Source organism: Molossus molossus, unplaced genomic scaffold (genome assembly GCF_014108415.1).
Source record: "Molossus molossus isolate mMolMol1 unplaced genomic scaffold, mMolMol1.p scaffold_m16_p_24, whole genome shotgun sequence".
NCBI classification, from domain to species: domain Eukaryota; kingdom Metazoa; phylum Chordata; class Mammalia; order Chiroptera; family Molossidae; genus Molossus; species Molossus molossus.
The window spans coordinates 1,266,204-1,407,850 of record NW_023425360.1 but is presented as its reverse complement, the minus strand read 5'-3'; the positions used below and the strand labels follow the sequence as shown (position 1 = coordinate 1,407,850).

Sequence of the window (141,647 nt, the reverse complement as noted above, 5' to 3'; positions counted from 1 at the left end):
GAGGGGGAGAGAGGAACAGAGAGAGAGAGAGAAACATCGATGTGAAAGGGACATATTGAGTGGCTGCCACCCGCACGACCGACCAGGGCCGGGGACAAACTGCAACCGAGGTACACGCCCTTAGCAGGAACCGAACCCGGGTCTCTCTGAACCACAGGCCGACGCTCTAACCGCTGAGCCAACCCGGCCAGGGCTCACGATGCATTTTCATCAGAAGCCAGAACATTGCCAACTCCTGTCCCTACCCTGCCTCCCAGCAACAGCCCCAAAGCAGGTAGGGATTGTGGGGCAAGGCTCCGGAGGGAGACAGGGCACACTCCTGACCCCACACTGAGACTGGACACGGACACAGGGCTGGGTCCATCCGCAAGGACTACCCCGAGGAGTCTCAGAAACATCTCCTCGAAGGCTTAGACTCCCACCTGCGGAGGGAGCAGACCTCGGGCTGGCAGGCGCTCTGGTCACTGGACCCCGAGACGTTTCCAGTGCCAGGCCCTCCCTGGTGCCCACCACGCCCTATCGCCCTGGACCAGCAGTTCACCTGGGGCTGTGTGGTTTTCCCGATGGCTCTGCTGGGTCCCCGCAGCCACATTCCCCAGTGAGAGCCGCTGTTCTGGGATGGACTTCACGCCAAGAACACTGCCCTTAAGACTGAGGGACACCAGCTCAGCCCAAGCCACCTGCCAGCAGCCACAGTGGCCTCCTAACATCCACCACCTCGACGACACTCTCCTCTCGTCAAAGTCACTGAGGCCAGAGGCCAAACTCCCCGTTCAGCTTGTAAGGACCATCCCCGCTACCCCTGCCTGTGGGCTCCCATTTCCAGACCCGGGAGGTCCTCGGCCCCCCGCCAAATACCCATGTCCTGGATTCTTGGAGCTCAGTTGAGGCTCTTCCCGCATAAACATGCCGGCTCAAAAGTCAAGGATCCAGCAGAGTCAGCCATGTTCAGAGCCCGGGCTTTCGGCCTCACGTAGACCTGGGTCCCAGTTCCAATCCCATCACCTCTCGCCACGTGGTCCCGGGGAGACCACGCCGAGTCTCACCCTCCGAGGCCCTGCTCAGAGTCGCGAGGGGTGGGTGCAGCGAGTGCTCAACACGCAGTGCGTGTTCACACGAAGGGTGGGCGCCGCCGCGGGGCGCGGGGCAGAGCCTACGGGGGTGGCGGGCGGCCATGGTCTCGCCCAGTTTACCAGAGTAGAGCACACGAGTCAGCATCAACTCGCTCCCTGGGAAATAGACATGCCTGGGGGGCTGGGCTCAGACGCGGGACTCGTGCACGTGTGCCTTTAATAAATATCTGAGCACCTACTATGTGCTCGTCCTGGGAAACGGAACGGAACGTGAAGGGTCTCTGTGCCTGAGCCCAATGGGAGCCTGTCCTGAATGAAGGAATGAGTCTGACCCCGAGCCCCCCATGGAGCAAACCCCAGCAGCCCACCGCACCTAGGGGCCCTGTGTGGACCAGACACACACCGTCAGTGTGACCTTGGAGAGGTGATGTCCTCAAGCAACCTCAGCAGAACAGAAGCTCAAGTTCAGGCTTATTAAGCAAGATTGAATCAAAGCATCATTTTTTTTTTTTTTTTTTTTGCATGTTTAAAATAGCTTCTTATTTAAAGTAACTGCATATGGGGATGTTTAAAGTAAAAATGAACTCCACTGCACGGTCACTCTCAGAAACTCCCGGGGTATGTTTATATGTCACCGTTTGTGACAATATTACCCAGGGATCTTGAAATTTAAAACAGATTTAAACTCTTTCTCAGCCACTGAGAAAACTCATGCGTACACACAGCCCATGGTTATGTGGTCAGAGGAGTCTCCAGGCCTCTTCAAAGCGGGGACCCAAACAGACACCACCGAGACGGCTGAGACTCTGTTCTCCAGAAATCATTCCAACGAGAAGCGGCTCTTGCACACGGACGTTCCAGAGGCAAGCCTACAACTGCTTTCTCTTTCACTACCAGGAACCGAGTTGAGAAATCTGGTGAACTCAGCACCTTCTGAAGAAGTCACAGGCAGTGACCTGTCAGCCCAGCAGAATGAGCAAAACATTCTGCCCCGGAAAAACCGCACGCCTGCTCTCCCCACGAGGAAGGGGCGCCAGGGAGGGGGGGGCCGGCCGCAGAGCACTGGAGGCCTGGACAGAACCCGAGCCCGTGTCTGTTCTACTCCCCACCCCCCCCCGGTTCAAATCCACAACTAAGTTAAGAGCCCAAGGCGCCTTTGGCATCACCGAAACTGTCCGCCCACCTCTGGCAGGATGGAAAGATGGGAGCAGACCCAGCACCAAGGACAAGGGACCCAGCTCGTCCGACCAGAGAAGCCCTGGAGGGTTGCTCACCAGGGTGGGGGTGAGGGGGTGACATTTAAGAGGGCATCAACAAACTCAGCCATCGGTATAAGAAATATTGCAATGCCACATTGGGAATTTGAAATTCACGCCAAAAAATATCGATGGTGAACCACATAGCAAAATTTGGAACAAAGACAGGATTGGTGTTACTGACTTTTCCTTCAGCCTCCAGTGGGTATATTAACTGTGTCTCATAAAAAACGGCCAAGCCGCTGAGCCAGGAGCAGGGGCTCAGCTGTGAGCACCAGGTGGGCAGAGCTAGGGGCCAGCTGCAGGAGTGGGGAGCAGGAGAGACATAGTAATGGCCCAGCAATGTTGGAGGAAAACAACCTTTTGCTGAGTAACACGGAAATGGATCTGAAACATATGGATTGAATTCCTCCAAAAATAAACATAATTTTTTAAAGGAAAGGAAAAGTACTTAGCCACGATGTTTGAGGTTTTCCTGAACCCAAACCTTTGGAAAATTAGCACACGAACGGATTACTCAGTGACTGTTAACACAGTCAGCTTTGAAACAGGCTTGTCATAAACCACCAGGTTGTTTTTTAAAACTGTTTTAATGGTTTGCCCAAAATCGACTCCCTACTCACTCCCTGTGAGGTTTTCCTGGGTTGTTTTTTTTTTTTTTGGTTGATTTTCACCATGGATATTTTTCCATTGATTTTTAGATAGAGTGGAAGGGAGGGAGGGAGGGGGAGAGAGAGAGAAGCATAGATGTGAGGGAGACACATCAATCGGTTGCCTCCTGCATGACCCCGACTGGGGCCGGGCATCAAACCTGCAACCCAGGCATGTGCCCTTGACTGGGAATCGAACCCAGACCTCTTTGGTCCTTGAGCAAACACTCAAGGCCATTCCTGTTTTTTTCCTGTTTTTCTTTTTTTTTAATCCTCACCTCAGGATATTTTTCCACTCATCTTCACATAGAGTGGGAGAGAGAGAAACATCGATGTGAGAGGGACACACTGAGTGGCCACCTCCCACATAACCCCGACCAGGGCCGGGGACCAAATGGCAACTGAGGTACGTGCCCTTGACTGGACCGAACCCGACACTCTTTGGTCCACAGGCTGACGCTCCAAACGCTGAGTCAAGCCGGCCAGGGCCTGTTTTTCTCCCCAGCGTGAGAGGGTCTGCAGACCCAGGATGGAATGCATGCTCCAGGAGCCCAAGCTGGGGTCACTGTCCCTACCACGCAGCCAGGACAGGAGCCCGGGAAGAGGGCAGGCGACCTAGGGAGCAGATGGGCACCCACAGTGCCACCCCTCGCCAGCTCTGCACCATGAGCATCCGCGTCCCCGTCACCCACCTGCAGACAATACGGCCCTGTGGGGAGGGAGGGCGGGCACGCAGCATGGCGAGTGGACGCAGGGCAGCTCGGGCTCACCGCTGTCCACCCGAGGCCGTTCTGCGGGATGCTGGGAACCAGGGTCACCCGCCAACAGGTCAGGGTGACCAAGGACCAGCCTAAGTCCAGCCCTAGGAAGCAGGAAGAGGCTGAATCCCCAGGGTTTGGGAGTCAGTCTCCAAGTTCACAGTGATCCAGTTTCTATGACGACGGGGACGGACACAAAGACCTCTGGACGTGAGGCAGATGCCCCCAGATGGTGAGGCTGCCCATCCCCCACCGGCATCAAGCCTCCTTGACACCGCCCAGTTCAACAGGGCAACCTCTGCCCCTCGCCTTCCCATGGCCACTGGACTTCGTCCAGAGCTGGAGGCGGACCCTACGCCCTGCCTACTGGACAGGCCACCACCTAAGTCAGGCCTGGGACCATGCTGCAGAGCGGGCTGTGCCCAGGCTCCCTCCAGTCCCGTCTGAGGATAGGACCACCCTGCAGTGAGGGGTGGGGCTCTCTCTCTGGGCGCTGTCCCTGTCCCCAGATCAGTGTCCTCCGTTGGGGGAGCCTTGTAACTGGCGGAGGGCCCGCTGCTTGAACTGGAGCCTCCCCCTCACCGGGCAAGGTTTCCATCCCCACACGCCGGGCTCATATCCCATTTCAAACCCCACTATCTAAACCATCCGCACCCGTCTGGCGACTTCTCATCGGTGAGAAGGGTTGCAAGATCCCGGCTGGGGTTCGTCACGGCTTCGACCCTAGAAATGAGCTGTTTTTGCTCCTGCCGGCTTTTACGGGATTTGAACATTCTTGGGCGACTCGACAAGGCTGACCGACGAGGGCGACATTAGAAAGCCCATTTCCGCAAGGTCACAGCGGGCTGGCCGCCTCCAGTGCTCAGCCACGGTGTGAGGTTCCCGAACCAGCCCCTGCCCCGTGGCCTTCCCCACTGGCCACCCTGGGCCCCGTGTTTTTAGGTTGTCGCACGTGGGATAATCCTGGTTTCGTGTCCTTGAGCACTGTTTTCACAAAACCCAGCAGGACACCAGATGATGAAGACGACACAGCGAGACAAGTCTCAACCAAAGGAAGGTAACACGATCAATCTGACGGCCAGGACCAAGGTGAAAAGGTCCGAACCCTGCTGCTGGGAGCCAAGCACAGACCGACCTCTGGGCACCGACCTCTGGGCACGGCCCTGGCCTGGAAGCGAGAGGGAGCCCGCACTGGCCGTGGAGATGGATCTGGCTGCAGCCCCCACACAGCCCACCCGTGCTTGTGCTTCTGTGAACTTCTGCTGCTCTGCCAACACCTCCCAGGCACTGAAGGGCTCACGGGAGCCGGAAAGGCACTGATCCCCCCACGCGCCCGCCGGCCTTCCCTAGTGAGCGCCACCTTCGCCGCCTCGTCTGTCGGCCCCAGGGACAGGGACAGGGACAGTGCCACTACAGACAGACCGCCAGAGGACCCCCGGGCGCCCCCGCTGCCCCTCAGCCCCGCTCTGCAAGTGTCCGCAGCCCGACAGCTGTCCTACCAGAGTGCGCTGCAGGGGAGGCCCCGGAGGACAGCCAGGACTTCAGGGCGGCAGGGCCCCCGCCTGCTCTGCTCACACGCTGGCTGGGTGACGTCACAGGAAGACTCCCGGCACCTGGGGGCCGCGTCCTGTACCTCCACCGCCTTCAGGTGGAGGGAGCTAGATGACTTCTGGCCTTCTGAAAGGGAAAAAAGACCAAAATTCTAGCACCAGAATGTGAAACATTCAGAAATACACACACACACACTCTCACACACACACACACACAAAACATATACTTTTCGGGGGGAAAAATAAATGCAACGGTAAGATTGGGCCCATTATAACTCCATCCTCCAAACTTCTGTGGTGTGTCATGTACTAGTGACACTAGTGATTTCTACCCAAATGGGGAGCCAGAAGGAATGTTGAAACCCAGCTGGGACGCAGTGTGTGGCCAGGGCCTCACAGCTGAGCAAGGCTCACACCGAAGGGGGGGACGTGCTTCCGCGTGGGAACGGCCACGGGAGGTCCCAGCCAAGGAGCTGCCCAGTGCCGCAAGCCTGACGCCCCAGAAGTGGGCCATGGGGCCGCTCCCCATCCCTATCCAAGAGGACCTCACCCCGCCAGGACCAAGAGGCCCTTGGAGGGCCCTGCATTCTTCCGAGAGAAAAATCAGAAAGAATGGGTCGTCAGAACCAGAGGGTGTGAGGATTTTTTGAAAACGACTTACTTTATCTTGCCTCCACGGGGTGCGGGTGGGAAAACAGGCGACAGACCCGTCTTAACAAAAATTCTTCCATTGATCTTTGAATTGGAGTTTGACTTTTTGCATTGCGATCCACTTCAGCACCTTCGTCAGTTCCATCGAGCTCCCCAAGGGGAAAGTAAAGGGGAGGCCCTGTGAATCAATTACCAGGTCAGGAGAGGACACAGAGAGCTGGTGAGCTACGTCCAAGGAAACGCACACCTGTAATGACAGCGGCTTCAGGAACTTTCTCTGGGCTGCACTGGGCTGAGGGCTTTAACTGTGCCACTTAATTCTCATTAGCCACCCCGGCTTAGGGATGAGGAAACAGGCACGCAGCTGAAGTGACTTTCGGAAACCCACACACACTGTCTCCAAAACAGCAGCAGCAGCAGCTCAATTGATCTTACTCTCCATGGGCCTGCCTCAGGCACACACGGGAGCAGGCCTGAACTTCGCGCATTTTTTAAATGGGGGAAGAGTCGCCCGTCTGTGAACGTGGAGATGCCAAAAAAAAGCCCCGGCTAACCTCATTTCTCATCGGGGAAGGATGTTTCACTTGCGGATGAACCCCTACAAGTTCTCCCACATGTTTCCAAGCAACCATTCGGGGACTCAAATGCTAAAGAGGAACGGCTGGGAGCCGCTTTAAGGGTGTTAAGCCCCTTGGAGGAAACAGAATCAGAAAACAGCGTCGTTGCTTTTGCAAAGGCGCTCGGACACATTCTCTATGAACTTGTTCTGCTTGGCTCGGTTTCATTCTGCCACCGTAACACATGCTCCCGAAACCTATTCCCTCAGCAGTGTAAGGAAAGGGAGCGGGACCCTAGGATGAGCAGTCGGAGGCCCTGGTTAGGTCTGGCTTTCCCTTGCTGCCTTGGCCAGATGCCCCAGGGGCCCTGTGGAGACACGGTACTGGAGGTCCTGTGCAGAGCCCAGGTGCAGGCTGGCCTAGGACCAGTCACAAGCCACATGCCCTCTTTCTCTGAATGGCTCACCCCGACTGGAGACAGGATACCCGGGGCTCCCACTAACTAGCTGTCCCTCTTCTCCGGCCTTGCGCCCTAACGCCGGTAGTCTGGAGCGTGCGACTTCCAGAGACCCAGGGCCACAGACCAGGCACGGAGGAAGCGGCTGGGAGCTGTCCATGGTGGCGCCGCGCCTGGGCACGCACAGCGGCGGGCTCCCCACCCCCGGGGTGCGCGCGGGCTCCCTCCAGACCGCCGGAATGGAGAGACTCGCTCCAGTCTCGCCATCTCCAGGATGGCGCTGCAGCCAGGCACTGGCTCACACATCAAAAGGTTCGTTCAAAAGGGAGTTCTCACCTGTGGGCAGCGTTGGCTGCAGGGAGCAGGACTCGGGACCTCCAATCCGGCAGCTGGCAGCGCGCAGTGTTGGACCCTCGGTCGCTGAGAGTGATTCTTCGGCTGAGGACCTCGGCGCACTGAGCTCCTTTCTCAAGAGCACCAGCGACCCACTGGTCCGGTCCAGAATGTCTTTGGCCCTCATTCCCAGAGCAGCCAGCTGGAGACCTGGCCACCACCTGGCTCGCACTCCGCCAGGTCCCTGCCTTTCCTTCCAACCTAATTTGACCTTTCTTGGAGCCGACGCCCCTTGCCAGGGACCACGGAACCCTCTTCCAGAGATGCCAGGTTTGGAATCTCAGTCTAAACATCCGCAGGGGGCCTCGTGTGATCTACCGTTCAGTTGCCTCCCCCCCGGTGCTTGGCAGCACCAGCCGGGTGCCTAGCGCTGACCGGGGGAGAGAAGGAGCCAGAGAAGACCGTGCTGAGACCCAACAGTGAGGCACAGACCTGTTTCCAGGCACACCCCCGCTGTGCGCGCGGGGGCGGCTCCCTGTCGGCTGGACTCTGCAACCTGACCCAGGGAGCGGTCCCTCCGCGGGGGACCCTGACCAGGGCGCAAACCCTGCAAGCCATTCAGAAGGGGGGACTCTACGGAAGGGAGGGATCTGCCCCTCCGCTGGGTGCGCTCCAGGGACGCTGGATGCGCTCCAGGGACACCGGCGCCCCCGGCACCTGCCTCTTGCAAAGGATCGCACGATCGCAGAAAAATCTCACAAGAGGACAGTGACAGACGCGTAGACACACAGACAGACAGACTGGCTGCACAGCACAGAGCGGACACACAGAAGCCGATGCTGGGTAACGTTATCCCCGCGACGAGCGGAGCCGCCGGACGCCCACTCCTCCCGCCCCTCCGAGGCTGGGCAGTCAGCGCAGCCCGGCGTGCCGGCCGGCCCCCTTACCTCCCGGTCCGCAGCCCAGGCGGTGCCACGCCTCCCCGGCCCGAGCGCAAGGACCGGCGCATCCGGCAGAAAACCACCCGGCCGCGAGCTCGCGGGGATGGACAGGCAGAGCTGTGCTCGGTCTGGGAAAGCGGGGTTCAGGCCCTGCCGTGGCTCCCCAAGACGCTTGGCTCGCCGGGATCGGCTCGACCTCCCTGCGCTGCGCTCCACTCCGCTCGCGCTCCCCACCGCCCGCCAGCGCCGCGCCTTTATAGCTGCCGCTCTGGCCCGCAGCGCCGCTGGCTCCTCCCCGGGCCCCAGACGCCCAGCCACCAACCCGCCCCCGCCGGAGCTCCCGCCTGCCCGAGTGGGGCGGGGGCCCGCGCCCCGGCCGGAGCCAGGCGCGCAGAGATGGCGCCACAGCCGCCGGGTGAGGGCGCTGGCGCCTCGGACTCGGAACCGTGGCCGCGGCGCCCCGAACGCGTTCTGGGGCTCCAGGGTGAGGGCCGCCTGGCACCGATGTCGAAATCCCACGCGCGCTGGTGGCTTCCCAGAGAAAAGAAAGTCCTGCGTCTGCCCGGGAATCGCTGCGAGATGGTGAAGTCTCACCATCTTACCTTTTTTAACTTAGGAAAGAGTGCCCTTAGAAAGACACGCTGGTGTAGGCACCTAGCAGTCCTTCCGAGAGGCAGATGGTTGGCTTTGGGAGAGACCTTTGACTGAAGCCGGGGTCAGACACACCAGTTACGTGACTGTGGACGAGGGTCTTCCTAACCTCTCGGGGCCTCAGTTTCTTCCTCTGAAAATGGGTTCTGTGGTGCTCCCAGCAGGACTGGAGGGTCTGAAAGAGGCTGGGACAGGAGGGGTACTAGCACGCAGTAGGTGTTCAGTAAGGCAGAGTCCTTCCCGAATGTGTACAGAGATCCTCAAGGGTCCAAGAAGGTATGACTGCCCCCGGTGTCCCTTGCAGAGGACACGGGACTCCTGGCAAGGCCCTAACAGGCTCCAGGGCCCCTGGAGCTCCCTCTCAACTCGGCCACTAACTTGCTGTGCAATCCAAGGCCACCGACGCACCCTCTCTGGGTCTCTGTTGTCTGTAAAATGAGGGCTTTGATACCAGTCCTCCACTCTTCCTCCACTTTTTTGTAGCTCACACCTTGGCCCCTTCACCTGATTAACTGGTGAGGAATATACCTTCCTCCCTTCCTTCCAGCCAGCGCCGGTGAGAGCCGACCCTGCAGGGAGGCCCAGATTCTGGGCAGCACACGCCAGCTCCCTGAATCCACATCTGGGCTTGGGAGCCAAGCTACAGGCAGACAGAAGCTGCCTGCTGGGGTCTATGGCATGTCTTCTGGGCTGGGGAGAGCTCTGACTGCTTGGCAGCACGAGGGCCATCCGCATTCCCTCCAGACCCTGCCCGGAAAGCTCGCTGGGGTCGGTCGTCAGGATTTTCAGTCCTTCCGGGACTTGTCAGGAGAGAACAGCTGGGTGCTACGGCAGGCCTCGCTGCCTTCCTTTCCAGCAAATTCACTCAGAACCAGGTGTCCCTTCCTTGTGCCATAACTCCCGTTTCCTTCCCTTTCTCTGGCAGGAGCCCCCGACACCAGAACCCACAAATGGGGGTGCAGGGCACTTGGCCCCAGTACAGGGCAGCCTGAGTCAGCCTCACTGGGCGCAGTGCGGGCCACGGGCGTGCCCTCTCCCACCAGAGGAGAGTAGGTTGAGGCCTGTGGGGCCTGCGGGCTCTGGAGAGGGGCCTCGTCCACAGGCATGTGAGAGACATACAGTCACAAAGGACTTGAGTGTGGTGATGAGCTCCTAGAAGTGCTTTGTCATGTTTTCTCAAAGCACGGAATGCCCGGCGCATTCCTCTGGCGTCCAGCGTTCTCCAGCTCAGACCGTGCCCCAGGGAAAAGAGCAATGCTGATGAGTTACAGGCAGGCTCGCGTGTCTAGAGCCAGATTCCTCAGCCGGAGCTCCGCACCGCACTCCCACTCAGCACCCAGTGATGGACGGGCTGTGTCGGGTCCTTCTTTTACGGACAGATGCTGACATTACTTCCCTCCATCCAAGGTCTTGCTCTTCGAAGTGCAGACGCAGGCGCTGGTCAGCCTGGTCAGAATTCCCAGCAGTGTCTAGGCAGAGGGAGTGCTCTTTCAGGTGCGCCGTCACCCAGGGAGCCTGCCCTGCCATGGGGCTGCTTCCAGCCACCCTTCCTCAGGCAGGGTGCCGCCCCCTCCGTGCCCTTGCCCCACAGAACGGATCCCTGCTCGCGGCTGCAGTGAGCTGCCCAAGCCCTGCATGCCCAGACCAGGTCTGTCCCTTGGCTGAGCGTCACCACCTCCACCTGCTGACCAGCAAAGCCAGCAGCCCCTGCCCTCTAGCAGCCTGCCTGCAAAGTTTGAGAGACTGGCCACACCCACCTGTGGTTCCCTCCTCCGAGCCTCCAGACCTAGTGTTCCCAGGAAAACGTCAGGCAAGCCTGCAGAGACAGGGGGCATGGAGAGGTGGGAAGCAGCATGCAGCTGGGGTAAGTAGCCAGGGGACCCCACAAAAACATAAATCTTAAGAGAAGAGGTTCACCAATCATGGGCATTTTTAAATTCCACCAACAGGGGTCGCCCTTGCACACTGAGCCTGAAGCTGGCATCTGAAAAGGGAACTTCCAGACTCGGCTCTGGAGCCAGATACCCGGGATTAACAAACTGCTCAGTTCCTGTTTTGTCAGATGCAGATGAGGCTGCCCGGCCAAGGAGACAAGTCTTCAGTTTTTCTGGTGAGTGGAGGTCGTTGCTGGAATGTGTTGGGACGGGAAGTCCTAGAACACTGGCCAAACCGCTAGGAGCTCTGAGAACGAATTTCTACATCTTCCCGTTCACACTCATCATCACCAAAGAGAAAGAACATTCATCCCCTGTGTTCTCTGATACCTAAAATACATGTCAACCTGCGCGTGATGTTTTCAGGTTGCGAACTCTTTTTTTCTAAATGCAAAAATCACATGTGTTCCTTGCAGAAGGAGAAATCACCTCACTGCAGACATCATGTCTGTAGATTACAAAAGGCTTGAAAATACAGAGAATAGAGGAAAAGTTACTTCTAATCGGATATCATCTCTGTTAGTGTCAGTACAAGTCTGTTTCCATGTATAAGATACATGCTAGACAGATGCACAGACACACACATGTAAGTTACATGCTAGACAGATGCAGATACACATATGTGTGTGCTATACTCTAGACAGATGCACAGATACACCCATGTTGGTAAGTTTCCATAAACAGTTGAATGTTTAGCTCGAAACCCTTCTCCCCAGGCTGCAGGTCTGGGAGAGCAGAGGCCAGGCCCTTAGTTCAGTCCTTCACCTACCAGTGCCCAACGCAGTGTCCGTGTGCAGGACGCATTTACACTGTGAAGAGTGAACACATGGGTGAGCGTTTATCATTAAAACAGCATACTTACAGCTGGGGGTCTTGGGAAGAAAACCCAGCGGCTCATAAACATTTGAAAAGAGGCTCAACTTTGCACACAAAGAAATGCATATTAATACTACACTGAAATACTCACCCAACTGGCAAAAACCCAGAAGTTTGATGCTATCACCTCTGCTGGGGTGCCGGAGGATGGGGAGGGTGGAGAGCAGAGCCTCGCCGCACACCGTCACTGAGAAAGGTGTAAACTGGTAAACCTCTGAGGGCAATTTGCCAAGATTTATGAAAGCGTATATAATGCCGGGCTCAGCAATTCCACTCCCAGGCATTTACCCTATAGATATATTGCACGGGGGGAGAAATGACAGTGCTGCACACCGCAGCCCTGTTTGTAAGGAGAAAGTGGAAACAGCCTGAGCGCCCAGCAGGAGGGCTAATTAGAGACTATGTTGCACCCATGCAATGGAGTACTATGCAGATACTTTTTTAAATGATAAATGAATGTACTAAAATGACAAATTAAAGTGTAAAGGAAGTGCATAGCAAGCTACCATCTGTCCACAGGGGAAAGGATACATTTCTGTACTTTTGTACAGATACAGAAGAAACCATCTCACCCTGGCAGGTGGGAAGGCTGGGTGGAAGGCTGTGGCTCAGGTTTCTGGTCAAGGCACATACCTAGGCTGTGACTTTGAGTCTTGATCAGGGCGAGTCCAGGAAGCAACCGGTCGATGTTTCTCTTTCTCTCTCTCTCTCTCTCTGTCCTTCTCTCTAAAATCAATAAACATATCCTCAAGTGAGGATCTTAAAAAATTTATAAAAAGTAATGTGTTGGCGAGGATGTGGAGCGACTGTGCCCCATGGTGAGAGTGTAAAATAATTTGGCATTCTTCAAAAAATTAAACACGGAACTACCAATGGACCTGGCAACCCCACTTCTGGGCATATATCCCCAATGGAACTGAAAACAAAGTATTGAAGAGATACTTGCACACCTGTGTTCACAGCAGCATTATTCACAATAGCCAAGAGGTGGAAGCCACCCAAGTGTCCATCAGGAGATGAGTGGACAGCCCAGCCGGTGTGGCTCAGTGGTTGAACACCGACCCATGCACCAAGAGGCTGTCGGTTCAATTCCCAGTCAGGTTGTGGGCCAAATCCCCAGTAGGGGGCATGCAGGAGGCGGCCAGTCGATGTTCTCTCTCATCGATGTTTCCATCTCTCTCTCCCTCTCCCTTCCTCTCTCTCTGAAAATCAATAAAGAAAAAAAAATTTTTAAAGAGATGAGTGGATACACAGCATGTGGTATATGTATTCAGCGGAATATTACTCAGCCTCAAAAACAGCAGAAATCCTGCCCTGGCTGATTTGGCTCATCGGTTTGAGCGTTGGCAGGTGGACCAGAGAGTCTCAGATTTGATTCCAGTCAAGGGCACGTACCTTGGTTTTGGTTTGGTCCCTGCCCCTGGTCGGGGTTGAGCAGGAGGCAACCAATCGATGTGTCCCTCTCATGTCGATGTTTCTCTCTTTCTCTCCCTCCCTCCCTCCCATCTATCTGAAGATAAATGGAAAAATATCCTTGGGTGAGGATTAAAAAAAAACCAAGCAGCAGAAATCCTGACACCTGCTGCACCAACAGGGACACTGAGGACATCACACTGAAGTGGAAGAGGACAGTCACAAAGGGACAGTGCTGTATGACCCCACTTCTCGGAGGAACTGGAGTGCTCAGAGTCACAGCGTAGAACGCAGAACGGCGCTGCCAGGGGCGTGGGAGGGATGGGGAGCTCGTTTCATGGATACAGAGCTTCGGTTCTGCTGGATGAAAACCAACCTGGAGGCTGCACAACAGTGGAATACAGTCAACCCTGCACTTTAAATTGTGACCATGGTAAATTTTATGCTGGGTGTATTACAGCGCAATTTTACAAAGAAATTATGGCTAGAGTTTTCCTTCCAAAGCAGTTGTCAGAACAGGATTTTCTACTCAAAACCCTCCCATTCACTCCTCCCTCAGAGCCAACTCCGGAGAGGTGATGGGCCCTGCTGCCGTCAACCACGGGCACTTACCCTCCTGCCCACTCCCTTGCCTTTCGATGTTTCCGCAACACAGCCCGCGTACGTGCTGTCCCTCTGCCCCTCTGCAGACACCTGCACAGCCCTGTCCCCACTCCGAGCTTCTGCTCAAACATCTTACCCTCAGAAAGGCCTGTCCCACCACCCACAGCTCAGTCTCAGGACATCTCTCTGCAGTGGAGGTGCCGTTCACCCCCACCCTGGAAGGAAAACCTGATCCACTGCTCGCGAGGCACTGAGCACAGGCGCCTGCGACCCCTGGGGACAACGGGAAGGGCGGGGCGCGGACTGGTGAGAGTCCAGGCATGAAGTGACCTTTGGCGAGGAAGCCTGCTCCCTGGAGCAAGGCAGCTGCTGACTGGTTGGGCCTCACAAGCATGTCGCTGACCGGGAAGCTGTCCCTGCTAGAGGGACAGCTGGAAAACCTGTTCTCCTGGTCACGGGGCCAAGGAAGAGAGTTTTCCTGAAGACATAGGGTATAGAAGCTGTTCTCAGTAGGTTCCCCTTTTTATATCAACGTCAAATAACCCAAGTCAGAGATTTTCAAACTTTAGTATGAACCAAATTCCATCACCTGGAGGGCTCGGTAAAACAGGCTCCTGGGCCCCACCCGCCACCGTCTGAGTCGGGGTGTGGGGTGGGCTGCAGGACCCTGCTCGCTCAAGAGCTCCCTGGGGACGCTGGGGCTGCTGGTCCCGGGACCCCACTTCCCCGGCCGCTGGTCTAGCGTTGTGGGATTTGTACTTAACGATTTGCTGGTTAAGAACATATTTAGCACAACGAGATACTAGTGAGTCTGCGAATTCTGAACAGGAATGTGTAAAATGGTTATTAATCCCAACCACGTCTACCTACCTGTGAACAATAATGGTAAATATACAGGCGGAACACAGTATCCGCTCCATCTACAGACATGGTGAGAAGTCTGAGCTCCAGGGCTCGGTACAGCAAGTCCACTGTCCTCTCCTCCCCGGGCTCCCCCCTCCCCCCAGAGTGCGGCCTGCCCCACGTGCACAGGCCCGGAACAGCATTTCCCCAGGACCCGCCAGGTGTGTGATACTATTTGTGTGGCACCGGGACTCCGGTGGTCAAGGTACGAGCCACATCAATACCGTGATAGAATCTGAAAGTACGGGAAGCCAGCTCATCTACAAAACAACGGGCAGAGAGGGGAGGGGAGGAGGGAGGAGGGGACAGGGGAGGAGGGGGAAGGAGACATTCTATTCCTATAGACGAGAACAGCCAATATTTACTGAGCACTCAGTGTGTTCCAGGCTCATGGAATGCTGTTTGGCGGTAGGTCCTGGGGAAACAGTGCCGTTATCTTATCTCTCCTTGTGGTTTTCGAAGAGTTATTGAAGTAGTAATAAAGTAAAAACCCATGAAAGGTTTGGAATTGCGTGTGCTGCAAAAGATATCATGAAGGAAGCGAAAGGCAAGGAGCATGCTGGGAGAGTATATCGCAGCCGGTGAAATAAAGGGTTAGCTTCCCGAAGAGATGAATAACCCCTGTGACAAGAAGATACAAAGCTCTCAGAAACGTGGGCAGGCGTCACACACAGGCGTCTCCTGAAAGAGAACTGACACGTGGCTCGTGTTTGTGAAAAGTCGCTTATTCTCATGAGCAACCACATCCACTCTCTGGGCAAAAATTCACCAAGTCAGGGGACACCGCGTGTGAAAGCCCAGGCTCTGCGTCCAGCTTTGGGGGGGGCTGGCCTTAACTCCTCGGGCACCAGGTGGGTGTGGCTCAGCTACATTCAAATGCGGCCCTGGGCCAGCCTCACTCACGACCAAACCAGGGACCAGCGAGTCCCAGTCTGCACTTAGATGCCCACTGGAAACCCCTGGTGAGCTTTAAAAAGTCCAGATGCCAGGCGGCACCCTCGGCGGGTTAAATTGTAATCTCAGAGGACGGGACCTGGGTACCAGTATGTTAAAACGCCTCTCGGGTCGTTGTAGCATGTCAGCAAGGTTACAAGCAGCAGCCAGCAATCTCTCCTATCATGAGATGCACAGAAGTATCTTTCACTTCAGAAATCTGGAAAACACCCTAAATGTCTACCAACAGAGCTCACACACTCTCCTGCTGTAAAGAAGAGGAGCAAGTAGAGAACTCAGGATGGGGGTACTCTGTGGGGTGTGGAGGGAGAGGAAGAGAATGGGGGAGAACGTGAGCTTCTAAGGTCCTGGGAATGTTCCATTTCTTAGGTTTAGTACTGAGAATATGAGGGTGCTCCCCCTCCCAGCCCACCCCTCCATCCGACTCCCTTAAACTGTAAAAATATGTTCAACCACTGATACAGATGAAAATTTTAAAACGTTGAAGTGTTTTAAATTATATCAGTTCCATCTGTATCAGTTCCTCTCCACCCACCTGGGTCCCTTTTATCCCTGAGGTCCTGGCCCTCACCACGTCCCAGCTCAGAAAGTTCTGGCTGAGTTCAGGAGGGACATTTGGGCCCGCATAGGCCCATCTAAGGGGCACCAGGAAGCATAGAGTCAGGAGACCTGGGGTGGGGGATTCAGACAGTATCTGTGCATCTGGAAGCCCCTGGACCCACCTCCACCCAGACACAGCCAGGCAGGGACAGGGGTGAACAAGCTGGGACCAGTCAAAGGGAAAATCATTTAGCAGCAGAGTAACGATTAACAACACAGGGAGAGCACCCACCGGGCTGACAGTCTTCGGCTAGAGTTTACACCGTTTCTGCTTTGCTCTACACCAGACCTGGGCCATCTGTTTCATGAATGCGTCCAAGCCCCATGACCTTTGCAAGGCGTTTCTGCCGAAAGAACTGCAGCGGATCCTCCTGCGGCGGCCTGGGCGGTATTGCTACCGTCTTAGAGATGAAGAACAAGGTAAGGGCAGTTCAGAGATTTGCCCAAGACCACATGGTTGCCATGGCCCAAAACTCACAGCAAGGCCTGCTGTCCCCACGCCCAGGGGTGTCTCAGTCTCACCCACCCTGGGCCTGTAAATGCGTCTGCGTCTCTGCTCCACTCCTCACAGAAGCTCTGACCACCACCCCTCCCTGGGTTTGCCTGCAGGACGAGTCCAGCTCCCAAGCCTCCGAAATCTACTCTCACAGTTCCCAGAATCTGAGAATATTAGCTTTAAAAGAACCTGTAGAGACTATCTAGCTGTTTTTTTTGTTTTTGTTTTGTTTTTTATCCTCACCCGAGGACATTTTTCCATTTTTTTTTTTGTTGTTGTTGTTGTTCAGATAGAGTGGGAGGGAGAGAGAGAGAGAAACATCAACGTGAAAGGGACACATCGAGTGGCTGCCACCCGCATGACCAACCGGGGCCGGGGACAAACTGCAACCGAGGTACGTGCCCTTAGTGGGAGAACCCGGGTTTCTCTGGACCTCAGGCCGATGCTCTAACCGCTGAGCCAAACCAGCCAGGGCTCTCGTTGTTTTTAATCTATCAGAATTATTGACACTTCTAAGAACCTATTGAAAGTGTGGAATTTCTCCCCAGAAAAATGCCCAAAGGTATAGACATCCTAAGTATGACATGGTCACAGACCCAGCTCCTGTTAAGAATTACAGATCTGGCCCTGGCCAGTTTGGCTCAGCGGTTAGAGCGTCGGCCTGCGGTCCTGAGAGACCCGGGTTCGGTTCCCGCTAAGGGCACGTACCTCGGTTGCAGTTTGTCCCCGGCCCTGGTTGGTCGTGCGGGTGGCAGCCACTCGATGTGTCCCTTCACGTCGATGCTTCTCTCTCTCTCTCCCTCCCACTCTACCTGAACAAAATATGGAAGAATGTCCTTGGGTGAGGATTAAAAAAAAAAAAAAAAAATCAACGTCAAAACTGGCCGGTTTGGCTCAGCGGCTGGAGTATCGGCCTGTGGTCCAGAGAGACCCGGGTTCGGTTCCCGCTAAGGGCACGTACCTCGGTTGCAGTTTGTCCCCAGACCTGGTTGGTCGTGCAGGTGGCAGCCACTCGATGTGTCCCTTTCACATCGATGTTTCTCTCTCTCTCCCTTCCTCTCTCTCCCTCCCACTCTACCTGAACAAAAAAAATGGAAAAATGTCCTCGGGTGAGGATAAAAAAAAAAAAGAGAGAAAAATACCCTCCAGTGAGGATTAACCAAATAATAATAATAATAATAATCATAATAAGCCTTCTCACTCATGAACATGTAGACGGTTCTCATTACCTGAGGTCTGCAACGTCTTTAAAAGAAAACTTGACGTTCTCCAGAACATTCTTGTGCACGGGGCGGCGTTACTCCCAGGTCCTTCATACTTTACAAAATGCTATAGAAAATGGGTACCTTTCTTCTTTCTACTGAATTTTAAAACTTCTGGCCGACCCGCAGAAATGAGGTCGACTTTTAGACACTGGTTTCGTGTCCGGCAACCTGGTTCCGTGATTGCATCGCGTGACTGCAGACACGAGGACCCGGGGAAGAGGTGCTCCCTGGGCCTGGACTTCGACGAGCAATTTACCTGCTGGGATAGGCTCCCCGTGGTCAACCGACATCCTAAATCTTATAAATCACGAGAAGCTACGGGCCACGTGCTTCTCACGACCCAGTGAGCCGGGAACAACCTCTTCCCGCGCTGTCCGCTTCCGGCGCTGTGACCGCTCACTTCCGGCGCTGTGACCGCTCACTTCCGGCGCTGTGACCGCTCGCTTCCGGCGCTCGGTGCGCTGGTTTTCTGCGTCCGAGTCAACCCGGGGCAACCGTGGTAAAGGAGTTCCTGCTTTCCACCTGAGACCTGGCTGGTGCAAGCCAAACGCCTGATGCCCTGGAGCCGGAGCTGTGCGATTTGGACACCTCATGTCCATGAAAGAGACCTGACTGGGGGACCTGGATGAAAACCTTCCCCGTGGTCCCGGGGAGCACATTTTCCATGTTGGCCTGGAGGCAGCGCAGGTTGCAAACGGGTCACACCTTTGACTCTCCAGTGCCTTTTGGATGTGTTTAGGATACTTTCAGGTGCTCTACACAGACTGTCATAATCTAGGAATATCGTTTTAAGTAGCCAGCATTTTCCCCCCATTACAGTTGACATATTGTTAGATCGGACAAGGGTCTCAAGACCTCAACCGTTCTTACTAAATGCTATTCTCGCTAAACGTTAAAATGTAGTACAGTATCTTGCAGACCAGCTGTAAGCAAGATGAGCTGACAGGAACGGAACCTGATGGAAGGAGCCGATGTCCAAGAAGAAATCAACACGTACTTGACCAAATAGTGTGTGCAAGCCATAGCTGAGCCTCGTTTTGGGGAAATGGTTTTGGATGTGAATCCCCTGTCTCCTTTACTGCTACAAGTAAATAAAACTAGCTTGCAATAACCAGGTCTCATTTTTGAATACAGCAGCCCGGGCTGTGGACCCCTTGAGTTCCATAACAATACAATATTATTATAGTCATTTCAGGTTAAAATTTGTATTAAGGTGTAATCTACGTATCATAAAACCCACCCCTTTATGTGCCCATTTGAACAATTTTTTTTTGTGGAAAATTTAGTGAGTTGTGCAACCACAGTAATCTGGTTTTAGAACACATTCATCCCTTTTTCCCCAATCTTAAACGTTTTTCATTTTTTGGCTCTGCTGCACTTTTGAGGGACTTTTAATTTTGAACAGCATTGAGGGAAGTTGGCACATGAGCTAATTCTCTGTCTTAAGTGGAATAATCTTCCCTTCCCCCCCCGTTTAACCACTCACTGCAATTCTTGTTTTGAGATCATCTCTCTGTATATGTCTCCTTCTATTCCTGGTTTGACGAGAGTTTTGTTTGGTTTCTAATCATGAAAGGGACATGGAAATTCCATCAAATGTTTTCTCTGGGTCTATCCAGATGGTCGTCTGATTTCCCCTAAAAAGGCAGTTTCCAACTCGTCTCCTCTCTGTGGAGGGAGCTCTGGGTCTATGGTCCCCTGAGTTCCACCAGATGGGAAACCAGTGCTCAGGTGAACCTGGATGCTCAAGTTAATTTGGCTCAGAAAATTTCTTCCAAGAGAAAATGGGTTTCAAAGCAGCTCTTCCCCTTGGTTCTCATCTGTACTCGGCATGTGCCCCTCACCACCCCCAACTACCGCTGCGTTAATTTCCTTACCAGCTCGTGCATCCATTCAAGAAGTCTTACTATTCAGTGGTCTCAGTGCCTTCTTTGGGAGAGTTGGTCCATGTCCCCAAATCCACCACCTACCCTATTTGGGTTCCATCTGCCCTGTCCAGCGACACATTTTATAGCTTGACTTCTTCCAAAAGTCATCTAAGTTCTCTGACCAAACACAAGTCTATACCTTGAGGATGGTGACGAAGTGTGTACGCCCAAGGGTTTCCTCTCAAATCGAAACAAAACGTCTCTTAATCGTGATTTTCTCCGAGGGAGAGAAGGGAAAAACGGCACAAGCCCCACGCTCTGGTCCATGCATCCTTTATTCCGTGACCCGCGGCTGAGCTGCCCCAAGCAACAGTACACAAACTGGTAACCGACCGCTTTACAATGATCAGAGGCTGACAGTAGTACATTAAGGCTTTTAAATTTGAAGGAAAAAAAAGTTAAAATAAAACCCAGAAAACCCCCTCCAAACCCAAACCCCCAACCAAATACGAACAGTGTAGCGATTTTAAGCATCTCACATTTCCTGATGCTTCTGAGAAGCAACTCCAGTGTCAAACCCAAATACCAACTAAACTAAAAAGATTAGTTTAGTGAAATTTTAATTACATAAATTCTCCAAAGCATAAACTGGTAAATTTTTTTTTTTTTTTGTCTTGGAAATGTTATAAAATTTTTTAATAGCAAAACATAGGAATAAAAACATATTAACAAAATGTATCCAATCATTTACATTACAAACAAGGAATTTGCAGTTCATTGGTGTACCCTGACAAAGGACATCTACCCATTAAGAATCTATGCACAATATGGTCGCAAATATGTACAGGACTTTTTAAAAACCCTCTCAGGAGGACTCGCCAGGTGGAAATCCGGCTCTTGGTAGGCGAACCAATCAAAAGAGGAAAAGTCTGTTGGCTAGTCATAAATTTACACTGGGAAAAAAACAAAACAAAACACCAAAAAACCAAAACCAATACACCCAGTTATTTTTGTTTAAGAATATTCCAGTTATATGTCTAGGGTTCCAGTTGGTGAAGCTGTTCCAGGAAAAGAACCTTCAAATGATCTGTTTGGGGGGAAAGGTCGGCACGTTAACAAAAGTTAAAGGAATTTCTGTCACCAGCTTTCCAGTTGCTCTATCACAGCTTCACTGATGGACTGACCCCGCGAATGCAGAGGGCATGGGGGAGGGGAGGGAGGGGGAGTCCTGCGTAAATGAATCCTAAGAGATGGGTAAGGAAGAGACACAGATGGGAGCATCCTCAGATAGCAAGAAACCCGTCCCCACCTCCAGCCCTCATTCCCAATCCCCCCCAAGGTCCCGAAGCTGGAAATCACAGCAGTTCAGTATAAGAGGTTGTGTGAATTAGTAGAAATTCTCTAGCTACACGGCTGAGGTTCCCCCAGCTCTTTGACGAGAACACCCTACAGGCCGGGCACTTCCTCGTGGTCATCGCGCGGTGACCGCTACCCAGTTAAAGCGTGTGCAAAAAGAGGACCCTTGTGTTCACAGTAAATGAGGTAAAAATCAAGTCGTCTTCAGGAGTTAGGAAGTTCGTGAGATATGAACTGTTTTAGTCTTTCTAGGTATTGTGCATAAAGCTCTATGTCATTATGCCCGGCCCCTTCGACCCAGAGGGGCTCCACGGCTCGGGGACAGCGCTCATACATGGCCAGGCCGTGGGAGAAATCGATGACCTCATCTTCGGTCCCATGAATGACCAACACCGGAGAGGTGACTTTAGAAATCTTGTCAATGCTGCAGACAGAAAACAGGGGAGCAGGAGAAAAAGGACTCTTTAGTTATGTTCACAGACAACGTCACACTCTGGGTCCCCCCCCACACACACACCTTTTTCTAGTAATTCATTTTTTTCAAATGAACTTTTCATTTTGGAATAACTTTGGATTTACAGGAAAAGTACAAAGATAATATAGATAATATAATTCCCATACACCCCTAACCCACTTCCCTATGGTTAACACCTAATATTATCACCGGATGGTTTGTCAAAACCAAGAACCGAATGTCGGTCCACTACCATTAACTAAACTCCAGACTTTATTTGGATTTCATTAGTTTTTCCAGGGATATCCATTTCTGGTCTGGGACCCAATTGAGAGTACTACATTCTGTGTAGCCATTGTGTTTTCGTTAAAGCATTTTATTAAAAACAGAGCTCCTGAAGGCACTGGACTAACAATCCAGTCACTGATATTTCTAATATATTCATATTTTTTAGAGGATTTAAAAAACAGGCTAGAGCACAGCACATCTGAACAAACGTCTCCTTTGAAAGCCGTACACTTAATCCCTGGCCGCTCGGGGTTTGAGAACTCTTCTTTGAGCGGTATCTTCAGAAATCAATGAACAAGATCCTCACAAACTGCATTTCATAGACGCTAATGCCTCGTGTTTGATAAAAGCGGTACGGCTTAGCTTGAAAACCTCACGTAATGCCGAGACCTGATTCCGAATGATTTCTGTTTACAAAAATCAAATCTACCCTCCAAAGGATAAATATTTGAGGATCTTCAAAAAAATGTGCTACAGGCTCTGAAAGTATTTCCCCAAGAGGAATTCAGAAGAGGTTAAACTGTGCTGGAATGGGTGTGTAGGCGGTTTCTCCCAGGGAGGTCATTTAATCCAGGAGCAAATCCAGAGAAGGCGGTCGGTCATCTCTGTCCAGCCCGTCCTCCTGCACGAGTCCCTCTTACAGCTGACTTCTCTCTCTGTCTTCGATCCAAGTTACAAAGGGGTAGGAACGGGTCTCTCTGCAGGGATCTTTCTCTTAAAAGTAATCGCTCACATGTGTTAAACACTGACAGCAGCCAGGAGGTTTGCCGTTTGCACACACGACCTCACGTAATCTCCAGCGGGACACACGAGAGAGAAAAGATCATCGCTGTTGAACCCGGTGGGGGGGGAACCGAAAAGCTCAGAGAGACTGTTGGATCATCTGGAGGTCGTGAACAGGAGGGGGAGCTCTGACCTCACTCACATCCCCCCGATCTACAAAAGCGCTGTCCCAGCCACGCCGAACAGTGCAGAGAGCTGCCAACCGCTTCAAGATGCCCAGGGAGACGGCAAAACCTCACCCCGGCCATGTCACTGGCCAAGATCTGACCCTTGGTGGCAGCACTCAACTTCGCAGATGAAGACTCTTATTTATGAATCTACTTCCCCCCCTGCATCTAATTTGAACGGGACTTCGAAGAATGCGAGAGTCCAGTTACATTCCACGTGGAAGATATTTCCTGGCACGGGGAGGGGCTGTGTTCCACGCTGCACGATTTGGAACCGTCCCTATCGCCGGGAGGGTGTCTCTCAAGTCCAGTGCCACGTCTGAGCCTAACTGTGAAGAGGGTAAAAGAAAATAGACAACAAACCAAAGAACAACCAGGACTCTTATTTTTTTAGTATTCAAAAGAAACGGGGCCCATCCGGTGTGGCTCAGTGGCTGAGCGTCGACCCTGCACCAAAAGGGCGCCGGTTCAATTCCCGGTCAGGGCACATGCCCAGGTCGTGGGTCCGATCCCCAGTGGGGGGCGTGCAGGAGGCGGCCAGTGATGTTCTCTCTCATCGATGTTCCTCTCTCTCTCCCTCTCCCTCTCAAATCAATAAAGAAAAAACAAATAAAATCTTTAGAAAGGAAACAGGGAGGGCCCTCCTTTAAAGAGGGACACAGCTGCGTCCGGAGTGCTCTCGGCCGCAATGATCAAGGAGGGAAGGTCGCGGGACAGCCCTGCTTCGGGGTCTAGCGCACGGACACTCCATGGGTTTGAGCAGGTGGAATGGCCGTTTCTGGCCGTCTCCACTCGCCAACCTGAAGTGAGCAAAACGCTTCACTGCCTGAGCCTTGGTTTCCCCACCTGTAACCGGACCGCCTTCCGGAGGCTGTTTTGAAGACTGAGATCCGGCTTAGCCAGATGCCTGGCGCACCCCACACGCCCTGTGAAGACTGGATGCTAGTTCACTGTTAACCAATGAGCTGCGGTGCGTTGTCAGGGCTGTGTTTTGAGACAGACGCTCACTTAGGAGGCGTAAGGAAGAAGCGCTGTTCATTCCGTTGCCCGGGGGGCTCCTCGCACGGTGCCCACAGGGATGCTCAGTCTCGGCCTCCAGCCCACGGGCCTCCCGTTCCGCATTCGGCAGGGGCCGGCCCGCTGGGCATTCCCGGCACACGGGCCTCACCAAACCCCACCCGCTGCTCCGACGGACGTCCGCCCAGGCGTGAGCAGGGGCTTCTACTTGTGCGATGCCATGTACGTAACCAAACGATGCTCTTTTTCGCCCCCAGTGACAGCAGAATGACAATTCACGGGGCCAATCCAATCCTAAAACCGGACGCTATTTCGGCAGAGACCTTCCTACTGAAGGTCGCTGAGCCAACCAGCCTGCCCTCAAGCCTCGGAGGTCACCTTAGCCAGGCAGAGCGGTCAGGGGGCCAACAGCTTTTACTAAAAATACCGTCCCTGCCCAGTTGGTGTGGCTCAGTGGCTGAGCGTCGACCCTGCACCAAGAGGTCGCCGGTTCGATTCCCGGTCAAGACACAAGCCCGGGTTGTGGGCCCGATCCCCAGTGGGGGGCATGCAGGAGGCGACCAATCAATGTTCTCTCTCATCGATGTTTCTCTCTCTCTCTCAAATCAATAAAGAAAAATTTTTTAAAAGTATACCGTCCCCGTCTTAGATCTAAAAACGAGTAGGATTTTCAGACAGAGGTCTTCATGAAGCCAGGCTTGTCGCTCTGCAGCTGTAGGGCACTGATCTGTGTTCCTTCCGAGGGGGAACCAGGACAGCCGGGCTCTCGGCCACGTGGTCCGTGGGGGGCAGGCCGCGCTGCAGGGAGGGCTTCTCGGGAACGGGGCGAGGAGGCGGCGAACAGCAGGGCGTGCGTCACGGTCCCTGTGGCTGAGACCCAAGCGTGTCCTCTGTGCGCGAGGAGCTCACTCCACCTTTTCGTTCAGCTACCCTGTCCGACTGGAAAGGTGAAGGGACGTTGCAACGGTGCGGACGCCCTGGCCAGCGTGGCTCAGCTGCCTGGAGCATCGTCCCGGACAACGAAAGGTCCAGGTTTGACTCCCAGTCAGGGCGCGTGCGGGAGGCCACCGGCGATGTTCTGCCCCACATTGATGTCTCTCTCTTTCTCTCCACCCCTTCCCCTCTCTCTAAACATCAACGACAATGTCCTTGGGTGAGGACTAAAAAAAGAAGCAAAAACTGTGGATGGCTGCAGTTTTTATCTCAGTGTGTGGCCCTTGGTGATTTAACAACACACGTTGACCCGAACGTGGCGACGTGGGCTGTGAGGTCCCTCCCTCCCGGGCCGCGCCGTGTCCTGGCACACAGCTGGAGCGAGGGAGCCTGGGCTCGGTCCGAGCAAGGTCCTCACACGTTATCGGCTGGATTTCGACAGATGAGTCATCCCCAGAGGACAAAGTCTCCGCTGCTGCCTCCTGCTCACCTCCACGTCCCCCGCATTCAGTAAATGTTTATCTATTTACATTTTTTAAAATCCTCACCCGAGGTTATTTTTCCATTTATCTTCAGATAGAGTGGGAGGGAGCGAGCAAGAGAGAGAGAGAGATAAAGACAGACAGAAAACATCGATGTGAGAGAGACACAGACTGGTTGCCTCCTGCATGACCCGACCAGGGCCAGGGATCAAACCACAACCGAGGTATGTACCCTTGACCAGAGCTGAACCCACAACTCTGCTCTGTGGGCTGACGCTCTAACTACTGAGCTATACCGGCCAGGGCAGTAAATGTTTATTACGGGCCCACAGTTTTTGGTGGCGGCAGGCCCGGACCCTCGGGGCACGGGGCACCTCGGCACCTGCTGCACAGGTGTGCGCTTACCTGGGGAACGCATCGAAGCAGTACGTTTTCCTGGTGTCGGGAAAAGCCACGCGCAGACCCGACATCAGAGGCGAGTGGAGGATCACAGCAGCGCACTCGTACCGCGAGGCGAGGTCCACCGTGGGGACCGTCCCGATGCTCTGTCCGTACAGGATGATGTTCTCGGGGCTCACGCCGTACCTGGAGAGATCAGGATTGCGTGCCATCAGCTAACGAGCGGAGAGAGGACAACCACAGTGTGTTACAGGCAGGGGACCCACAACCCCTCCTGTGTGCACGTCAGCTTAAAACGAGTGTGCACGGCACAAACACACCCTACGATGCGCCACAGAGAGGGAGGCTGTCTTCCACATTTTGCACAAGCTGTGGACAGGACATTTCAGTTCCTGGACGATAAACGACAGACATACGTCCTAAATTCCGTCGCAGTGTTCTGCACAACCATCTCATCCTCTGCTTCTCCCTGCCCGTGGTTTCTTTGATAATCCTGCATAAACAACAGCGGCCTGGCCAGTGTGGCTCAGTGGCTGATCGTCGGCCCTGCACCAAGAGGTCACTGGTTCGATTCCCGGCCAGGGCCTGTGCCCAGGTTGTGGGCCCGATGCCATCGATGTTTCTCCGTCTCTCTCCAAAAATCCATAAAGAAAAAAAATACAAATAGAGTTGATAACAAAAACAACGGCGGCCCGGCCGGTGTAGCTCGGTTGGGTTATGTATCTGTGGGAATGGTAACAACATGTGGGGTTTAGCATCTGTCTGCAAACTTCGGGGAAAATGCGCCAGGCCATCAAGAACGACACTAAGTTGCTTCTTCCCAAGCGTTACGTCGGATTTGCTTCAAACACAACACAAGGAATCCAAGTCTCCCAGTTTTACCAGGGAAAAGTCAGGTCGTGTCTCTGTGACGGGCAATGTGACGTGGCGGAGAGGAACCTGCGGAAAACCTATGATTATTTTTTTCCTTTATTGATTTTTGAGAGAGAGGAAGGGAGAGAGAGAGAGAGAGAGAGAGAAACATTGATGAGAGAGAACATCGATTGGCCGCCTCCTGCACGCCCCCCACTGGGGATCGGGCCCACAACCTGGGCCTGTGCCCTGACCGGGAATTGAACCGGCGACCTCTTGGTGCAGGGTCGGCGCTCAACCACTGAGCCACACCGGCCGGGGAACCTACGATTTTTGCCCCCGACCTCTCCACGTGTCCCCCATCTTCCTACAGTCGCAGCTACGCCGAGCCCGGGTGGACCATCAGCAATTTAGGTTTCGGGGCACGCTCTCCTTTCTGGAAGCACAGGGACCCCTTTCCCTTCCCCGCCTTCTTCTCCCACAAGCAGGCACCTCCTGGACGCCAAGGGACCCCACGAGACTTGCAACCAGGGCAGCGACAGGCAGCGGCAGCTCGTCCCTGGCTGCCCCCTGATCCTGTCCCCAGGTCCCCCTTTTCTCTGACTCCCCGTGAGCCGCAGCAACGCTGCCCAGGACGCTCCGACTGCTTCTTCTACGTCCTTCCTGGCTGCACTGTCCCTGCTTCAACAAACACTCTCAAAATGAAAAATAAATCCCAAGCGCCGAGGCTTCGGTTCCCACTCAGCACAGAGGACGTGTCCCGGGAGACAGCGTGCTGCGGGAATGATCGGGTCACCCCGAGGAGACAGCACCCTGTGTTTTCACCTCAACGCCACCCTTTCTGCCCCGGCGCCACGCGAGAGCCGGCTGCCTCCCTCAGACACGCCGCGTCCTGTTCAAGCGCACGGGCCCGACTGTCCTCTCGGGGGTATTTCCATTTATCTTCAGGAGACATGCTTGGCCCAGGGCCACCGACTTTGAAGTCAATCGTTTAAATATCTCAGAGCTCCTGTTCCGAGTGGAAATACCTTTCGCCATAGGACAAAGATAAACAGACAAGGTCACATGGATGCTAACGGAAGGAGGAGGGCTGGGGGACCGAGCCCTGGCGCTGAAGGGCGGGCGGCGGAGGGAAGCAGGTGGGTAAACAAGACGGACCAGAAAAGCACCCCGGCACCTCCCGGGACCCCGCTGCCTGTGGGCGCGTGAGGGGAGACCCGACCTTCCTTGCCGAGGCCTCGCCGACGGGTGCCTCGTCGTTCAGTCGTGAGGAAGACAGCAAAGCACCCACCCCCTGCAACGGGCTCACCTTCCTCTTTAAAAACACACCTGTGGCCCTGGCCGGCCGCTCAGCGGTTAGAGCGTCGGCCTGCGGTCCGGAGAGACCCGGGTTCGGTTCCCGCTAAGGGCATGTACCTCGGTTGCAGTTTGTCCCCGGCCCTGGTTGGTCGTGCGGGTGGCAGCCACTCGATGTGTCCCTTCACGTCGATGTTTCTCTCTCTCTCTGTTCCTCTCTCTCCCTCCCACTCTATCTGTACAAAAAAGTGGAAAAATGTCCTCGGGTGAGGATAAAAATAAAAAAATAGAAACACACCTGTGGGCCCTGGCTGGGCGGCTCAGTCGGTTGAGCGCTGTCCCATACACCACAAGGTTTCGGGTTTGATTCCCAGTCAGGGCAGATACCTAGGGTGCGGGTTCGGTCCCCGGACAGAGCAGGAATAAACGTTATGGGAACGGGGACGTCAGGACACACAGAAAGCTTGAAGCGACCGGAAAGGAGGGGAGAGGAAAGGCAACCAGGGGAGGGAGGGCAGCCCCGAACGGGGGACTGGAGCGCAGCCAGGCTGGGGCGACGCTCTGACCTCGGGGAGCTGGGGCGCGTCGCAGGGATGCCCACGAGGCCCCGGGAGGAGGCAGACAGCAGACGAGCTGTGGCCACGGGAAGGAAGGAGACTCTGGGGCGGCCCGGTCAGCTGTGCATGTGGGGGGAGCAGCTCAAAGCGAAGCTGGGAAGGAGATAAAGGTTGGAATTTTGTTTGTTTTATTAGAAAGTTCCGTTCAGTCTGGGAAGATGCTGCGTTGCAGGGCTCTGTGGCACAGTCAAACCTGCCCCGGCCGGCTTGGCTCAGCGGCTGGAGCATCAGCCCGTGGAGCAAAAAGTCGCGGGTTCGATTCCGGTCAAGGGCACGGACCCCTGTTGTGGTTTGTCCCCGGCCCCAGGGCCATGCGGGAGGCAGCCAGTCGAGGTGTCTCTTTCACATCAGTGTTTCTCTCTCTCTCTCTCCTTCCTTCCCACTCTATCTGAAGATAAACAGAAAAATATCCCCGAGTGAGGATTTAAAAAACAAACAAAAAGAAAAGTCAAAGCCTCGAGGCTGGTCACAGGAAACGTCTCCCTGAAACGAGACGAGGTGTGCTGTGCGGGCTACAGAGACCGGCTCCTCCGCCCACCCCCAGAGGAAGCAGCCGGAAGGAGACGGCGGCGGGGACAGGGCTGGGCCAGGAGCTACAGGACCGCAGCTAAGGCAGGGGCTCGGGGAGGGACCAAATGGCCCAGGTCCCAGGGAGACAGACAGATCAAAACGTAACCCAGTAAACAGGAAGATAACGTGTCCTTTTCTTAAACACACTCCTATGCCAACCACGTAACCCACAGAACAACAAGGACATTCCGGGAAGTGTCCCTGGTGTGGAGACACGCATGCCCTTTCTGAAACGTGTCCACGTGTTTCAAAACACAGCAAGACACGCGTGGTCTAGTTTGGGAAAGCGGCACCCTCCCTCGTGTGTGACGTTCCCTCAGACCCCAAATGTTGCCTCTCCTTCCGCACGGCGGTGCAGGGAAGGGCTTTTGGTGTCGGGCCCAAAGCCACCTTCAAAACGACGACTTCTTGATGTCGTTCAAGACTTTTCCCTCCTCCTCCAATGCCCCTCCTGGGTGTCAGAGCAAAAACAAACCAGATCCGGCATGGCTTTGTTTTACTTTGTGAAAAGGCACCTTGCAGAGGGCAAGTTATAGGCCTAAAGAAGACACAGCCGCCTCTCTCTTCAGATCTGCGACAATGACAACAGAACAATGTGCTCGAACTCGCTGGAGCGTAACTGGGCCTGATATGGCCGCAAGGATCCCCGAGACTCGGCACTAATTCTCCAACACGTGGGCAAAGCCGGGGAAATGCCGCCTCCCCCCCAGCAGCACGGACACCTGTGAAATGCCTGGAACACCACCTACCCCACAGCTTCTGGGGGGTCCCACGAGCTGCCTTGTGGGCATCTAGCATCTGACAAAAGCCGTTTCATCAGTGTCCGTTCTGTCCCCACCAAATACCAACGCAGACAGACACGTGCCCAAAGGACAACCTTAGGCCCTGGCTGGGTAGCTCAGTGGGTTGGAGCGTCGTCCCGCTACACCAAGGTTGCGGGTTCGATCCCCAGTTTGGGTACATACCAGAGTCAAGCAATGAATGAATGCATGAATAAGTGGAGCAACAAATCGATGTTTCTAAATAAATAAAACATAAAAAAAAAACCCCACAAAACCAGCGCTGGCCAGTTGGGCTCCGTGGTTAGAGTGTCAGCCTGTGTCCCAAAGGGTCGCAGGTTCAATCCCCAGGCCTGGTTGGGTCGTGCGGGAGGCAACCAATCGATGTCTGTTTCTCTCTCTCTCTCTCTCTCTCTCTCTCTCTCTCTCGCTGTCTCTCTCCCCCTCCCCCCAATTCTATCTAGAAATCAAAGGAAAAAATATCCTCGGGTGAGGATCCACAAAAACAAACAGAATATAGTCTCAAAGGACCTCCCTACTTCACAGCGAGGAGACGCTGCCGGAAGGAAGCTGCTTCTAGATCCCCTTCAGCCTCTGTGATGGGGGAAAACTTTTAAAATCTAATTAAATCCTCCACCTGACTGCTTAGCACTAGAAACCGGAAAATGCAAGTCTCACTATTTCATCTCCCTGTATGGTGAGTTCCTACGACAGATGACAGCCACAGCCCAGAAAACACCAGGTGGCCCTGCCCAACAGTCACAAGTGACTGTCATCTGTGGCCCTCACACCCTACATCGCTTTAGGTCCCGCAACAAACCCCGAGATGCCCACGGGGAACTCCTGGACGGCCACACACACCGGGACAGAGCGCCGCTGACCCCTGCATCTTTCCAGAGCATCTCTCTACGCCCCAGCCCCTCGGTGCTGCAGGTGTGGCCAGCTCTGGCCGGTGAGAGTGCTGGACCCCTCAGGGAGACGCACCCGGGGGGCCAACGGTGGTCACTGGGGTCCTTTGCGACCATGCAGAACGACCCTCAAGAACTACTACAAAGAGGAAGCAGAGCGGAGGCAGGCAGTGGGCCTGAGTCCACTGTCGGGGGGCCTGCACCCAGCCGCGGTCAGCTGGGGTTCGGACCTGGGTGGCCCTTCCTTGAGGCCGGCCTACACCTCGCCTTTGCCCAGCAGCTCAGAGCACAGAACACAGGGTCAGGGCCGTGAGGTCTGGTCCAGGGGACGAGAGGGGAGATTTGCAGAACAGGTGCAGAGGAGGAGGAAGCTTTGCAACCAGACCCCTCAGGGGCAGAGTCCCAGCTCCACCTCTGGCTGCTTTCCTGTTCCTAGACGTGCCCCCCGGACACCAGGCGGCACCGAAATCCGAAAGCAGGAGGCCGGCGCTCAGCCTGGGCTGGGTGCTGCCTGCACTCGCTGTCGTCAGTGGGGTTGCAACATCAGGATGGGTGTCCGTTATGTAAACACCCCCTCGGGCAGCTGGCGAGGAAGCTTTGTCCCCCCTCGATGGCACCTGACTACGTCCCTCTTCCCAGTGTCCCCCAGTGTTTATTCTGCTTCCAGAACCCCCTTCTTCCCCTTCACCTTTCTTAAGAGCACAAGTCCATTGGCATCCATGGTGGAAATGTCTCGAACCACAGGACGGGGTGGAGAAGGCCCTGGAGATCTCACCGACGGATGACTTGATAAGGAAACCAAAAGCTCCCAGTGAGGTTACTGACTTAACTCAGACTCATCATGACTGAGACAGCTGCTCTGAGTATGTCACAGCTCCGGGAGGTGGACTGACCGGGGAAGAGGTATGAGTCAGTCGCCTGAGTCACGCCGAGCCGATGCGCAGCTCGGACCAGACAGGCTGTCCAATCCCGCCCGTCTCTGGTGCGTTCGGGCACGTTGCCAACTGGCTCTCAGGTGTAGACGGGCTCCTACCTATCAAGGCTGCTGCGTCGCCACCCGAGGATGTTTGTTGTCCCCTCCGTTTAACTCAGAGGTGGAAAGCAATTCGGAATGAGCATGCCCACAGCACCAACCTGAAATTTTAGGGGTGAACCACGCTTTAGAAGTGGGCATTCCGTTTCACGGGGACGGTTTATGTTGGGGTGAGGCAAAGTTCTGAAGCTCACAGTGGCGATGACGCGACAACTTGTGACGCAATCACGACCACTGAACCGGCCACTTAAAAACGGTTCAAGTAGCAGAGGTCATGTGATGCCTTTTTTTCCTCTCCCACAATAAAAAGGAGAAATAAAGTGGACAAGCCTCTTAAGTCTGACTTGAACTGTTTCCTTGTTCAAGTAAGTATGAAGGAAAAATCCCAGCTCTGGGGAATTCAAAATGAAATTTGCCTATAAAAGTAAAAATAACAAGCCTGGCTGGTGTGGCTCAGTGGTTGAGCATTGACCCTGCACCAAGAGGTCGCCAATTCGATTCCCAATCAGGGCACATGCCCAGGTTGTGGGCAGATCCCCAGTGGGGGGCGTGCAGGAGGCGGCCAATCTTTGTTCTCTCTCACCGATGTTTCTATCTCTCTCTCTCCCTCTCTCTAACATCAATAAGAAAAAATAAATAAATAAAAATAACAAGTAGTCAACAGAACAGTAGCAAACAGTAAAATTTGGTGTCTGTTTTTTAAAAACCGTAAACTCTCCGAAATACCGTCATTACAATTTACCAGGAACACAAAGAGGGAAAGATGGTGAAGACAGACAGGCCGCCAGTACTGTGTCCTCCTGCAAACACGGAAGCATATTCTGCTCCCGACCTGTCTGTGAGAAGATGGAGCGGCTCTATTTTATTTACACCTCATGCTGACTCCCTGTCACTGTTACCATGTGTCAGCGAGATAACCAGAGACGCACAGCCAAGTCGTAAAGGTGCGTTTTATTCTCACCGGCGGGCTGCGGAGGACACAGTCTCCCCTCGGATCAGCAGCCCTGATTCTTCTTGCTGGTCTGATTTTAAAGACAGAAGCCCCATCCTCCTTTGGCTCCCCACCCCCACCCCCAGGGGACCTGTACAATAGTGGGTGTGACGCGACTACAGAAGTCAAAATTAGCATTGCAAATACCGATACTCCGCAGGTGCCTCCCAACACTATAACCTTAGGCAAAATTCCTTTACTTCTAGGGGTAATTAACCTATTATTGGAAGAATACTGATGATAAAAATGGAGTCATTTAGTCGCCTCGGGGCCCAGGTCATCACCAAGACCTGTTATCCTTTCCACGATCTCTCCACCTCACCTGGTCTATTGTTTTTTGTTTAAAAAAAGAAAAAAAAAAAAAGGAGAGGACAGAACAATTCTGCCATCATCCTTTCGCTGTCCTGGAGATGAAAGGGTTCCCGCAGGAACCTCACCTGGAGAGGAAAGGGTTCCCGCAGGAACCTCACCTGGAGAGGAAAGGGTTCCCCCAGGAACCTCACCTGGAGAGGAAAGGGTTCCCCCAGGAACCTCACCTGGAGAGGAAAGGGTTCCCGCAGGAACCTCACCTGGAGAGGAAAGGGTTCCCGCAGGAACCTCACCTGGAGATGAAAGGGTTCCCCCAGGAACCTCACCCAAAGGGCCCCAGTGCCTCGGCTCAACACAGACATGCTTCTTTGAGTGGCACCTGGCAACTGGAGAGAAGCCGGAACAGAATCCCAATGTCTATCTTTGAACACTCAAGGGCGGTTGTTGGAGAGCTTGTCTGCATTCTAAATACCACCCTCGCCGGTCAAGGGGGGCCACCCTCCGTGGTCTCCCTGGAGCAGCCCCAGAGGTCACACCCACCGGGAGCTGTCACTTCCTGCCCTGAGCCTGAAGGCAGGCCCGGGGGCACCTTCCACCGTGCACTCTAACGAGGACACTATGTAGCACGTACACTTAACCAAGCAAATGCCACGTCCTTATGTATCATAAACAGGGAGGCTTTTCCGTGGCCACTGAGAACACCGTGTGCGTGGCATCAATAATGAAAGGGCCTGGCCAGCCACACTGCACTCTGAGCACTTGACCGCGTCCCGTGGCGTCCCCTCGGAGGCCAGCCTTTGCAGTCTAAGTCCCCAGACACCGAGCGGCATACACAGACCGACTCCCCGCAGACCACGCAGGGTGTTCCCAAGCTTTCTCCACCCTCCAGTCCACGAACAATCCGAGCTCTCGGCCTCGGGGCATCTGACATCTTCTCTTGTTGGGGTCTCGGCTTTTCCTGGGCAGGATGGAAAACACCGGGCGTCTCCTACGAGGTCATTTAGGAAACTGCAGGACTTTACCTTCCAAGGAGGTGTCAGCTGGGGACAGAGGTGGACCCAGGTTTTTGTTCTGAAATGAAGCTTTGTCGCTGCAGAAGCTCCGGATGGTCCCACGATCAAGACCCACTGACCACAGGGAAGGGAGCCCGGTGCAGGGGAACTGCCCCTCGTCCGTCCAGCGGGAATTCCAGAGGGCAGAGCAGGTCAGGCCACCAGGGTGGGTTCCATGTGCTCTGGGGACGGGGGTTCAGGTCCACAGGCAGACACTGGGATTCGATGCTAAATTATACACAAGAAGGGGCGTTAATGAAGAGGGGTGGAGTGAGAGGCAGTGGGGGGCACCCTCGCTCCGGCAGTGCCCGGGAGTCTGCTATGGGGTCTTCCTTGCCCTCATTCTGAGCTTAAGAAACATGGTCCCTGCCCTGGCCGGTTTGGCTCAGCGGTTAGAGCGTCGGCCTGCGGTCCAGAGAGACCCAGGTTCGGTTCCCGCTAAGGGCATGTACCTCGGTTGCAGTTTGTCCCCGGCCGTGGTTGGGGTCGTGTGGGTGGCAGCCACTCAGTGTGTCTCTCTCATGTCGATGTTTCTCTCTCTCTTCCTCCCTCTCTCCCTCCCGCTCTATCTGAAGATAAATGCAAAATGTCCTCGGGTGAAGATAAAAAAAAAAAAAAAAAAAGGAATGTGTTCCCCTGGTCCGAGCAGGGTGCATCTGTGATTCCACAGGCCCCTCCAAGGTGCTCACCTGGGTCCCCTCTTAAACCCGTCACTGCCTCTTCAGGGGTCCCCCGGTTCTAAATCGGCTTTACTGGCAGCATCCTCTCCTCTCCCTAAGCCCACTGAACCCCAAACAGCCCCCGTCTCCCTAAACTCCTTCCCAGACGCCAATGGGAACATTACTATGCCGGCTTCCGAGCCCCTTCCCTCAGCCCCCGATGTTCCCAGTTTATTTCTAATCCGTCCGACACCCTGGCGAGACGTTGCCAAGGGCTGCAAATGCACATCGAGTCCGGGCAAGGGGCAAAAGGAGAGTTTACTGCGTGATTTCAATCGGCCACGAAGCGTGTCTTTGCACGCGCAACGTGGAAGAAATCAGAGGGACACAGAATCTTCTATCAAGCAACGGCTCGTGCTTTTGACACCTCAGTCTGTGGGTACGCATAAGTGAAGCCTGTCTTCACCCCCTCCTCACCCTATCGGAATTTCTCGGGGTTCAGACACCGGGAGGCCCGGACCGGGTGCTCGGCCGGCTGCAGCGCCATCCTGCTAGGCCAAAGCTGTGGGTTCGAGCCTCCGCCAGGACACAGACAAGAATCAACCAGTGAATTCATCGATGTGTGGACCAGCAAAGCCACGGTCCTCTCTCCCTTCACCTCCCGCTCTAAAACCAGTGCATAAAAAATCAAACACCGTGAGACAGGACGGCCGAATTTCACACCCGCTACTTCTTTGGCACAAAACAGGATGTATGAGCCAGGTTATACATTTTCATGGAGTAAATATTCGAATCGAGCCTTACACACGAAATACATCAGCTGAACTCTTTTTGTCCCTGCGGGTTACACACACGCATGCTGATGGGGTCTCTCCGGGGGGCTGTCGGGGACCAGGGACCGAGAGAGATAACTGATTCCTCAAACAGTCACCCAGTGTCCTCTACACCTACGGTGCCAGGATCCGGAGGGACAAGAATTCACGAGGACGATTTCGGCGTTGCCCTCGTGGGGGCTTATGTTCCAATGACAGCGCAGAATATTTTTATTCTAAAATAACAACGCCTGCCCTGGCCGGTTTGGCTCAGCGGTTAGAGCGTCGGCCTGCGGTCCCGAGAGACCCGGGTTCGATTCCCGCTAAGGGCATGTACCTCGGTTGCAGTTTGTCCCCGGCCCTGGTTAGTCGTGCGGGTGGCAGCCACTTGATGTGTCCCTTTCACATCGATGTTTCTCTCTCTCTTCCTCTCTCCCCCTCCCACTCTACCTGAACAAAAAATAGAAAAATGTCCTCAGGTGAGGATAAAAATAAAAATAAAAAAACAAATAAAATAACAACGCCTGATCTTACGGTCTTTTTTGTTCCATAGGGTGCCTTACATAGACTCTCAGAGAGTCCATGCGTTGAGGAAAAGATCTGATCACTCAGAAGAGAGACCATGTTTACCTTCCAGAACATTCTCCACTGTATTCAGAAGGCAGGCCTCGAGGTTAGCTGTTCACCTGGTTTCACTGGCGATAACGTGAATGGGCTAAGCAAGGAAGGTCAAGGACCCTGAGCCCACTAGCCACTACCTGGGCTCAGAGCCCGTGAAAATGCCTGTAGGCACCGAACACCTGGGGGTGGGGACGTCAGCACCCAGGGGACTTACCCGCCTTTGGGTCTCGGACCCGTGGAGGGAGGAGAATGAATCAGGCCTGGGTCTGCCCCTCCAGCCCCCCACCTCTGCTCCCCATCCCTCTGACCTGCAGGCTCACCCCTGCCAGGTCGTAGACCACACTTGATCCGGCCAGACCAGAGGTGTTCTCTCCCGGCCGCATCCGCTGTGAACGCGGCCGCATTCCAGGGGCTCCCCATGCACCAGGAACCCCTGGGGGCCTCACGGCGGTCACACGGCTGAAGCAGGGGCTCACTCTCGTCCGGCATTAGAAGGCGCCTGGCACACAGCTGGATAGGCTGTGCTCCTCCCGAGGCCTAACCGCCACCTGCAGGGCTTAGCGGCAGTGGCTCTGAGCTAGGTCAGGGCAGCCAGGTGCATGCCCAAGGCCACAGGCTGGTAGGCGGCAGAGCCGGGCTCTGAACCCAGGTCAGATGCTGCCTCCACAGGTCACAAAGAGCCAGGGCCCGCAGGCAGCAGCCATGCTGTTCCCTGGTGACCAGGTGAAGTCAGGACCATGAGGCCTCAGAACCCACCCTTTCCCGATGTACTTCAGGGTGTAACCGGCCCTTCCCCTGACTCCACACTCACATCCTTTAAAAAAAAAAATTGATTGATTTTAGAGAGAAAGAGGAAGAGGGAGGAGAGAAAGAGAGAAACATCGATTTGTTATTCCACTTATTTATACATTCTTGGTTGATTCTTGTCTGCGCCCTGACCGGGCTTGGAACCCTCAACCATGGTGCATGGGGACGACGCTCTAACCCACTGAGCCCTACAGCCAGGGCTACATACATCTTTTTATTTTTAATCCTCACCGGAGAATATTTTCCATTTATCTTCAGAGAGAGTGGGAGGGGGAGACAGAAAGAGAGAGAAACGTCAATGTGAGAGGGACACACCGCTTGGTCACCTCCAGCACAACCCAACCAGGGCCGGGGACCAAACTGCAACCGAGGCACGTGGCCCTGACCGGAATCAAACCTGCGACTCTTTGGTCCGCAGGCTGACGCTCTAACCGCTGAGCCAAAGCGGCCAGGGTGCGCTCACGTCTTTAAATGACGCGGCACCAGACCTCCCCGGCCACCCCACAACAGGTGGTGCAGCAGAAATCAGCACACACGTCACCAGACTGGTCACGGGCTCCACAGACCTCGGGCACGCTCAGACCCGCTGCCTGCGGACCCCCGGATGTCGCGTCTGCATGGCGGTCTCCCCGTCAGAAAGGGCTTGTATTCGAGTAGTCCAAGCGCTGAGTGAGGACGTCGTTCGAGGCCCCACAGTGGCTCAGGAATGCGGACGAACCACACCTCCCAGGACGGACGCACGGAGGGCATTCCTCCCCCGAGGCACACCTGCCCGGCTGGCACACGGTCTGACTCTCTCAGCTCAGATTTCTCGAGTAAGCAGACACCGCGCCACGCCCTGCCTGGCTGGTTACCCCAAATCCCTCAAGCGCGCTGAACTGCTGAGGCACCCGAGGCCGGTGGGCAGACATTCCCTTTGCGTCTTACTCTTGCGGTTCTTTGTGTGACTCTGGCTATTCTCCAAGAAACCAGAGTATAAAAATGTAAGGCCCTGGCCGGGTGGCTCAGTTGGTTGGGGCATCGTCATCCTGTACACCAAAAGATTTCGGGTTCAATACCCGGCCAGGGCACATACCCAGGTCGTAGGTTCGATCCCTGGTGGGGGTGCATATGGGACGTAACTGATGGATGCCCCCCCAACCCAGAAATCAATAAAAGCATATCCTAGGGTGAGGATTAAACACACACACACACTCACACACACACATGCACGCACGCACGTACTAGCATAACTAAGCTAACAAGGAAATGCTACTTGGTACAGGATTTTAAAGACCAGTAATGGCCCATCTAATAAAAAGTGGCTAAGTAGACCATGTGTCTCCATTCTCATCTCCTTAAAACCCACTTAACACAAGAACAGAACATTTTAAATATGAAAAAAACACAAAGCTCCCCAGATTGCTCAGGACAGGGGCATCCAGACCCCCCCAGGCCCCCCAGGCCCCCAGAGCCTGAAGGTAACCCCACGACAGAGCTCGCTGCTGTGGGCGCAGAACCAGTGCGTGGGGTCTTTCAGAAATACTTCAGCAGAAGCCGTTACAAGGTCTGGTGTTTACAATCACACACACCAGGCCACTCAGAAGCTCTGAGTCTAGAACCAGACCGTGGGCTCCTGCCTCTGGCGTGGACGGAACCTGAGGGTCCCGGAGGGTCGGACCTTCAGCTCCATTCCGATCCTGTCACTTGGCTCAGTGCAAAGTTAAACAGACTCCACATGTCTATCTGGCTTGGAAAAAATTCCTTGACGTTCAGACTGCCGTGCAAAAGGGAAGTCGGGGGGTAGGGACGGACCCGGGGATGACCGCGGATGGCCGAAAGAGAAGGCGAACTCGGAGGAGAGAAAATAAAGTCGGGGGGACTTCCCAGGAGGGACAAACAGGAGCGGCCAGGAGGCTGGTGTAACAGACCCGGGAAACCACGGAGACGGACCCCCTTCTGCTGCAGCAGAAGCTGGGCTGAGGGGGAGCTGAGGGGGAGGGAGGGAGGGTTCAGTTACCAGGCAGCGGGATTAAGCAAGTGTATAACTCCAAATCACAAATGCTGCCAACAGAGGCCCAAAAATAACTATCAAACACCGAAAATAGCAAAAGGAAGCCAGCAGGACTGGACAGCCAAGAAAACCCTCCTGTTCCTTAGTAGAAAGTCAACCGAGACGGTCTCGATCGCTCCTGGGTGCTGGGGGCAAGGAGGGAGGGGTGACTACTGTTTTCATGCTTCTGTTGGACTTATTACTGTGAGCATGTGTTATTACTATTTTTTTTTATCCTCACCCGAGGACATTTTTCCATTTTCTGTTCAGATAGAGTGGGAGGGAGAGAGAAAGATCGATGCGAAAGGGACACACCGAGTGGCCGCCACCTGCACGACCAACCAGGGCCGGGGACAAACCGCAACCGAGGTTACGTGCCCTCAGCGGGAACCGAACCCAGGTCTCTCTGGACTGCAGGCCGACGCTCTAACTGCTGATCCAAACCGGCCAGGGCGCATGTGTTATTTTTTAATTTCTTTATCCTTTATTGATTTTAGAGACAGGAAGGGAGAGGAAGAGAGAGAAACATTGATGAGCGAGAACACGGTTTGGCTGCCTCCTGCATGGCCCCACTGGGGATCAGGCCCACAACCCGGGCATGTGCCCTGACGGGGAATAGAACTGGCGACCTCTTGGTGCAGGGGACTATGCCCAACAAGCTACCCTGGCCAGGACACTTCTCATGTCATTTACTGCCAAGTTTCTCCCTGAGACACAAGCATGACCTGGTGCCTAGCGACATACCTTTCTGTATTTACTGAGGCTTATTCTCCATAAATACCTCAATGGCACTCTTTCTTACAAAATAGTCAGGAAGGTGATTCCTCCCTATATTTCCCCGGTGACAACCATATGAGAAGATTAACGGGCCCTGGCCGGGTGGCTCCGTTGGTTAGAGCATCATTCCGCTACGCCAAGGTGGCAGGTTGGATCCTTGATCTGGGCACCTACAGGAATCAACCAGCCAATGCATAAGTAAGTGGATCAGCAAATCTCTCTCTCTGACGTCGATAAATAGAAAACCTTTTTTAAAAGCAAGATAACCAGAAGGGTTATTTAGATTGATTCATGACATCGCTCCAGCCTCCTCCACTGGACTCTGCCCTTCACAAATCAACCCCGTCTCCAGCAAAGCAAAGTCCCCCGGGTCACCTGAGGCTAATTTACAGGAATCACATGGGAGACTCCGATCTGGAAATCAAGACCAAATATTAATAAGGTCAGAGGCCAGGAGTTGCTGTTGGGCCAAGCACGAGCCTTAAAATTCCAAGAAGAAATTTAAAATCTTCAAAGCTGCTTTAAACACATATTAAATGATAAGCCAGAGACCTGATTGGGTGACAGTTTCACTTGGGGACTTGGTGGTGGTGGGGGGGGAGCTTGAGACGAGGATCTTAAAACTGACCAGAAAGTTGGTTTTTTTAAAATATGTTTTTATTGATTTTTTTTTTTTTTTTTTAGACAGAGAGAGAGAGAAACATAGATGTGAGAGAGAAACATCGATCAGCTGCATCCTGTATACCCCCTACTGGGGATCAAGTCCGAAACTCAGGCACGTGCCCTGACCGGGAATTGAACCAGGGCCTCTCTGTCTATGGAATGACACTCAATCCACTGAGCCACACCGGCCGGGCTGAACTGACCAAAGGGTTTAACAGACAAAATCCTGATGGGAGTGGGGGACGGGTAAGGATGGTCCCAGGGCTGTCTGATTCTGGGACAGCCCTGGCTTCCTATCCTGGGCCCCGTTCCTGAGAACCCCAGGGGACTTCTGTGTCAGAAGGTGATGCTATCACCCGGCGCTCAGCAAGCCGGCAGATCCTTCCTGAGCCGTGCTGGTGAAATCCTCTGCATGTTTTATCGCAACCCTTTGGGGTTCGGCTCTGGAGCACCCAGCTCCTCAGGACCCGAGATGCAACCCTCCCTGCTCTGAAGACGAAAGGCGTCAGTAGCCATAGAAGGGTTTCAAAACCACCGCTTCAAAACAAATGCATTTTGGGACTGTTTGATCCCACGCGTGTCTCCTTGCCCTGTGGACTGGCAGTAAGAATCCATGGGGTTACTGCAAACTCAGGTCCGTCCCAAGAGCTTCCCTAGAAATGGATAAGCTACAACCTTAAAATCCACTTATAAAGATAATGGCCCTACAGGACCCAGCACAGTTAACAAGGGAAATGACCATGCTCCTTAATATGTCCTGCTCTATTGCCCTGGCCAGTGTGGCTCAGTTGGTTGAGCATCGTCCCATGCACAGAAGGGCCTTGGGTTCGATTCCAGGTTAGGTGTGTACAGGAGGCAACCAATCGATGTTTCTCTCTCCCTCTCCCTCCTTGTCTCTCTAAAATCAGCCAAAAAAAAAAAAGAATATGTCTGGCTGTAATTCCAGAAGACTGAGCCTTAGTGGGGTGAGCAGAGAGGGGGAGGATTTAAGATGATTTTCCTGACACCAGGGATCCATTCTGCCAAGAGACCTATAGCCCCTGTGGATGTCACTTCTATGTGACCTCTCATTTTAGGGTTAGGGACCGTCTCAATTCCACGAGAGTAAGGGACCTAGAGCCCAATAAGACCCAGGGAGCAGAGAGGTTTCCACCAAGGTCACGGAAAGGACGTGCTGTCCCGTGGTCGTCGGGGCACGTCAAGAGCCCAGTCTGGGATCAGCTCGATAAACCCTTACTGAGAACTGCTAAGTACCAGGCTCGTGAGCAGCTGGTTGTGATAACACCCTAAGTCCCTGGAGTGGGCACAACTCCAGGGAGCCCCCGGCAGTGACAGCTAACGCTCCTGGTGGGTCAGAGCCCCTACGTATGTTATCCTGCGTGGCCGGGGCTCCACAGACATGTGGGGTGGATCTGAAAAAGAGAACTGCAATTCCGGAGGAAAAACTGGCCCAATTGTAAACACACGGGAATAAGACACTGTCCCACAGACTTTAAAGTAGGTCATCGTGGCTCTCCAAACCCGATTTCGGGAGTGACGGAGCAATGAGAAACTCAGCCGTGCCGGAAGGCGAGTCAAACAGGGTTGCGGCCGGGCCAGCTGCACACAGCTGCTCCATCCGCAGAAGGGCACGATTATTAGAAAGCAGGCACAGGACAAACGTAACTAGAAATGGCAACGGATGAAGAGAGGCGGCCCTGAGCTCATGCAAAAGTCAGAAGACATCCGTTCGAGCTTCCAGCCTTCCTACCCGACGGCCACAGGTGCCTTCGCTAATGTATCCAGGGGCAGTAACAGTGTCTCCCTTTCTCAGAGCCGGTTTAGGGTCAGAGAGCACTGTGCACGGGGTACTCCGGCTACTACAAACCCTTCAGAAACTGAGTGGCTGCCCTTTCTCACATCTTTAACGACTTTTACTATAAACTTTCTCATTTCTTTCCCTGTCTTTTCGGTGGCTTTAAAAAAACAATTTCTCTTACATTTTTTTTTTTTTTTACTGATTGAATTTAGAGAGAGAGGGGAAGGGGAGGGAGGGAGAGAGAGAGAGAGAGAGAGAGAGAGAGAGAGAGAGAAAACCACATTGATTTGTTGTTCCACTCATCTATGCATCCATTGGTTGATTCTTTTTTTGGTCTTTAATCCTCATCCAAGGATATTTTCCAATTGCTTTTTAGGGTGGGAGGGAGAGAGAGAGGGGAAGACACACACACACACACACACACACACACACACGCACACATCAATTGGTTGCCTCCTGCAGGGCCCTGACCGCTTGATGGGATCAAACCTGCAACCCATGTATGTGCCCTTGATGGGGAATCGAACCCCAAACCCTTTGGTCCTCGGGCTGAGGCTCTAACTGCCGAGCCAAACTGGCCAGGACAACTGGATGATTCTTCTATGTTCCCTGACCGGAGCTCCAACCTGCAACCTTGGTGTATCTGGACGATACTCTAACCAACTGAGCATGGCCGGGACCACAATTCATCTTGACAAATACAGGCACTCAGTGAACAGGTGCCCACTTCTCATTCATGACAAACACTACTACAGTGTAGTAAAGACAGAACCCCACTTCGCGGAAATTCATTTAGTGCGGTAGAGCCGGGGGCTGGTAACACAGTAAGCTGAAGTGTCATTTCATCTCACCATCCCTGATACACGAGGGCTGTGTCCTTTTCCACTTTACAAAAGAGCAAGCAGGCGAGAACCAGCATGGGGCCGGATTCGAAGCCAGGCGGCTCCCCACCTCTGCCCCAGGCACCCACCAGAGGTCAGCAAGGGCTACTCCTTAGTCATCTGTGTCTTATCAGCATCCACAGCACCAAAGGAAAAGTCTGAAGAACCACCCAGCCCAAAGTGCTAAAAGGAATCTGGGCAGCCACCTCCCTAGAAAAGAATCCCTTTCAATTAACTTCCCAAGGTTCACCAGGCCTTCACTTCTTCAGACAAAAGGACAGAATTCCACCGGGAGGGGGGAGGGGAAGTCTCTTCAAGGGTATTCAAAGTCATCTTTCAAATGCAAATTGGAGATTTTTTTTTTCTGGTTCCACAGAGAAGGTGGTAACAATGAGAGACTAGCAAGCAGCTAGCCCAGCACCGGACATCCAGGGGGGGCTGCATTTGCTGAAGGATTGAAATGTCTGAGCCGTTTAAATCCTCCTCAATACTCAGATCCTGTAATTCTGAGAAAAGACACCCAAAAAATACTGGGTACCCACATTACCCTGGAGGACTGGGTGTCTGAATGTGGAATCACACATTCTTTGACATAAAAACGAGAGTGTGATGTATGTGTAGTCGGGACAGAATGTTGTGTGTTAGTGTTTTAAAACAGTACATAAGATATTACGGACATATAAAGCAAAAAGCAAACTCTACACATAATAAATAATAAATAACAAGGCATCTTTCCCCATTCAAAAATACACAGGCAGCCAGAGGCGTTTTGTTCCGAGTGGAATTTGCAGAAAAGAAGTTGCTGATGGACTTAGACTTCGAGATAACTCACAGATAATCAAAGAACAGACTTTAGAAGGTACAGATGCTACAAAAGTCCCCAAGAAACTCTGTCCCCATCTCCAGGGCAGAGAGGACACGCGGAGAGAGGCAGGCAGGAGGAGCAGAGCAATTGAACCGGTAATCTCTGCACTGACTCCTGCGGAAGCAATTCGATTTTACACGACAGGAAATGCAGGTCCAGGCTGGGGTGGCCGCAGGGCTCTGGGGAGAGCCTAGTGGGGCCCAGGAAGGGTGCAGCCCTGAAGGGCCCCCGGGGACAATGCAGGGCAGGAGGGCGGCCTCCCTGCGGGGCGTCCAGCCCAGGGCCTGGGGTGCCTCAGAAAGATCCCAGGGAAAGTCAGCAACCCCTCCCCCGCCCTCCCTGGGAGGCCAGTCACGCCCTGGCCCACCTGAGCATCTCATCCTGAGTTCTTCCAGGGAAAGAAAAAAAAAAAAGGAGAAAGAATACTTTCGAAGGGAAAATAATAAAAGGTGTGGCTGACCAGATGTGGGGACCGGCAGCGTGGACGTGGACAAATGGAGGGGCGCGTGGTCAGACGATGAAGCGCTGTGGACTCGGTGTGGCAGGGCTCCCCAGGGCCTAAACCCCGAGACCAGGAGCTCCCCCGGGCTTCAGGGATGGTGAGATTCAATGACACTCTAGCTTACTGGGTTCTCAGTCTCTTCCCAAGATTTTCTTGATGTTTGTAGTAGGGGAAACTGATTTATTCCACTTCAAAAAATGACTTCAGGTTCACGGAAAGATTATTTAATCTAGCCTAGTTATATAATATAAAATATGTTTAAAAAGACTAGTATGTCAAGAGTCCCTTCCTAACATATATATTAACATTTATTTTATTTTTTTTACTTATTGATTTTAGAGGGAGGGAGGGAAGGAGGGAGGGAGGGAGGGAGAAAGAGACAAATATCAATATTGTTGCTCCACCCATTCATTCCTTCATTGGTTGGTTCTTGTATGTGCCTGGACCGGGCATCAAACTGGCAACTGTGGTGTATGGGGATAATGCTCTAACCAATGGAACTACCCATTCAGGGCATATATATATTACAATTTAAATGTTTCAAGTTATAAGGATGACAGTGATGGTTAAACTCGGCAACTAAAAGCACAGACTCTGCCCTGGCCAGTGTGGCTCAGTGGGTTGAGCACAGTCCCCGTGCACCAAGAGGTCACTGGTTCAATTCCGGGTCAGGGCACATGCCCAGGTAGGATGCATGCAGGAGGCAGGCAATCAATGGTTCTCTCTCATCGAAGTTTCTCTCTCGCGCTCTCTAAAATCAATGAAACATTAAAAAAAAAAAAAATGAGTACAGCCCCAGCCGGTTTGGCACAGTGGTTAGAGCATCAGCCTGCAGACTGAAGGGTTAAGGGTTCAATTCCCGGTCAAGGTCATGTACCTGGGTTGCAGGTTCGATCCCCGGTCAGCATCATTCCGGAGGCAGCCAATGTGTCTCTCTTACATCAATGTTTCTCTCTCTCCCTTCCACTCTATCTAAAAATCAATGGAAACATATCCACAGACTGAAATCTCCTTAAGCTATTGAAGACAATGAGGATAAATCAAATTAAGTCAAACCAGCACACAAAAGTCTGGTCTCAGAACTTTTCTGTCAACGTCATCACACCACCCTGGTCTGTTTCTGTCTGTGACAATCCCAAAACCCAGTTTGGAGAAAGTGGATCTCGCTGGACCCCATACAGTAGCATCAGGGGTGAGCTCCCCAAGTTACGGTTCATGTCTGGGGCCCTCGCTCTCCGTGGACAGCGTCTGAACACAGGTCTGCGTGTCCCTTCCCGCCCAACATCTCCGCCCAGGTTCCGTCCACTGTGGCCATTTGAAACTCAGAGGAGCAAAGGGTTAGCACGCCTGGGAGGCTCTCTGCGATCCTCGCTTCATTTCCCTTAACGCGTCGCCTTGAGGTTGGGCTCTTCTCGGTGATGCATCACGTCAGGGATAGGCAGCAGGTAACCATTAGTCTGAGCACCAAATGTGAATGACCCAGACTTCCTGGAAACAGAGGTTTCCCATCTCCCCATGGAGCCTGGTCCTTTTTAACAGTCTAAAGTAAATCAATACTGAGGAAGTTATCAATGAGCTGCATTATAGCAGCCCTGAGGTACCAGGCATCATAGAAGCATTCCTATTTCAAAAGGCCACAGAGCCCTGGCTGGGTAGCTCAGTGGGCTAGAGCATCGTCCTGATACTCCAAGGTTGTGGGTTCCATCCCTGGTCAGGGCACACGCAAGAATCAACTAGTGAATGAATGAATAAGTGAAACAACAAATCAGTAGTTTTTTCTCTCTCTCTCTCTCATCAATAAATTAAAAAAGAAAAAGAGGAAGTATGTGATTCAGGTGCCTTGGCCAATTTCAGGAAAAGGAAAAGATACCTCTATCTATGCATCAGTAAAGAGCAACCTCAGTGGTGGAGAGAGACAGGGTTTCACCTCCTCGTCCTCTCCATCCCTGACCCTGTGTCCAGAGACATGTCTGGTTCCCGCCAGGAGACAGACCAGCTCCTGAGAACTAAGCCTGGACACAGGATGGTGGGAAGAGCAAAGGAAAGGTGGTTTGCAAAGTAATTGCAAGGGGTTGGGTGACAGGTAAGGTTTCCTCTCCTTATTTAAGATCTCCTTTGGGGACGTAAACACCTTGGTGATGTAAAATACTCATGAGAACCACAACCACGCCCTGCAGCTACCGCAGGACAGGGAGAGCCCATTCAAACAACACAAACATCCTCCAAGTCCACACCCACCCAGCTAGGCTTGTGCTGGTATGTTTACCTCTGGGGAGAGCGGGGAAGGAAGGAAGCAGTTCAACACGCCTGTTGATGGAAGGATCTGGTCTTCGGCAGGACCTGAGCATTTGGTTATTGGTACAACTCCACTAACTGTATTGATCACGCTAAACGATGACAACCTACCACTGTGCTCTTACAAGTGGAAGGCATTGTGCTGGAGCACGCGCCAGGAGGAGGTGGTGGTGGTGATTTACTATTACTAGTTCCGCCATGATCATTGCTATTTTAACCGAGGTTCGAAGAGGTTGGGAATCATGCCTGCGGTGAAGAAGCTGATTAGGGCACAGGCAGGACCGAAGCTCAGGTCTGCTGGACTCCGAAATCTCTGCCCTTAACCATCAGAGAAAGTGGAGGCTGGTCTTTAACTGCACGCTGGTGGGATGTTTCTAGGCCGGTGCAGCTGAACTGTGGCTGCATACGCACACACACGCATACAGACACATGCATACATGGCCATGTGCATTTACACAAACACATGCATATGTACATGCATGCACATATTTACATATATGTGCAACAATACACACAACCGTATGTACATTCACATATATGCATGCATAAACACATGCACATATATACACACAAACTCACGTGTATTTATACACATATGCATACACACAGACATACATGCACATATGTTTGTATCTGGACACACACACACACGATTTTACAAAATCTACCTAGGAACGCAAAGGGCAGCCAAGGGGGACATCCAATGTAGACACTGAGTCCAACTTTCCAGGCACAAAAAGCAGATTCAAAAACAGAAGGTGCTCTCCCTGAAAATCACAAAACAGCCTCACAGGAGGCACCTCAAAAGTCATGCAGTTGGGCACCCCCCTTTTTGAAAACAATGGACCATGAAGCACTAAGGTGGGCCATGCCTCGTCTACAGGGACCTGATGGTCATTCACAGTGATGCAGTGGTTGTTCAGGGATGTGATGGTCATTCATGGTGACGTAATGGTCATTTGCAGCAATGTAATGGTTGTTCTGAATGACGTGATAGTCGTCAATGACATAATGGTCATTCTGAAGGACGCGACAGTCATTCGCAGTGATGTAGTGGTCGTTCATGGCGACGTCATGGTCGTTTGCAGTGACGTAATGGTCCTCAGTGATGTAATGGTTGTTCGCAGTGACATGATGTCGTCTGCAGGGACGTGATGGTTGGGGAGTGTGGGGGCTAGAACTCACTTCCTACTTCCAGAGGCTCTGCACTTATGTAACTTTTGTAAATTGAATCTTTTAGAAAAATTGGAAGCCTGTTATTTAAAGCCACCCTGGGGGAGGGCGGTTGGAGCAGTCGCTCCGATACCCAATAATGCTGGGGGCGTCTGTGCTGACATCTGGGTTCCTGCGCACAGACCTCTGAGCCGAGCAGATTGACAGCTTTACGATCGAGCTTCAGCAAAATCCAACAGAGAAGGTCAATCTGTGACCAAAATGAGCACCACGATTCCTAAAGCCGGATTCCGGGGTCTTGCTTGGGATTATTAATACCCAGCGGGGCAGAGACGTTACTAAATTCGGAGAGGGTGAGGGGCGAGAGCGGAGTGGAAAGCAGGAAGGAACGTCAGGGATCCACGTTAGGTGGCCTTGGGATAGTACAATGTCAATGATTTCTTCAGGGAAAAAGGCCCTTCCACCAATGGCCTGCCACCAGTGGAGTTGTGAGACTGAGCCTCCAGGATTATCCCAAATAAAAACAAAGATGTTTGGAAAAGACAACACACCGGGGAGCGACTCCCCGTTCACACAGAAACATGCAGTGCCTGGTTAGATCTCTGGAGGCTGCCAAGTGAGGCCCCTCAACACAGAACCAAGGAAACGTACGCTTTGGTGGGATGGGCAAGAAACCGCTACAGAGAGAAACCCACCTGGCGGCATCGGGACGGGGCCAGAGGGGCCAGCAGGGCCAGGCGTGGCACCAAGAGCACTTGGAGGAAGGGAGAGGGGACACCAAAGGAAGGGCCCCAAGCACACCTCGCCCACCTTGGTGGCACCCCGTCTGCTTAGAGTTAAGTTCTTCCCAGTGGGATATGCCCCCGGGTGTGGTGCACTACCACCCGATATTCTATTTTCTTTCTGGAAGGACGGGTGTGTTTTCACCTTATGCCAAATGCTACTCATAACACATTCTGTTGTCATCGATCCTACTCAGTCAAAGTCCCAAGAATCCTTCCCCAATGGCACGGCCTGTCCCTCCAGAACAGTGAGGGCAGAGAGGTAAGGACAGTCACTGCAGCATGCCAGGGAAGCCACTGTTTGCTGTTCCCAGGAGAAACCCATGGGGGAGTCTTAACTATAAACACCACTCACAACAGCCCAACGGTGCCTTTCAAGGCTCGGACTACCTGGGGGTACCCACGACCACCTCCCTGTAACTTACGGGTTTTCCGATTCCAAGTTCTACCAAATCACACCAAAGTTGTACCTCAGCAACACATGGTTACATATTCAAAATGCCTCTAAGATCTAAACCATCCCTCACAACACAAACAAATGTTCCGCATGAAGGACACTCAAGGGAGACCTACCACCGTGTCTGATCCAAGCACAGAATGGATACATGTGTGTTTAATGGTTAATGGCTTGCTGGTTGAATGAACAGTGAGTGGATACAATGTTAAATCTTCTGCAATTTGCCTTCTGCACCCAGGCAATGAGTCTCTCGTTTGTCACTGGCCAAGGGGATCACAAACGGCCCATCTCTCTTGTTGCTGTAGATTAGAATGTTCCAGCGGAAATACTCCCAGCCTCGTTCTCCAGGTTAGTTGCTTGTTTGGGTTTATACTCTCAAAGGACTTTGATCCGCTCCTGCTGCAACCCCAAGTCTCACTTGTGCACGGTCTGAAGCTGCTTGGGTCCGACTGGGGCTCCGATTCCAACCTGGGCCCAGGTAGGATGGAGTGTGTCTGCCTTTGAAGAGGCGACAAGAGGCCAGAGGAAGCGTGAGGGAGGAGGGGAAGGGCAGTGCTTGGGGACACACAGCAGACAAACACGGTTGACAACCCTCCCAAGTACAGAGAGACAGGGAGGCCTCCGGTGAGCACGGAATAACCAGGAGGTCAGACAGGAGAAAGGTTCCCAAAGACATGGGGGCTGGGGTGACAAGAGGGTGGCCCAGCCACAGACCAATGGGGCCATGGGATGGGAGGCACTGCAGGGTGACAATGACCTCAATGAGCGTGAAGTGGCAGAGAAGGGGCCACTCCAGGCCAGGCTAGAACACCCTACAGAGAACGGGATGGGGCAGGCTGGAGGAAGGCAGCGAAGGGTCCGAGTAGCTCCAGAATCCTAAATTGTCAGAATAACGAAAACACACATCTGATAACTAGGACTACACGGTGAAGTGGGGAAAGTACCAAACTCTGCCGAGAGACCCCTGGCCGATGGGCCGTGACGGCGTCCCCCACCCCCAGGCCTCTGTCACAGGAGGCGGGGGCAAGAACAGCGTCCGGAAATGAGTTGAGAACTAAAGTTAGCGGTTCCCAAACAGCATTCTTCTTCTTCTTCTCTTAAATACAAAATAAAACAGAACATATTCTGCCATGTGCACTGCCCATTAGAAAAAATATATATATATTGTTTTGTGAAACATTTAGTTCAGATCTAGAGACATTGATATATAAAATGTGTTTCTTACTGTGGGCTCACAATAAAAAATGTCCCAGGCCCTGGCCAGGTAGGTCAGTTGGTTAGAGCGTTGTCCTGATATGCCAAGGTTGTGGGTTCGATCTCCAGCCAGGGAACATACAAGAATCAACTAACTAATGTAATATATATATATATATTTATATATAAATATTTATGTGTATGTGTGTGTGCACATATATATGTGTACACACACACACACACACACAAATATATATATTTGCCCTGGCCAGTTTGGCTCAGCGGTTGGAGCGTCAGCCCATGGACCAAAGAGTCTCCAGTTTAATTCCAGTAAAGGGCATGTACCTCGGTTGTGGTTTGATCCCTGGCCCTGGTTGGGGTCGTGCAGGAGGCAACCAATCGATGTATCTCTCTCACATTGATGTTTTTCTCTCTCTCATGCCCTCGCTCCCACTCTATCTGAAGATCAATGGAAAAATATCCTCGGGTGAGGATTTTAAAAAAAAGTTTTTTGAAAAGCACAGCACAGGAGGACACATAAGGTTTCTTCAAACTCTAAGAGTCTCCCACCTGACAGGTATGTACAATCCGTCTAGATAGGAGTCCCGGCATAAAATTTAAACACATCAAGGGCAAAATTTAGATGCATCACCAGATAATTCAAAATGAAACATTATCCAAAACCATGACCTTAGTTCAACTCAGCCTGACCCAAGTCTCCAGGAAGTAGCTGCACCTCGCTGATGTTGTAACAGACACACCTGTATACTCAGGCCAAAGGGCGGGCCCCATACCTGGGAGGTGTTCATTACAACGCAGACAGGCACAGATAGGGACAGTGTCCTGCAGACATTTTATTATGAAACCTACTCAAGGTAGAACTTGACTGTGTCACTTTAAAAACATCGAATGCCAGCCCTTATTTTTAATACCTTCACCAACAGGAAATTCCAGCACGCCCCAGACTGTGTGAGACATACCTTTGACACCGTTTCCCGGAGCAGGTGGCTTTTAACGACTGGTGGGTTCTGACTCAACGCATCTGCACATGACATTCTTACCGGAAAGCTATGATCCGAGTGAGGCCAGGACTTTGGGAGAACACACAGCAGCAACGTGTGTGAAATCTTGGCCACTTCCTGGGTGCACAAGTCATGTTCCCAGAGGAGCAAAGGGTGATGTATGGGCATGTTTATGCTCAGGAATGGAGACACGTTGACAAGCCCAGCAAACACATTTTAGAGGACAACCGTGTAGGCTTGGGGTCCACAGAACACCCTTTCACCTAAAGAAGTAAGATGTCCCCACAGACCTGGGTGTTTCCATCATCACTGCTCTGAGGTGGGGGAGGGTAAGTCACAGACACGGAAAATGGGGCACCAGGCGATCGACTTGCCCACTTTGTCTAAGTTGAGAACAAACCTCAAGTTTTCTGTTTGCCAGACACTATGTTCCCAATTTGAGCATAAGTGGTCCTCCCTCAACCAAGGCTTTCCGGTCCTTCTGTGAATGCTAATTCAAGGAAAAGAGAGTCCCCGAACCCTGCAAAACTCACACTCACCCTGGGCGGCTGCGGAGGCTCTGTGGAGGGTGCCCCGCCAGCAGCCACCCTCACCACCGGCTCCTCTTCCCCGCACCACCAGGGCACAAACTTCACAGCGCGGGACCCTCCACTCCTTCCAGGGCTGACCAGACCTGCCCCCAGAGCACTTCACCACCGCCTCTCACCCCTGACCTTACAAGAAAACAGGGGTTTCCAGGCGCCCTGTGCCTTCCCAAGGTCACTCGAGCCTAAGGGACCTTTCGGTCTCCGGCTGCCAGGTCACACAAACTAAACGCAGACCGAGTAATTTTCTTTCGGCCGGTACTTCAGCCCACGCTGCCACTTGAGGTGACCTGAGCCACGGAGGACCCAGCCGGGGGGGCACCCAGGTGTACCCAGGCTGGCACGACCCTCCGAGGCTGGGCTCTCCAGGAACCTCCGGGCCGGCGGGGTTGTGGAGGTGGACGGGGCGCTGGGAGAAGGCCGAGTGAATCCCAAGGTCGCCCCCAGCCCAGGGCCCCCCCGCCCCCCGCAGCCGCAGGCCAGGCCACCCGCGGGCTCACCGGGTGCGCAGCGCCTGCCAGGCGGCGTCGATGTCGGCGTAGAGGTTCTTCTCGGAGGGCCGGCCCGAGCTGACGCCGTAGCCCGAGTAGTCGTAGGAGAAGATGTTGCAGTTGATGCGCGAGCCCAGGCCGATGTAGAAGCTGCACATCTGGCCCAGGTCCACGGCGTTGCCGTGCGAGAAGAGCAGCGTGTAGCGGCTGGAGGGCGCGCAGCGCACGAACATGCAGCCCAGCCGGTTGTCGCGGGCCGTGCGCGAGAAGAAGACCTCGACGGCGTCCAGCTCGCGCTGCGAGTACTGCCAGTCGGCGCGCTCGCTCAGGTGCAGGCTGCACGCGCCCGGGCCCGCGCCCTCCTCGGCCGCCGGCGCGGGGCTGGCCGCGGGCGCCGGGGCGGGGGCCGGGGCGGCCGCGCCGGGCGCGCCGGGGCCCGGGCCGCGCTGCTCGGGCGCCAGCACCGTGTAGGTGGGCTCGGGCGGCAGGAAGGCCAGCTTGGCGGCGATGCGGCTCGGGCAGGGCGGGCAGCAGAACAGCCAGCACAGCTCGCCCAGCGAGAAGCCGTTCATCCTGGGGCCGGGCTCGGGCATGGGGGCGGCCTGGGCCCCGCCGGGCGGCAGGAGGCGGCGAGCGGAGGGAGGCGCGCGGCGGGCGCGGGTGCGGGGCGCGCGGAGGCGGGGCCGGCGGGCGGGGCGGGTCAGCGGCGGCCCCGCGGCCAGGGCGAGGCGCGGCCCGGGCCCCGCGAGCAGCGCACAAAGCCGGCGGCCATGGCTGCAGCGCACCCCGCTCCCCGCGCCCCCCGCCCGCCGCCACTTCCGGGGACCGCGCGGCGGCGCCACCCTCGCCCGCTCAGGGCGGCACCTTCCCCGCGGGACCCGCCGCCGGGGGCTCCGCGTGGGGCGGCGGGCGGGTCCGGCGCTGCGCGCGCGGACGTCCTTGGCTGGGACAGTCCCCTGCTGCCCTCCCCCTGGGGCTCCCCCCACACCCCGCTCCTGAGCCGCAGGGAGGTCCTGGGGACTCTACCGAAAACAACTGCGGCGGGAACGACCCTGAACTACTCGGTGTCCGTCTCTGCCCGCGAGGGGAGGGTCGTGGGGCTGGGTGGTCGCGGCTGCTGCGCGTGAGCTGCGGCGGCTGCTGCCGATGTGGCCCCGGAGTCACCTTCCTAGGACGTCCCGCGGCCGGGAGCCAGGCGGGGCCCAGGCACCTCGCAGCCCCCACCGCTCCTTTGCCGGGCTCCGTTCTCTAGACCTGGTTCGGGTCCCGGATTTGGAAGTGGCCTTGATCACAAACATCGCTTAGGATGATTTAGATCCACTGTCATCTTGGCACTTGGCGAGGTTTCGGTGACTTTTTGCAACTCTCAGAGCCTTCTGTCCTTCCCGGTCTGTCCTGACTTGGCAGCTCAATCCCCTTGCAGGAAGGGACAGAAGACACCTGCCTGGGCGGCCACTAGGGCGGCTGCAGACGGGACTTGGCAGGGCCCCCTGGCTGGGCCTGCTGCGGGTCGCTCACCGCTGTCTTGAGAACAGTTCACTTTTATCACGGCTGCTACAGAAGGCACATGTTAGGGTGCCTTTTTGAGCACCCTCCTCTAGGTGGACATGCCCACACTGATCTCAGTAACCTCGAGGACCTGGTTTTCAAAGACCGTGTGTTCACTGAAATAAATCTTAGATGCTTTTGAACTTCTCTAGAACCTTAGTGCCTGGCCGGTGTGGCTCAGTGGTTGAGCACTGACCCCTGCACCAAGAGGTGGCCGGTTCGGTTCCCCGGTCAGGGCACATGCCCAGGTTGTGGGCCCGATCCCCAGGGGGGGGCGTGCAGGAGGCAGCCAATCGATGTTCTCTCTCATCGATGTTTCTATCTCTCCCTTCCTCTCTCTAATTCAAATCAATAAAGAGCCCTGGCCAGTTTGGCTCAGCGGTTGGAGCATCGGCTTGCGGTCCTGAGAGACCCGGGTTCGGTTCCCGCTAAGGGCATGTACCTCGGTTGCAGTTTGTCCCCGGCCCTGGTCGGTCGTGTGGGTGGCAGCCACTCGATGTGTCCCTTTCACATCGATGTTTCCCTCTCTCTCTCCCTTCCTCTCTCTCCCTCCCACTCTATCTGTACAAAAAATGGAAAAATATCCTCGGGTGAGGATTAAAAAAAAAAAATCAATAAAGAAAAAACAAACAAACAAACAAAACCTAGTTAGCAAACCCTGTTCAGACTAAACGTTTCTTAGTCTCTTGTCAAGTTATTCCCATGTTTCACCTAAAATCAAAATTTTAGCTTCACAAGATCGAGTTTCCGTCTTTAGAAAGGCCGAGGGCTTGCTCCAAGTCGGTACGGACCTTCCTTCTTGCGTCCAGTGTGTATGTACGTTTCTCACACTCGTGGCTCCCTTTGCCGCAAGGGCTACAAAGACGCGCAAGACAGTCCCTGCTCTCAAGTACCTTCCCCCCTAATTAGGGGATGATTCAGAACAGTTCTTCATGTGACTTAAAAAAGAAAAAATTAAATAAAACAGACCAACTCCCCATAAAAGCTAAGGAGACTGTCCTGAGTCCTGTTTCTATGGTGACGGTTCTTTGGGAGCTAAGGTTAGAGTCCCATCTAATTCAGAGTAAGCACAGAATCTTGGGAACAGAGACGAAAGTGTCCAATGTGCCCCGCAGTCCTCTCAAACACTGTCCTCACCTGTCTCGACAGGACTCGGCACGAGGTCCATGGAAGGGTCTCCCACAGGTGTCGTCTGTGCGGCCGATGGAGGAGGCAGGTGTCCTAGTCCAGGTGGCCCGCGGCAGTGTTCACACTGTTAGGTTTAAAAAGCCAGGTATGTGTTTATCGATACCCTGCCCGTTCCACAAAGGATCTATGGAGTGTCACACGTTCGATGCCAATACGTAAGTAAATAAAAGATCGGCTTTGACTTCCGTCCTTTGGGAAGGCTGCACACGGCTGGGCTGACACAGCAGTGACCCCAGGAAGGCATGTCGGCTCCGGCTGGGGTGGAGACTGACCCCCTCAGGCTGTGTGCCTCTCTCTCCTCATGCCCCCTGGAGCCAGGACTCGGGTGGCCCACCGACGTGGAGGCTCGGGGCTCAGGACCTCGGCTCACCTCCAGCATTTCCACAGGTGAGGGGTGGGCGCACTCAATGAAGAGCTTGAGCGCGAAGCACAGAACGTGTCCTACAAAACACGAAAGGTCAGGGGTTACTAGCCGTTCCCTTGGAAGGACTCTGCGTGGCCCCTCACATTCCAGCAGAGAGAGGTCTGACGTGGACAGTGGGTCACCACGAGGCTCTCACCAGGAGTCTCACCGAGCGGTGTGGCCATGCTCCTCCCGTCCTCCACAAGCTCCCTGTGTGGCCTCCGCATCAGAGTAACTGCGCCCCGCTAAGGCCGCCGGGCCTGGTAACTAAACGAGCTCCGAGTAGCTAAATATATCGGTCTTTCCCTCTTCATGTTGGCCCCTTCCACGTCGAACTTTGTCCTCCGTGTGACTCAACTTGATGCTGAGTCTCAAGACCACCTCCATTTGTAAGGTAGAGGAGAATGCTGCTGTTTTTTGTTTTTGTTTTAAATTTTTTGTTTCTTTATTGATTTGAGAGAGAGAGGAAGGGAGAGAGAAGGGGAGAGAGAGACATTGATCGGTTGCCTCTCGTATGCGCCTGACTGGGCATAGAACCTACAACCTCGGTATGTGCCCTGACTGGGAATCGAACCGGCTACTCGTCGGTGTACAAGACGACGTTCCAGCCAACTGAGCCACCCGGCCCGGGCAAGAACGCTTCATGTTTATTAACCATCAGAGAAGGACATTTCATGCCTAGAAACTGAATCTGGTTAAGATACATTGCCCTGTCTCATGTTTGTTTTTGTTTTTCTAATGTAGGACCGGATGCTCTGTAAAGGCAAGGGAGCTCGGTAAATATAAATTAAATGGATAAATTAAAGAGTGAATGAGTGATCTGGTGCAATAAGAGACCAAGCCTGTTCCTGCTGGTTTGGGCAGTATTGCAGGGGTACAGGCTTAGTCCCAAACAAGTGCCGGCAGCACACTGTGTGAGTCATGGGTGCCCGTGCTCCGGCTAAGGAGTTGTGGCGTCTCCCATCTCGTTGACTAACACAGCTCAGGCTGTGTTCCGGGTGTCAGTGGTCTCAGTCGTGACACCGGCTGTGAGGATGGCCACATGACACAGTTCTGGCCAACAACCGTCTCCAACGGAGAACTTTGGGGAGCTTCCAGAAAGATCAACAGGGCCACACTCATCTGTAATGTTCCCCTTTGTTCCTCCTTGGGATGCAGGCATTGTTGTTAGAGCCACAGCAGCCACCTTGCAGCCATGAGGATGAATTTCACCGTCGAAGACGATGAAGGAGAAAGGTGAGAGTCAGATTCTTCGTGGCGGTGTCGAAGGGAGCTGCCTGGCTCTGCTTCTGTTTGGGCTTCTTGTTATGTGAGGAAAATAGGTCCCTTTATGTCACTGTAGTTGGGGGTTTTGTTACCCGTAGCCTCTAATGCAGTGATTACACATTCTGATTCAGGAATCAAAAGCAAAAGAGCTCACATTATGGTAAACTCTTCTCCAAAAGGACAAAGAGAATGTTTCGCTGATCAAGAGTGGGACAGTTATGCTTCCATCCAGCTTGCTCCCCCAGAGAAAATGATCAAATTATGACTAAAGATGGGGTAGATTTTCGAGGCGATGTCTGTTTTGTGAACACATCTGAAATGGAAGGAAGACAAACCCCTTTGGAAAACAGTATCAATGGCACTTTGCAGCTATTCCAGAGGCTCTTTGTCAGTGTTAACTAGGGTAAGGGGCCTGCCATCCAAGGAGGAGCTTTTGTTGGCAAAATCTCTCTCCCCAGAACCTTTTTCAGCCCGAGGGCCCTTATCAGAAGTGTTGTAAATGAGGTCAGTGGAACCCAGCTGGGGAGAGAGCTCAGAGCCACGAAATGCTGAGAAAGCACCGTGCCCACAGGCCGGAGGAATAAAACACCAGCCGCCCACGGACAGTTTGCACAGCCCACCCCCCGCACGGACTTTGTCCTTGGACCTGCATTTCTGTGTCACCCTGTTGCCTATTCGTGGATTCGGAGCAGAAGGCCCAGCACCCCTGAAACCGATCCCAGAGTTTGGGTTTGGTAAGCGACTTGAAAACAGGGACAGTGGCCCTGGCCGGTGTGGCTCAGTGGTTGGAGCGTCGGCCCGCACACCAAAGAGTCTTGGGTTTGATGCCCGGTCAAGGGCACGTACCTGGGCTGCAGGTTTGATCCCCGGAACCCTGTCGAGGTGGGTGCGGGTGGCAACCAGTCGGTGTCTCTCTCGCATCCGTGTTTCTCTCTCTCTCCCCCTTCCACTCTCCTCGGTGAGGATTAAAAAAAAAAAGGCAGCAAGAAACCATGTCCATCTTGTCTGCCCCTGTATCATCGGCACCCAACGCCCTGTCCCCGCACCTCGTGATATGAACTCAAACTTGTATGTCAGTGGATTGAGAGTCAGGTTTTGCTCATTCCCGATCGCCTTTTTAAATGTGCGAAGATGTACCAGGGAGACTGGGCGAAATAGGTAATTTTTTAAAAGCAGAGCGTGGGAAGAAACAGCCTCGTACACGCTGAGCTTGCAGACCTAATTTTAAGGCGATAACGAATCTCATGGCGCCGATGTTAAAGGTGTTTTTTGGTAGAATTTTGGATAGTTGCACCTTGGCACGGCGCACATGGATGACTCATCCGTACTGTTATTCCAGGGCAATTAACAACAACACATATTCAACACACGCTCCAAAAAAACAGGGATACCGGCGTAAGACCAGCCAGACCCAGCTGCGTGTGCATTTCACAGACGACAAAGCCGATATTTCCAATCAGTAGGGGGGAAATGATTCAACTCCCTACCTGAGCGCAGAATACGGTTGAGAGAAACTTGGTGAGTATCACAAGAGAAATATGACTCTATTTTGTTTTTTGCGGGGAAGGCGCTGCGTTTATAAGACAGAGGAGACGTGGTAGTTCACAGGCACAGTGAGAAGGAACTGGGGTTTCAGGAGGGGGGTACCAGAGAGCTAAAAGCACCAGGAGAGGGCCAGGCTTGGTCACATTGCACCTGCAGAGTCAGCTGTGCACGAGAGAGGCGAGGCGAGGCCAGGAAGGTGTGAGGCCTGGGCAGGAGGCGCAGGAAGCTCTCCACGGCTCAGCAGATGGTGCGGAGGGAGAAAGGTGTGGACCGGCTGCCAAGGAAAGCCAAGGACGTGCGGGCGACCACACTCTGAGCAGCGGTGAGGACCCCTCGGGGGATCGGGACAGCCGTTCCCTGAGAGACACCTTGGCTGAATACCGAGTGACCTTTACAGAAGCAGCCTGCCCGAGCCGACTCTCAGGAGGGGAGCCTCCGGACAGGCTATTCTTCTTTAACATCACTCGTCTAGTTACAGAAAGCAAAGCCTACGCACCGCGTTCACCGTGAAATCAGGGAGAAAAACCGCCACCACCAACCGACCACGCCGCGGAACACTCATCTGGTGCCGTAGTCAGTGCAGAAAACAGTCCTCACAAATCCGGCTCTTGTTTCCAAATAGCGTCCCGATCTACGAACTCGGGGACGAGAGGTATCGTTTACACCGACGGAAGCAGTGCTGGTGATCCGGGAGGAGCTGCTGGTTGTGTGAGTCAGATCCAGAAGGACAGAGGGGCTTCATTTCCGCTGGAGTCTGCCACCGACGGGGGAGACGGGGCAAGGGGAATATCACGCACACATGCACACGCACACGGCTGTGCCCTCCCAGCGGGCTCTGACTGAACAAGCTGCCTGCTGGGATCCGACCGGTACTGCTGAGGCTGCTGCAAAGCAGAACAGAGACATCGCCCACTTCGTCGGGACCTCTGCGCCAGGGTCCAGGCTCGAGCTGTGGGGGAATCAGAGAGATGGGGGGCTCCAGATCCAGTACCTCAGATCCAGGCAACCCTCCCTTCCCTGCCCAAGCTCCACTGTCCAGCCAGGAGAGCTGGGAAAGCTGGTGGACACGGGGAAGGAGCGAGAGGCTAGCCCAGAAGGCAGAACGAGGCCCAGGACCGCTCCTGGTTGGCAGAAGGGTGGTGGCCAGGGCTCCAGGCCCCAGAGGCTCCGTGGACCTAGCGAGGCGAGGCCAGTCCTCGGACTTGGAACCAGAGGCAGTGTCGCTTGGCCTGTGGTCCAGCGTCTCAGCGTCCCATGGACCTACGCCAGTTCATCCCTGCAGGCCTTTGCTGAAAGATGAAGGGCTCACCGCTGCCCACCCCAGACTGTCACGCCCGGGTGCTGTCCAGGCCTTGTTTCTCCATCTGCGCGATCCGGCGGCCCACGGGTGTGGACAGACGTAGAGAAAGGCAGCCCACGTACAATCTGAACAGAGCGCGCTGTGGGAATGTCAGATGCTATAAATACGGGCAATAGCCTGAGGACTGAGAAGCAGCTTGGAAGCTGGGCCCTTCCCTCTTCGCGGGTGGCACCTGGCATGGCATCCGCGTGTCTCGTGCTTACGGAAGAATCCTAATCGCGGGTGACTTAGAAAATGGCATTTTATTTTCATTTTTCCCTTGAAATGTTTATTGATTTGAGAGAGAGAGAAAGAAACGTTGATTTGTTGTTGCACTTACTGATGCACTCATTGGTGGACTCTTTTGTTGTTGTTTAATTCTCACCGAGGACATTTTTGCATTTATCTTCGGATAAAGCGGGAGGGAGAGAGGAAGAGAGAGAGAGAGAGAAACATCGATGTGAGAGAGACACATTGAGTGGCTGCCACCCCCACGACCCCAACTGGGGCCGGGGACAGACTGCAACCGAGGTACATATCCTTCGCGGGAACCGAACCTGGGACTCTCTGGTCCGCGGGCTGACGCTCTAACCTCTGAGCCAAACTGGCCAGGGCCATTGGTTAATTCTGGTACGTGCCCTGACCCGGGGTCAAACCCACAACCTTGGGACTATTGGGACAACACTCTAACCGAGTGACCAGGCCAAGGCCAAAACCCCATCTTGTTTTGAAGATAACTTTTTAAAAGTCTAATAAGACAAAGCTTATTTAGTTCCCTTACTGTGACCTCTACTCAAGGAATCGCTGATCTATCCAGTTTTAAGCCACATGTTATCAGGAAAATCATGTGAAAAATACCTTGTCCTCTGCCGTACCAAATAAAGAGGACTGATTAAAAATATATATATGTCCACAAGTTTTGAGAATGCAGAGAGGGACGTCTGAACACATTCACTGCAGATGCCAACGTCTTCAAGGACCAAGACGATGGTGTAAAGATGATATGGCCCGGCCCGTGCGGCTCAGTGGATGAGTGTCGACCCTGCACCAAGAGGTCGCCCGTTTGATTCCTGGTCAGGGCACACGCCCAGGTTGTGGGCTCCATCCCCAGTGGGGGGCATGCAGGAGGCAGCCAGTCAGTGTTCTCTCTCATCGATGTTTCTTTCCCCCTCTTCCTCTCTCTCTTAAAAAAAAAAAAAAATCAATAAAGGAAAAAAAGTTTTTTTTTAAAAGATGATGTGATTGGGTGGAAGGACTTCATGATTCTTACTCACACCCTGTTGCCGTGCTGTCCCCAATCCAGCCACACCCAGAAGTTGCGTGCAGCCAAGAGACACGTGTCCAGAGCCGCAGACAGGCCGCCGCACGCCCGCAGGCCGCTCGCCCCGCCTCCGGAGGAGTGTGCCTGAGTGTTTGTGCGGCCTCTGACGGACGGGCCCGCTGGGTCCAGACCTCCGAGGGCCCTTCCGGAGGCTCCGGAAATGGAATCTGGATGAACGGTCTGGAGTTAGAGAGCCTGGCTCGGGGGCCAGTCTAAGGAACGGACCCTCTCCAAAAATAAAAAACCTCTCTCCAAATAAAACGGGTTGTGTCCTGAGACAGTTCCCTTTGCTGGGAGCGGGTCATGTCCAAGGCTAGTCTTCAGGGGGTATTTCGACAGGAGTTTGGGACCCTTATGATCAAGAGAGCCGACTGATTCTGTGTTGCGGCTTTCAAATCCGTTAAGACCTTCGCTCATCACCGTAGGTACGGGGGTACACTGTGGATGCTGGGGTTCAGGGCATGGTATCAGAAGCCCCCTTGCTCTGGGGACATCAGAAGAAGTTTTAAGCCAGGAGCTGGGTTCTCAGCATAACCTTGGAGGATGTGGATTTAGGGAGAATAAATGTACTAATGGCAAGAAGGTGTAGCAGCCCAGCCAGTGTGGCTCAGTGGTTGAGCATCGACCCTGCGCCAAGAGGTCACCGGTTTGATTCCTGGTCAGGGCACAGGCCCAGGTTGTGGGCCTGATTCCCAGTGGGGAGCATGCAGGAGGCGGCCAATCGATGTTCTCTCTCATCGATGTTTCTATCTCTCTCTCTCTCTCTCTCTCTCTCCCTTCTGCTCTCTCTAAAACCAATAAAGAAAAAAATTTTTTAAAAAGAAGCTGTAGCAGCCGTCAAGGCCCGATTTTGAACAGCCCAGGACTGCACAGCAGTCCCGGGGACAGTGCAGCGCCCCGTGAACCGACGGCACCAGCACTGTGGACACTCGGACGTCGGACAGCATGGGCTTTGGAGGGACCGAGGCTGGGAGACGGAATCGGGCCCTAAGCCAGGAAGAGGGACAACGGGAGGGAGTAGAAAATTATTTTAGAGGCAGAATCGACAACGCGGGGACATGGGACCTGTACGGAGATTAGTTCAACGGGACTCAGAAATCCCTGTCTGGGGGGACAGGGTGGAGGAGGAATATAGCAAAGGAACAGGAGATGATCAAGTGTTTGATCCTGAATGTCTCGACGTAGCGGTGGGAAGGGCCTGACGATCCCAGGAACACAGGGCTGGAGAAACAGGCTGGTTGTAAAGAGCCAGGAGTCAGCATGGACTAGAGCCTCCCTACCCAGGATCCCCCCCCGCCCCCCAAAACAGCTTTTCTTCTTCCCACCTCACTGTCCCAACCACGAGGTTCTCGCTCGAGCTAACAAGCTCTTACATCACATACCTCTGGTCACTGTGGCTTGATCCAGAGCCAAGGTCAAGACAGGCCAGCTTGATATGTTCTTAGGGTGTCGCTCTTCTTTCAATTAAAGAAAACGTCAAATGTACGTAAAAGCAGACGTACACAATAGCTTAAGGAACCCCACACGTCAACGACGATCAGTTCAAGGCCAACCTTGTTTCAACTCTGCCTGTATTACCTCCTCCCCTCCTGAACTTTTTTTTAAATCTCAACCGAGGATATGTTTTTATTGATTTGAGAGAGAGAGAGAGACATCGATCGATGGCCTCCCAACATGCCCCAACCGCAGGTCAAACCTGCAGCCTTTCGGGGGTACAAGGCGATGTTCCAGCCAACTGAGCCCCCGGCTGAGGTCCCCACCGTACTGTCTGGAAGCAGGTACCGGATATGTGGGAACTCACCGGCTGGTCTTGGGAGGCCAGTGAATACCGGCCATTTTTGCAACTGTTTCCAACAAGTTGAGGAAGTCACCACACAGCCTGGTGGTTCAACCTACAGATTCCATGAGCCAAAAATCTCCCTTCCTGCCTTGACCAGGCTAAGAGTCACTGTCCCTTACAACCAAGCGTCCACCTAATGACGGAAGGCACAACGCGGAGGGTGGCCTCTCCCGTACAAACCCTTCCCCCCGCCCGAGTTCCAAGTCCTCCCGCACCTCCTGGTGACAGTGAGCTCTCCCACGTCTGACTCACCCGGCACTGCACCTGGGCGCCCTCGTCCCGTGAGTCATTCTCTTCCCTTCCATAGCCAGACGGGTGCGTTCTAGCTTTCTGCTACTAACTAGAAGCTTCCTGCACACAGGTGGTTTTTGTTATTGTTTCGCTTTTAATCCTCAACCGAGGATATGCTTTTATTGAATTTTAGAGCAAGAGGAAGGGAGAGAGAGGGACAAACAATGATGTGAGAGCGAAACATGGAGCGGCTGCCTCCCATACGCGTCCTGACCAGGAATACAATCTGCAACCTGGGACTCGAACCTGCAACCTTTCAGTGTATGGGACGACGCTCCAACCAACTGAACCACACTGGCCAAGACCACACAGGTGGTTTTTTAAATTCTCTATCTCAACCTCCAACATCACACACAGTGCAAGTTCTCAGGAAGTCTGCTGACCAAACAATGAAAAAAAAAAAAAACCCACGTTGCATTTTTGTCACACAGAGATTCGGGACCATGTAAAGAGAAACAGGTGGACAGAGATTCAGGGCAATTTCTCCAGAGCCACAGAGACGGACGTCACAAAAAGCACTCGGAAACGTGGTCGACACGAAGCCGAGAAAACGGCATTCCAGTTACCTGAGATTAATGGAACGAGAGAGAGAGGCTGCCGGCTTCAAGCCACAGCGAGGACCCTTTCCAATAAATCCCACCGTGAACGTGGCATCTTCCACCTCAACACGAACGGCATGCTCTTGGTTAAGTCCTGCTCCAACTAGGGGTCCTGGGACTCACCTGGGGAACCTGCTAGAGGTAGACGGGGCCCGGACGCCTGTGCAGGTCTGGCCAGTGTCTGACCTGACACATTCCCGGCTCGTGGACCACACTTTGAGTGGGAGCATGTGTGTACCAGCGGTGCCCAAACAGCCACCCACTGAAACCACCAGGAGCACCAAACACGACTGATGCCCTCGTCCTGCCCCCCAGACGCTGCGACTTGACTCTCCTGGGGCGTGGCCTGGGCTCTGGGAATTTTAAAAGACCTTCAAGTGATTTGACTGCAGACCAGTTTGGGAAGAACTAAAGCAAATTCAATGCAGAATTAGGGTCAAGGCCCTGGCCAGGTAGCTCAGTGGGTTAGAGCACTGTCCCGATGCGCCAAGGTTGTGGGTTCGATCCCCAGTCAGGGCACATCTAAGAATCAACCAATGAATGCAGTGATGCGTGGACCAACAAATCGATGTTTCTCTCTCTCAAAACAATAAATTTTTTAAAAAGTAGAAGGGATTAAGCAACAAAAACAAAGAAAACCCACAGACAGGGACAACAGTATGGGGATTACCAGAGGAAAACGGGGTGGGGAGGCAGGAGAGTTGAAGTGGGGACACGTGGTGATGGAAGGACACAGTACTTTGGGTGGTGCACACACAGGCGATACACAGGTGACGTTATTAACTCCATAAGCACAGCTGGACTGGAGTTCTGCCCCTGCTGTTTCTGGCTGGCTCTGTCCTCGCTCCGAGTGAGCAGCAGGCTCCCAGCCACCGTCTCTCCACACAGTTTGGAGGCTGGAGGCAGGTGTCCACCCGAGAGCCACACAGTGTTGTTGACAAGTCCAGCTGCAGGGTCCCCTCCACTTCGGTTCGCCCGAGGGTGAACGCGGCCGGCCTCGGACATCCCGCCACTGTGCATGCCACACAAGGGCTGTCCGGGCCAGGCCCCCAGCAGATGAGCTCCCAGCTCTGGAATGCTCTGCCTGATAAGGGTCTTTGAATACCAGGGACCCTGGACTACACCAGACAGCGCATCCTGACAATGTGGTGCGTGATGAGAGCCCTGTGTGTCTGTGGCCGGGGACTGTGTAGCTGAGGCCACACGGGTGCTCCAAGCCCACCAGGCTGACTCTCGAGGGGACCCGGATGCCGAGACGCTGCGGGGCTCCCTGGTTGGAGGTGCTGTGTGGCTGTCACGTTGTCTGGGAGAGCAACACTGTTCCTGCACCTCCGCCGGGGAGACAACCAGAGGCTGGTGCCTGGGCTCCCGGCTCAGGCCTACACACTGTTCTCTGCCAGTGGTCACCACCACCCTTCGGCTGCACCACACTGTGACCGCAAGTATGACAGCTGAGTTCTGCATCCTTCTGCCACACCTCCGAACCCAAGGCTGGTCTTGGGAACCCATTACTTTAGGCCCTGACTGGGTAGCTCAGTGGGTTGGAGCGTTGTCCTGAGAGGCCAAGGTTGAGGGTTTGATCCCCAATCAGGGCACATGCAAGAACCAACCAATGAGTGCATCAGTAAGCGGAACAACAAATCTCTCTCAAATAATTCAATCAATACAAAATTTTAAAAAATCATCACTTTTGCCCTGGCCAGTTTGGCTCGGTGGTTAGAATGTCGGCCCATGAACCACAGAGTCTCAGGTTCGATTCCGGTCAAGGGCATGTACCTCAGTTGCGGTTTGGTCCCCGCCCTGGTCAGGGACGTGCAGGAGGCAACCAATCGATGTGTCTCTAATATTGATGTTTCTCTCTCTCCCCCTCTATCTGAAAATCAATGGAAAAATACCCTCGGGTGAGGATTAAAAAAACAAAACAAAACTGTTGTAACACAGTGTTACAGAGTTACTTAGAAAAACCTCAAGTCTCGACGTAACAAACGCTGATTCATCCACCAGGCAGGGTAAAGAAATGCGTCTTGTGACATTTGCTCTAGCACTTTCTCAGTTTCCTTCTCTGGATGAGCAAAGGAAAACGTAACAGACGCGAGACAATTTTGTTCTGTAGCCGGTTCCAGGCCTTGTCCCTGGACGGTCACTACTCCGAGGACGGCGCAGCTTTTCGTCTTCAGGTTGTTATATTGTTTTCTCCTCTTTGGATCTGCGGGTCACCCTGGCCCGGGGCCTTGCTAGCCTCTCTGCCTCCCTCCAATTTTGACAAGTTGGTATATGCGCACGCTTCATCGTAACTCCAGACACGTGTGTCGGGTGGTACTTACTGGGTGCCGGGCATGAGCGGACACTGTGGGGTCCGTCGGCTACTCTCATGGGCCGAGGGGAGAGGACAAAGGCTTGCTGAGTCCAGCCCAAGCTTTCTGGAAGGTCCTTCCTGAATCCCCCCGCCCCCCACCAGGGGCTCCCCGACGATGTCAGGCCTAAACACAATGGGCGGGGTGTCAGGACCAGGCTGAGGGCTTCTCAGGCCGCTGGCCCCGTTCAGAGCATCAGCGTCCGGGGCTGGTTCAGACCCCCGAGGGTGGGCTCTGCGTCTCCACGTGGGGAGCAGCAATGCTGTCCCCCCAGACGCGGCCACGGACCCCTATTCCCTGCACATCAGGCTCAGTGATCTGTGTCTGTCTAGAGTAGCGGTTCTCAACCTGGGGGTCACGACCCCTCTGGGGGTCGAACGACCCTTTCACAGGGGTCGCCTAAGACATAACAGTAGCAACATTAGTTATGAAGTAGCAACGAAAATAATTTATGGCTGGGGGTCACCACAACATGAGGAGCCGTATTAAAGGGTCGCGGCGTCAGGAAGGTTGAGAACCGCTGGTACAGAGGGTGGGTATGGGCGGGGCCTGCTACTGGCCACCGACCTGCCTTGACAAGTCAGTGTGTCTTCTGGACCTCCTTCCTCCTCTACGAGAGGGGATGGTTTGCCAGGAACAGACCACCTCTCACCGGACCAGCTAACTCGAGAAAACTAGACAACCTTTCAGGTCCAGCGCACATTGTAAGCCCGAAATTCCATGGACCTCAAAGACAGGAAGAGTTTGTGGAAGACGGAGATTCCACAGAGACCGGTGGCCGGGTCGCTAGATGCATGCCCTGGCCGGGTTCCTAGGAATATTGTTTGTATAGTGTAAGGGCATAAAAATAAAAATAAAAATGGGCCCGATACACAGACTATTCCAGGGTGATGGTGTCCGAGCCGCTGAGAGCAAATTCAGTTCTGTTCTCAACTGACCGGCGCTCAGTGAGCACTGGCTGGGCCCGAGGCGGTTTGCGGGGGGAAGGAAAACGAGAAAGGGATCAGGGGCGAACGAGGAGCAGGGAGAGAGAGCAAAGGAAGCCGCAGGGGGAGTGTCTTCCAGGTCGGAAAGATCAGGAGGTCTTCCTGGAGGAGGGGGCATAGCAAATGGATTCCTTACTTACTAAGAGGTATGTATCGAGCCTTGACTGGGTGCCATGCACTGTACATCTGAGGGTCCTGGGGCCAACAATGAATGACAAACAAAGCCAGGGTCCTCGTCTGCAAGGACCCATTACGATCGCCTGTGACAGAGGTGAATGGGGGTCACAAAATCTTTTACAACCTGATGGCAGAGACTAATGTCACTGAAGTCAAAATAATAAAACAAAACAAGTACAAATGCCAGGCAAAGATCCCAGAGGCCCTGCCGAGGCGGGGGTATCAGAAGCCTGGCATTTCCCGCCCGGAGAGCATCCCTGACGTGTGATTGAACAGCTGGTCTTTGGCAAAAGGACAGGAGCTGGGATGTCTCACGTATTGAACAATTGGATTTTCCATTTTTTTCCTGAAGTGGAATTCGCTTCTTTTCCCGGAAAGCCACAGTCCACAGGGACAAAGAGTAAATGAGACATAAACATAAACATGCCCCTCGGAGGGCCGCTGGCCTGCCAGCCAGCGTCAGAGTGAAGTCAGATAGAAATGACTCACCGCCTTTCTGCGTTAACAGAAAGAAAAAGGGGGGAAACCCGGGGACGGGGCGGTCGTGAAAACGGCGATGGCAAAAGATTCTGGGCAAAGCCACCGTCCCAGCACCTTTTCCTTAAGCCTGGTCAGTAAATAGAGACCACCCTCTGGAAAGCGTCCTTTCGGCTCCTCTGAGCTCCCTGTGGATTACGGCTTCCCTCCGGGGTCCTCCTTGGAGCCCGGATCACAGAGCAGAACGGGGGGCTGCCTCCGCCCCCTCCGCTCTGCCACAGGCGCCAGCCGGCTGGTCCTCAGTCCGATTCCAGCACCTTGAGCCCAGCCCCAGCCCCCAAGGCCCTCCCCTGTTTCCTTGAGGACCAAATGCTCACGCAAAGACATCAGTGTTAAGTGGCTCCGCTCCCCAAAGTAGCCCTTGAACTGTGGAGGTGAGGGGGTGAGGGTCTCGACCGGGGAAGGGTGTGCTCAGAGCCCATAACCGCGCCCCTGACTGTACACCGTGACTGCCCAGGTGCTTTAGGGACTATCAGGTTTGCTTGGGTCCCACCCAATGAAGGATGATGATGACGTCACTGGTTGGGGGCGTCAGGACTTCAAAAGGCCCCTCTTCTTTTTTTCATCGGTGCAGGGCTAGGCATTTGGACTCCAGACATCCCCAGGGCCACCTCGGGGAAGACGGTTCTGGGAGGTCCCAAGGGCCGGACGCCGAGCGAGGTTCGAGCTCAGCACGAGGAAGGCCTGTTCCCGCGTCTTGCCACGCAGGTGCCGGGGAAGCGCTGGGGGCGTCAGGTGGCGGCGTCCACTCCCCAGGTGCGAACTACGGCAATCAGAGCTCCCAGACCAGGGCGGTTACAGGGCTCGGACACGGGACACACAGGCTTTGTGAAGGGCACGAGCGCTGACTTCAGAGCCAGACTAAGTTCGAATTACGCTTTGGTCACCTCCTGGCCACTTGCTTGCTCACGTCCTTCAAGAGAAGCACCGGCTTTCACACCTGTCACCTGCAGAGTACAGTCCTTGCCTCATCGGGATACTGTGAGGGATGAATTACAGCATATTTAGCATCAACAAGTGGTACCTGTTGGAGTCAGTACAGAAATCTTTGGCCCTGGCCGGGTAGCCCAGCTGATTAGAGCTGTCCCGATACACCAAGGTTGCAGGTTTGATCCCTGGTCAGGGCACATACAAGAATCAACCAATGAGCCCGGCGGGTGTGCCTCAGTGGACCGAATGCACTGAGGTCACAGGTTCGATTCCCAGTCAGGGAACAGGCCTGGGTTGCGGGCTCAACCCCCACTAGGGGGCATGTGGGAGGCAGCTGATGGATATTCTCTCATCCATGTTTATCTCTCTCTCTCCTCCCTTCCTCTCTCTAAAAAAAGAATATATATGTGTGTGTATATATATATATATTTAAAAAAATAGAATCAACCAATGAATGCAAAAATAAGTGGAACAGAGAGATGTTTCTCTCTTTCTCTCTCTCTCCCTTCCAGTCTCTAAAAACCAATAAAAATTAAAAAATGAAGGGGTGGAGGGGAGGGAAGAGATAAACCACAGAACTTACATGCACGTACGCATAACCGATGGACATGGACAACAAAGCTGGGGATGGGGTGGAGGGGATAGGGAGGAGGGTGTCAACGGGAAAAAAAGGAGAAACATCCGTAACAAAAACAAATTAATTTTAAAAAGTAAAATAAAATGAGAATAATGAAAAAAATAAAAATAAAAAACAAATAACTAAATCTTCAGGTTGCTGACTACCTTGTATTCGGTTGGCTCCCAGACTTGGTAGAAAAAATTTCTTTCCCTCTTCTTTTAAAACTCCCTCAGTTTCAGAGCTATTTGAGGGCAAGGGCGAGAGCAAATGAAGAAATAAATAAAACAGCTCCTGGATTAAACATCAGCCTCAAGGCAGGAGATGGTGACCGTCCCGCGTGTGTCCTCCTGGGGTCAGTGACATAACGGTGCACCTCACTGGAAAGACGGCCTCAAATCAGGGTGCCGAATGTCTCCCCCCGACTCCAAGCGGCTGGGCGAAGCGGGGAGACACTTGTCAGACGCCAGGGCAGATAAATCCTGAGGACGGTTCCCCAGGCTTTGGGAATCAGACATGACATTCATTTGTTTATATTTTCTTTTCTCCCCCAAATGTTTGACAAAACCATTCATCAAGAAACCGTTTGGCTGAGAAAACAGATGTCGACAGTGAGTAAGGAGTCCCAGCCGCCATCATTCACATCAGCCCTGTTCCGGAGGTTCTGAAGTTCAGGGCTTGCTGGCCCGGGGAAGCGACTGCCCAGGGCCGGAGTTTCCATAAGCCGCAGGCCTCGGGGCCGCTGTGCAGATGCTGGGGGCCTGGCCCCCCTTCAGGAGAGCTGGGCACCCGAACGCCTTGCCCGGGGGGTGGGGGCAGAGACGGCTCCTGGAGGGGTCATTTCGGTGCAGGGCGTTAAACGGTCAGTAGTCAAGGGGTGGGCATCAGAGCTTATCTGCTGCACAGTCAAAGGCATGAAGCCACAGACAGGGCAGGGCCAGCGGGCGTCGCCCAGGGAAGACAGGTGGGCAGGGTGAAGCTCAGTGGCAGGTGGGGCGGTTCAGCAAGGCCTCGAGTGCCAGTCGGACGAGCGCGGTGCTCTTGGGGGTGGGGCACAATGGGTTTTAGGAAGAGACACTGGTCAATCAAATGTGCATTTTTTTTTTTTTATTCTCACCTGAGGATATTTTTCCATTTTTTGTACAGATAGAGAGGGAGGGAGAGAGAGGAAGAGAGAGAGAGAGAAACATCGACGTGAAGGGACACATCGAGTGGCTGCCACCTGCACGACCAACCAGGGCCGGGGACAAACTGCAACCGAAGTACGTGCCCTTAGCGGGAACCGAACCCGGGTCTCTCCGGACCACAGGCCGACGCTCTAACCGCTGAGCCAAACCGGCCAGGGCCAAATGTGCATTTTTAAAGATATTTTGTGAGGGCCCTGACTCAGTAGCTTAGTGGGTTAGAGTATCGTCCCAAAACGCCAAAGTTGTGGGTTTCATCCCTGGTCAAGGCACATACAAAAGTCAACCAATGAAGGCGTGAATAAGTAGAACAACAAATCGACATCTCTCTCTCTCTCTCTTTCTCCCTCTCTCTCCCTCCCATTCCCTTTCCAATCAATAAACAAAAAATTATTGAAGATACTTTGTGGGCCCCAGTGTGGAGGATGAGCCGAGTCACTAAGACAGCAGGGACTCCTCCTCCTGTCTCTCGGCCACCGTCACCATCCGCCAGGGGCCACGCCCTCACGGGGTCACTCAAGGTTGCAGACTTGGGAAGAAGTGGCGTGGGCTGCCCTGGGTGTCCTGGATCACAGCAGGGAAGTGTGCAGCCATTTGCATTTAAAATTCAACGGTCCGGCCCTGGCCGGGTAGCTCGGTGGGTTAGAGCATCGTCCCTATACGCCAAGGTTGCAGGTTCAACCCCTGGTCGGGGCGCATATAAACATCAACCAACGAAAGCAGGAGTACGTGGAACAACAAGTCAATGTTTCTCTCTCTCCCTTCCTCCCTATCAAATCAATACATTTACAAAGAAGGTGGAGCAGAGAACACCTGGAGGCTCAGGCACCGTGCCGAGGCCGACCCTACGTGACAGAGCTGGGATTCTGATACGCACAGCCTTCCGACGGGACGAGACGCGGTCCTCCGGGCAGGTGGCAGCTGAGCAACAGCCCCCACAAGTGTCTGCCCGAACCCCGGAACCTGTGCCTGTTACCTTACGTGGCAAAAGACGCCCTGCCGATGTGATTGAGTGAAGGACCTTGAGATGGGAGATGATCCTGGGCTCTGTGGGCCGGGGGGATCACGAAGTCCTACAAAACAGAGGAGGAAGGTCAGGAGGGGCAGCGGCAGACCTCACAGTGGAAACGACATGATGGAAACTGGCGGAAGGGGTCGGGAGCCAAGCACGTGGGCGGCCTCCAGAGCCGAGAAGGCCCGGAACAGACTCCCCGGGGAACCCCCTGAAGGAAGCAGCTTGCGACACCCTGGTTTTAGCCCTGTGAAATGGGATTTGGACTTCTGACCTTCAGAACCGCAAGAGAATAAATGAGTGTCGTCTCGAGCCATTTTGTTTGTGGTGATTTGTTACGACAGCCCCAGGAAACTCCTACGTATTGGACAGATTTTTCCAACAGAGTCCTCCACTGGCTCGGAGCGGCCTGGAAAAACTGACCGGGGAACGGGCCAACGGAATGGATGACCGTGGGCTCTGTGGAATAAATACCCTCAAGTGATAGCATGCTTCCATTTCTGAGTTCGGCAAATATTTATTTGAGCGACCGACGTCAGGCGCTGTGACAGTTAAGATGTGGAAAAACATATGCTTTCGTGCAGTGAGCTCCCAGACCAGGAAGGAAGCAAAACAGAGCCCACAGATCTCGGGGCCTGAAGCGGAATTGCACGTCCTGAGGCCCCGGACCCAGGGGAGAGTGAAAAGGGGAGATGGCACCTGCGGGAGGAGCCCCAGGGAATCGGTGGAAATCAGCCTGGATTTTGGCTGCTGGAGCGCAGGGGTGGGGCAGACCTCGGACCAGTAAATGCATTAGTGCTGGGACTGAATGGTGTGCGGAGTATAGGAAGAAACAAAGTATCCACAGGGCTCCTTAGTATAGGAAGAAACAAAGTATCCACAGGGCTCCTTAGTATAGGAAGAAACAAAGTATCCACAGGGCTCCATCTATCCCAGTGGGGGGTCTTGGAACGTATCCCCTGCAGATGAAGGGGATGATTTCAGCCCTGGCCAGTGTGGCTCAGTGGTTGGGTGTTGTCATGTGCACCGAAAGGCTGCCGGTTGGATTCCGGGTACGGGCACATGCCCAGATTGTGGGCTCCATCCCTGGTGGGGGGTATGCAGGAGGTAGCTGATCGATGTTTCTCTCTTCCCCTCTCTAAAAAACATCAATTAAAAAATCTTTTAAAAAAGTGGTCTCATGGCCCTGGCCGGTTTGGCTCAGCGGTTAGAGTGTCGGCCTGCGGTCCAGAGAGACCCGGGTTCAGTTCCCGCTAAGGGCTTGTACCTCGGTTGTAGTTTGTCTCCGGCCCCTGTTGGGGCGGCAGCCACTTGATGTGTCTCTCTCAAATCGATGTTGCTCTCTCTCTTCCTCCCTCTCTCCCTCTCGCTCTATCTGAAGATAAGTGCAAAAATGTCCTTGGGTGAGGATAAAAAAAAAGGTCTCATGGGAAATAGAGTTGAACTTGAAAAAAGAAAACAAAAAACGGGGTTGGGGGACGAGTGTGTTGCAAACGGCACACGCAGGCCCTTACCTGTCTCCTCGAGCACGGCAGGAAGCTCCCTTGGACGGGCGCTCTGAGCAGGGCCCACTGAGTCAAGGGACTGTCCATCTGTGACGTTGAGATGATGCCTAACACTCTGCAGGGCCACCGCCCCACGTCCACCAGCAAGGGGAGTTCCTGTCTCCCCACAGCCTCCGTCAAGCGGCGTTACCACACTCCGTAAATCTCAGTGACACAGTGACATCCTGTTTCAATTACCAGTGAGGCCCGGCCTCTTCTGAGACACCGCATGCCATCCGACTTCCCACGGATCGACGATTCAAACCCTCCACTCATTTATCCAAGGAGCAGTATTTTTCTTATTGATTTTTATGACTTCTTCATAAATTCTGGACACTCTCTGAATACGACTTTGCTGGGAATCTAAATTGCAAATATTTCCTGCCATTTTATGAGTTGTTTTTTCCCTTTCCTTAAGCCTTTTTTTTTAGTGAGTTTGAACATATCAGTATTTTATCTCATCTTTCGCTCTCTTTGTGCCTCTTTTAAGAAATCCCTCCTAACTTGACTTCATAAATCCATTTTCCTAGTATTCCCCCCCAAATGTTTTACAGATACAGCTTTTTAAGGTTCGGCTGTCTCCACCCACGCGGAAGTGTCTTCGTTTCCGTACACTGTATTCTGCGTGTGGTGTAAGACCCGGACACAGGTGTTTCATTCCCTCTGGGCTTCCCCCACACCAAGGAAAAGTCTCCTTGCGGAACATGTGTGTGTATTCCTAGGGTCTCTGCGTCCGGTCCCACAGGTCTGCGCCCCCGTCTCCGCCCTTTACACTGAATGCCCCCCAGGGGCCCGCAGGTTCCACTTTTACCCTCTCCAAGATCGACCCCGAACTCCAAGGGGTTCGGTCCACGGACCGTCCGATTACAAAGTTGGCCTGGGCGAGTCACTGTTCAAAGTCATTTTTACTCGAATGGAATTTTAAAAGGCTGTTACATTTGTTACACGTGTACACAACCGACTTAATAACCATTAGTCATCGAGAACGTTAAGGAGATACAAAGGAGATGGATGCACAGCACCTTTCACAGCCAGAAGAAAAGTCAGCAGAGAGAGGGTTAAGTGCTGAAACCGTCCACGGGAGCTCTTCTGTGAACCCTCCCGTCGCGGAAGGAAAATGAGATTGTTACGAGAAGCGGTGGTCCTGTGCCAGCCACCTTCACGGTCAGCAACCGGCTCTGGCCACGAACCCTGGGCACACGTGAAAGGGGCTCTGCACGCGGCCCCAGGACCGGGCAGTGCAAAGCAGGGACAGCAGGTGCCCGCTGAACAAGACGAGGGTTTGGGAGAGGGGGGAGGGAAGGGGAGACCCAAGGTAGTGAGGACACAAGCTAACGGCCAAACCCACATCTTCTGGTAGAACAAACAGCGTTTGTCCCGTGACCTGTTGCTGCCCAGGGCTGTCAGGTAACCGCCGGCCTTGCTAAGGGGACAGGTCCTCACTGTTAGCGAGCAGGTGGGTGAGGAGGGTGACAATCGCGGTCATGTCCCGGCCAGAGTGCGGACACGGACGAGACACTGCTCGTCTCCCGGGGCCTCCTCTCGGCCACGGTGAGCTGGGCTCTGACAGGCTCACGGGGGCTGATCTGGGGGGCACACAGCCTCCCTACGGGCACAGATACAGACGCTGGCTCTCGGTCACCCACAGATCCTCAGCTCCAGTACCGACACTTGGGTTCTCCACACCCCACTGGGTTGAGTTTAGGTGACAGGGGGTGAAAGGCCCGAGAGGAAGACCCCCTCTTCCCTCCGCGGCCCAGTGCCCAGAGCAGACACAGCACACGGCCAGCGGGTCACCCGAACGGGCCACCTCAGAAAACCCCCAAGTTCCCTCAAAACAAAACAAAACAAAAACAGAAGGAAAAACAAACACAAAAGCCCCAAACTTCCCCACAGTCCGTTTTCATTTTACGGAGACACCGCTGTTTGACCCAAACGCTGTTTGGGGCCCTTGTTTTTTTTGTTTGTTCTGTTTTGTTTTGAATCATTGTGCCCACCTCGGGGCCAGCTGCGGGCGGCGAGGCGGAAGCCCCGGGCCTGATATGCCGGGGAGAGCTGAATGCCTGCCTCCTGCCATCTCGCCTGAAGCCAAAGGCCCGAGGGAGACCAGGCACCGCCCGGCCGCACCGGGCCACCGGCCCTATGGACAAAGGATGAAAGCCAAGCTGCCCTGGAGACTGAAGTCAGCGTTATTCTTGAGTCAGGTGACAGTGCTGCTGACCAAGGGCATCCGCCCCGCACTACACCTACAGGTGCAGCTCCCCACGCAAGCTGGGCCCACGGGGTGCCAGGCAGGGCGGGCGTGGGGCTCACCCCTAAACTGTCCCCACAGTCACTGAGCAGATTGCACCCCCTCCCCCAAGGCTGATCCTGGGAGACCACCTGGCAGCACAGGACTGGAGGCCCCATCAACCCCGTCCTGTTCACACCTCTGCACAAGGGCCTCTGGGACCCCCCAGCATGGTCGACTCTGGTCAATGGAGCCAGGAGGAGAGACACCAGCCCGACGCCCGGGGGCCTGGGCCACGCTTCCTGCAGTCAGGGTGCTGCTGAGCGTGGGGTGGGGGCCACACCTCAAGGCTCACTCGGGACACACCCTGGACTCGGGACACTCACTCCGTCCACACAACAAACACGGTACCACAGAACTCACGTCACGCCACACAGCACACGCCCCACTTACAAGAGGCACCCAGGCCTGGTGGGGGCAGAAGGCCACCTCCACCTGTCCCTGTGCTCACCTCCCCGGCCACTTCCGGCGCCGCTGAGCCCCACCCACCCACGGAAGAAAAAGGCAAGAAACCTGGTCCCAGCTGCCTGGACAGGCCTGGCGGGGGGCGGGGGGGTGCTTGGGGGCTCTGGGCTGTAACAGCACATTTTCTAAGTAAAAATTGCCTACGACGAGATTATACACAACCAGAACTGCAGGACCCAGAGGCCGTGCCTTCCCGGGACACAGATACAACACAATAAATACAAAGGACCCCACTGTCTACCAGGGCTCCGGGCGGCGGCCGAGCAGCCAAGGCTGCAGCTTGGGGCTGAGCAATGCCAAGCCTGGGGCACTCGGGGGATGAGGTGCCTCCGGCTGGGGGGTCCTGCGGCAGGGCACGTGGGGGTGAGGGTCGGCCCCTCTCAGGTGGGTGTCCCTGCCACAGCCCGGGTGGCACCGTGCACAGGAAGCATCGCTCTGCCTGTGGCTACTCAGAAAACGGCGGGAACATGCCCAGGTCGGCGAAATCCTCGATGTTGTAGTTGCCCGTCCCCTGAGTCGGGTCCCCCGGCATGGGCAGCATGTCCTGCAGGAGACAGACAAGGGAGTGCAGGGGAGTCAAGCGCCTGCTCACCCCACTTCCCCTCACGATCGCGTCTCTAAGGGGGGCAGCCCAGGAACGGCCCCCCGGACGCTCTGCAGGGCTCCTCAAGGTCTGAGACCCTGAGAAGCCCTCTCTCCTGGGAGCGGTCATTCCCACAGGTAAGTACACCTGCAGGACACAACCTCTGCCTGTTTAAGGCTGAGCCAGGACACAGGGTGGACAAGAGCCCTACTGCGGGGAGACCAGCCTGGCTCTGGGCACGAAAACACCGTCCATGATCACAATGCGGGAAGGGGGGTGGGATGCAGCGACGGGAGGGGCAGAGGACTCCGTGGCCCTCTTAACAAGTCCTTCCAGTTCTCTGGGCCTCAGACTACCCATCCAGACAATGGGAGTGACCATGGGAGTGACCATGTTTCAGTCCCTTATGGCAAATGTCCCAAAGCACGTTCTGTTGGCCTCTCAGCCCAGGAGATGCTCTGGGAGAAGAGAATTCCATGGACAGATAAGTTTGAGAAACAAGGCCTGTTTACCTTCTTCAGTCCTCATTCGTGTAATAAAGGCTCTGATAAGTCCTGCAGTCAAGAAACGGAGTGACTGTTTAATCCGTGTTTCACAAACCTATTGGACCAAGGATTCTTTTGAAGACCGTGACCAGGAAGAGCCAGGTTAGGGAATTCCATCCTGCATGGCTGCTGGGGGCGTACGGGTGGGCAAGGCCGAGCTTTTCATCAGAGGGAGGGGACGACCACTGCAGGCCGGGCTCGGGGCTGGGCGAGGTGCGTCTCTGCATATTGAAAAGGATGCTGCCCTTCGGAGACCGGGCGGGACATCTGGGTTCTGGACCCTGGTCTGGGAAGATGCTGCTTGACCTGATGAAAGGAGCTCAGGGTGCGGGTGGGGTTGATGGACCGCTGGGCTTTGAAGGGGGATTGTGGTCCTGGGCCTCCCAAACCTGCCGCATGTGCCTCCTGCCCCATCCCTGCTTTGCAAGGCAGGCCCGGGCTGTTAGCAGGTGCTTCTCCCTCACGCAGACCGCGCGGAAGGGACCAAGGGCTTGGCTGCGGGGCAGGCGGTGGGCTCAGGCCCCCACTTGGAGCCTTGTCCTAGTGGGACTTTTCTGGAGCCCAGGGGGCACCACGGAGGCCGAGTCCTGCTCTGCGGGCTGCCGGCTGTGTCCACCAGGGGCACCGGTAGGCAGCCTGACCCCAGGGCCGGGCCAGGAACACCGCACACAGCCCTGGCCCCTCTCATCGGGGCCACGACTCGACTCACAGCGGCGGCGGCGGCGGCGGCGGTGACGGGGGGGGGCAAGGAGCAGAGGGAGGGCGCGGCCACCGGATGTACCTGGAACACCTCCGTCTGAGCCGGCTGCTGGTGCGCGTGCTGCTCCCCGCTCTGCTGACTGTGGTGCTGACCCTGCCACTGGGTCCAGACTTCCGCGGGGCGCCCTTGGAACTGCCCGCTGCTCTGTCCGCTCTCGGCTGAAAGATCCAAGCGACAGGACACCGTCAGGGGGGACTTCCTCAGCCCTCCTTCCTGCTGGGGCCTGGACCGCGCCCCCCACAGTTGCATGCTGAAACCCTAATCCCCGGGACCTCAGAATGTAGCTGGATGTGGAGTCAGGGCTTTTAAAGAGGCGATGAAGGTAAAACGAGGTCACTAGGGCGGGCCCTAAGCCAACAGGACTGATGTCCTTAAAGGAGAGGAGGGAGGGCAGACAGAGGGACAGCCACGTAGGACACAGGGAGAGAACCGCCGACTCCCCGCCAAGGAGAGGCCTCGGGAGGAGCCCACGCTGCCGGCGCCCTGACGTCGGACGTCCAGCCTGCAGGACTGAGCAGCAGTGCTGGCTGTTCAGGTGCCCGGCCCGCGCAGCCCCAGCAAACAACGCTCTCCCCCAGCTCGGCGTCCACCCCCGCCCTTGGCACCAGTCTGGTAAATCCCTCCTCCACCAGCAGCTCTGCCTGTCTCTGCAATCACTCCGCAGCCACGCCCGGCGTCCACGCCCAGCCCAGCGGGCATCCGGAGCTCGCGCCCCAACCTCCCCGGGCATCAGCACCACCGACCACCCTCCCCTTGCAACCAGCGGCCGACTTCCAGGACGACATCCTCCCGCAGTCCTCCGTGCTCCCTGGTCTTCCGTGCGTCTGTACCGTCGCAGGACCGACAGCAGGGCTGGGAGTCAGGCCCTGCCCTTTGTCAGCAGACGAGACACGGGGGCAGCCTGCGAACCACGCACTTGGCAGACAGCTGCCGAGCTCCTACTCCAGCCCCAGCCCCTGTGGGTGCAGCCGACTTGTAATAAACAAACACACCTTCTCTCACCTGTCCTCCCCCGACAGCCGGGGACAGGGGAGGGTGGAGGGGATGGTGATCAGAGGAAGGTTAGTTAGCCCTCTACTGTTCTCTCCGAGTGCGTGAACCTATTAATTACAGGTACGAGTAAAAATTCATAAACTTCTGGGAAGAAAAATGCTCTTCTTACATGTGTGCATCAAAAAAACAATTCATTGCATAGCCGGTGTGGCTCAGTGGTTGAGCATCGACCCTGCACCAAGAGGTCGCTGGTTCGACTCCGGTCAGGGCACATGCCCAGGTGGTGGGCCCAATCCCCAGTGGGGGGTGTGCAGGAGGCAGCCAGTCACTGTTCTCTCTCATCGGTGTTTCTCTCTCTCTCTCCCTCTCCCTTCCTCTCTCTCTAAAATCAATAAAGAAAGCAATTTTTTTAAGAAAAAAATTCATTGCCCTGGCCGGTTTGGCTCAGCGGTTAGAGCGTCGGCCTGCGGTCCTGAGAGACCCGGGTTCGGTTCCCGCTAAGGGCGCGTACCTCGGTTGCAGTTTGTCCCCGGCCCTGGTCGGTTGTGCGGGTGGCAGCCACTCGATGTGTCCCTTTCACATCGATGTTTCTCTCTCTCTCTCTGTTTCTCTCTCCCCCCCACTCTACCTGAACAAAAAATGGAAAAATGTCCTCAGGTGAGGATAAAAAAAAAAAAAAAAAAAAAAAGAAAAAAATTCATTAACTGGCTTTAGAAATAGCATAAACTAGCCAAGGGCCGAGAAAAGGACTTCGTATTTTTGAGTGCTTCCCACACAGTATTTCCTTTCCTCTTCACTCTGAGAGCTGGATCCATGGCCCACACTTTTCAGACAAGGAAACTTGGGCTCAAAGCAGTCGAGAAAGTGGACCAATGCGCCCTGGCCGGTTTGGCTCAGCGGTTAGAGCGTCGGCCTGCGGTCTGGAGAAAGTGGACCAATGCGTCCGAGAGCCAGGGCTCGACCTAGGGGCTCCTGCCACGGACACAGCGCGTGTGCCCTCCATAAGCTGTTTCTCTGGCACACTCACTGTGCACCTGACGCAGCCGTGAGCTGGAAACACTGGACCGGACGCAGGCGGGATGGCGGAGGCGGCGGCTGAGGGCGGCCTGCGGTGTGGGAGGACCGGCAGCGGACCTGACTCGACCTCCTGGAGGAAGTCCCACCACTGGCCGCACGATGCGAGGGCTCCAGAGTTCTCCTTCCAGCCCCTGCCACCGAACTATTTTTTTCTGACCTGCATTAGTGACCTCGCTGACGGAATAATGAGTAATCACCGCAACACAATCTCTCCTGGACACAGGGCATTGTGGGGCCTCAGCCGAAACCTTGGCCGGCCTGACCTGCACGGAACGGGGGCGCACACTGCCCACTCCCCAAGGTGCACCCACAGCCTCCTCCTGGAACAGCCCAGTGGGTGGCGACGCTTTTTATCTTTCGCTCTGTTGGCTTCCTGAGCAAAGTCTCGGCCACTGCACGCTGGCTGGAGGCAGGCTGCCTGGGTCCAAACAGATCGATCAGGCCGCCGCCACGGGGCCAACTGGGAGGGCTCTCTGACCACAGGTCAGAAGTGGAGGAGCTCGTGGGCTCCTGGGGTGTGCAGGCAAGGGGGTGACACCCTCCTTCTCAAAACCACTTTCTCACTGGTGCCCCCGCTAGAACCCCACTCCTGCTCACTAACGTGTTTCCTCGCGAGGTTCCTGTGATTGACAAACTGGTCAAGTTGGGTTTAGCTCAGTGGTTCTCAACCAGGGGTGACTTTGCCCCCCAGGGGACATCTGTGACATCGAGAGACACCTACTTCTCATTCATAAACAGAGGGGTGCTAGCAGGCAGAGGCCGGGGATGCTGGGTAACGCTCTAGACCAGCGGTTCTCAACCTTCCTGACGCCGCGACGCTTTGACACAGTTCCTCGTGTTGTGGCGACCCCCAACCATTAAATTATTATTATTATTATTATTTTAATCCTCATCCGAGGACATTTTTCCATTTTTTGTACAGACAGAGTGGGAGGGAGAGAGAGGAAGAGAGAGAGAGGGAAACATCGACGTGAAAGGGACACATCGAGTGGCTGCCACCCGCACGACCAACCAGGGCCGGGGACAAACTGCAACCGAGGTACATGCCCTTAGCGGGAACCGAACCCGGGTCTCTCCGGACCGCAGGCGGACGCTCTAACCACTGAGCCAAACCGGCCAGAGCCATTAAAATATTTTTGTTGCTACTTCATAACTGTAATTTTGCTACTGTTATGTCTTAGGCGACCCCTGTGAAAGGGTCGTTCGACCCTCAAAGGGGTCGTGACCCACAGGTTGAGAACCGCTGCTCTAGAAGAACAGGACAGTCCCCAGAGCAGAGAACGAATTCAACCAAAACGTCAACAGAGCGGAGGCTGAGAACCCCTGCTGGACGCCAGCAAGGAGCCCGCAGGGGCAGCTGGACAGGGGACTCCCTGTAACTCTCCGCCACATCAAGGATCGCGAAGTCCCCACCGTCTCCGGCTACGACCTCACCTTTTCATCCCTAACGGGTGGGGTGGGAAGGTCTGTTCAATTCCCCAAACCTCGCTGGTGCTGCCGCACAGGGCTGAGTCCGGGGCAGGACCTGGGATGGGCCCAGCAAGGGGTGTGCAGACATTTCAAGTGTTAGAAATCCGCCCCTTTCCTCGCTGTGCTCAGCTCACCCGGCTCCCACGTCTCTAATTATTCATCCTGTTTGTCACCAAAAGAACCTGCGGACAATTTCGGACTTTCCACCGTCCAGAGTGAACCTGTTGGGCCGGGCGGGGCCAGCTGGGCTGGACGCGGGCTTTGCAGGAGGGGTCTCTGTGTTGTGGTTGTTTCCTGAGCTTTGTGAAGGATGCTCATCCTCAGAGTGTTATCTGTTGTGACTTGTGTCACGTGTGAATTAAATGCCTTGACCGCCTCTCCTTAAACTGAACGGGAACGTGACTAAGGCAGTTGCTGTACCTGACACATGATGATAAGGTAACAACAAGGTAACGCAGACCCAGCCCAGGTAACAACGTAATGCAAATTCAGCCCAGTTAACAATGTAACTCAGACTCAGCCCAGGTAACAACGTAACGCAGACTCAGCCCGGGTAACAACGTAATGCAGACTCAGCCCAGGTAACGTTACTCAGACTCAGCCCAGGCAACAATGTAACGCAGACTCAGCCCAGGTAACGTTACTCAGACTCAGCCCAGGTAACAATGTAACGCAGACTCAGCCCAGGCAAAAATGTAACGCAGACTCAGCCCAGGTAACGTTACTCAGACTCAGCCCAGGTAACAATGTAACGCAGACTCAGCCCAGGTAACAATGTAACGCAGACTCAGCCCAGGTAACAACGTCACGCAGACTCAGCCCAGGTAACAATGTAACGCAGACTCAGCCCAGGTAACAACGTAACGCAGACTCAGCCCAGGTAACAATGTAACGCAGACCCAGCCCAGAGAGGATGAACACTCTGAGCTTCTGAAGTCGGCTTTGAGGGAAACGCAGCAGGGACATTCAAACGCCAAACACTAGAACCCGCTGCAAGTAAACAGGATTCACGCTGGAGGGACAGCTGAGTCCTACGGAGGGACGGACGCTGCACTCCAGGACCTCGGGCTGAGGGGGCAGAACGATGCTGGGGGTAGGCACAGCGAGTTCCTAAGGCTGACAGAGCTGAAACGGAAGCTCAGATGTTTGGGCTCAGCTTCCGGCTACCCAGGAAATGCCCTGAGCCCCACTTAGATACCACCCAGTGTCAGCGCTGACAGACGCCAGCACCAGCTCAGGCTTGAGCCACGGGTCCCTCGGCTCCTCCTGTGTGGAACCGAGCCTCCGAGCCTCAGCAGGGAGAGGTGCTTGGGGGCTCAGGAAACAGAAGGAGTGAGTAGCAGCCCTGGTCGGGTCGTTCAGTGGTTACAGCGCCGTCCCATACACCAAGGCTGTGGGTTCGATCCCGGGTCAGGGCACATGCAAGAATCAACCAGTGATTGCATCAATGAGTGGAACAACAAATCAATGTTCTCTCTAATGAGTTTAATAAAAAAGTGAGCGACAGCTGGGGCTCCTGGGACCCGCAGCTGAAGGAGGTTCCTGAACCCTTCACTGCCTGAGGTTTCGTTAGCAGAGCTGGAAAAGTTGTGCTTATAGGGGACAGGCTCCCTCTTTTAATATTAAAAAGAGAGAGGACGCTACAGTATTTACTGTTTACACCATTGGGCAGCCGGTAACTAGTCTCCAGGCTTTTGAAACGAGACTCTAGGGCTTTATGACTTGGACGTCCTGAAAGTCCTGGCCAAGGGCTACAAAGGGTTAAAATAGCATCAGAGGATGTCAGGGTGGAGGAACAGTGTCCCAGGTCTGGACCTTGGGAGCCTCCATCCACAGAGCCCAGGTCTAAGCAGCCAGTCTCTCGGGCAACCAGTGATGTTTAAACCTCTGGACCCCGTGCCGAGGTGGGTTCCGAGAGTGTGGGGCCCGAGCCCCGCCCGAAACTCGGGATGTTCGAAAGGCATCGTTTCACACTCTCTCAGGAATTCGTGCCCCGGTCCCCCCACCTACCGAACCCCGGAGTCCTGTTGGCCAGGCTGGAGTAGGCGTTGCCGCTGGGCGAGGAGGTGGCCGGGCTGGAGAGCGGGCTGTAGGAGGAGGGGTCGGCCGGGTAGGTGTGGCTCGTTCCAATCCCGAAAGGGGACGTCTGCGTTTTGCTGGACTGAGAGGACATTTGCTACATTCAGGACAAAGTGAAGAGATGGGACACACTGCTAGCCGGTCCTCGCCCCGTGCCCAGGCTGGTCACCACCACCCACAAGTACGGGCGAAGCAGCCGGGCTTGCTCTGGGCGGACGGCACCCCTGGCCCTCCTGGCCGGCTGGGCACAAGCCTGAGACCGGGTCAATGTGTACGGGCCCGAGTTGCAGGGCTTGGATCTTGGGGCAAGTCAAAGATCACCCTCCGGTGACCCGGGTCCTCTGGCTTCCCGCGCACCTTGAGCGCTGCCTCGGCTCAGGGCCCAGCTGTGCTCAGAGCCGGGGTCCGAAGACACACATGCCATGGGGGTGCCCTGCTCTCGGCAGCCACGGGCAGTGCCCGCAGGAGGCCCGTACCTGTCCGGGGAAGGGTGGCCGGCTCCCGGTCCATGCCACCTGACCCTGGTTTAGCTGCCGCGAGATTTGGGACATGTTCTGGCCCGTGGACGAGGACGACTGGATGTCGTTTACCCCAGGCACGTGGACCACTGAAGAGCTAGAAGAAAATAAAATGCATTTGCCCCGGGACACCCCGCCCAGCACGTGCCCTTGCCTGGACCTTCCTCCCCACGACCCTCCCCTCTCTCTCCACAGGAGACACCCAGAATCCTCGTAGAATAAAAATCAGCCTCGATGCTAAGTCCCTGCTTTGCGCTCTGGTTAACTCATTCCTTTGGGGCTCCTGCAGGGATTCAGGATTCAGAACTAGGCCGAGGGCTGTTCGCCGGGTCGGTTGGAGCAGAAAGACGAGCCTGTGAGTGGAAGCTGGACCAGCCTGACCTACCGGAGCACACTGGTGGCACCTCTCTGTCTCCCTCCGCCGACCCTCGAGCTAATTTAATGCGTCTTTATTAGGCACCCACGGTGTGCACCACGGGGCTCTGCCGTCCTTCCGCAGGCTGGGTCTCTGACTGCTGCCTTGGCCCTGGGCACATCCCCCCAGAGATCTCCCCAGCTCTGCCCGCTATATGCTATGCTCCTTACAGACGGGATGGGCTTCCACGTGGGGTCTGGCCGCCCCTCCTGCCTCCCTGGTGCAGCTCAGCAGGGCAGCGTGCTGGGTGCCCGTGAGCGGCTCCAGTGGGAGGGGGCGGGGCCAGTCACCGCAGGGGCGGGTGGCGGTGGACCTTTGGCAGAATTTGAGGGCGGGTTACTGACCACAGAGAAGCTCAGGCACAATGTTACTCTGTATTGCAGTATTTTTTCTATGCTATAGATTTATATTAAAACAGGGAGGACCACCCTGGCCGGTTCACTCAGCGGTTAGAGCGTTGGCCCTCAGACCAGGGAGGTCTGGGTTCGGTTCCCGCTAAGGGCAGGTACCTCGGCTGCAGTTTGTCCCCGGCCCCGGTTGGGGTCGTGTGGGTGGCAGCCACTCGATGTGTCTCTCTCACATCGATGTTTCTCTCTCTCTCTCCCTCCCGCTCTATCTGAAGATAAATGCAAAAATGTGCTCGGGTGAGGATTAAAAAAAAAACAAACAAACCAGGGAGGACCTAAAATGTCAGGACATCACAGCCATCTCCTGGGTCCTGCTCAGCCATCTGGGGACCTCTGCAGTCCACGCTCCGGTTTCCCCAGCAGGTCCTGGAGCCAGGCTTTGCCTCCGGTGTGTCACCAGGGCTTCCCCAGTGAGCCAAAGGGGTCCAAGGGCCGAGGACCACGCCTGCCGGTGCCCGAGCCTCTTTCAGCTGCGACCCCAGGACGAGGAGCCCGCCGTCCTCTCCTCCCGGGACAAGGCTGTGGCCTCTGAGACCCAGGGGACGGGGCACCTCCTGCTCCCTCGTCAGGTCTCGGCAGCTCCGACCCATCCAGGTCCCAGCTGGAGGCCACTCGGTCCCTCTCCCTGGCCCCTTTCGCATCTGAGAAAGTAACTGACACCGCGTCTCTATGGCAACCCGCGGAGGGTGCAGGGCAGACCCAGAGTCGCCAGCGTCCTCGGCCTGGCCCCGGCCTGCACGAGCCCAGCTCTGAGCCTGGGGCTTCCCTGGCCCCTCCCGGCACGTACCTGAAGGCCTTGCCCGAGTGTCCGGCGGGGAACGGGCTTCCCTGGGGGTAGATCTGCTGGGTCCCTGCTGCAGAGGCTGAGCTCATCATCTTCTTCTCGGCTGGCAGAGCAGAACGAGGGTCACTGCCCGCGGCCCGGCCCTCGAGGGGCTGTCTCTCGAGGGCCAGACGGCGACCGCTAACCCCACGTGGAGCACCTGGGTGCCGTCCGACCACTTACATGCTCCGATCCCTGCGAACATCTCAGCGAACCGCGGGTCCCTCTCCTGGGAAAAGATTGCATCCGCCTTTTCCACGGACTTCCCGGCCTCGTGCACACCGGCCGGCAGGGTGGGGACGGGGACCTGTTTGCACATCAGACACACAGCACCCCTCGTGTGAGGCTCGGGGTGGGGGGCACCAGAGGTCACCGAAAGGACAACGGGGTCGCACAGATGACTCAGAGAGGTAGACGTAATCCACGTACTCTAGATATCGGGAAAGGTGAACTTAAAGTTTAATTTCTTGACTGGTTGGTTTTACTTCACTATTATTTTTTTGAATCCTCACCCGAGGATATTTTTCCAGTGATTTTTTTAGATAAAGTGGGAGGGAGGAGGGAGAGAGACATCGATGCGAAAGAGACACATCGATTGGTTCACTCCTGCCCCACCTCTAGTGGGACCGAGGATGAAACTGCAACCCAAGTACATGCCCTTCACCTGGATCAGAATCGAACCTGAGACCCTTTGACCAAGGGCCAACCGATGAGCCAAACCGGCCAGGGCTATAGATTGATTTGAGAGAGAGAGAGAAAGGGAAACATCAACTCGCTGTTCCATTTATTGACGCATCTATTGGTTGCCTCTTGTATGCGCCCTGACTGGGGATCGAGCCTGCGACCTTGGCGTATGGGGGACAACGCTCTAACCAGCTGAGCTACCCGGCCAGGCCCCAGGAACTCACCTGTGACAGGTCGTAGGAGGACAGCCCGTCGCGCTGGTGCACCTCCAGCTCTGCTTGCTGCTGCTGGAACTGCCTGTGGGCGAGAGGCCGAGTCACCTCGCGGCTGCGCCACACCTGCCCCAGGCCCGCGGCGCAGCACCCGGTGGGCGCTTCCGTGTCTATTCTCGTCGATGAAAACGCCCGAATCACGACTGAGCCCCGGGTGGTACGTTTAGGCCGCTGCTCGGCCGGAAGTAAGTGCTGCTTTATGGCTTCGCTCTGCGCGGGGCGGACAGACGGAAAAAGGAAAGACGTCCAGACAGAGGTTCAGGCAAAAGTTCTGCCTTCCGGATGGCCGTCGGGTTTACGCAGAGCGAACGTCGGCCACCGACTGCCAGTTTCGGGGAGCTCGTCCCACCCCCACACGGAGCCCCGCACTGGCGGCCTCCACCCGTGTCAGGACGACCAGGTGGCGTGGGAAGGGCCAGGGCCAGCAGCACAGAGTCTGTTCTCGTCCTCTGGGTCCCTGCAGCCGACAGCTCCTTCCGCCAGGGGGTCGCGAACAGGTCGCGGGCTCGGCCACACACCCGCGTCCGGACACCGGCATCTCTGCCCACAGCCCTCGCTTCCCGTGGCCGGGACGAGCACATGTGAACCAGTGCTGACCCGCAGCCGCCCGGTCCTGGGAACAGACCCGAGGAGGTTTCTCGGACATTTCACGGCGACAGAATAAAAATAAACCTTGGTGTGCTTGCAAATCCCACAGAGGAGGAAACGCCAGCTCAGGAGAAAGCGACCACAGCCCACGTGAGGGAACCAGGCTCCCACGGCAGCCGGCACTGGGGACGAGCGAGGACGACAGACCACACGGGTCCAGCCCGGCCTCCGGGCACCAGGCAGGCAGGATGCTGGGTGGGTGCTCGGCGGGTTATGCTCAGCCTGGAAGAGCGGGCACGCAGCCATGCGGGGCCGGGGGCACTCAGATGTGGTGTGACTGGGAGACACCGGGCTTTGGCTCGGAGGCGTCTGGGGGCTCAGCAACCTCCGCTGAGCAGAGTGAAGGGGTCGGAGTTGCTCTGCTCAGGGACAGGGAGCGTGAGTGGTGTAGAGCGCGTGCTCCTGGCCCCCTGGTTGGCTCGAGGGGCCGTGCGCAAGGCAGGGGCAGCCGTCCGGGAAGGGCAGGTGCTCACCTGACAGAGGGCCAAGGCCTCCACCCGGGCACGGAGGAGGCGGAGGAGGGATGGGCCAGAGAGCAGCCCAGACAGAACCTGCGGAGCCAGGCCCCGTGTGGGTGTCTCTTGCAGGTGGGTGAGAGGGCGGGACCAGGATGAGGCTTGGTGACAGGGGTTTCAGCTCTGAGCTTGCAGAGACCAGGAAGGAACCTTCCTTTTTCCTTCTTGTCTTCCCCTCCTCCCAGCATCCTGCCCCCATCGGCCAGGTGGGCTGGGCCATCGCTGAGGGCAGGGGGCAGACTGAGGGGCAGCCAGCGTGGCCGCGGGCGTGTGCGTTGTAGGGACACACGCACACCAGCACCACACGCAGCCTCGGTCGTGAAGGCCGACAGTGCGCACGTGCTGGCCCAGGAAAGGGCTCCGCCCAGCGACACTGAGGGGAAACCCCAGCTCACTCCCCACGGACGCCGGGAGAGAACCACACAGCCCTGGGTGGGGCCGACGCAGAAACCCAGGGACGGCTCCTGTCGGAACAGCCCCCGGCTCACCCCCGTCAGAGTGCCGACCCCCGGGCGCCAACACGCAGGAACAATTCAAAGCCCTGCGGCCAGCGTGGGAAACGGGGTCTGTGTCGTCCACTGCCCTGCCCTGAAGTCACTCGGGGACACAGGGCTGTCCACGGAGCAGCTCCCCAGAAATGCCGACCAGTGAACACTTGCCGTCCGGGAAGCTTCCGGAGGACTGAAGGCGGCGGCCTGACTCCTCCGCGGACTTCCCGGCGCAGGGCTGCCTGCTGCTGATGGAGCTCAGGCGGGACAGCGGAGAGGGCCCCGCGCCGCGGCCGCCACTGCCCCCTGCTGCCCGCCGCAGACACTGCCCATCCCGGCGCAGGAGCGGTTTGAGCGGCGCTGCCCGCGGTCCCCCTCACCCAAGGCCTCCCTCTGGTCAGGCAGAGCAAGGCCCCCGCAGGGGGGAAGCCAGGCAGATGGGGTGAACTGGAGGAAAGGGGCAGAAACCTGATAGGAGGCAGCCCTCACCAGGGAGCAGCAAAACACTGCCTCGAAGGGGGAAGTTCCAGAATCCAGCCACGGCCTCCAGTGCGTGATGAGGGGCTTGCCCATTCCCGTGGCTCCCACAGGGGCGGCCACGGTGGCCGGGGAGGGCTCTGACAGGAGACACGAGCCTGGGGACGCACTCCGGCTAACGGGGGCCCACAGACGGGCTGGCACTGCCCCTCCCTGCGGCCTCGTCCCTGGGCCCCCACACCTGGCTCCATGGGGCCGTGAGCACCCGAGGCCCGGAGGGGCAGGGGCCTGAGCCACGCTCGGCACAGGAGGCGGCCACGCCGCGGCGGGATCCTGGGTTCCCTGGAACCACAGCTCCGCCCGGAGCCGGAGGAAAGTGGGCAGTGCGTTCGTGGAGCCCAGGGGACCGGGCAGCCTGGCAGGGACGACTCGACCAGACCTGCCCAGCGGCGGAGGGTGAGGCTCTGCTCCCCCAGGTCACAGGTGGGGCGGTGAGGCTGAGACAGGGAAGGACTCTTGTCCAGCATGGAGCAGGGACTGAACCCCAGGCCACCTGCAGTCGGAGGGGCCTCCCGTGGACCCATCTGTCCAGTCTGCTCGGAGACCAGGACCAGGGCCGAGGCTGAGACGCGGAGGAGGCTGCTGCGTGGGGCCCTGTCACCCCGGGGGCTGGGATACGCAGCCAGGGGGCAGGGGACCGCCTGCCACCTCCTGTCACAGGGACGCGGCCTGCAGGTGAGGAGGGGCGGGCGGCGGGTGGGAACAGACCCTTCTCAGGGCTGCGTCTGGGAACACAGAGCACGGCGGTGCCAACGACCCGTGCGGGGGACAGGACTGTTCCGAGACGGCCGCAGGCTGCGGTCCACCCCCCCACCCCCCGGGCACAGGTCCAAACACCCCACGCACTTGGGCGTCGTTCGACTTTGTGCTACCTCTGGGCCTGTCCGTCCTCAGGGGCCGGTGCAGACAGGAGGCATGGCCAGCCCGTGGCGAGGAGCCGGACCTGTTTCCTGCTCCCAGCAGCCCTAGCAGGGAGGCCTCCCCCACCCACGGCGGGTCTGGGAGCTGATGCCCCAAGGGCATGGCCATGGGAAGCAGCAGAGAGCACGTGCGTCCCTGCGGTGCCCACCCCCAGGCCGAGCTCACTCTGCCCGGCTCAGTGGGCCCAAGACCCAGCATCGCACTCGGGATGGGAAGGGGAACGGGAACCAGGGCTCCCTGGGCCTGGGGGCTACCGATGGGGCCGAGCCATGAGGAAGGACCGGAGGAGGGGACCCGGGCCCTGCTCGGGGCCACACCTACTTGACGTTGGTGTTGGTGCAGATGAGGTACTCGATCTCGTCCGAGTAGGGGTTCTGGAAGGTGAAGCTGCTGGTGCGGATGAGCAGCCACTCGCGGTTCTTCGTGCGGAACCGGTACATGACGGACAGCACCTGGCCCTTCAGCTTCACCACCTGCGGAGACGCGGGGCGGAAGTCAGCGGGGAAGGGCGGTGCGGGCAGGAGGCCGGCCCGGCCCGGGCAGAAGCTCAGACCGTCAAGAGACGGAGGCAGAGCGAGGTGACTGGGTGTTCCGGCCACGGGGACCCCGCCTACGTCCCTGCTGAGACGGGGCCCTGCCTGCCGGCCCGTCTGCCCCCTCAATGTGAGAAACCGAGACAGTGCCCGCTTCCTATCAGGGCCGTTCCGCTTCTGCAAATCAGATCGTGAGAACGCGTCAGCCGGGCGCAGCCTGCCCTGGGGATCCCAGGGGGACGGGGTCTGGTGGGTACGGGGGTGGGTGAGATGCTGCCATGTGGGTAAGGCTCTCCCGGCGGGAGTCGCGGCCTGAGCAAATGTTTGGAGGCCGGGAAACTGAGGGTGTGCAGGCCCCACGCGCCCGGCAGCATCCCACTACCTGCTGGAAGCTCTCGCGCAGGTGGTTCTGGTCCTCAGAGTGGCAGAACTCCAGAATGTCCTTCCCCAAAAGATCCTGCAGAGAGAGACGCTGCCATCGTCCCAAACCCGGGTCCATCCCCTACACACCGCTGTTAGATCACAGCGCTCACGCTCCCCAACCGAAGGGGGCAGTGGGTGAACGTTCCCTGGCACCCCACGGCGCTGGCCGCCGGCCGCCACCCCAACTCCGACTGCCCACTTCGCCAAGTCCTAGGTCCGCAGCGTCAGAATGAGAGTTCACGTCTGCTGGCCTTGGAGAGGCCGACCGCAGCGACCAGACACAGGAGGCAGGAGCAGGAAGGCGCCTGGGGCAACCGGAACCGTCCACACGTGGAAACGGCAGCTCTCCCGTGGCCGAGGCGCTGCGGTCATGACCTCGCTGACCTGCTCAGGGCCCGTGTACTCCCCCCTGCACTCCCCGCTGTCCTAGTCAAAGGACCCCACCCGCACGAGGCGCACCGCCGAAAGGCACCCCCGGCGTGTTTCGGGGAAGTGGTCCCCTGGCAGGGTCTTAGTCGGCAGAGGGTCCGAACGCACCCCTTGGTCAGGACCCAGTTGGCAAGCGGCCCAGCAGGCGCCAACAGTGGACGTGACCGTGGGCAGCAAGTCTTGTCTCGGTGCCAAGGGCCACGCAGAGGCTGTGGGAGATGCCCACGCGTGGACGGGTCTGGCTGGACATGCACCTCCATCAGAGGTTGTGACAAACTTGTAAAGTCATTGTCGCCGTCCTTCCGTCCGAGACCCTCACGAATCCGGGGAGGTTAGAACTGGACGCATGGTACCAGTATTTCAATGGACTGTTGCTAGTTCTAACATATACGAGTAATTAGAAGACCCCTCTCACCCTCGGCGGTGTGCCTCAGTGGTTAGAGCGTCTGCAGACACCCCAAACGGTCTCGGGTTTGATTCCCAGTCAAGGGCACAGACCTGGGTTGCAGGTATTTTTAAAAAAAACTTTTTTTATTTATTGATTTGAGAGAGAGACATAGAAACATCGATGAGAGAGGACATCGACGGGCCGCCTCCTGCATGCCCCCCACTGGGGATCGGGCCCACCACCCGGGCATGCGCCTGACCAGGGATCGAACAGGTCGGTGCAGGGTCGACGCTCAGCCACTGAGCCACACCAGCTGGGCTGTGCTTTACCTTAATCTAGAACAATCTCTCCTTTGGTGCATCTCGTGACACTGACTTTTTACATTTTTTTTAAAAGTCTGGAACAAAGACCCGAGAATGTGCCCCCTATGAAGTGGGTTCCAAATGCCTGTGGGAAATGGGGGGTCAGGCTAAACCAGGCGGACACCTCGAATTCAAGGGGTTTCTGTCTTTCACGTCAATACACTTTGTCGGTTTCCAAGGAGGAGACTTCCTGTTTGGTGTCGGGCGCAATGAACCGGTCTCCCGGCGCATCTTTGCTCAGGCTGGTGAGGTACAGGGAGGTAGAGAGAAGGGCCCGGGCACAGAGAGCATGGGGGGGCCTTAGGGGAGCAGCTGCTCCACTGTCCGTTCTCGTTTGGAAGGACGACACCCCTGCACGCCGGGACACGCCTTTGTGCTGTGTGTCCTACACCGTGATCGCGTGGTTTCTCCCACGGAGGAGACGAGGGTGTTTTAAGGAGGCTGGATCTTGACCGACGGCCGTGGGCTTTCGCAAACGACCTACCTGGGGTTGGTAGCCAATCACGCTGATGCACCTCGGGTCCACGAAAGTGATGATCCCATCCGAGTTGTGGCGAGAAAGGAACTCCGTGGGCACGGACATCCCGCTCATGTCCATACACACGGGGGAGCTGGTCACCTGGGACAGGGACAGAGAAGGGGAACAGTCCTCGTGGACGGAGGTTCCCACAGATCCTTCCCCGTCGTCAGCACAATGGGTCTCACGTGCCGACAGCCCAGGCCACACCTTGGGCAGTGACACTGGACCGCTTCCCTTCCTGAGCCTCAGTCCCCCAAGTCCGTGGGAATAACGAAGGCAGTTTGCTCAGAGGCTGCGCATCAGCCACCACCACAAGGTCGGTGCCGAGACGCGACAACACCTCCCCCACCTGCCCTGTACCCGGGATGGCAGAGGAGACCAAGGGACTGGTCAAAACGTCCAGAAAGTCAGCTTCGGTGGACCGACTTTACCCACACCGCTGCCTGTCTGCAGGGAAAAGCCAATGTCTACCCAACGTGATCAAAACGGCTCAGGCATCTGTCTGAAAACGGCGAGACCCGGGGAACCAGGGACGCGAATCGCGTGGGTCCTGTGCCCCACGAGGGAGGCCCTCGGCGCCACGGGGCCGCGGAGAGCCCGGCGGACAGAGCGAGGCTGCGTCCGACAGGGCCAGCGCGCTGGAGACACGGGCTTCGGCGTGTCTGCTGTTGCTGCAGGGTTAGGGAGACACCTTCCCTGCGCTTTGGGAGCTATGGGAAGGGGGCAGAGCCTGAGCTGCCGGAGGGACCCCGTGCCCAGGCCCCGTGCCCGGAGCACAGTGGGAAGGGGTGTGGATTCCGACTAAGCCGCTGGACGAGACGTTTAGCGGGTCTGGAGGCAGAAGAAAGGGGTGAGTGGGATTCTGGAAGAAGGGGGCCAGGATGACCAGGCAGGAAGAGCCTGTGGACAGGGGCAGGGTGGGCAGAGAGAGAGGAGGGGGTGTCCTGGAGTGGGAGGAAGGAGTGACCGAGGAGCCCTCGCTTTGTCCTGCAGACCACGGGGACGTGTCCAAGGAGACTCAACGGGCAAGATGTGAGCAGGACTCGACTTTGCGCTAAGCGACACGAGTGTGGGGTTGGACTGGTCTGGACGCTCGGTGAGGCGAGGACCCTGCAGCCCCCAGCCCCCTGATCCAGCCCCGCCTTCCCGCAGTGACCCGGGGCACCGTCCCGAGCTCACAGGGGCTCAGGAGACGTGCCCAGACCCGCGGGCTGCTGCCCTCCGGCACGCGGAGCCCTCGCTGCGATGGAAGCGGCCGGAGCCGACCCTCACCTGCAGCCGTCCGATCGCCACCAGGCAGTACTTACTGCCCTGCCCCACGTCGGCATCCTCCTCGGGGATGGTCATCCCTGGAACGAGAAAGGCCGGCGTCACCCACGGCGCGCCCCACGGATGGCGGGGACCGCGGATCCACGGCTGAGCCCTTCGGGTCTGGGCACAAGCCGAGGGACCCCTCCTGCTCCCCTCTCTGCCGGAAGTCTCCGGGTCATTCCGCGGCACAGTGTCACCTGTCCCTGGGCGAGGCAGACGCCCGAGGCAGAGGAAGGCTAGTGACTCCATTTAGGCATTTGCAAAATGTGGCCACAGGATTTTGTTGTGAAAGAAATTTCAGTAAGAGGCCTGGCTGGTGTGGCTCAGTGGCTGAGCGTCGACCCTGCACCAAGAGGTCGCCGGTTCGATTCCCGGTCAGGACACATGCCCAGGTTGTGGGCCGGATCCCCAGTGGGGGGCCTGCAGGAGGCGGCCAGTTGATGTTCTCTCACCGATGTTTCCGTCTCTCTCTCCTTCTCCCTTCCTCTCTCTCTCAAATCAATAAAGAAAAATAATAAAAGGTGGGCTGCCCACACCGGGGAGTTCTCCCGGGCGGCTCCTTCTCCAGCAACGCCAGGAACGCGAGCACGGCAGCTCCGACTCGGACGCCAGAACCCTGCTCCTTGCTCTCCACACAGAGGAACGCGCACCCGATGGCAGAAGTTTAACCCCAAACATGCAGAGACGAAACCCGTCGTTCCAAGTACACGGCCATGAAATCCCGGAAATTAACGTGCGCGTCCCCTCCTTCCCACGGTGGTGAAAGGGGCGTTTTCTGCGTAAACCTGGGGCTGGAGGACAGCGCTCCACTTCCGGCCCCCCGGAACCTTCCCCGGAGGGCGTGGAGGGGCCGCCCCGGGAGAGCCGCACGAGGCACAGAAGGACGTCGGGAAAAAAAGTGGGGGGACAGCGCCCCGGTCTGGGCCTCCTCTCTCCACCAGATGACCGGAGGGGCCGTCACCTTCCCCGACAGGGTGCTGTGTTTCCGTGGACGTTCTCCAGGGGAAACAGGACGACGTGGACCCTCTAACCCGCCCCTTCCCTTGGCAATTGCATTGATTTCAGCTCTCGGATGAAAAGTCCAGAGACAGGATGACAGGCCCCTGCTTGGCTGTGCTCCTGTTTTTAAATTCTAGAAGCTCCATGCTCACCTGTAGAGGGGGCACGCAGGAGGCAGGGCTGCACCTGGTGCTCCACCTGTCACGCACCCCCACTCTGGGGCTTTGGGGCTACGCTGTTACTCCAATGTCCTGGGGGCCCTGAGGACACCTGGCCAACTGGTCACTCCCCACAGCCTGTCCCTCAGGGCCCGGCGTCCTTAGTCTGCTGTCACCAGCATCGCATCCGGTTCTTCTCTGCTGTTCTCCGGGGTCGCCCCTACCTGCCTCGTTACCTTCTGAAGCGCACCTGTTCCCTATTCCCCACCGAGCTCCCTCTGCTCAGCCCTCGGGGGCTGTTGTTTGCGGACGAGGACCCTTGCCCTCGGCCGCCTACCTCTTTCGGGCTCCGGGCTCCGGGCTCCTGTCTCCCAGGCCCGGGTCATGGCCCCCTGGCCCCGTGCCCAGTCTGCTGCCCGGCGCTCACGGTGTCTTCTCCCCACACCCTCACCCAGCCCTGCCCTCCTCCCTGACCGTCGCCTACAGGGTGGCTATCCCCACTCGCCCAGGCACGCCCAGGCCGTATGTGAGCTGCTGCTCAAGAAAACCTCAAAGGCTCCGACCCCCGACCACACCAGGTCGCCGTCAGGGCCATTCATTCCACCGAGATCCCAGAGGGCGGTCGCCGGAAAGCGTGTCAGAGCCCGTCGGGGCGAGAAGCTCAGCCCGTGAGGGAGGGGACACGACGCAAGAACGTTTCGGTGGAAGAATAAACCAGCATACTGCTCCGGGCCGGCCTCTCCCGGTGCACACGGGGCTGTTCAGACGTGGCCTGCGGCCCAACCACGGGGAGCCGTGGAGTGGGTTCTCCCGGGCGCGCCCGCTGAGCACCGCAAGGCCCCTCGCGCAGAGGAAAACGCGTGTTTTCTTTCTGTTTGAAATGGTGGTGACCAGATGTCTCTGGTTCCAGGATGCAGTGCTTTCTGGGGCCCCCGTGGCCTTGGGGAGACGGGAATCGGGACGGATACGAGCTGTGGAATGGGAACAGCGGTCGCCCCGCAGGCCCCCCACGTGGTGCTCAGCACACCTGGACCGTGCTCACCGGGACGCCGGAACGGAAGCGCGTCCTTGGCCCTGGTCAAGACAGGCGGCTGCACCGCACTGCCAAGCCGCCCCCCCTCCCTGTGGCCACAGAGCTCCCCCTGGCCGCAGGCTCCGTGTGGGGTCTGGGCTGAGGTCCAGGGCAGGGGCCGGGGCCGGGGTCAGCGAGATGCGGAGTCCCACAGGGCTTCCGGGCCGGCCCAGGGGAACGCACAGTGCTCTCTTTGGCTCTGGCTCTCCACGGGCCCAAACGCCGGGTCAGTTTGGCCATGACAACAGCCAAGTGGGACACAGTTTCTGAGCTCCTACTAAGCACCTGACTTTCTGCTACGGACCCATCGGGGACTTAGCAGTGCAAGGGGCCCGGCTCCTCCCCTCGGGGAGCGCTCGGCTGGTGGGGAAGGACCCTCACGGTGCCATATGGTTAGTGTTAGGGCCGAGCAGAGGCGCGTGGCCAGGGCCGGGGGCCAGGGCTGGGAGGAACAGGCCGGGAGGGGACGCTTCCTGGCAGGGACAGCGAGGTTTATCAAAGTGGTCTTTAATAAGAGTGGGATCATTCCAGCCATTGTAGCAAGATTTCAACAATTCCCTGACCGGTTGCACAAGTCCACGCTGCGGATCCTTGAATCACCTTTTCACCGGCAGTGCCCTTCCCCCGCCAGGTCTGAGCAAACCCGAGTGACAGAAACAGCGCTCCCGCCGAGGGTCACAGGACACTGCTGTTTGTGAAGGACGTGTGTCCCTCCCGAGGGACGCCCCCCCCCTCTGCAAACCCTGCTGGGAAGTCGAGGCCCAGCCAGGCTGGGTGGAGTCGGGCTGGGGCTGATCCTCACATGTGAACAAGGCTGTGTTTTCCTGCACCCCGCCAAGGGCAGGCAGGGGAACACACCACCTTCTGCAGCGAGGAATCCAGGCCACGAGTTCACGGCTTCCAAAGGCCTCCCTGAGGAACACTGCTTTAGACCAAAAACAAAAAGGCTTCTTTGGCCAAACACATGTGGGAAGCGTCGCTTACACAGAGGCGGAGGTTTCACCACCAGAGGTCTTGGCAGAGACTGAACCTGAGACGTGGGAGCAGGACGCTCCTGCCGGAGAACCAGGTGGCGGATCCCCTCACTGCTGATTGCGAACCCTCCTCCGTGGGGGGGTGAGTGTGAAAGCCCTTCGGGGCAGTGCCGCCCTGCAGGTGTCCTGCATTGCACCGTCCCTGGTGTGAGGTTGGGACAACACAAAGGCCCAGCTCCCTGGGTGTGCAGGAGGAGCTGCCCGGGGACATGCGTGGAAAGTCCCCAGCAGGACCAGCTGACGAACGCAGAACGCACGCAGGCGAGGGTGGCCTGAGATTAGCACAGAACGGGGGGCGCGTCCCGAGGGAGAGCCACCTGCACCGCCTCCCCCAGGAGGGGTTTGGTGGCAGAACGCCCCTGCGTCCTGCCAGGTTGCTGGTGACCTGGTCATCTCCCCACCCCACACTGGCCCTCGGGCACACACAGGTGCCCGTCCCCTTGCTCGGGTAACAGTAACACCGGGCATGCCTCTCCTGCTCCTACCAGGGCCTGAAGGACCGTACAGAACCCACATGGCCAGAGACGGAACCATCATCAACTAGCACCAAGGGACACTCAGCGGCCACCCGGCTCGGTGAGCCAGGTAGGAAAACAAATCACACGCATAAGAGAAAGAGAACCGAGTATAGGAACCACAGCAACTGTTTTAACTGAAGAAAAAACTTCCGTTACAAAAAAAAAAAAAAAAATTAAAAGGAGAAAAATAGCTGCATTCAACTACTCAGTGAGGACACGCGATACTTATGAAAAAAATCACAACCTTAATCCCACAAGGAATGAGTTTGGATGAAAGTGTTATTTCAAAAAAAAAACAAACAAAAAAAAAATTAAAGGGGAACTGTGAACAGAAGATTAGGATTGAGAAACTCCCCGAGGGTTGGAAGAATAAGGAAATCAGCCGTGGCCGGTTTGGCTCAGCGGTTAGAGCGTCGGCCTGCGGACCAGTGAGTCGCGGGTTCGATTCCGGCCAAGGGCACGCACCTCGGTTGCGGTTCATCCCCGGCCCTGGTCGGGTCGTGCGGGAGGCAGCCAGTCGACGTGTCTCTCTCACGTCAATGTTTCTCTCTCTCTCCCTCCCTCCCACTCTATCTAATGATAAGTGGAAAAACATCATCAGGTGAGGAATGAAAAAAAAAGAAAAGGAACAAGGAAAGGAAATCAGAGCCGAACGCTCGGTGGGAGGGAGACTGAGTCCAAGACGGAGCTTCCGGGCGTGAGCAGGCGGGTTAGCAAGCCGCAGCCACGCGGGAAAATCTAGACCAGTTTTCCCACGGTGGAGACACGCTTGCGTCGGCAGACCGAGGGGGCCCACGCGGCACCAGTAAAACGCACGGAAACAGACGCAGCCTCGGCATCCCTGAGCAAACGCCAAGGCTAAGCTCGAAGCACCTACACGTCGTCGTGGGGGGAAAGGGAAGGAACGCAGGTCTGGGCACACCCCTGCCACAGCGCCCTCGAGGGGTGACGCGGCGGTGTCCCCTCAGCTCCGACGGAGAACCCCCTCGCCCAGGGTCCTCTTGCAGCCACAGCAGAACAGCAGGACGAACTCGTCACACATTCAGGGGGCTGTGAAATGAAGCACCCACTCACCCTTCTCGAAAGAAAGTATTTACAGGGTCACCCTGGTGCTAAGACAGGAACCACGACGTGGAGGAAGCAGGGCCTGGGAGACGGGACACATGAGCCACGAAACGGGGGAGGCCGATCGTCACAGGGAACGCGGCCCTGGGCAGGCCTACCTCCGGTGAGACAGATAAAACACAGTGACCTGACCGCATACCTCAAATCTCGACGACGGCTCTAGAGCCCAGACTATTCCCACACGGGCGGGAGGTGGTCGGGAGACTCTGGGTGGGTCTCCTTGGGTGTGAACCCCAGTGGTGGTCCGGGCCCAGCACCTCCCCCACTGCACCCCTCATCTCCCATTTCCCATCGACAGACACCCCACACTCTGCTCCATCAGCTCGGCCACTGCCCTGGCTTCTCCCTAGGAGGGTCCTCTCCGGTGCCCGGGCGTCAGGCCCGTCCAGCTCCTTCCTCTCACTTCCATCCACCTCCAAGATCGAGCTCGAGAAAAACCTCGTGGCCTTTCTACGCCCTGCACAGAGCCGCCTCCCAGGCTTAGCACCAGGCCACCCCCAGGACCTGACTGCCCCCCTGCCTGGGCGGCTTCCCCACCAGCCGGAGACTGACCCACGGGTGCCGACACGGCGACCCTCTCCCTCGTGGAGAAAGCAGTGACGGCAGAACATCGTCCCGGTGAGGAGGGGGAGAAACCAGTCTGCTGCTTGGGGTGCGGATGGGCCGAGCACTCTGCCAGTCTAGCCTCGCCCGCAGCACGGGGGGCTCAGCGGCGCCCGCACTCGCTTGGCTGTGGTGAAGTGAGCATGTGCACGGACAGGACCTGTCATGACGCCCGCACGGGGCGAACACTCACACGTGACCAGCGTGTCGACTCTGACTCCTCCCTTCCCCATGTCCACACTGTGCCCTATGCATGTTTTCAACCGGCAAACTCCTGCCTCTTTTTTATGTTTCCGTTTCAGCTCGAACGGGCTGGCCAGAGTGGGAGAGACGCCCACCTTGCCACCCCCAGCAGAGGGGCTCGCCCTCCCATGGGCTCCCCTCGGGAGTGCCTGCTCTGTTGAGACCCTGATCCTGGGCTCGGCCAAGGCCTGCACGTCTGTCTCCTCCAGTGGACTGTGAGCTGCTCACAGCAGGAACCATGCCAGACTTGCCCTGGGATCCCCGGAGCCTAGCAAAGTACCTGGGCGGTGACAGGTGCTTCGAAGTGTTCATGAAGGGAACAGAATGGCTCTCCCTGGCTGAGAACGCTGCCCCCCGCCACCTCACAAGCTCAGGTCGGGGCTTTCGTGTCCCACCAGGACGTCAGAGGGTCCCGAGCAGGAAATTAGACCTGCTGGGCCGAGGGCAGGAGACAGCAGGGTTCCAAGCGCTGCCTTGCGGGTTGGTGGCCTCCATAAAGACAAACAGCTTTTGGAGATTTTCAAATGAAGGAAAAACAAACACGATGTTCGACAAGCCACTCTGGATGAGCTCATGGCAGGGCTGAGCCGTCCGGTGACCTGGGAGTGTTGGCTCGGCCACCTCGGATTCCAGCCCAGACTCCACGGTAACCTCAGGCCTCTGGCACGCTGCGGCCAGCGCTCCCTGCACGTCCAGCAGCCGAGGGGAGGGCAGCATCAGGCACCGATGGGAAAGCACACGAGGGCACCAACCGCCAGACCCCTTCCAGACCCAGATGGTCCTGGTGGGAGGCAATGAGCTCTTGGTTCAACGCCCCTCCCCCGGGGCAGATGCTGGCTCTCCTGTGCAGACCCTGGCAGCTCACCAGAGATTTTCGGTGGATTTTTTAAAAATATGTTTTCATCAATTTTTTTTAGAGGAAGGGAGAGAGCAATAGAAACATCGACGTGAGAGAGAAACATCCATCGGCTGCCTCCTGCACGCCCCCTACTGGGGATCCAGCCCGCGACCAGGCATGTGCCCCCACAGGGTACCTGGGACGACGCTCAGTTCATGGGACGACGCTCAGTCCAGGGAGCCACACCAGCCGGGCTTTTCCGTGGATTTTTAGGGGATGAACCAAACAGATCAGATGATCGTTCCCGGATAAGAGGCCTCTGTCAGGGAAATGGCTTCTGGCTCGGAGCCAAGTGTCAGCCTGTGATGCCTACCGGGTGAAGGCCAGGGGCACCTTCAGAACGTCAGAGTACCCTGGGGACCAAACACACCTCACAAAATAGAAACCACAGCCTGTCACGGGCGGTTTCTTCTCCAGCGTGTTGGACGTAGCGCGTGTGTTTCTTCAGACTAAACCCACGAAGGAACAGAGGAGGAAGAACTGTCTTCGGGATGCTTACCCCCCTGAAACCTACGTGATGAACCCTATAAAATGCCAGCAGGCTCGTTGGGAGGCTCGGTGCAACAGGAAGGGCTTCCGGAACAGACCAGACCACCCTGCGATGTTTACGCTGCACGTGGCGTCGGCCTCCGCCGAAGGTCGCGGGACGAGCTCACGCGTTGCTGGTGGGTTGTCACCATCTTTTCACACTAGTCCCCCTCGGAGAAGTCCAAGGTCGCCGGCAGGTATTTTTATCAAGGTTGGTGCTTCGGAAACGTCATGCTTCCTAAGCAAGTCACTGTTTATCATGAAGGCCCTGAGCTCATGAGCCAGCAGGGAGCGCGTTCCTCGCGCAGTGACGAGCCATCGCTGAGCATGAAGGGGGTCACCACCCCGGCGCTGCAAACCCCATGACCTTATGACAGGGTAAGAGTGCCGATGACCTCATTTCAGCTCCCGCGTCCAGGCCAGATGACTGTCTCCACCATCTTAAAAGATTTCCGGGAAAGTGTATTCGATAAATGTCCTTGGAAATTCTGGCAAGGAAGTCTTTCACCGGCCCATCCCCCTGGGTCAACTGTTCCTTTTATCTGGGCAAGAGCCCCCTACCTTCCTTCCTTCCTTTCATCCCTCCACCCCTCCAGCCTTCGTGAAGCATGTACCTGTGCCAGGTGGAGCTGAGCCCTGGGCTGAGGACATGCAATGAAGCACCAGGGCCGGATTAGCACAAAGAGGGTTCCGTGTGCTAAGAGCGTACTTACCAATCAAGAAACCTCGGAGAACTGGTAGCCACCAGACAGGCAGCCTGAGCCCCAACCCTGCAGGCCTGCCGGCTTGTTCTCCACACCCCACCCTTTATAGAAACGCAACAACTGAATGCAACAACCCAGCAAAACCACCCACCCACCCAACCAACCAAAACTCCACCCTGCGACTTCTGAATTCCGCACAAACCCCTTGATCCGACGGTCTGGAAGGGTCTTTAGAAAACTTAGGCTGATTTCATACAAAGGTCATTGTCTCCGACTGTGAAAATCGTATCAGGATTTGGAGAACGCAGGACTAGGCGAGAAAAAAAGGAGCCAATGGTCTACTACACAGACATCACAAAGATTCGTCGTCTATACAATGTTTCAAAGTGCAGACACACTATCCATGTAGAATTTAAAAGTAAAACTGGCATCCCGGTGTTCATGTTATAGACATGTTGGCTTTTTTTTTTTTTTTTTCCTCACCCGAGGACATTTTTCCATTTTTTGTTCAGATAGAGCGGGAGGGAGAGAGAGAGAGAGAAACATCGATGTGAAAGGGACACATCGAGTGGCTGCCACCCTCACGACCAACCAGGGCCGGGGACAAACTGCAACCGAGGTACATGCCCTTAGCGGGAACTGAACCCGGGTCTCTCTGGACCGCAGGCCGACGCTCCAACTGCTGAGCCAAACGGGCCAGGGCATGTTGGCTGTTTTTAACACTTGTGGGCATTCTGTCTCGTTCCTGCGTGCCCTCTTACCGGAAGGCACGGGTTCCGTTAATGGAAGGAACGGCTGTCCGGGGTTCTGTGACCCGGGTGTCACAGCCTACGTCTCACCTGGTCTCCATCGCTGGAGTTCAGATTAATTCGAATACGTTCCTAGGAGTGGAATTCGTGCCTGTGAAGGGTTGTACATCTGAAGGCATCTTGCACGCACAGTGTCACTATTCCACGGAGGTGTCTACTGACTTATATCCCCACCAGGAGTGGATGAAACCTTACCCACACTGCTTTTGTCTTTTTGCTATTTCATAGGTAAGAGGAGATGGCATAAAATTATTGTCATTTGTAGTTATGTTTATGGGGAGACTAAATTTTCCCCAAAGGTTTAGTGTGCGTGTGTGTGTGTATACAGATATATATTTAATGCCCTTTTTATATCCTTTGCTCATTTTTCCCTATGGAGTTAAAATAGGCCTTTTGGTCACTTTCTTCTCTTGGTCCAAACTGTCCAAACTGTGCCTTCTGGAACTAACCTAAGTAAGATTAATTCCTCCCTCATGTGACACCCCCTCAAATACTTAAAGACAGAAATCATGTCTCTTTTTCTCCAAGATAAACAGCCCCGGCTCCTTCCATCATTTCCCATGAGGCCAAGTTTCCAGGGCGGCTGTCGAAGACCTAATGCATAACGCGGCCCACGGCCCTGCGGCCCGTTCACACGGCGCTCCGGAGGCAGAACCCCACGCAACTCCCAGAAAGCCTGCCCTGAGCCATCCCGGCGGGCCTGCCGGATGGCGCCCCTGCCCACACCTCGGGCCGGCCGCCGCCTCCTGCTCACCCTCAGGACACCGTGAATGAGTCTCACAATGACTGGGACGTGGCTCGTGGGATCCTGTACACCTGGAGCCCCAATAAAGTGGTTAAGAAAGAGAGCACCCTGAGACTAGAGACGGGAAGAGGAACTTGCTCAGTGGAATGACGGTGATTCGCTAACTCAGACGAGGAAAGTGTTAGAAGGAACTGGTCAGCTGGGAACGGGGTCCCGAGAGGCAGTGCCGATGCAGCCCGGTCATGGGCCCCCTGAGACCCGGGGGCAGGTAGGGACCCTTCCCTCTGTCCCTACCACTGACTGCCTCACACTTCCCTAGTCACCGGTATAAGTGCTGGTGCCCCAGCAACAGGTCCCTGTGAACACAAGGGATTAGCCTACGTCCGCTGCCCCCCGGAGTTCCCTGATCTGGGCGTTTCAGGGGGATAGTCATGTAATGCGGCCTTTGGGGTCTGGCTTCTTCCCCTCAGCATGATGCCCTCAAGGTTCGCCCACGAACCAGGACCTCACTGCTTTTACTGCTGAGTCGAATTTCACGGCGTGGAGAGACCACCGCTCACCTCTCCGTGCATCCATGGATGGGCACCTTCGGGTTGTTTCGATTTGGGGCCCGTGTTAACAATGCTGCTAAGAACACCCCCACACACATTTCTTTGTGGACAAGCATCGTCAACGTTCCCAGGTATATACATTTAGGAGTGGAGCGGCTGGGTCGGCGAGGTGGTCACGCTACGCTCACCATTTTGAGTCATTCGGACTGTTTTCCAAAGCAGCTGCAGCATTTGACATCCCCGCCGGCAAGAGAGGAGGGTTCCAGTCGCTCCAGGTCCTCGCCAACACTTGTAATTGTCCATCTTAGCCATCCGAGCGCGTGTGAGAGGCACCGTGCTGTGATATGCATCTTTCTAATCTTGGACACAACTGTCGTTTCAAATGTCACTCGGACATCACAGGGGTGCTCTGGGCGACGAATGGCTCGCCGGGGCACACGGGTTCCCCTTACCTGCTGGCGGCCAGGCCTTGATGTATCCCGTGCAGTGGACCACAGCGTACTGGGCTTCGCCTTCCTTCACAGGGCCGAGGCCGTTCCTACGGGGAGAAGGACGTGCAACCGCGGGCAGCCCCTGGGGTGGGGCAAGGATGCCGACGGCTCCTTCCCTGTCCAAGCTGCCAGGGCCCCTCACTCCTGGGGTTTTGAATCTTGACTTCCCACCACCCCATTTTCCCCTCCTTCCACGTGGTCTGAAAGTCCAAAGTAAATTCCACCCAACCCCCTTTCTCGCCTCAGCCCCGGAAACCGATGCACAGGCCTCCTGTCCTCTGTACATCAGCCCCCTACAGGTCAGCTGCCCCTCAGCCGAGGGCCCTCAGCTCCCCACCAGCACAGCCCAGAACCATCCCTCAGAAGAGCCTACTGACCTGAACCTTTTCCTCATGGTGGTTATTCTGTTTAGAGGGAGGTGGTCCAACGGAGCGTTGCCACACCTAAGCGTCAACAAACACGAGAACGCGTGAGTCCCAGGAGAGTGAGAAGACACAGGCTGTGGATCAGGGGACGAGCCTCGTCTCGCGCTAACCCCGTACTGTGACCCGGGCGAGCCCCAAGCCGGGTTCCTTCCGAGGTGCGGGGCTCGGACACGCGGGGCTCGGACACCACGCGGTCGCTGCAGGGGAGGGAGGGGACCCAGTGGGTGAGGCTCACGGAAATGGTCCCGGGGCCCAGCCCAGATGCTGGAGGCCCACAGGAGGACTCGCGGAGATGCTGGCCGAGCTCGGGCCTGTCCACCATCCTCTCCAGCTGCAGTTCCCAGCGGAGGGATCTCCCCGACTGGCAGTGTCCTGGCCCCAGATGTAACCAGACACCCGCAAGCCCGCTGACGGCCAAAGAAGGCTCGGGAGGGAGGGGTGCAGAGTCAGGTCTTCCTGTGCACCCTGCTCCTTGTCGCAGGGGATGGGGGCAGCCCACTGCTCACTCCGCTAGGACCCTTCCTGCCTCGCTTCTCAATGACCCGCTCAGCAGCCCGCCGCTGACCGCTGCTTGGCGTGCCCCCTCGTCCGTGCCTTCCCACCTCCCGGCCCCGTGACAAGGAGCCCCCTGGACGTCTTAACGTTCGACACGGCACGGATACGAGTTCGCTCTGAGACCCGGGACGGCCGTCAGCGCCGGCGTGGCTGTCACAGCAGGGGCGATCCATGGCCGCGCCGTCCAGGATGCTGGCACGGCGCTCTGCCCCTGGCCGCCGGTGCCCAGCGTCTCGCTGACACACACGGAGCTGCTGTGGCGGGGGGTCATGCTCCCAGCAGGTGGCAGTGCTGCTCCTGTCACAGGTAAATCGGGGCGCGTGGCCCCGGCACTTGGCAAAGCACCTGGAGCACCCCCGGGGCGCCAGGGCTGGAGGGGACGGCCCGATGCGGCTGTGGGCGGGGATTGTGGCACCGCTCACAGCAACGGTGCGCCTGCCGCTCTGACACGCTCATTCAGACACCGCCGCTGGGCTGGTGCAGTGGAAACACTCAGCAAGCCGACGGGCGTCTCCTGACCCGAGCACCCAGGAAGGGCCCTGTCCTGCCGGGCACTACCTGATGGCCTTTGTCGCCGGGTGGACACTGAGACTTGCTAATCTTGCTGCCCAGTTTGCCCCAGTCAGCTGAAGAGAAGACAGGACGTCTGTGCAGACTCAACCCCACATCCAAGGGGGACGGTCGTGTCTTCTGCTGAAGTCTTAGGTGGTGGACATGACCTAACACCTACTGCCTCGCGACATCATCAGCCACCATTCTCTGTGCTAAGACGAGAACCTTGTTGTTCCGGAACATGCCAAGAACATCCCGACCTCAGGGCCTTTGCACTTGTTATTCCTTCTACCTGACGTTTTCTTTCCTCAGATAGTCCCATGTCTCCTTTGCTCACTTCCTGCCACCTGATCAGTGACGCCGGCCCCTCGCCGCCCTACGTACATGTGAATGAAAAGCCCTTCCACTCCTCACTCCCTCTTATATCTGCTTTCTTCTCCTCTGCAGCACTGACCACCGTGCGACATTTTATACGCATGTACTTGGTACCCCGCCAACGGTGCACCGCTGAGGTCAGGGACTCTGTTGGCTGAACCCCCAGCACCGTGAAGAGCACCTAGCCCGAGCGGACGCTCGATGGAAGTGTGTCGAGTCACTGAGTGAATGTCCAGATGAGGGGGAAGCACTGTCTCATGTTACTGCTTCAGAAATTCCATACACCAGACCGATCCGACTCGGCCGAGCACCTCCTGCCTCCCGTCCCCCTGGGGCCACAGGGCTGGAGGTACAGGGGAGTCTGAGGATTCGAGAGCCTCGTATTTTCTCCGTTGGAGTCAGAGCAATCCCCCGATGACTCCCAAATTCTTCGTTTCTTTGACAACTATGAATTATAGCCAAATATGTGCAGAGTGGTCTGCAAGACATCATGGGAGGCTCCCCCCCACCAAAAAAAATCAAAACCCTTACCCTTAAGGAAAATATAACTTACTCATGGAGCCAAGATTTTTTTAAATTGATTTTTAGAGAGAAAGGAAGAGAGAATGGACCATCGATCGGCCGCCTCCTACGCGGCCCCCACTGGGGATCGAGCCCACAACCCAGGCATGTGCCCTGACCGGGAATCAAACCAGCGACCTTTTGGTGCACAGGACGATGCCCAGCCAACTGAGCCACACTGGCTAAGATATTTATAGTTAAAACACCCCTCGACGTTATAATAATTACCGACAAATTAAGAATGTGTGAGTCGGTACAAGGAGACACAAGGGTAAGTATGAAACCGGTAGGTCTTCCATAGACACGTCGAGGAACAGAACCTAGTGAGGAGGTTGGGTTAGAAGGGCCTCGAGGAACAGGTGGAGAGTTGAGACATAGTGGAAAAGGGGGCGTGGCCCTGGCCAGCGTGGCTCAGTGGTCAGAGCACCAGCCCGTGAACCAAAGGGCCTTGGGTTCGATTGCTGGTCACGGGCACATACCTGGGTTGCAAGTTCGATCCCTGGCCTCCGTCGGGGCACATGCAGGAGGCAACTAATGTTTCTCTCTCTTGCCCTTCCTCCCTTCCCCTCTCTCTTAAGACAAGTCAATGGAAAAAATATCCTCAGGTCAAGATTAAAACTAAAGATGTGGATGATGAAGTCACTGGGGTGAACCCAAGGTGGCATGAGTGACCCTCGCCAAGGTGGTCAAGGCCCCCCTGGCAGATCGGAAGGGCACAGCCCACCACAGCCCCGCCCGCCGCTGCCCAGACTGACCTCATCCGGCAGATGAAGGACCGCCGCGAGCCCATGCACATGCGCATGGACGACTGCTGCCCCTCCTTCTTGACCGTTCCTGTCTTCAGGTCCAGGATCCGGCCTGAGAGAAAGCAGGACACACGCGTGATAAGCCTCTGCGTCTGGCTGGGGGTGCAGGTGCGGGCGGGGGCTCCCTGCAGACGCTCTGCAGGTGAGGACAAGCAGGGCCCCCCAAACTGTCTGTTCCTTGGAATTCCCAACATTCTTTGGCAGGAAACACACGGGGTGATGAAATCCCCACAATTGCAAATGCCTGTTTTCTTCAAAGGCCGGTCGACTCGCCATTTCGCTTCAAGCCTCTCGGACGTGGCCTTCTCCCTGCCCCTCGGCGGCATTCTGCAGTCCGCCAAGGTCACCGACAACTTCCTTGTATCTAAATCCGAAACAGGCGCCCACCCCCCCGCCCCGTCTTACCAGACGGCTTGGCTGAGCCTCCCGTCCGCCCCTCACACCCCAGAGCCCCTCTCGGCCACCTCCCCTGCTCACCCTCTGCGTCCCCTACGTGACTTTATCCACGTGGCCTCGAGGATCACCTCCGGTGCTGACGACCCTACGGCCTCCCTCCCTCCAGTACAGACCCCTCCACCTCCTCAGCCCCAGACCCAACCCACCAGCATCGCGCTCCTCCCAGGTTCCACGGAGGCGTTGCCATCCTCAGGGAACCCACCAGAATTCCAGACCTCATCTCGGACCCGTCCTGTCCCTCGCCCCCTGCTCACCCGGTCTGTGTGGCTCCTTGTCCTCTGCCTTGGTCGTCACTCCCCAACGGAGACCCAGGAGCTCCCGACATGGGGCATCCCCTCTCCTCAGCCCCTTTCCCGCAGCTCACCCCTCCCGGGGGCTCCTGCCCCCTGCCCTGCAGCTCCCTCCGCCTTGGGAAACCCCTCTCTGTGCCCGAACAACTCCTACTACTGTCGCGAGAGCCCCGAGGTGCCACCTGCTGCCATTTCGTTACTATTTATCAAGCGCCCACTTATGCTAGGCAGGGATCTGAGCACAAAAACATGAGAAGGGCACAGGACAGTCCATTCCCGTGAGTGACCAGAGAACAGAAACCAAAGACTGGAAGACGGAGGTCCATCCCACGCACAGTACAGGAAGAATGTGACCGGAGGCCGTCCCCTTTGTAGAAAGTAGAGAAGGGGTTTCTACCACTGGAAATGGAACGGGTCTTGAGAAGACTCGCCCCAGCTCCAGGGCTGCAAACAGGGGAGGGGCAGGGGGCGGGGTGCAGAGCAGGGGCAGCTCCCTGCCTCCACCCTGCAGCTCCTGCTTCCCCCGAGCCTGGCTTCTCTGCACCAGGTACCCGACGGCTGTCCCCTCAGTGCCCACCCGGCCCAGGGCTCTGCAGGGCGCACAGCACCATGCACCACCACCGTGCTCACGGCTGATCACGTCTTAGCAGGGCGTGTGCGCCGGGATCACCTCCGTGGGCAGGCCCCACGCTCAGTCTGCGGGGGCTCAGGGGAGGCCGAGGGGAGGAGCCCAGGCACCTGCTGCTCTGGGCAGCTTCCTGCCCCAGGTGTGACACCTGTCTGTCCCTCTCACAGGCGGCTCCTTTCCACGGCTGCTTTCAACGGTCACTCGCTTTGTCCTCGACCAAATGGCAAAGGGTTGTGGGGGCGAAGCAGGCCCAGCAGGAGAGCCTGTCCCATTGCGAAGTGTGCGCTGAAGATGTCACAGCTGCTGAACACGGGAGCCGCGGACACGGAAATGAAAAAACACATTTCCGCCACTGCTGTCATGGCCCCGGGGGAACACTGCCTCAGGACTCCCCCTCCGCATGCTCCCCCAGTTTCCTTGGGCACAGTGAGCCCCTTCTCAGGCTCCTCGGGAAGGGAACGGGCTTCACTTTAGACAGCAGGTGCGTTCCCAAGGGGCTGCGTGTACACTGGATGTAACAGCAGGGGGTGTGTTCCCGAGGGGCTGCGTGGACACTGGATGTAACAGCAGGGGGTGTGTTCCCAAGGGGCTGCGTGGACACTGGATGTAACAGCAGGGGGTGTGTTCCCGAGGGGCTGCGTGTACACTGGATGTAACAGCAGGGGGTGTGTTCCCGAGGGGCTGCGTGTACACTGGATGTAACAGCAGGGGGTGTGTTCCCGAGGGGCTGCGTGTACACTGGATGTAACAGCAGGGGGTGTGTTCCCGAGGGGCTGCGTGTACACTGGATGTAACAGCAGGGGGTGTGTTCCCGAGGGGCTGCGTGTACACTGGATGTAACAGCAGGGGGTGTGTTCCCCAGCGGCTGCGTGGACACTGGATGTAACAGCAGGGGGTGTGTTCCCCAGCGGCTGCGTGGACACTGGATGTAACAGCAGGGGGTGTGTTCCCCAGCGGCTGCGTGGACACTGGATGTAACAGCAGGGGGTGTGTTCCCCAGCGGCTGCGTGGACACTGGATGTAACAGCAGGGGGTGTGTTCCCAAGGGGCTGCGTGGACACTGGATGTAACAGCAGGGGGTGTGTTCCCGAGGGGCTGCGTGGACACGGGATGTAACAGCAGGGGGTGTATTCCCGAGGGGCTGCGTGTACACTGGATGTAACAGCAGGGGGTGTGTTCCCGAGGGGCTGCGTGGACACTGGATGTAACAGCAGGGGGTGAGTGAAGGCACAGGGCCATCCCAGGCCCCGGGCTGGGAGTCACTCTCCACCCACGGGTGTTGGGTTTACCTACAACAGGACGGAGCAGCAAGCATGGAGGTGTTGCTATTGATGCCACGGACTGTGGGTCTGGGCTGTGAGGCTGGTTCCCTGAGAAACACCACCAGCCGAGTCCAAGGCTGACTCTCCGGACCTCCGCACGCCCACCTTATCCGCTGGGTCAGGAGGACACATCCTTCCCCGGTCCTGTCTCTGGGCTGGTCCCCCTGCCCTTCTTCACCAAGGCTGAAGGGACCGGCACCCTGGTCACCTGCACTCTGTCCTCTTCGCCCCTGTTCCCACCCAGCCTAGGGCGACCTCTGGAATAAACAAACTCCTACACCTTCAGCTCTTTACAGAAATCCCCGGAGTCCCTGAGCTAACACACCAGCCGGACCTACTTCGGGGAGGAAGCTCCTCCCACATCCCCGGGCAGAAGGTGGTCACCGTCCTCAGCCCCCGGGGTCGTTCCCGGCCAGCCCTTCTCCCAGGTACCCCAGCTCCCTCCAGACTCACGGCATCCGCACTATTATTCCGAGTAGACAATTTACCACTGGATGGACGGCTGTTCCTAGGTGTCCAGGTGGTAAATAGCGCTGAGGCCAGTAACTAGAAAAAAACAGCCACACTCTCAGGATAGATTCCCAAACCCAGAATGACTGCACCCAATGCAAAGAATACTCTTAAGCTGTGCTCAACACACTGACCAATATTCAGTGTCTCCACTCCGTGAACTGGGCGGAATGATACCGCATCTCAGGGATTTTAGCTATAATTTTTCTAGGATAGCTGAACAATCACAAAATGCTTTAGAACGGGAGTTGGCCAATGATGACGGAGGACCCCCACCTGGCCCGCTACCTGTTCCTTCAGCACGTGGCCCTGGCGGTTCATTTATTCATCGTCTGTGGCTGCTCCCCCACGGCGGAGCTCAGTCAGTGGGAGAGCGAGGGTGTGGCCCCTGGAGACAAAGATATCACTCTCCGGCCCTTTACAGAAAGCATTTGCTGACTCACACTCCGGAAGATTGATTATCAAGATTCCAACGGAGCATCTCTTCCTCCACGCGGAGGGTCCTCGCGGAGCTGTTCTCGGTAAGCTGGCTTTTCCAGGATTACTTTGGTTATTAGTAACTTTTTTTTTTTTTTTAAAGAAGAATTAGGTTTGTCTTGGACGAAATCATAAAGGAAGGCTTTGTGCTCCTGAAACGGGCTCCACAGGCCGCCGCAGAAACACAAACAGAAATCCGAATCATTTCACCCAAGGAACCCTTAAGGAAACAAGACGCATCTTATCTCGGTTTTGAAAAGGAGGGAAACAGAGACCGCAAGGAAGGAAAACAAGAGAAACCGATTAGCAACAAAAGCAGAGGGGTGGCCCCCGAGATGGACGACGTCTGATGTTGTTCCAAAAATGCGTGGCCCCCCGAAATGTGGGCCGAGAGGCGGGAAGAGGCTTTGGTGGCAAAGGGTCCTCACACCCCAAAGGCTGACCCCGCCGTCCGAGCAGCTGCGCACACAGGACAATCACCCCGCACGGCACAGGAGTGCACGCCCGGCACACGAGGCCCACGGCGGAACAGCACAGAGGCCAGGCCGCGTCCACTGGGCCCGGAGAGGACAGGCCTGCTGCTGCTGAGGGTGGGGGCGCGTTCTTCACGCGTCCTGCTCCCTGGCAGGTGTCTGGACGTGGCTAAGGCACAAACACACCAGTCCTCAAGCTGTAGCCTGTTGTCTTCTCCAACCAGAACAGGAGGGCTCTGGATGCACAATGGGGTTCCCGGGGGGCCTCTGATACCCCCCCAAGAACCTCCACCACTGCTCCTGTGCTACTTTAGACAGAAGTCAAAAAGGAGGCTGCCCCCTTCTTCCAAGATCCCACCTCCCAGGCATAGTGATTGGCTGAGGGCTGGGCACTTGACACAAATGGGCCAATCACAGTGCTTCACTCCTCCTCTGTCCACAGTGATTGGCCCCAAGAGTACGTGATGCACACAGGCCACTCAGGGTCCTCCACAGGCACGCGGTTGACGGTTCCGCCCTCCGCTCTTTTTTCTGCCCTGAGTGTGGCTCTGTGTGCGCAAAGCAACTCCTTCATTGGTGCCAGTCGAGTCCCCCTTTTCATGCCCAAGCGGGTTCAGTGTTAGTCTCCGCTCCTGGCAACCAAACAGCCTGCACGACTTCAACGATCTCGGGCCTTCACGGAACAGGAAGGATGAGGGAGTGACTTTAAATTTACAGAGGATTTCACCCAGGGCCAAGTACGTGTGTTTTAAATTTCTCGGACGTCCCTTCTGTCACCAGATGAGATTCTTTGCTTTTAAGTGGCTTATCTGATTGGGTCAGACCTACTTGGATAATAATCTCTTTCTCTCTTTTTTTTAAGGTCAACTGACTTGAGACGTTCTTATTTTTTATTTATGTTTATATGCTTTTATTGATTTTTAGAGCGAGGAAGGGAGAGAAACATTGATGTGAGAGAACCATCGATGGACTGCCTCCTGCACGCCCTCTACTGGGGATCGAGCCCACAACCCAGGCATGTGTCCCGACTGGGAATCGAACTGGGACCTCTCAGTCCCTGGGACAGTGCTCAGTCCACGGAGCCACACCGGCCTGAGATGACTTGGGACTTCAGTCACATCAGTAAAATCGCTTCCCGGCAGAACCCAGATTCGTGTTGGACTGAATAACGGGGGGGGGGTGGGACCCATGGGGAGCCTTGGAACATACTGACGACATGGTTCCCAATATAGCCTCCACTTGAAGAGATGCCCTGCCTCTCTTCCAAGACTACGAGCTCTGTGGGCACAGCTGGCCGTGGCTGGAGCCTCTCCATGTGCCCCAGGCCAGGGTGCTTCTCACACGGTGGGTGCCCATCAGCTTTGCCCTGAATCAGTCCCAACCACCTGCCATGAGGTTAAACTGTCACAGCTGCTTGGTGACCAAGGAACAGTACTCAGGTGCCCCCCTGGGTGTCACCCCCCCATTTCTGAAAGGATCCCTGAGGACTCAGGGTTAGGGCTTTTCACACAGGGCCAGGAGCCCCAGAGACCCCACAGGCTGAGGACACACGCTGCCGACAGGCCCATCCACCCAGGGCGTCGGTGACGGACACCGAGTGGGCTCAGCAAAGACCACATCCTATTGCAACAGCGGGAACCCTGACTGCCCCACAGCCGCCTGGGAAGTTCCCGGGACGGGACTCCAAGTATCAGTCACTCAGATCTCAGACGCAGGGACTCCTCAGGCCGGCATTCCCCTCGAAGGGAAAGGCGACCCCCAGCCTGGGGGACGGAGGCTCCCCGCCATCGGAGAGAAGCCCGTCTACCACAAAAAGCACGTCGGGAAGACGTGTCCGCCGAGCGGAGGGCCCTCCTGGCTGACCTGTTCTCAGGGAGCAGGGACAGGTCTGAGCAGACCGTCTCCTCCACACCTCTCACTTTTCTGTTTCTTAAATTTATTTTATTGACTGATTTGAGGGGGGAGAGAGATTTGTTGTTCCACCTATTGAAGTATCCATTGGTCACTTCTTGTATGTGTTCTGGCCAAGGATGGAGCCCGCAACCTTGGTGTATTAGGAGGACGCTACCAACTGAGCTACCCTACCAGGGCTCCCTGTCGCTTATCTGACCATGAAGTTGGTGGCTGGGGTTTGGGTCAGGACCGGGACCTATGGCTGTGGAGTAGCAAAAGGAACCGAGGGCTCATGGGCCCCAGCGCAGGGCCGGCAGAGGGCCTAACTAAGCAGGACGGCCAGAGGCCCCGCAGACGCTCGGAGCCGCCTGGTTTGCTTTGCTCCTGTCTCCCCACACGGCAGGGTTAGCTGAGAAGCTAACCAGGCGAAGAGGAGGTCAGCCCGAGGCTGCACAGGGCATCGGAGATAACCATCTCGGGGCGCAGGACGGCCGCGTGTGGGGAAGCCAAGGGCGCGGAGCCGCATCCCCCTCCCGCCGGGCAGCAGGGGCCCCCACACCCCCCACCGCTCTCTCCGGCACTCGCATTCCGAACGTGACACAGAGTCACGGGAGCGGGCGTGCCAAGCCTCCGGCTCTGCTCTTCATTAAAACGTCGTCACCCCCACGCCCCCCCACCCCCGCGGCCGGCACCTCTCCTGCTATGTAATCTGCAGACAAAAGTACAAATCTTCCATCCTGTTTGGAGTAAGCTGGAGTGTGACTTAAAGAAACACATTCCCCTTCGGGCTGCAAGAATGCCAGCAATGCGGGCCCCAGGGCTTCGCCTTCTGACGGTAACCGATGGGCTTCCTCCCCCCTCCTGCGGGACGGAAAGGGGCCAGGCCGACGGGGAGAGGCAACCTGAGGCCGTGCGCTCCGTGCCTGCAGACAGGTAATGAAATGACCAGAAATAATAATGAAAGGGGCAGGAATCTGTATCCACAACACCGGGGGAGGGGCGCAGACAGACAGAGACACAGGGATTTCTGCGAAGCACAGTGCCCCTGCGACGGGGTGGAAGCGAGAGGGTCCTGACAGAAGCTTCCAGAACTGTAAACAAGGAGACCAGGGAGTCAGGACGCAGAGGAGACGTCGCCTGAGGTCTAGACAGGCAGGGGCAGGTCACCTTGACGTGTCACAGCTGACCTGCCCAGGAGGAGAAAGGCTGTTTCCGGCGGGGGGGTGGGTGGGGTTCCAGGTAACAGCGCTGGTGGCGTCTGCCAACTGCAGGCTCCCGCACCCAGTGCACACAGCTACCACGACATGCAGTAGCCTCACAGCCCCTCCAGATGACTGGACCCCCCCCAATCTAGGAAAACGACATTTCAAAGAAATGACACTCTGACCAAAACCATCTCGAATCTTAATACATGTCAGGAACGTAAAATGGATAAAAAGGTAAGGGAGAGGGGAGGTTAGCTTAGTGCATGAGGGGAGGTTAGGTACCGTTTACATGAAAAGAAAGTGACCCCAAACAGCACAGGTACCACCCCTGTCCGCGAAACGCATTCCGAAACGCATTCCGAGACCGAAGATATGCGGAATATCGAGTCTCAGCGACATCGGAGAAGATCTTTCATAAATAAGAGAATCATCGGACTCCAGAAGAGAAATCATCGGACGCCAGGAGAGATGGCTTTTAGATGCAAAACATGACTTTGGAGTCAAAAGCCCAAGGAAGGCGCTGAAAGCCCCCTCGCGGAGCTAGCAGCCGCCTGGAGAAATTACCCCAGAAATCACAGAACGGGGACGGGGAGGTGAGTGTGATAAGCAGATAGCTCACATTCCGGAGCAGAGCCAGGAGATCCGTCTCGGGCGTTCCAGACCAGAGCGCACGGACGCAGGGCAGGAGGGGCCGTCACAGAAACGCTCCGAGGACATCTGCTTCCAAGCAAGATGGAGCACCAGGGGCCGGATTTACCTCCCCTTCTCAAATAATCGAGACGACCCACAACGTGCCTGGGACAACAGTGCTCCAAACTGGGTATCCGGCAGCGAAGGACAGTGACCCCCAGGAGACGGGAGACTGACCAGACGAGCCACACCACCTGGAGAACAAGTCCAGCTGCAGCACAGGCAGAGGGGTCACCCGGAGCCCAGCTGACTCCAGGAATTGAGAAAATGAGGCAGAGAAACAGAGAGACCAGCCAGCGAGAATTCCAGGCCAGAACAGAGGACCAGAAGGGAGAGAGGTGCACGGAGAGCACCCCAGAGATCTGTGGAGGGGCCCCCTCGAGTCCGAGGAAACTACCTGAGACCAGGGAAAGCAACAACAGAGAGAGTAGAGACAACAGCAAAGAACTTAAGTCTGAACGCGAGAACTACAATGTCTGAGATGGAAAATTCACAGGGTGGAATCAATGGTACACTAGATACTGCAGAGAAAAGATGAGTGAACCTAAAGACGAGGAAAACGAACTATTTAAAATAAGATAGTTGGCAGGTTCGAACCCTGGTCAGGGCACATACCTAGGTAACGGGTTCGATCCCCAGTGAGGTTACGTGTGAGAGGCAGCCAGGCAATGTTTCTCTCTCACAGAGATGTTTCTCTCTCTTCCTCTAAAAATCAATAAAAACATATCCTCAGGTGAGGAGTAAGAAAAAAGAAAGAAAGAGAAATACACTAAGATAAAAAGGATTTTTAAATATACAAAGAGCTTGGGACAATTTCAGTCCGTCTGATAAACAGGCGATCGGAGTCCCTGAAACAGGAGAGGAAAATGGGAACAGATGAAACCTCTGATAAACAAGTAGCTAATATTTATTATAAATAAACCCAGCCCTGGCCGGTTTGGCTCAGCGGTTAGAGTGTCGGACCATGGTCCAGAGAGACCCGGGTTCAGTTCCCGCTAAGGGCACGTACCTCGGTTGCAGTTTGTCCCCGGCCCTGGTTGGTCGTGCGGGTGGCAGCCACTCGGTGTCCCTTTCACATCGATGTTTCTCTCTCTTTCTCTCTCTCCCTCCCTCCCACTCTATTTGAACAAAAAATGGAAAAAATGTCCTCGGGTGAGGATAAAAAAACAACAAAAAAAAACCCCCAAAAACCCAAAGATCAAAGAAGCTGAATGAACACCAAGCATAATAAACATAAGGAAACTATAATAAGGCAAATCATAACGAAATCTGACAATACCAGCGACAAAGGGGAAAACCGTAAACACCAGCCAGAGAAATAAAGAGGTATTTTGCACAGAGAAACAAGAAGAAAGATGACGGCAGACTTCTCACAGGGGTCAATGCAAGTGAGAAGACAGTGGAGCAAAGACCAGTATCCCCTCATGAACACGGACACAAGTTTTTTTAAAAAACGTCAGCAAGTCCAATCCAACAATATATGAAAAGAATATACATCATGTCCAAATGGGTTTTGTCCCCAGGAATGCAAGATCGTCTTAACTTCTGAAAATCAAACCATGTAATTCACCATATGAGCAAACTAGGGAGGAAAAGCCCATACTATCATCACAATACGGGGTATCCCCCCCAAAATCTACACAGGGTGTCTGCAGATTCTACAACATTTTGAAAATAAAATGTATTTTAATAAACACTGGCTTTATAATTTCACTTTTTGTGTGTATATGTTTTGGGGGACACCCTATAAATGCCGCAAAAGTATGACAAATTCCAATATCCATTCCTATTAAAAACACTGAGCAGCCCAGTAGATGTGGCTCACTGCTTGAGGTCGACCCTGCACCAAGAGGTCGCCAGTTCGATTCTCAGTCAGGAGACATGCCCAGGTTGTGGGCCCGATCCCCAGTGGGGGGCATGCAGGGGGCAGCCAGTCGATATTTCTGTTTCCCTCTCTCCCTTCCTATCTTTAAAAAAAAAAAAAATCAGTAAAAATATATTTAAAAAATAAAAGAAAATAGCACAAAAATACGACATGCTCAGAGATAAATCTGAAACGTTCAAGGTCTATACGTTGCTAGTGACCAAACCCCTTCAGGCTTTTCGATAGGTGCGGACGAGCCTATTCTAAATTCACCAGGAAATGCAGAGGACCCAGAAGAGCGGAAACAGCTCTGGAGAAGGACTCAGAGGGCAGTGAATGCTCCCTGCTCCGTGATACGCTGTGGCCGCCCGGACAGTGCAGAACCAGGGAGTGCACAGGCAGCCGGCGGTCCATAAAACAGCCATGTCTGGAAACAGACCCATTCGCACAGAGACGGCTGGTGTCCGACAAGGGGCAGAGAGGCAATCCAGGGGAGGGTGGGCCGGGGTCACCTCTGAGGTCACCACAACGTGGCAGTCTTTTCAACCGAGGTGCCGGAACAACTGCATACCCTCCCTTCCCCCCAAAAAAAGGCCTGTCGTGAGGACTCAATGAGAAATATTTGCAGTCACTTCGCATAGCATCTCATGCGGTGTGTAAATATTAGTCCCCTCTCTTCTTGCATTCCAAGGAAAACTATTTCCCTCCCAGCACCAGAACAGTCTTTATGCATAAAAATGCACATCAGATTCTGTTAACACCATGTCAGGGGCTGCTTCTTGCACATGGCGTACATTTAAATGTGCAACAGTCCTCAGTAGCTCTCACTGGCCTGGCCTCTCCCCCACATCGCCCTTCATGGCCGTATCCACCTCCCAGATCCAACAATTCCTTCCCTGCCACAGGGCCTTGTCACGTGCTATTCCCGTGGCTGGAAAAGCTCCTTGGCACCCCAGGCCCTGTGGATTGCTGACGCGCTCATACCCTTCAGACCCCAGCTTCACAATCGTTTCTTCAGAGAGGCCTGACCCCGCTGCACGCTCCCCACCACTTCTAACGTGGAGATGAGGGTCCCGGCTTCTGTGTTCTCAGCCGCTCTTGTAGGCAGGCCTGAGGGTCCTCACCCACCCAGGGGTTTCCTTACCCCATCTCTAACGTCCATGCTCTTACTACCTGGCAGAGAGAGAGTTCACGCATGTGCATGTGTGTGTGCGTGAGCAAATTCCCAGTCCTACAGATATGTCAGCTGTGTTGCTTAGAACAGTGGTGGGGTGACCGGAGGGGGACTTTCCACTAAGCACAAGTACTTATCACTTCCAAAGTGGACGCGGCCAGGCTGCCCTTCGGATGTCTAGGCATGTTGTGGAGGGAGCTGCGTGACAGAGAGAAGGGTTGGCCGGGGTCCCTCTGAGGTCACCACAACGTGGCATTCTTGTGACTCTAGGTCCTCAGAATATGGGCACTCAAGGTCAAGGAACAACACTGTAAATAGGTCACCGGAGAGCAATGAATGTCATCACCACACACGGGAAAACTAAAACCGGTCATCAGCTCGCGGCCCTGTGAACAGCTGGCGGCCAGGCTGTGCACTTGAGGACAATAAAAGAACCGCAGAAAGAACAGAAAAACGGAACACGCATGTTTTGCTCAATTAGCTTCTACCGAGAACCCGATAAACAGGAAAGGCTTGCATTTTCATTTAACCGTTTGCCGTGAGTCATGACATTTCAGAAAGAAATGTGTCTTTTTTTTTTTCCATTGAAACGAAAGGAAAGTATTTTAATTTTCCTGATCACGCTGACGTTTTTGCAATCAGGTTATTTTTAACCAAAGCATTACAAAACAGGACCATCACGTGAGAATATTCCTGAAACCCAAAGCACACCCCCTCAGGGAGCGATGATTCTACTTGTCTTCTGAAATGTTCTCAAGTAACTCCAAATAACTAATATCTGCCTAAAACCGACATGAGGAGGTTATTTTTGTTACAGCTGCTTTTTATAGATGGGGAGGGGAAAAAAAAAAACCCTCTTTGTCTATTTATTCTCCAGCATTAAAGTTAGGACAAAAGATGAAGAAACCAAGACAGTTGCAAAAAAGGTTTAATAGGCCCCCCCTTGCTCATTTTTCAACTGTGTTGCTAACTGATTACATTTTTAACATTTTGTTTCTTTTTCATTTTGATCTTGTTGCAATTTCCCCCCTGGCTAACCAGATTGGGCTGTTATTTTATTGGGATGCAGTCATTGTCAACTTCTGGATCACCGTGAAACCACTGGGGGTTGCTTTTAAAAATACAGATGCCTGGCCCTGGCTGGACCCCTCGTTTGACTGGGGTGTCATCCCAATATGCCAAGGTTGTGGGTTCGATCCCCAGTCAGGGGACATACAGGAAGCAACCAGTGAATGCACAAATAAGTGGAACAACAAATCGATAGTTCTTTCTCTCTTAAATTAATTTTAAAAAGAAAACATTTAAAATCCAGATGACTGGGCTTCACGACACCATTGTGGACTTCAGGGGAACAGGCTGGAGTCCCAGCATCAGCATTTTTAAAAGAAACGCTAACGTTCTGAGGTGTACCGCGCTGTTTTAGGGACTGGACTTTCACGTATTGTACTTTATTTCATACTTAACAGTTTACTCTATTTTTCTTTAAAAGGAAAGGGCTCCCGATGACATAAGCTCCATACATACCCCACCAAACCTGGAGGGGCTTGGGGATTTTAAAAAAATTAGTTACAGTCTGGCCGGTGTGGCTCAGTGGTTGAGCGTCGACCCTGCACCAAGAGGTCGCTGGTTCGATTCCCGGTCAGGGCACATGCCCAGGTTGTGGGCCCGATCCCCAGTTGGGGGCGTGCAGGAGGCAGCCAATCGATGTTCTCTCTCATCCATGTTTCTATGTCTGTCTCCCTCTCATTTCCTCTCTGTAAAATCAATAAAGGAAACAAATTAAAAAAAAACACAAAGTAGTTACGAAGCGACAGAACTCGAAGCTGTTCTGCTGTGGGCACCAGCTCACTGTCCTGGGCCCTGGGACACTGCTGTCCATCTGCAGAGCCCGGCTCCGGCTTCTGGACGGGCTGCCTGTCTCAGCAACAGCTCGGCCGGGCAGCGGCTGCAGGGCGCCCCCTCTTACCCACGGGGTCGCGTGTGAAGGGGAAGACGCTCGCTCTTAGCCCAAGGGGGAGTCCAGCGGGTTGGGCACAGATGCAGGGAACACAGGACTCCCAGTGGCGGCCGCCGCGAGCATCTCTGCTACTTGTCTCGCAGAAGAACGTCCACGCTGATGAACAGCCGCCACTCGGTGCCGTGACTGGGCACCGCCTCTTCGAGCCCCGCCAGGCCTGGGTACGAGAGGCCCTCGCACATGGGGGCAAGGGCAGGACGAGAAAGGAGCCTGGGACAGGTGAGGGAACAGGGGTCCAACCAGAGGCCGCTGGAAACAAAGGCTCTGGGGACCGACCGTCGGAGTCCGACACCTGGATACTGATTCTGTACCCAGGACGCCGGCAGAAACAGGCTTGAGCCGGCCAGGTCCCTGCCACGGCCGAAACGGCAAGACCTTCCCGGTCAGTGGAGACGCGTCGCAGACGGGTGAGCGGAGCAATGAGGCAGAGCAGGGCGGAGAGGCGGGGAACCCACTACCAATGTGTGCGTGTGCTGGTCAACACTGAAAAGTGAGTAAAATCTCCACAATTCCCAGAGGCAGTTACCAGCAGGATCCCACGTGCCACCTCAGGCTTCAACGCGGGCTTGCAGGGGGCCCATGACTGTCCGCACTGACGCCAGGGGAAACTGAGGCCAGGGGCGGCCAAGTCATGTACCGAGGATAGAGGGTCACGAACTGTAAGTGTCACCAGGTCCTTCTGAGTCCACGTGCAGGGAGACGCGTGCGCACACACACACACACACACACACGCACCCACACACACACACACACACACGCACACACACACACACGCACCCACACACACACACACACACACGCACCCACACACGCACACACACACACACACCCACACACACACGCGCACACACACACGCACACACACACGCACCCACACACACACACACACCCACGCACACACACACACACACACGCGCGCGCGCACACACACACACACACCCACACACACACACACGCACACACACACGCACCCACACACACACACACACCCACGCACACACACACACACACACACGCACACACACACACACACACCCACGCACACACACACACACACGCACCCACCCACACACACACACACACACACACACGGCCGCGGGGGCTCCTCTGCTTGCACAGAAACCGGCCCCCGCCGGCGTCGGGCTCGTGCGTGTCCGTCTCCTCTGTCTGCTGGCCCCCCAGCCCCCCAGTGAGCCGGCAGCCGGGGCTGGAAATCTGTCCACATTCATGAAATATCTTTCAACATAAACCTCGAGAGAACACGAGCCACGTGGCGGGACACAAGCTCTGCGTGCCCGAGGCAAAGGGCGCAGGTTGTACAAACAGTTCACCGGACCAGGCACCGAAGAAACATTCGGACGACGGAGCTGCGGAGGCTGCGGCTTCCGGAGGGGAAGACACGCGAACGAGCCGCCCGGACTGGGGTTCCCCTCTCACAGGCTCCCCGAGCCCCCCACGGACGCTTCCTTCTGGCGCTGACACCGCCGCGCCCTGTCCGAGGGCCGAGGGCGCAGACACTTTCCTGGCCTCCAAACACTGTATTTACACTTCAGACAACAGAAACCCAGTCACAGCGTTATCATCCTTGACTCCGATGAAATCAGCCTTTTTTGTGGATTCTTTCTGCCTCGCTTGTCTGTGACCCGATACGGCAAGGGCCAGACTGCGGAGCGCGCTCAGGACCCCGGCTTCCGGCCGCCCCCGGGCCGCTCCGGCTTTCCAAGGAACAGAGGCTACAGCCGCTGGGAAGCAGCTTGTCTTTTCCCGGCACTGACAGCGTGGGGGGGGGGGTTCCCGCCGGTCGCCTGCAGGGCAGGTTATCCGCCTGACGTTGTCCTGCCAAAGGACTCCGCTGCACGGACGAGTCCCGGGGCCCCGGGGCTGAGTGCGAGGCAGGAGGCTCCCTGCCTCAGGTGGGCTGGGACCAGGGGCCCGTGTTCCGTGACGTGCGTGCCGGCTGTCCTGGGCGGCAGAGAGGGTCCTCCAGCTGCTCTCCCCGAAGGCCTGGCCCTCGGTCCAGGGCTGGGCAGACACAAGCTGGACCACAGGATGCACTGGGCCAGCGCCCCCTGCCGGCCAGCCCCGGCAGCTGAAGGATGCCCCCGCCCCACCAACACGCTGAACCCCTCCTTCTGGGCACCTCAAACGTCCACGCACATGCAAACCCCCGGGGACTATGGAAGGCAGGTCCTGGGCGGCCCGAGAGGCTGCGGCTGCCCTTCTGGGACACCGGCTCCCTGGGGCCCTCACTCGATGCCAGCAGGGGGTACCCTCCGCATACGAAGGTGTGCCTGCCTTCAGTTCCACGCTGGCGGGTGAGACGTCCCACAAAACCACGCCGAGCCCGTCCCAGGAGGGAGGCACACGCAGCTCCAAGGCCGGACATGCTCGGCGCTGACATGGACTCAGTCCCAGCATCTGGTTCCCCGAACTCTGGGTTCCCCGTCTTCGTGCATCGGGAAAACTGGAAGGTGGGCACCGACGCGGATCGCTGGGCCCCTGGAGCGGAGCAGCGGGCCTGAGCGCGGCGGGAATGTGCCTCTCGAGTGAGGGGACAGGTGAAGCCGGTGCTGCCAGCCAAGGACCACTGGGGACCACGGGATCCTGCAGGACCCAGGAGACCCCCGGGGCGTCAGACTTCTGTCTCGGAGCTTCGACAGCACCCACCACGCACAGGCCCGTGAACCCCACGGACTGCTGCTGGGTCTTCCCTCTGAGAGTCGAGCCCCCGAGCCCTGGGTTGAGCTACTCAGTCTGGACTTGCTGTGTGGGGCGGTGCAAGGTGTTCGGGCGTCTGTGTCCTGAAGGGGACAAAGCTTCGTCCGCACTGACGATGATCTGCACCCGTAGCCGCTGCTCGGCCTTTGCTGTGCGGCCCTGGGAACCTCTCGGTGACGTCGAGCTTGGTGCTCTTCCCCCGTGAGACGGGGCCCACCATGCCCCACGCCCAGGACCCCCACGAGGCCCCGGCACCGCAGGGGCTCACTGTCCCCGTGCGGCGGAAGCGCCCGGGACGGGCCAGAGCAGCAGTGCCCGCCCCCGATCCTGGGCGGGTGCACCTGCCACATCTCCCCGTGACGATTCTATCGGGCAGCCGGGCTGACGGCCACTCGTGTGGGAACAGGCGGGCTCCACTAATGGAAGCGAGCTCACCAGAGTTCATCCTAGTCCACCGCCAGGGTCGAGGACGGAATTAAAGCAGAACGTGCCAGTGTCCCCCGGGTGTCCTCTGTCCCGGACCCGCAGGGAGACCGAGCGCGAATTCAGTGGCCCCACCCCTCAAGCAGCGTGGCGGGGGGGAGGGGGACCCCGAGCAGAGCTGGCTGGAGCGGCTCCCTGGGGCCTGCCCGCTGTGTCCAGACCACGGCCCGGCCAAAGCCTGTGATCGGAGCCCGAGATCTCTGGACTTGGGCGCAGCTCTCGGGAAGACGGGGGAGCTGGACCACAGCTGACTGGGGTGCGTGAGTCATTCACGGGGGCCTTTGTGGCCAAAGCCCTTGGGGGACCGATCCTGGCTCCGGCTCTCCCCAAGTTATCACAAAGAATCTGGGCTGGAACAGTTAGGAAATGAGATGCATTCATAAAGCGACGCTGGGAACGCTGTCGGTGACAAGGAAAGGGAACGGCTGACCCCCCATGGCCGAGCCAACAGGTGTTTGGGGACCGACCAGTGAGTCCTCGAATGCAGCAGTGAGCAGATGAAGGAGATGGAGGGGGGGAGGGAGGAGTCAGCCTTAGCTCGCACCCTGGCCGCTGCGGACAGTCCACCTACAGCGGGTTCTCTGCCCCAAACCCAAATGCCGCCCAGTTCTGCGCGGAGGAAGAGTGAGCGCACAGAGGCGCAGAACCGGAGGGCGAACGGCCCAAAACTTGTCCGGAAGCGTCCACGGGTTCCCCTTCCCACACCCGCGTCCCGGCCTGGGAACTGGGGCGCTCCCTGCGCCGTGCAAGGCCTGGGGTCGCTGACTAGGCGTCTCTGCTCTCGGGCTCCAGGCTTTCCAGAGGGGACCGGCCACAGGGGCCTTGGGAGGGGCTCCCTGGCCCTCTGCCTCGCCCTGGGCCTGTCCGGGGACAGGCAGAAGCTCTAATCAGCCGGAAAGCTCCGGGGCACGTCCTCGGCTCCCCTCCCTTCCCGGCGAGCTGGGTTCAGGCCGGTCCGGATCCGCTCATCATTTCTGCACCACACTCGGAGCCCTGGCCTCCTTTGGATCTGATGCTGGCTCTGTTTTCCACTCAAAATCCTGTGACCCCAACGTCCCTGGCATCCCTGGAGACGGGAGAACACCCACCCTCCCCTGAAAGGACCCCCCTCAGACCACCGAGGCTGCTCCCCCAGCCAGCAGCTGGGGCAGGCCCTCCTGCTTTAGCGACAGTGCCCCGACGGCCTCCGGGAGAGCACCCCCCAGCCGGGGGCCGCGGTCCCTGTGGACAGGCTGCCCTCACACCCGCTCGGATGCCCTGGCCCCTGGAACTGGGCTGGGCAGGTGGCCTGAGCGAGCCAGGGGAGCCCATCCTGGGATGCTTGCTGGGGCCACAGGGGAGGGCACTCTGTTTCTGCTGTAAATAGAAGCCCCAAGATGCTAATAAACCTTCATCAGCCGTACCAGGGAGGGTGTAGTGTGCACCCTAAAGAACTGAAAGCAGGGTCTCAAAGAGATACCTGCACCCCCATGTTCACTGAAGCAGTATTCACGGTAGCCAAGACAAGAAAACAACCCTACTGCCCGCCAACAGAGGAATGGCTAAAGAAAATGCGGTACATGCATGCAGTGGAATATTACTCAGCCCTGAAAAAGGAGGGAATCCTATCATTTGCGATGCTATCGGTAAACTTAGATGTCGTTATTCCAGTTACATGGGGGACTGACAATAGCCAAACTCACAGGAGCAGAGACTAGAACAGGGGGTGCCAGGGACTGGGGGAGGGGAGGCAAGGTGGGGGGTTGATGCTTACAAAGTATAAAGTTCTAGTTATCGGGATGAATAAGTCCTAGAGACGGAGCTACAGCCCTGTGCCTACAGTTAACACAAGGGAGAAAGAAAAGAAAAACGAAAGAGCCACAAAAAAAACCACGAAAAAAATTCTGGTGACGGCTCGGTCTGTCCTTGGATGACGGTGGGTCACACCCCCCCTTTCTGGCCTGAAAGGAACTGTGCTAGGGGACAGGAGGGTTTGAGAGACCCTAGTCCCACAGGCAAAGGCTTCAAGTCATCCCTGAGGTTTTTTATTACATGTTTTTATTACACTTTTTTATTATACAAGTTTTTATTAACTGTTTTTATTACACTTTGGTTACGAAGACCTGTGCTGAGCGCCAACGAAACCCCGAGGCCCGTCCTGGGGCAGTCCTGCTGCTGGGGAGCCACACTGCACCCCAAGTGCTCGGGGAGGCCCGGTCCTCTCTCCCACCCAGGGACACGGACCCACTTCTCCAGTCCAACTTGTTCTCATAAGAGGGGCCCGGCCAGGGGCAGCTCGAAGGCCTGGCTGTTCACCATTCACCGGGTCTTCCTTCGGCTACACTTGTTCCGGCCGCCATGGCCACCACCCATCCAGTGTCCTCTCCAAGGACCCTTCTGTCCAAATGTGGGTGACACGGCCCCTTCAGTGCTGCCGGACCCATGGAGACTCCCCATGGACAGACGTGTCCACCCTACTGTGTGACCTGCTTAGCGAGGCCACAGCCTGGTCATCATTTCCCCGGCCATCTGCCCCAGCTGGGTCTCCTGAGTCGGTTTCAAAAAGCCACATCCTGTGGTCAAATACGGAACATGGGCACGGGCCAGCAATTCCTGGATGATCTAACTTCCCATACATTTAACTCAGAAATGCGTGGCCCCCGGGATTTCCAAGTGGGCTCATCCAGCATGGCTCAGGGCACGTCTCTGATCTGTTGTGGGGCTGCCGTGTTACACGCACGAGGAGCTCAGGGCCAGGAGACACAGAGGTGAGACAAAGCCCCTCTTCCTCCCTTTCATCCCAACACCGAGAGTCCCCATGTCCTTCAGAAACAGCTGCGCATCCGCCACTTTCGACCACACTGGACTCGGTCTTATCATAAGGATTATGCACCGGGATGTGTGCCCCCAACTCCGTACGTTGACGCCCGAACCCCCGGGACCTCAGAATAGGACTAGACTTGGACCTGGGGCCTTTCTTTACAGAGCAGGTTACGGTTGAAGCTGTGCTTCCATTTTTACTAGGTTCCTGTTTTTTGTTGTTTTTGTTTGCTTTGTTAACCCTTGCCCGACTTCCGTTGATTTTTAGAACAAGTGCAAGGGAGGAAGGGAAGGAGAGAGGGAGGGAGAGAAACATCGATATGAGAGAGCCACATCAACTGGTTGCCTCCTGCACTACCCCGACTGGGACCGGGGGTCGCACCTGCAACCCAGGTACATGCCCTTGACTGGGACTCGAACCCAAGACCCCTCGGTGCTCGGGCCGACGCTCTAACTGCTCTAACGGGCCAGGGCTCACAACTGTCACTCACAAACATGTGAGGGGTGTTCCGCTGACCCACAGCCCTGTGGCTTCCACAATGTTGTACACTGCAGGGTCTGTTTACTCTTTTTTTAACAAGAACATTATTATAGCAGAACTGAATGCATTTAAATACCTCGATGGGGGATGTCACCGTAGGTACTGGGCCTGGGTGATAAATGCCCCTGGGGCCAGCATCACAAACAGCCACACATGAGGCATAAACCTCACTACAGGGAATGTAGTCCTGCTGAAATACCGATAGCGCCCCCTGGTGGCGATATCTTGTATTGCAGGTAAAATATGGGGGTGGGGGATGGGTTAAAAATGCTTTTTAACTGTGTGGCAGGATAAACGAAGCTGTTGCACAAGCCGAGTCCAATCCACCCCCTCACCGTCAGGCAGCTTCTGACCTGCAGCTTCCTGATCTGTTTCCTGAACGGAATTTGTCTCGAGGGTCCCAGGGCGCCCGCAGGGGCAGACGCACTGACCTGTCATGGAGTTTTCCGAGGTGCACAGTTGCTCTCTCAGCTTCTCCACGTCGTCGGGGTGCACCTGTTCGTAGAGGGTGCTCCCAAACCACTCCGACTGGGGCTGGTTCAGAACCGGGGTGACGGAGTCGGACACGTAGATCACACGCCCTGTCTCGGCCGCCACCACGAACAGAAACCCGTCCGCTGCCTCCAGAATGAGATGCTTCAGCTCCTGGGGAGGAGAGGGGGTCAGGAAGCGGCAAACCCCCCGCTCCCCGGGCAGCCTTCCGCCTTCTCTCAGGCGCTCACGATGCACGCGTCGTTTGGGGAGCTTGGATTATAGTTTTTTTAAGCATTTACTTTTTTTTTTCCTTTATTTATTTTTTTAGAGTGAGAGGAAGGGAGAGGGAGAGACAGACAGAAACATCGATGAGAGAGAAATTGACTGGCCGCCTCCTGCGTGCCCCTCACCGGGGATCGGCCCACAACCCGGGCACGTGCCCTGACCGGGAATCACACTGGCGACCTCCCGGTGCATGGGTCGCTCAACCACTGAGCCGCACCGGCCGGGCTAAGCATTTACTTTATTAAAAATTTTTATTGTTATTAATTTATTTGAGACAGAAAGAGAAAGAGATGTGTTGTTCCACTTATCCATGCATTCAGTGGTTGACTCGTGTATGTACTCTGACCGGGGATTGAACCCGCAACCTTGGCGCCTTGGGAGGAGGCGCTAACCAACCGAGCCACCCAGCCAGGGCTTGACTGCTTTTTTTTTTAATTGCAAAATGAAATTTTTTTAAATGCACAGAGCAAAAATAAAATACCCCCCCCCAAAGAAAAACACAAATGCATAAAGCTGTACGAACCCTGAAAACAGCTACCCTGTCTCAGCTGGTCCTCCTCTGGGGGAGGAAACGCCCAGCCCTGGTGGACAGAGAACAAGGGGCGACCACCAGCAGGTGCTGGGTTGCCACAGACTGGCCTCCCCGACAGTTAAAGGGCGGTCACGTTGCTGGAGCCCAGGGCGCTCCTGGACGGAGGGGAGAGAGAATGGGGAAGCGAGGTGCCCAATGGACAGGAGCGTGGGACCCCCCGAGCCTGTGCCACCTGGCCAGGGCGCCCACCCTCTCTGCCTGTGCCTGAACCGAACGCTGCCACTGGGCACACGCATGTCACCTACTGTCCGCACGACTGCCTGACCTCCAGAACCGCTGGGCGGCCAGCGTCGCAACGGACTCTCAGCACAACCCCAGGAGGTGGCGGGGCACAGGGCACTGTCCAGGGCACTTCACGGCGAGGTGCAGGGTTGGTGTGCCAGCCCCGGGGACATGCTGGCCGCTGGGACCTGAGAGCCGGCAGCAGGAAGCCGGCAGCCCCAGCGCGACCGGGATGGGCCTTGACCCCAGGCAGCTGGAGCGTCCGCCGCCCGGGCCATCCTCACACCCTGCCAAGGGGCCCTCTCGGGGCGCCCCCTTCCTGCGGGAGCTGGGGAACTAGCTCTGCCTCCCGCCCCCTGCACCCGCTCAGGCCCCAGGGAACAGAGCCGTCCGTCCTTCGGTCCGTGGCTGGTCAGTGGCTGGCAAGTGCTCCTGGCGGGAGTCCTCTGTTCCGAGACCAAGGGCCGCTGTCCTGTGTCCACGCCCAAGGGTTACAATGCGTGGACCCGCTGGTGAGGGGAACCTGGGGGCCTCGTAAGGGCCGCTGAGCGCGGGACGGGGTTGGAACTCTAACACCCTCCGCCCGGGAGACGGGGCGGGAGCGGACTTGGAAGGAAAGGCCTATTTGTCCGTTTTCTCTGGCTCTGCACTTACGCTCTCCGTGTGTCCTGGACGCTGACTTAGTTCACAGGGCTGGGTCAGCGTTTTTATTTTCAGGGTTGGGGACACCCTCCCAACAGGAAGGGCTGTGGGGAACTCAGGGCACAGGGCATCCGGGAAAGGCCCGGTCCCGTCACGGGGGAGGGGGCTGGTGGCCGCACTGTGGGGAGGGCTCACGGGGCAGACCCCCGCTTCTGCCACCCTCCCCCCAGCTGTCTCCCCAGCGCCTGGAACTCGGGGCCAGCGTTCGCCTCTGCCCGTAGTTAGACCCAGAGACGCAGAAGGGCGGCCACTGGAAGAAAGGTCACCATGCTCTCCGTGCACGTCCCTGTGCACCTGTGGGCCCTGACTCACATCCTCAGCCTGTGTTTTCACCCTTGATTGATTGATTATAAAGAGAGAGACGAAGGGACAGAGACAGACGGACAGAGACGGCGTGAGACACCCCCTGTGGTTTCCTGGTGGAGAAGGTGCCCTGACTCAGTCCCGCCCTCGGCCCTGGTGACCCCTCCCGGTGCCGCGGGAGGGACAGTACCTGCTCGGTGAGGAAGGAGGGCTTGTAGGCGCCGTCCGTGGACTTGTTCCCCGTGCCCCGCATGGACTTCATGTGGGACACAGCCATGCGCAGGATGGTCAGCTTGTCCGGCTTGCGGGCCAGGGCGCTGCAGGTGGGCACCATGTCCGAGAGCTCGGTGATGTACTGGGTCATCTTGTTCCGCCGGCGCCGTTCGATCTCACTGTGGTTCTCTCTTCCCGGAAGCAGGCGACGGGGGGCGTGGGGGGGGAAGCATACGACCAGGGTTACCAGTCAACTGGGTGAAGTGACATGTGGGAGACACAGTGGGCTCGGCACACGTCCTGGGGAGCGGCCCCCACACCTGCGCGAGCTTCGGTGTCCGTGGGGGACACCGGCCCCTGCAGGCCCCTCGGGCCCCTCCGAATGTCCTGACCCCGCCCCACTGTTCCCATGAACCTAGGGGCCTGGTAACAAGCATCTAGAACTCGGACATCCCCTTCTGCTGGCAGGAGGGCCCCACACCCTGAAGTGGGCCCCACACCCCTCCCCTGGGCAACGGCCACAGCCACCGGCGAGACACGGGGGGGAGGGGGCAGCCTCCAGCAGGGGCCACCAACTCGGAGCAGCTGTGGCGCACCCACCAGCCGGTGGAGTCAGGAGACCCCAGCTCCCACAAACTCAACACATGGAAGGCCAGCCTGGCTTTCTTTCTCATTTTTTTCAATAAATGTGTTTTTATTGATTTTTTTAGAGAGAGATAGAAGCATCCATGTGAGAGAGGAACATCGATCGGCTGCCTCCTGCACGCCCCCTACTGGATGGAGCCCGCAACCTGGGCCCGTGCCCTGACCGGGAATCGAACCGGGACCTGTCAGTCCCTGGGACATGCTCCCCGCACTGAGCCGCACGGGCTGGGCTGTCCCTGATGGTTAACATATGGGGCAGCGCTGACTCTCTGACGGGCTGGGGGACGGTGGCAGGCAGTCCGGGGCTCCTGTTTCTCAGTGCTGGGACCTCGCACAGTAAGCTCTCGTCACCCTGCTCGGTTTGTCGTCACTGACACTGACCTTCGAGGCCAAACATCGCGCCTCGCGTCTCTTCCTCTTTCTGTTCCGAGACCCCGGGGGCCACCGTTTCCTGAGTCCACGTGGGACGGAGCGTTATCTCGAGGGGAATTCTAACCCGAGAAATGAAAAGTCATCGTTTCCCCGTCCAGGGCCCTCGGGGACGGGGAGACCGGCGCCCTCACTTCCGAGGCGAGCTCCGTTTCGGAGACAAAACGTCACCACAATCTGCCCTGGAAAATGGGGGGACGTCCAGGCTGGGGTCCTGCCAGCACCGAGGGAGGAACAAGACACACTGTTGTTGGTAAATTCGAGTCTCGTTTGGATTAGAAATTCAAGGGTTGCCCGGCTGGTGTTGCTCAGCGACAGAGCATCGGCCCACGGACCAAAGGGTCAAGGGTTCGATTCTGGTCAAAGGCAGGTACCTGGGTTGCTGGTTCCATCCCTGGCCCTGGTCAGGGTCATGCAGGAGGCGACCAATCCATGTGTCTCTCCCACATCAATGTTTCTCTGTCTCCCTCCCTCCCTCTCTCCCTTCCACTCTGTCTAAAAATCAGTGGGAAAATATCTTTGAGTGAGGTTTGGAAAAAAACAAAAAAAATCGGCGGTCACTGTTTTGAAAAAGCCGGCAGAGTGACTAGCCGGTCACTGAACCGTCGACAGTCCAGGCTAGGACGTGGCAGGGCTGCGGCCGGTGTCCGGTCGCTGGCCTGGAACGAGGGACGGGACGGGGTCAGACCACAGGCAGTGAGCGGCGTGGGCAGTGACGAACAGTAAACTGTGTGCCCCCGAGGAGGTGAGGGCCGGCTCCGGGCGTCCTTAGTCTGAGGAGCACAGACTGCCCTCACCTGGAAAATTTGCTGGGGCCTTCGCCGTCCTCGTCATCGAAGTCCATCCTGGAAAGCAAGGTCACACGTGAGCGTCCTCACAGCTGGGACACTGAACTGGCGATAGCAGCCGCCCAACGGCCCCCGCCCCACGGAGCAGAGAACAGCATCTCCACCGGGACAGGAAAAGGCCAAACGGAAGGTCCCCGGGCAGCGGCGCTGACTGTACGCTTGGGAACGTTTGCAAAGGGCTGAAGGTTTGACCAGGATCCCGAAAGCTGTGTCGGAAGGGTCCGGCGCCTCGCTGCCCCCCATCGTGGGACATCGCTCCCCCCACTTCACTTATTCTGCAGCGAGACCCCCGTTTATACCTGATTTGGCGGCGCATTCACAGAGTAAAAGAACTCAAGGGGTTTTGAAACCGGGACGTTTGAGGGGCCGTAAAGGGGAACCCCGCACTGAGGCCGCAGGCAGAGGGCAGCTGAGGGCAAGTAGACGCTGACGCCCAGGCCCAAACGGATGGACCAGGAGGGAGAAGGGTCGTCTGGAGACTCGGCCACCCGACGAGGGCGTCTGCCTGTTGAAAGTCACTAAACAAACACGCAGATCCCCACTTTGCCGGGGCCTCTCGGCATAAACACAGAACAAACAGGCTTGAGAGATATTGGTTTAAATCATGTCCGCAACCCTCCGCAAGAACCCAGCCCTCTCCGGTATCCGCCACGCTGCCGCTGAAGATGTCAGGGTGGAGGGGACTTCGCTAGCGGGAAGGACACCCGGCGGCTTCGGGAACAAAGTGAGGGCGGGGTTCTGAGATCTCGGCTCTCCGGGGCATCGGGGAGGGGGGCTCCTCGGGGGAGAATGTCTCAGAGCCCCCACCCCCCATCTTGTTCTTTAGTGACTGAGGGGCTGAGTGAGGCCCAGTCCCACGAATCCCAAGCAGAGGGGAGGCCAGGCCGCTGGCAGCCAGGACCGAGAAGGTCCCTCTCAGAAAGCTGGGCACAAGAACGGAGTGTGTGCGAGACCACAGCTCCAGCCCCGGCCGGTTTGGCTCGGCGGTTAGAGCGTCGGCCCGCGGACCGGAGAGTCCCGGGTTCAGTTCCCGCTAAGGGCACGTACCTCGGTTATGGTTCGTCCCTGGCCCCTTGGGGTCGTGTGGGTGGCAACCAGTCAACGTGTCTCTCTCACACTGATGTTTCTCTCGCTCCCCCCCTCTCCCCCCTCTCCCGCTCTATCTGAAGATAAATGCAAAAATGTTCTCGGGTGAGGACAAAAGAAAAGCAAGACGGTAGCTCCAGGCCCGGAACTGCTGGCCTCACAGGGACAGGGTCCGCACCCGGGGCCCGAGGGCGGGTGTGGTGGGTGAGGGTGACGGGGGAGCCCAGGACACCCAGGCCACCAGGAAATGACCAGGCCACCAGGGAGAGCCACGCTGCTCATTCCTGACGAGATGAATCGGCTTTACAGTAACGAGGGGATGTGGGCAGAGGAGCCGTTCCGGACAGAGTGATATCATGGGTTTGCACTGGTGTGTGACCCGCCTCGCTTAGGTGTCTGCGGATGACCTTGGGGGACCTTGGACTTCCAGACACAGGGGCTGCACAGCTGCCGGGAACGAACACGGCGTCGTGCCAGGGGAGAGGGCAGTCACGGTCACCACAAAACCGGCAGACACAGAAGGGGGGCAGGAGGGAAGGGACCGGCGGGGGGAAAGGAGCTGAAGACCAGACCCCCCACCAGCAGGGACGCACGAGGCCCTGACAGTGCTGCAGGGGACGCAGGCAGCCACCAGCGTCTGCGGCCTGCGCTGTGGGAACCGAGGCCCGAACGCACGACTCTCCAGGGACGCGAAGCCACAGTCGTCGGCACAGTGACCAAGCCACCGCCTGGCCCGTCCTGAACTGTCCTGAGGCCTAGGTCTGCGCACAGCCTGCGGGCCCTGCACCACCACAGAGCCACACTGCCACCTGGTGTCCACCCTGGGGACGCGCATGCACCTGGTTTACCTACGGCCCCCTGGACCCGCAGAAACATCTCCGAGTTCGGGAGAAAACAGTTTGCGTTTTCGAAACACCTAGGATTTAGGTGAGCACGGAGCCAAACCGCAAGTCGGTGCGGGAGGCAGTTATCATTAAAATGCCTCTTAGCTCCGGGGGAGATGAGTCACGGGCTCCTGTGAGATGCAATGAGCCAGCCCTCAGCCCGCACGACCTCGTCGGGGGTTAGGGTGTCCAGCCGTCCTAATGTTCTCGGACTGAGAGGCTTCCTGGGGTACAGGACCCCGGTGCTAAAACTGGAGACGGCCAGGGCCCACCGGGACAGCTGGTCACCCTAATTTTCCTAAAGACAGCTCGGCCCTTTGGGTTGGGCAGACAGACAGATGGGGAAGCGAGCCCCGTGGTCCCAGGCCCACCGCTCACGCCGAGGGTACAAGGAAAGGTGCCCAGGTTCCCCAGGGTCTCTGGGAATCTGACAACCAGGATTCATCTACCAAAAGTAAGAGACAGCCCGGGCCGGTTTGGCTCCGCGGTTAAAAGTTTAGCCCGCAGACTGAAGGGTCATGAGTTCGATTCCCAATCAAGGGCACGTACCCGGGTTGAAGGTTCAATCCCTGACCCCGAAAGTTGGGGTCATGCAGGAGGCAACCACTCGATGTGTCTCTCTCACATCGATGTTTCTCTCTCTCTCCCTCCCTCCCGCTCTATCTGAAGATAAATGCAAAACTGTCCTCGGGTGAGGATTAAAAAAAACAAACAAGTGGGCTGCAAAGGGGGGGCTCCCTCGCCACCTGCCCATCGTGCACACCCCACCTTGATAAAGAGCCCAGAGAGGCATTTCCTTCTGGGCCTGCGCTTGGTCGAGGGGGAGGGGTATGCGTCTCCCTGGCAGGGACTGTGCAGTAACCACGCTTCACCACACGTGCGTCACGGAACAGGACTCGCGTGGGCCCCGCAGAGGACGTGCCAGGGGGCTGGTCCCAGAGCAGCAGGGGTACCCCTGGCCAGCCCCAGGCGTCTTCGAACAAAGGTGACGCGAGGCGGGTCCCAGCAGATGCTGTCCCTGGACCTGGACGGGCTGGGGCTCCCCCGGTGCCCTCACCCGCACTGCGTAACCAAGGCAGGCGCCCTTCTACGGGGCCACGGTCGGGCAGCTGTGGTGGGACGCTGGTCGCACAGGGTGCAGACGTCGTTTTCCTCAGAGGCTCCGCGCTGGACTCCAAGGCGCGGGGAAGGGCCTGGCAGTCCCCACCCCCACCCCAGCCACAGGGCTGGCTCCGAGGTGGCACAGCCTTCTCATCACCCCGCTCCCCGGCTTCAGCAGCGCCGCGTGCCCCCTGGAGAAGCCCCCACCTTTGGCCACCCCATGGCCGAAGTCAGGGAGCTCTCTGCAAAACCCAGCTCAGGTGACCAGATTCGGCCCGTGTCTGCCCCATGGGGGACCACTTTTCAAAGACTCCAACGCTTTGAACCTTCGCCGGTGCCCGCGGCTGGCGGAGTCCGCGGCCCGCTGAGAAAGGGAGAGCGTGTGGCCCCAAGAGGTGGGCAAGGCTGGCCCGGGGAGGAGCCCAAACCCACAGGGGTCAGCTCCACTTGGGGGCGGAGGGGTGGATGCCCTGGGAATTTGGGACACTTCCCTGCACCCGAATAACAGGTCAGAGTGGGGGACCAGGCCAGGAGAAGAGGCCGGAAGAAGCCCTTGCCTGTTGCCATATCCCCCATTCCGCTCCCCACCCCCTCTTTCTTCTCCCCTGCATGTCTACAACTGTACCCACGTCCTCGGGAGGAGGAGGCAGAACCCCGTGCAGCGTGGGAGAGGGTGGGGAACGCACCGCGGGGCACAAGCGGGGCCCGGCCGTGGGGTCACCGGCCCTGTGATGCCTGTGCCGTCCATCGGGGTGCCCTGCGTACAGCCGAGTGTACAGCTGTGGTCCGAGGACCACATCACGCTCTAGAACAGAGGTGGCTTCCGTCGCAGGGTCCCAGCAAAACATGCAGACACCTCGGCTGCCAGGATTGCCATGGAAACCGCGCTGGGAGAACGGAGGTCCCTGCGCCCGGACACTGAGGAGCCACCCCGAGTCACCGGGGCTCAGCAGAAGGGACGGGGCTGGATGGCTCGCTCCCCGGACAGGGAAAGGAAGCCGGACCCTGGGCCCCGGGAATGAGGGCGGCGCCCTCGCCCCCTGGGTGGGCAATGGGACCTGGGTTGCTCGTCCTCCTCTTATCTCTCATTTCTTTTCTTGGTGTTTTGCTCCCTTGGCTGCGTCTCAGCCCCTCCCACGTCCCCTCTGCAGCCAGCGTCACGCTGTGATCCGCACAGAGAGGTCAGCTGGGAGGACTTTGCAGAAAGGAGACAGAGCCCACCGTCCAGTCATCAGCACGGGCAGCGGGCAGGAGTCAGGGTCCGGACGCCGGGCAGGGGCCAGAACACCAAGGCCAGGAGGAAAGCAGCCACACCCCAGCCGAGCGGGGCACAGACCCGCACGCACCTGTGAGGGGCGGCAGAGCAGAGGGCTCCTGGCCTGCACAACCTGCACAGCCGGGCTGGGCGGAGCCTCTCTGCAGCACCGGGCCCCCACCCAGCCCACCTCCCTCACCAAAGCCCCCCCAGAGCTGCTGGCCTCTTCTTACACAGAACTGGACACTCAGTCCACGAGGCTCCCTCCCCAGGGGACGGATAGAAGCTAGAGAGCACAGACACTTAAAAGGATTTTAAAAGACCTGGAATCTTTTTAAAAAATCAGTAAGTTGATACGTCGATAGCAACCCAGACTCCGCGGAGCTCAGCGCCCAGCCGGCAGGAGCCTGGTTAAATGGGGTGTTTGCCGTGGGCCCCAGGGGCAGGCGGGCTGCTTCTGAGGACACAGTTGATCCGAGGACTTGCCCCAGGCCCCACCTGCGCATGGCAGCTCTGTGGGTGAAGACCAGGGCAGCATGGGTGGGGGACAGGCTGCCTCAGCACCCCGGGGAGGCGCCCACTGTTTCAGGGAGAGCGGGCAGAACCACGGAGCTGTTTCTCAGCCTTGTTCACCCTCCCAGTATCCACCAGAACCTTAGCCCTCCCGGGAAGACCGCAGCACACACCCCACACGTGTTCCGGTCTAAAATCGCAATGTTGGACATGCTCTCTCCCCCTCCCCCACGCCGGTCCAGGCCCTCGCATGGAGCTCCCCCACCCCGCCCGCCCTGCAGACCGCGGCCCTGACAGAAATCCCCTGCTATGCGAACAATGTCACCCCAATACATTCCATTAAACAAAGAAAAAGAAATTGCATTATCAGGACACACGGATCCTACTTCAAGAGAAATGTTGTTTATCAACTATCTCAATGAAAAGAAAATGAATTCTGCCGGCAGGTATGGCTCAGGGGCTGAGTCTCGACCCTGCACCAAGAGGTCGCCGGTTTGATTCCTCGTCAGGGCACATGCCCAGGTTGTGGGCCTGATCCCCTGTGGGGGACGTGCAGGAGGCAGCCAATCGATGTTCTCTCTCATCGATGTTTCTATCGCCTTCTCTCTCTTCCTTCCTCGCTGTCTAAAAATCAGTGAAGAAAAGGAAATTTAAAAAGAAAATGAATTCCGACGAGGGAGAGAGTGGGGTCACTGGCTGAGTCTGAAGGTCAGCCACATTTTGCCCAGCAGGGGTTTCTGCGGCTGGTCTGATTTGAGCTCCAAGAGCAGCTATAGGCCCGAGACCCTGGCGTGGAGGCCGTGTGGGTTCTGGCCGCTCCGGAGGAACGGCCTCTTGGGTCCTGCTGGCGCCCACCGCGGCGTCAACACCACCCGGACAGCAGCACAGGCTGCCGGCCACCCGGCTCCCAGGGGCCCACGCGCAGAAAGGGCTGAGCTCAGGGCGGATGGGGAGCCTCGGAGAGATGTCCTGAGCAAGGCCCAGCAGGGTCTCGGCGCTTCTCTCCCCCGAGACAAGCAAACAGAAGTCCCGGGCTGGCGCCGGAGCCCGGAGCCCGAGCCCGGAGCGGCCAGCCGCAGGCGTGGCCTGGGACCTTGCGAAAGCCACCGAGGGCGCAAACCGAGCTGCTGTCTCCGGCCCGGGGGAGGCGGTGTCCCCCCGCAGGTCAAGGCTGTCTCGCTCCTCGCGCACGGAGCCCAGCTCCTGGAACGCTTACCCGGACCGCCGCTTTCCTCCGCGGGCAGGCAGGGCCCCGGCCATCCGCACCTGCCCCGCGGCCGCCATGGGTGCTCCGGGCAGCGTCACCGATCCGGGGATGTCGGAAGCCATTTCTGGAATTCAGCAGAGACAGAGGTTTCGTCAGTCCGAGGAAAGCAAGTCGGTTGCCCCAAAAGCACCACCTGGGAGGGGAGCCCGAGGACCAGCCCTGGGCTGCCCTGGCCACCGCACTAAGTGCCTCAGGGGAGCCCCTCCTTCTGGGCCCTGCGCCCTCCTCTGGAGACGCCCCCACCCCCAGTTCCCATGCTCTGTTCGGGTGGTTACGGGCTCAGCAGCCTCCATGAGGGATCGGTCTCCTGGTCACCTGGAGGCAGGTAAGACACCCAGGAACCCAGGCACCTGGAAACCACGCCCGGTACCAACAACGGGCATCCCAGACGGGCAACCCCAAGAGTGGAGAGTCTGTCTCCGCCCTGGGCGCTCGTGTCCACGCGGAAAGGCTGCCCCCTCCCCCATGTGGGCTCGGACCCCTGGAGGCAGAGCCCTCGTGACCCCGCCTCCGAGGCGGACGGCCAGGGCCAGGGGCGGGAGGACCATCACTTCAGGCTGCGCCGTGAGCCCGCGACGGTGGCGCCACCACCAGGCCGTGCGGGGAATAACTACTAATTTAAAGAACGAGGAGGCCGGGTATTAGCTGAAACACCTCTTCTAGGCATCAGTTCTTATAAGCTAGACACTTTTTTCTTTTAACAAACATAATTTTTATTGATTTTCTAGAAAGTGTGAGGAAGAGAGAGAAGAGAGATCCGTTGTTCCATCTATTGATACATTCATCGGTTGCGTCTTGTATGGGTCCTGACCGGGGATCAGGCCCAAAACCCCACCAGATCAGGATGATGTTCTAACCAAGCGAGCTACCCGGCCAGGGCTGACTAGACACTTTGAGAGTCCGCTGAGGCAAGGTTAGCTTAGGCGTCTCTGGTCTGCAGGCGGGCACAGTTCAAGAGGGTCTCCTTCCCACTCTGTGGGGTTCCTAAACTCAGGCACCTCTGCTCAGACCATGAAGACAAGGTCAGCACTTCAATGGCCCCTCTGGGTCTGGTCATTGTCCTTGGGAATGACCTTCCAACGTGCTGTCTTTCTTTTTTCTTTTTTAATCCTCATCCGAGGATATTTTTCCATTCATCTTCAGATAGAGTGGGAGGGAGGGAGACAGAGAAACATCGACGTGAGAGAGATACATCGGTCGGCTGCCTCCCGCACGACCCTGACCAGGGCCGGGAACTGAACCGCAACTGAGGTACGTGCCCTTGACCGGAACTGGCCCGTGGCTCCTTGGTCCGCAGGCCGACACTCTGACCGCTGAGCCAAACTGGCCAGGGCAGCGCTGACCTTTCTTAGCTCAGCTCGTCCCAGGAGCAGGAGGGCAGCAGAGGCCACAACAATGTTTCAAAGAGGCCGTGCGGGGTAAACACAGGCACTGGGCCCTTGTGAGCGGAGAACGGGCCCCCGGGCACGCGGATGGGCACCGTTCTGCTCTCTGCCCCCTCTGGAAACCAGGGAGGCCTCTGACGGCCGACCCTCAGCCACACTCGAAGACATCGTGTCCAGTAAACACACTCTAAGGTCCACCTGAACTATTCCACTCAGAACCTCTGAAGGCTTTTTACGACACCAATAAACAAAATCTTCCTCGTGACGGTCACAAAAATCTGGGAGGGACTACAGTTGTTATTTTGTTTCATTTTTAAAACCAGTGTAGCCCTGGCTGGTTTGGCTCAGCGGTTAGAGCGTCGGCCTGCGGTCCGGAGAGACCCGGGTTCGGTTCCCGCTAAGGGCACGTACCTCGGTTGCAGTTTGTCCCCGGCCCTGGTTGGTCGTGCAGGTGGCAGCCACTCGCTGTGTCCCTTTCACGTCGATGTTTCTCTCTCTCTCTCCCTTCCTCTCTCTCCCTCCCACTCTATCTGTACAAAAAAATGGAAAAAATATCCTCAGGTGAGGATTAAAAAACAAAACAAAACAGTGTACACCCTGAAAAATAATCAGGAAGAAAACAATCCCTTTCTTAAAGCGATCCTCTCCCCTTTACACAATGACTGCACTGGACAGCGGACAGTGAACAGCGATGACCTGGTGACCTTATCACCAGCTTCCTTCGGGAAGATTCCTGCGTTTTTCCTGACGTGGAGGCTAACGTCTGTTGGGTTCGTTAGGTCCCTGAAAGCCACCGCTGCCCAGAACAAGCCCCACAGAACAGCAGGTCCGTGAGCTGCCACCAGGGAAGGTCCTGTGGTCGGCATGCCACCCTCTGGGCGATTCCGACACCCGTGAAAAATGCCCTGAGCATCCCACATAACGGAGCTCCCGTCACTGCCGGCCCGCGTTGTGTGAAGCGTCTCAGGCGGAGACGTGCGGACTGTTGTCGGCACCGCTCACGGACCACCAGCACGGTTCGGTGCTTCAAAGCCACTACTCAGCCTGCCTTTGAGGCGAGCAAAGTTCGGCAGGAAGGGACCACCGTCATCCGTGCAAACCTGGAACGGCCCGCCCACCCCGTCCCGGCCCCCAGCGCCCCCCAGTGCGGAGGGGGTGCCGTGGACGGCAACGCGTAAGGAAAAGTGATGCTCGTCCCACTGCCTCTGTGGAAGACGAAGATACCCACTGTTTCTGCAACGTGAGTTACGGACAGCAAAGCGCCGCAGAAGCCGCACAGGGCGAGGGCGGAGGAGCCCTGGGAGCCCCCTCCCCTCAGAGGGGCAGGGAAGGAGCAGGAGGGTACAGGACACGCACAGGAGGCCGCCTGGCCGCAGCAGCAGCATCTGCTCTCCCTGGCGAGTGAGGTCCATGATCCTCACCCCGACCCCGCGCCCCTGAGAGCTGACCGAACGTGGACAGCCATCTCGTGAATGCCTTCTGCCAACGAGAAGGCCACAAGTCACAATCCAATCAACCCCAAGACAGGTACGGCGTTTCCGGTCGTACGAGAGAACACCTGCCGTGTGGGACAAGATCATCAGTGCCCCCCCGTCTCACCTCGAGATCCCCTCGCCTCCCATGCTCCCTGCAACCCTCTGCAGGCTGGCCTGTACCCCAGCACCCACCAGTGAGCTGCCATCGTCCCGGGGGTCACTTCTTGCAAAAGCAAACAGCCCCTTCCCTGCCCCACCTTCCCTGTGGGTGCCCCCCATGGCCCCATCTCAAGCACTCTCTCCAGAGGACCCCCCCCACCTCACAGGCCACGCCTTCCCAGCCCCTCGGCCAGCTCCCGCCTCACAGACCTCCGGAGTCCTACAGCCTCCTCTCCTCCACCTACCCTCCGTGCGTGGATCTCATCCTGGCACTGGGCACCGCTACCATTTCTCTGCCGATTCCCAAACCCAGGCACCAAGTCCTGCTTCACCTCCGAAAGGTCCCCTCACCCTGAGGCTTCTGCTGCCGCTGTTCTCAGGACCTCCTGGGTCCGCCTGCATCCACTGTTTCCCTCCTACTCGCTCTCCACGCAGAAGCCAGATTTGGCCAGTCTGGCCCCGGCTTGTCTCCTCTATGGCTGCTCTTTGCTCTCAGCACAAAGGGGGGTTCTCTGCAATGATCAACCAGCTCCTGTGTGGCCCACCTCCCCAGCTCTGCCACATTGCCTTGGACACACCACGTTCCCTCCCACCCCAGGACCTTTGCACGTGCTATATCCTATGGCAACAAAGCTCCCTTCCCTCTCTCCACCGAATTAACTCCTCACAGTCTTTTAGATTCAGCTCAAACATCACTGTCTCAAAGAAGCCTGTCCCTGGCCATCCCCTTCTTCACCTGGGCTGGGGCTGGTCCCCGGTTACCTACGCTTATTGTACCTGTACATCCGCTGTGAATGAATGAAGGTCCCAGTAGTCCCAGCGGAAGATGACAGGGCCCGAATGACAGCGCCGAAAAGAGGGCGCCCGGGAGGACAGAGATGATGTCAGCGC

The 141,647-nt window shown here is 56.5% G+C and overlaps 2 protein-coding genes across 2 annotated transcripts; both read right to left on the bottom strand.

The window, feature by feature from the left end:
* Window positions 1-20,498: 20,498 nt before the first annotated feature.
* ABHD17C (abhydrolase domain containing 17C, depalmitoylase) lies at window positions 20,499-53,090 on the bottom strand. The gene is made up of 3 exons (XM_036277999.1): window positions 52,500-53,090; window positions 25,675-25,854; window positions 20,499-21,569 (listed from the first exon to the last, which is right to left on the bottom strand). Exons 1-3 carry the CDS (start codon window positions 53,081-53,083, stop codon window positions 21,350-21,352), a joined length of 984 nt encoding a protein of 327 aa, XP_036133892.1. The 5' UTR covers window positions 53,084-53,090; the 3' UTR covers window positions 20,499-21,349.
* Window positions 53,091-76,283: 23,193 nt separating this feature from the next.
* ARNT2 (aryl hydrocarbon receptor nuclear translocator 2) lies at window positions 76,284-131,874 on the bottom strand. Its single transcript, XM_036278141.1, has 18 exons — window positions 131,789-131,874; window positions 131,581-131,628; window positions 129,687-129,900; window positions 127,350-127,563; window positions 107,328-107,430; window positions 104,482-104,547; window positions 104,066-104,151; window positions 93,588-93,664; window positions 92,280-92,414; window positions 90,576-90,650; window positions 89,982-90,133; window positions 86,504-86,576; window positions 85,779-85,902; window positions 85,560-85,659; window positions 83,909-84,047; window positions 83,364-83,514; window positions 77,835-77,971; window positions 76,284-76,469 (listed from the first exon to the last, which is right to left on the bottom strand). Exons 1-18 carry the CDS (start codon window positions 131,872-131,874, stop codon window positions 76,371-76,373), a joined length of 2,079 nt encoding a protein of 692 aa, XP_036134034.1. The 3' UTR covers window positions 76,284-76,370.
* Between the last annotated feature and the right edge of the window lie 9,773 nt (window positions 131,875-141,647).

Excerpts from the sequence above, each read along its gene's own strand:
- ABHD17C (XM_036277999.1), bottom strand. The coding sequence starts at position 53,083 with ATGCCCGAGCCCGGCCCCAGGATGAACGGCTTCTCGCTGGGCGAGCTG. Across the intron at positions 25,855-52,499 it reads TGGCAGGCGCTGCGCACCCG|GTACGGCGTGAGCCCCGAGA; the intron begins GTGAGCCCGCGG and ends TGATCTCTCCAG. Across the intron at positions 21,570-25,674 it reads TGCTTCGATGCGTTCCCCAG|CATTGACAAGATTTCTAAAG; the intron begins GTAAGCGCACAC and ends TTCTGTCTGCAG.
- ARNT2 (XM_036278141.1), bottom strand. The coding sequence starts at position 131,874 with ATGGGGGGCAGCGAGGCGCCGGACCCTTCCGACACAGCTTTCGGGATC. Across the intron at positions 104,152-104,481 it reads ACCATGAGGAAAAGGTTCAG|GAACGGCCTCGGCCCTGTGA; the intron begins GTCAGTAGGCTC and ends TTCTCCCCGTAG. Across the intron at positions 90,651-92,279 it reads TGATTGGCTACCAACCCCAG|GATCTTTTGGGGAAGGACAT; the intron begins GTAGGTCGTTTG and ends CTCTCTCTGCAG.